At 43.9% G+C, this 121,896-nt stretch overlaps 1 protein-coding gene across 3 annotated transcripts; it reads right to left on the bottom strand.

The window, feature by feature from the left end:
* Positions 1 to 936: 936 nt before the first annotated feature.
* On the bottom strand, positions 937 to 79,434 carry CTDSPL (CTD small phosphatase like). 3 transcript variants are annotated; one of them, XM_080578224.1, is made up of 8 exons: positions 78,921 to 79,434; positions 34,966 to 35,120; positions 27,878 to 27,910; positions 21,276 to 21,377; positions 16,200 to 16,256; positions 9,097 to 9,189; positions 7,260 to 7,445; positions 937 to 5,351 (listed from the first exon to the last, which is right to left on the bottom strand). In XM_080578224.1, exons 1-8 carry the CDS (start codon positions 78,994 to 78,996, stop codon positions 5,226 to 5,228), a joined length of 828 nt encoding a protein of 275 aa, XP_080434350.1. In that variant the 5' UTR covers positions 78,997 to 79,434; the 3' UTR covers positions 937 to 5,225. The 3 variants fall into 3 exon arrangements, with proteins under 3 accessions (XP_080434350.1, XP_080434351.1, XP_080434352.1); XM_080578225.1 differs by lacking the exon at positions 27,878 to 27,910 and having other exon boundaries at positions 34,939 to 35,120; XM_080578226.1 differs by lacking the exon at positions 27,878 to 27,910.
* Between the last annotated feature and the right edge of the window lie 42,462 nt (positions 79,435 to 121,896).

Below are 121,896 nucleotides of genomic sequence, written 5' to 3'. Positions count from 1 at the left end.
AAGAAAGCGGAAGGCATGTGCACAGAGGTGTGTATATAGCCAATGGTGTATTCGATTTTGCAAACGGCATCCAACAGTCAGGATAGAACAACCCGAGCTTCCTCATCTCTATAAAAGAGCTGTTTTGGGAATTTTGAAGTACTTGTTTTAGGGGTTGGACTACATGATCTTCCGTGGTACGTTCCAACCTCCTCCATTCTGTGATTCTGTGATCTTTACCCTAAGCAGCAGCTAAGGAGATTGGTAAAATCAAAAAATAAAATCAAAAAACCCAACCCACCGCAAACTAAAGGCAGTCTAGGTCATTGCAACCAATTGCAGGAATAACTAAAAAACTGCAACCGAGGCGTTATCTTGAGCCAGCTGCTTATTCCAACAGGCCCGAGGATTTCTGCTCATAAAGCATCAATAATACGTGCCTTTTCCTAGAAAGGAAGGCTCTGCCTAAGTCTTACTATGTCAGATAAAAACTCTCAAAATAGACTTTGCAACTAAATAAAGCATTTTATTCAGATATTCACTTGGATATGGCAACGATTTTAAGAACAGCTATTCAAGTAGCTGAAGTAAGCCCTTCAGAAGAAGTCACCCAGCTCTGAGACTTGAACAAATTATTGTATGATCTCATCCCAGAGATCTAAATAGCTGGAACATCTGCCAGAGTCACCACCAATTTATTTAGCAGAGTTCATCAGTAGTTCATCAGCTCTGTTTGCACAAGCAGGTGCCAGAGCAGTCAATGAGGAGTCCTATACATGATTTAAGAAGAGGAGAGGGGGAGGAGAGTGGAATAGAGAAGGGGGATTTTGCTGTCCAACATGGATGTGCACACGGCAGGAAGAAAGTCCCTGTCAAATTATGGCAGTGACTATTACTGAAAGGGAAAGGGCAGAAAATCTTTTTTTCCCAGAGAAGCATTACATGCACAAGTAACTATATTGTTAAAATCTTTTTATTTGTGACAGTAAAGAAACCATTCAATACCTGATTGACAACACTTCTCTCTCCTGAAAACACTCAAATGGATCTGTAGTGTTTCTCAAGTATCGCTGGATTGTTCATTGCATTAAAGTGTAAACAGCTCCATTATTAGAAAAAAAATAATCAAGAAACATTTCCATTGCTTACTCCTCTTTTAAGAAGTTCCCAATAGATCTTTAACAAGAAAAAAAGGAAGAAAAAAGTCAGCTGGATTTTTACAATATAATGCGAAACAGAAAACTGACAGCTGGTTTTGCATAGTTAGCCCAGAGATTTTTAAAGCCATCGCCCCGCGCACGTCTCACCTGCCCTCCTCGCCCCACAAAGGCATACATCACAGCACCTTGGAAATCAGAGGCACAAACATGTTGTTGTTTTACAAATAGGGCTGTGCGGTACTGTGTTTTATTAGTTAAAAAGAATCTGTAAAACATAGGATTATGTGTTTGTAAATTATATAGCTACAGGTTTTTTTTTTTTTACACTGAAATTTCAAAAGCTGCAACATCAGTACACACCAGTGTCATTTAGATACTTTATTGTCCCCAACCAGTCTAATCAAAATCATGCTGTGATAAAGTGATTGCGTACACTGATAACCAAATCTCTTCAGGTGGTGAGTCTCTTCCATGTGTATAACTCTGCTGTTTGAAAAAAGATTAGAGGGCAAAACAATAGACAAATTATTCCTCCGAAGCTACCTAAGTGCACACAGCAATACTGTACATTTGCTACGAGCCTCCATCGAGACCTGCCGCGCTTCCTGGCGGTTAACAAATATCCTGCGCACAGCCCTAGTTTAACAAATGGCAATTTAATCGTAACACTTCAGTTGAATTTCAAGAATCGAAGGCATTCTGCCTTACAGCTTAGTTTAAAAATACCTATACAGGCAAAAACCCTTTTTTAACCCAACATAAAACGGACAACAGAACTTCAGGCCAGGCAGCGTTTCTTTTCTTGGACAGAATGATCAACTGGAAAAGACTTGTTAATACTCTTCTGATATCCAGAAATGTAACTGAGAACCAAGGTTAATAACAACCCTGTAGACCTGCATGCATTAACTGCACTTTGAAATACGTTGGAGGTTTAGGAGATATTTTGTCTCCTATCCTAATAATCTTGTACTTAAAATACTATCAAATACCCGTATTGCAAATGTTACAAACATTCCACTCCTTTATCTGGCTTTACAGACAGAACTCTATTGCTTTGTTAAAATGTAGATGCTTTAAATATATAGCGCGTGTATATTCAAACAAACTTAAAACATGAATTTTTAAGTACGACAAAATATGATGGTTTGATCCCTTTGCCCAAATCTGAATAGCCAGGCAAGCCCACACTTGACTGCAGAACACTGCAACTTTTATTTCAATAGGAACGAGCTAAAAAAACAAAAAAAAGCACAAAAACCAAACCCTACAACAGAAATTACAGAAAATAGCCTTAAGATACTAGCAGAGATCAAAAATGCTGCTAAGTTTTACCCTTTTGTATTGTCACCAAGTATCATTTTAATGCTTTATTCATTTTTTTTTTTCTTCTGGAAATTTGTGGATTTCAAGAGCTGAAAAACAATACAAAACAAGTAGGGCTATACAGAGCATCATCAAAACCGTTCATCCAGAAGCTGGAACAGAAGTTCAGTTGTCCATTATATGTGGATTTTAAAAACAATACAAGACACTTTAATAATCAACATTCATTCACAGACTTAAGGCAACTGGTTCATGAAATCGCTGCTTTCATAAATGCAAACTAACGACATGGTTCGTCTCACGTGGAACAGGTTACAACCATACAATGGTAACGCCTCAGCGGGGTTATTTATTGTCTAGTTGGAAGATTGTTTGGTCTAATGCTAGCGAGAAAGTCTTTGAATTTTTTTTTCAGCCATTCCTATCATACCTGCACAACTAACTACAACCTGAATACTTCCCTGCAAACTGCATTTGCAGCACAGAAGCTACGAACACAGTTGAAAATACTGCTCAGAGAACAACTTTTTGGCAGCTTACAGTTTCATTACTCTGAATTCAAATACAAAACTAAACAATCTTAAACTGAAAGTGAACGTTAATGGACTAACCAGAATCCATACGTCTTCTCTGAAACAACGTAGGGTGGGTTTTTTATTTTTATTTTAATGCTTAAGCGTCAGTTTTGTCTTTTGTTGTGGCACAGAATGATACAGTACTAAGGTAATGCCAACTGGTAAGAAAAGAAAACGGGGACGCCGTACAGACTCACGAGTGTCCCGGGGCTGCCTCCATCGCCCTCCCCGCGAGGCACAGCGGCACCGCAAGGGGCAAATCGTCCTCCAGGCTCACACTGCGCCCGCGACTATCTCCTCACTGCCTGCGTCGGCTGGCCTGCCCTTCTATGAATGGATTCCTTAAGCTGCTTCACCAATTTGTTGTCTAAAAACAAGGATGACGATTCAAGTCCACTGCAACTCCACCCCCCCCCCCCCAACCCCAAGTCTTCAAGACTTTTCAAGAAAAAAAGGCAAAAGGCAAAGGGGATCTACTGTTGAGAATTTAGCACTAGGCTAATTAGAAGCACCAACTGCTCTGATCGGTTTTCTTTTCTGACAGCCCAGTAGAGCTGGGATTTTTATGGTTGTAGATTTCTGGTGCGGGACGTAATTAAAAGGTGACACTGCAAAGGAAAAAAAAAAAAGCATTTTTCTTCAAAACGCTTAAATTAGTTAGATGTTATTTTAGGGTATTAATGACCCTACAGAAGAGTAGGTGCTAAGCAGAACTCCAGATTCAAAGACAAGGTTTATTTAGCTCCAAAGCAGAGGACTGCTTTAGAGAAAAGCCTAGGCTAGTAACTTATTCCCTTCTAGGAAGTCTTGTGATAGCTTCCCAGCCTGTACCTTACACCTTGGGAAAGAAGAAATACAAATCAGCGATAAGGGAAAACTACTTTTCCCATGTTTATATACCAAAGAAAGGAGAGGGCTTCATCTAAACTGAAAAAAAAAAAAAACAAAAACTACACGATGATAAAAAAAAATCCTTTGCAGGTCACCTTTAACTGAGTTCTCTGGTATATCAAATACCATGGGATTAATACGTAAGGGTGGGTTATGAAGCCTGCGTTTTATTTATTGCCCTAGTTTGCAGCTTACAGAAAATGTTTCATAGCACAGGCACAGTGGCAAAAACAGTATAACAGCCGATGGTCAACTCCATTTGGTGAGTATACAGTAGCAGCAATTAAAAGAAAAAAGTACTCCAAACAGCTCAATACAGATCCAGCTTACCCAGATGGGTTTCTTTTTAAGAAAAGAATTTTAAACTAATAAATAGATCTCCTCCCCATTCTCCCAAGATAATGCTTTTCCAAAAAAAAAATGAGAGGCATGGCAGTTGTGCGTAAGCAGAAACAATAGAACTTCATCTGTCTAGAACAGAAGGTGCTTTAGATCTATTTGTCACCCTATTTTCTAAATTCCATCATTCCCTAATACTCAAACAACTGCAGATATGTTCAAAACCGTATCCAAAATCTTATCAGTGAAATAACCGTGTAATCCAAATTGCCCCTCCCACAAACGCTTGAACCTTCTGAGCACGACAAAACGTAATACAACTTAATGTCAACGTGGAGACAAGAACCCAGCATCTTTGTTTTAACTTTTTCCTTTGTTATATATTACAGTGCTCTATAAAATTTTTTTCCTTTTTCCTTTTAAAGCATTTAGACAATACAAGACTAAAAGATGTCTGGAAATAAGTCTTATACAAAAATGAATTTTTATCTTAAAATAACATTCAAAAAGGCACTTCATTCTGTAAGAAAAATTCAGAGTCAGGTCAACTGCTCTAAGCAGGGGGGTAAAATTGTCTGCATAGTGGGAGGGGAAGAAAGGGAGAGAAATTCAACTGCTGAAATACAAGCTTCTTTTTTGGCATGTTTTAAGAAAAGCTGATCCAGTAAAAGATGTCCATTTATGAAATTCATTAAAAGAGTCCCATTTAAAATAGCTTCTTTTTTTTTTTTTCCTTTAAAAAAGTAGTCTGAACACATGACCTTAGGAGTCAGGTTTCTGAAGGCTTAATAGCATCACTCAAGATTGTCCTTCGTGTCCAATGTAAGAGGAAGATCAAGAGTAGCACTTCTGACAGGAGGGACCTCCCCAAAGCTTACATTTGAAAGAGCTGAAAAAGATGGAGACATCCTCTAGCAACTGCAATCTAGTAGCAGAAGTCAGTCAAAGTTAAGGGCTACCTGTTGCAGAGTTTATGAAGCATACTGTAAACTTCTTCCTCTTTGCTTAGTCCTTCAAAGAAAGGAATAAGATCTAGCAGCTCTGTGTCTGTCATGTCATCAAACCAGGACTGCACAGGCACCTGAAACAAAGCAACCAACAAAAGCTGTTAAGAATTTATGATGTGAAGAAAGCGTGTGAGTTTTGCCTGCACAGATGCCCTGTAATCCTCACTGCCATCACAAGTAAGGCAAATTGCTGGCCATCAGCATTCAAGAGGAGTGCCAGGTTCAAGTTCACATTTTCTAGCAAGATTAACCCCAGACCCGAGTGTAAAACCAGCGTGGCACAGAGCTGACCTGCACCAAACAGCCCAGGCAGCCTAAGCAAGGCAATGCTGGGCACCTCGATCTGTCCTGCCTCCTTGATATTCAGGACAGACTGGAAGGAGGATGCACGCTGCTTGTAAAGCCGTACTGATGCTCCACTTGGAAAAAAATATTTATGGGCGAGTCTTTTTCCTCCTCTAAGTATTATCAGTGTGAGTCACTAAACACAAGCATGCAGCAACAGCCTCCTCTGGCACACGAGGCTACGGAGGAAATATTTAAACAGTGAATACTGAACAGTTCTCTCTGATTAAAATGTAAGAGCCGGTTCAGAAAACAATGCATCTAATAATACTCCTTAAATGTGGGCTGGATTTGCAGAAGGAGTTCTGTGTATCTTCCCTGTGAAAGCATACTGAGATCTTTTAAAGACTATCTTGGATCTAAGTTACATGGCTTGGTTTCTGCAGAGTCTCAACCATCTCTTCGCTAGCAGCACTTTTCTATACATGATTAAACCATTCTGACAAAGTCTTTAATTTCATCTCCCAAATTTCTACAGCTCATTATTTTCTTGGCACTGAATTCTGAGATACCAAATGATGATCCGGATGGGGTTTTTAATTTTAACCATGAACATAAATTAAGAGTTACAGCTCCTGGTTATTATAAATAGCAACTTTAAACCATGTGTGGCACCAACCAGGAAAAAATGTTTTCACCCAATCATTCAGGACAGCACAGTATTAAGATCTGAATTTAAATGCTCAATGCTGTTAAGATAAAGCAGCTCATAAAAAAAATGCTATCCAGAGAGGCAGGACCATGCAAAACAATGTTCCTGATAAAAATTTCCTTATGCTAATTTAAACAGTTCACAGAAAAGGCAGCCTTAAACCATCAAAGAAAACATTACACAGCCTGGCTGTTTAGGAGTCAGCAGATCTAAGGGAAGTTCCAGCTTGCCATCCTGGCAGCTACAAAACAGATGTGAGCATCTGTGCCGACCGCTGCGATGGAAGGGGCAAGTGCCAGACCGTTCCAGCACAGCTTCTGGAACCGATACGAAATGCACAGTGAAAACGTGCATGGCTCCTACTTATTTCTCCCTAGAAATGCTGTTGCCTTTTACCCTTATTTCTAAAACTTGATGAGCTTGTAGACTAACATTTCTAATTATGAAGCTATCACAAAAATATTTGGAAGCATAACACAACAGGATCTTAATTTTTTTTCTTCCCTCTAGCCATGAATAAAGACAACGGATAGTAACCAGTAAAACATTACCTTTACCTAATAAAATAATTTCTTTCACACAGTGAAAAAAGATGGAGTACCAAAAGCACTTCAAATAATCCATCCTTACAGAAATAACCACTCCAAAGAACAAAAACTACGCTGGAAGGCAACTTCACTTTTGAGATCTAGGTTAGTTACACAGTTATACCACTGCTTGGTATTTCTCAAAGCTGATGGACTGCATGCCAACAGCTAAAACTGAGAGCAGAGGAACAGTGATGACTATGACACACTGTCAAGATCTGTTTGCCACAGCCCTTCACCATTCGGCAGCAAATACCAGAACTTACCTGCAACCTAAGAAGACACAGAGACTAAAAATGTTAACAATCTGAAAGTGTATTTTCTGCATCAGAAATGTCTAGGAAGAGACCAGAAAGATAAAACCACAGTTGAGTATTTGGAATTCTAAGAACACTTACTGCATTTTCAGGATGGAAGATGTAAGATGCAGGAGAATTATCCACTATAATAACTTTACTCAGCTCACGTCCCAGCCGACTCAGATCCTTCACGTAATTTCCTCGGTGGAAAACACAGGATTCTCTAAATAGCCTTGCCCTGAACACACCCCAGCGATCCAGTAAGTCGGCTACTGGGTCTGCATACTTAAAAACAGAAGTCAGAAACCCAAAGTTAGCAATCTGCAGATAAGGCTAATTCACAGAATTATGAAGAAGAAACACAAAATTTCAGATAAACTGCCTTTTCCTCATTTTCTTCCCTGTTCCTTCTTAAGTAACTTACATGTCTGCAAACCTGAAGCGATTAACAGATAACACAAAAGTAGAATGCTTATCTTTCTGGAGAAAGCTAACTTGCACTCTAATGTTTTCTGTGATTTACTGATTAGGTTTTCATCTTAGGGTCATCTTAGTTACCCTTTTACACCCAGAAGTTGATGGATCCAGAGATCTCACCTAACATTACCATAAAACCAAGGAACACTAACAGAAAATCAATCGGAAGACATTTCCCCTGGCTGATTCATTTTCCACGTGCCTCTGAGGACAAACCGCAATGCACGCATCTCAGCTTGATGCAGGTGTTTTTTTTCCCCCAGGCAGTGACGATGGAATGACTGGCTCAGTAAGAGTTAAAGTTATCAAATTGTGTAATTGGGCCATTAAAAAAAAAAAAAAATCAAAGATGGTATTAGGCAAAATGCTCATGTACAATACTGTGAAATTCTCAAAAGGACAGTATCTCAAATATGTACTGTTCCATACAGGAGATGATACTTTAGGTGAGGCATAGCTTAGGATCCAACAACTGATATAAAACGTCCAAATAGATCAGAATGTTAAGTGACTGTGTACTTGAAAATGGTAGTCAGAACTTATTTTTACAGGACAGGAATTACCGTTTTCCTGTATTTCAAACAGAGAAACAAAATTGATGCTGAAATCAGTCATCTCTTGACTCTGAAAACTGCTAGACAGCTAGCTGCAGTGCAAAACTGTTCCATTATTTAGGATTTTCAAGATATGACTAAACAGAACATGGTTAAGAGTTCAGGGAAGAATCCCCTAACAACAGGGCACCATGGTAGATCAATAGGGTCCTGTCCCCTCCCACCAATCTCTACAGTATATTGGTGTAAAAGCTTACAATGCTAGAGTATGACTTAAAAATAATAAAAACAGCTTTACACACAGGACACCACAAGCACCGTACATTGAAAGAACTGAATTTTAGGTGTCTACTACTGTAACGTCTACCACAAAACTACCTACAAGGTACTACTGCTACCAGAGGGCACAAAATATTCATGTTGACGTTTCAGGCTTTCCAAAATGTCTCGTTTCCTAACCCCAGATTGCAATTGCACCTTGACAGGACCACAACACGTTCCGATTTTTTCACACGCAACAAATTTGAGTCACCGGTTGATCGTGTAGGTAAGAGTTAAATACGGTGTATTTTATTTCATGCCCAGCTTTAATATGCTGCTGTACTCGCACGCTATTTGTTCTAATTTCTGCCGATAACCATGGTAACTTGTAAGCCTTTCATATTGGCATTATGAGCAATGCATGGAGGCTACATTATGAGGCGAGCCCATATGTGATAGCGTTACCATGGGAACACTTACCCACACACTAGCAGACAAAGTACACACTGTCAGACAAAGAAGCAGAAAAGAAGGGGAAAAATTAAGATAGTACCAACTGCGGAAATAATTATCCACTAGAAAACCCAAGCAAAAGTCCACTGCCCAGCACTATACGGGTTACTGAAATGAAGAGAGCAACAAACCTTTGCTAGACTGGCTGTGAAGAGTACACATTCAAAGAGCTCTCCCATCCTCTGAAGAAACTCATCCACATGTGGTCGTTTCAATACATAAACCTGGAATGACAATGACTATTTAGGTCAAATGGTGTTGAAGGTAAAAGCAAAAAAAAAAAAAAAAAAAAGAAACAAACCAACCCACTGCTGTAATCCTAAACACATGAAAAAACAAAAGTTAGCATGCAGGCGCTTCAAATGAAATGCTGAGAGGAAAAAAAAAAAAGAGTATATATGATAAAAGTAGACATTCAATAATGAGAATTTGAATGCATGGACTGCAAAGACCCATGCTGATTATGCAATTGCAAATACTGTGCATCAGCTGGAGCGATGCTTCCTGAAAATCTCATTAAGGCACAGAGAGACAGTAGGGCTTCCCAAGAAATGAGGATGCAAACCTCTCAACCAACATGATTTTGGTGCTGATGTCATCAATCCGAAGAGCTTTACAGAAGAAATAAATCTGAAGAAACCTCTGTGATGATAGGAATTGCACAATAGGGAACTGTTTTTCTTCCTGTGGCTAATTCCTTCATTTTCTGAATTCCAGGCGCTAAGCACTGTACCGCACTCGTGATACACAGCAGTCATTGGGCTCTGTGCAGAGGTATTCACCAGAAATCTTCACAGCACCACGCAGAACATCTGGCAAATGCAGCTTTCTAGATTCAGTAGAAAAGTCTCCATCTCCTACCCTGACCTTGCAGTAGGATGAATGCTCAGGATCTTGCTCCTCCGGAGCAGCTGGGTTTCAATGGCGCTAAGTTGCCTTTTTGCACTGACAACCATCCAGGCAGCCTGGCTGCCTACTGTCAACAACCTGATTAATTAATATTAGAACCTCCTTGCTTGCTTTTCAGAGCAAGCAAGACGATTTGCAGAAAATACCGAGATAAGGTAACTGCTGGTTAGAAAGCTTACAACCATCCACAACACTCTGGGAAGCTGAAGAGGGGAGTTTGCATGAAAAATATTTATCTATCTTGTTTGTGGTTAGATTAAAAGTTTGAGAGAAAACACTGGCAGCATTTTATCTTCTCCATTTGGCAAATAATCCCTAATATTGGAAATTTCAAATGGAAAGGTCTGGCATATACCCGAATTCAAGAATTGCAAGCCTAATGCAATTTTAGGAATTCTTTGCTTGATATGCAGAACTAGATGAATTGCAGGTATTTTATGAGATTCATAGTAATAAAAAAGGCAAAAAAACATAAGACACCCAGAGAAAAAGCCTGAAGGAGAAAAATATGGAAATGCCAGCTTGAACTTATGTGCAACAATTAAAGCCTCTAGCAGAAGCAAAAGAAGTTGTATAATAGAGATTCGAAATTTAAAACCTAAATCTGAAAGCAAAGTTTTATTAAAAACATGTATGATGGAGCTGTACTTTAATGACTAAAGCAGAAATGTTAATTACTTTTCTACTTTGCTTTAAGTGGCCAATAGCTCATAGCATGAAGACTTGATTTGCTTTCTAAGTTGTTTCTATTAAGTTTAACTAAACTTTAATTCTACCCCCTCAAATTCAAGTAGTACACTCAAACTTTGATGCAGACATGAATTTATAACCTAACTTTTTTTTTTTTAAACAAAAACCAACCACAACAACACCCAACCTACCAATTGTGACTTTTTATGAATTAAAACTTAAAGAGATTTGACAGATGCACTTCAACATTGCTCTTTCCAGATAATTACAGCAAAGGTTCCTGTATTTCACTAGGCATAAACCAAGTAATTTCCCTCCTGTAACAGCGCAATTCATTCTTCGCTCGAATCTTACTACACAGAATTGCTCTGTAGCATTCCCTTTCCAAATTATTTCTTCAAATTTTCAAACAGATGGGTAGAAAGCCAGCTGCAGTCACTCTGCGTTTGGGTACTCAGACTTATCTGACTTGTCAGTTATAAGAGGAAAGATAGCAGGAAATGAGTTACCCATTAACTCCACAGTTCGTAATACAGTTCTTTAATTTTTTAAGCTGAAACTGTATTCCTACACCACTTACTTCTGAGAGCACAAAAGGGCACCCCAAAGTCTTAAAAGCATTCTTGGGTACTAAGTGCTGGAATCCAGCATGAATTTCCCTTTTAAAAACTAGCGTTTTCAGCCACAGCAAAGTCCCCTTTCCTCCCCACGGCTATGCCGGGGAAGTATTCCCACTTGGCACGTCAGCACGAACTCCCAGCCAAGGCTACGGACGTCGTGCTTGCGACACAACCCATCTCCTCCCCAGCGCGAGCCTACGCGAAACCAACCCGGCAGCTACGGCCCGAGAGCTGCTCAACCACAGCCCTGTGGAAAGGGGAGAGCTTCTGAAAGCAAATATTTGGAAAATGTGCTCTTTTTGCAACTTGTAGGCCTCCCGCTGCTACGCAGCAGCAACTAGGCCGCGTGAGCTGTAGGCATGTGGCGTTTTTAGGTTGCGTCGTCGCCGTTCGGCTCTTTTTGGATCTCCTGAGCCACCACGGAGCAACCCTCAGCCTCCTCTGCTTCACTTTCCCTTGCTGTTTTGCCTTGAAAGTTACCTACTGGACCCTGGCCAACAGATTTGCTCCTCATTTAAATGTCCCGATAGCAATAAATGCGGCCTTGTCAGCGGAGGCCTCACCATATTCCCCCCGCCAAAGGCCCCAGCTCCCTCACCCCTCTCTTTTCAAACAGCGCTGTTTTTCCTTCCAGAGCGACATTTCTTAATAACATGGCTGGATATTCCCCTTGAAATCGCTTTGAGAATTCCTACTTAGATCCTGCAAGCGTCCTCGTATCCTGGGCTACAAAATCTCTTTGGTTTATTTCACACAAAAAGCTTTCTTCAACCAACAGTGCAGCTCTTTTCTCCTCTTCCTCCTCGTTTGGAATTTCTTCCCTTCACTTTGTTAGTGGCTGGACTTGAATCTCAATGCCGCATGGTTATTTGTGGCTTGGCTTTCTCCTCTGCTGCCTGATGTCTTCAGTTTAAGTCTCTAGACTAACTGGCTCCTGGCATTTTTCTGAGATTTATATACTGTCTTCAGGGTATTAAAAAAAACCCTCCAGTTTTTCTGTACTGTTCGCTCACTAATATCTTCCTTATCACAGCAAGAATTAGCAGAATACAGTCATTTTTCATGAACCTTACTGTTAAAATGCTAAGGCACGAAGCAGGCACTAGGCATGTTTTCACAGGATTCTGCATTTACAGCTGCTAATGGCAGAACACAAGCAATTATCTTGAGTTGTCCTCAAGCGTGTGGTATTTCCACGTACAGTTTTTATACCTCAAAGCAGTCTTAGCCTAAAAAGATGTAGTATTTGTAAACCAAAAGAGAAACCCAGCTTAATTTCAATCAATTAAACAGGTCAGAAAGAATTGCCTTGCAAAACCGACTTCACAATAACACAATTTTCAAGAAACGACAAAGAAATCAGCTCATGACATCTCAGGCTTCTGTAATCTCCTATGTCCTGGGGTAGGTGCATCTTCTTTGCAGTGAGGAGAGCACAACATGCGGGGTCTTGAGCCTTGTCTTTCTGGTCCACCCGGCCGTGGCTGCCTCCCAGTGCAAGTAACCAAGAATAGGCCAGCAGGAATGGATACAGCCTATCCTGGATTACTTGAACCAGGTGACAGCCAATTAAGGAATTTTGTCCTTTATAGAAAAAAAGTTCGTTATTTGAACAGCATTTCCCCCCACCATTAAAAAACAGTTTGTACACTGCATTCGAAATAAGACTTATTAAACATCTCTTTAGCTTTCTATAACTAATAATAAGCAATTATTTATTCAACAGAAGAAAATGACTTAAAATATAGTTTTAATCTATTAATAAACAAATGACATTCAGGAACAAGATTCCAAATAACACCAAATCAAACACATCCTGGCTGCTCTCCTTACTTCTGGGCACCGAGAGGCACAAAGGCATGGCAAAGTCCATTTGAACTAATCTGGGGGCTGCAATTGCTCTGCACTTGTTCAATGGGAAGGACGCTCCAGGAAAGAGGACATTTTCTTGCAGAAGCTATGTCGGTACCAAACAGGCTGAACATCTTTTCTCCAACCACTGCTTTCATCCTCTATAAACATCCTTTAAAGAGCACCTTCAGTTGCAGCACATTTCACTGGACTTCCCACAGCTTCTCCCTTATAATTTGGCAGAACAGGGGACCGGCTCTGATTTCCTTTTATTCAGAGAACCGGAATTGAATTAAAGAACTGGCCAAAGTAGTGTCAGTTTGCATTAAACTGTGCTTTTTTATCTGTGCCGTGATTTCCAACACAAAGTGGGGAATTCATCTCCAGTAACACGAGCTGCCTTGTGGACGAGAACAACCTCTGCAGGCATCTGAACACCTCTAACAGAAGGAACGAGAGGTGCCACACAAGTTATTTCCTCGCAAAATAAAATGGCAAATCCTTTCTAACAGATTACGTAAATTTGGCTAGAGAAAGAAGGATGGGAGAGGGCCAAGGGGTGTTCAGAAAAGCTGTTTTTTAATTGAGGAAAGCTGGTTTACCCAAGCACCCTTTAAGATGATGATCCAACAGTCCTTTTTGTATAAGAGCAAGAGCATCTCTCACCTTTGGATTATAAAGGACATAAGGGAGAATAACTCCCCAAATTACGGGCAGCCTTTTTTCAACACCTCTGCTGGACAACAACAACAAAAATGTAACACCATGAACAAAACTCATTAGATAAGGCAGCCTCAAACCTCTTGCAAGTGTACAGCAATACACAGGAGGCAAACACGAGTTCACCATGTAAGAAATAACGTGTATTTTTGGTATAGGAAATCTGAAGAAAACCCAATTTCTTTCCAAATGGGCACTTCTGAAGCACTGCTCCCCATTTGTCTTCCATGGGGTTCTGTGTAAGGCAGGGTTCAAGTACACCAGCACTCGGTCAGACACCGTGCTACTGGTCCAGTCAGGGACATGTGCTGCTGATGGTTCAGTTCCGCATTTCACCCATCCCAGGGCATTTTAAATATTTAAGTATTTCTCTAATCTTTGAGTACATAAACTCCTTATGAAAACGGACAAGCATTAAATAGACAAATTCTGACAGACAATAAAAGTTGTTGGTATCGATTTTGTTTATGCTTTAAGTGAACAAAAAGATTACAGGCTTGAAGTGGGAATGAGTTGTTAAAAACTCTACAGCCTGTGTTAATAAACATCAGACTAAGCCAGAAAGTCTGCTTTTGCCCTTTAGATTACTGCACTTAAAAAAAAAAAAAAAAAGATTGCTAGATAGCAACACACTACTTTGCCTGCAGAGGTGATTACAAACACAGGAATCCAAGACTTTGCCTGCTCTGCACATTGTATAAATTAACTTTACTTCAAGGATCACAAATTCCTTACAATTAACTTCACTCTAATCACCCAGATTTGACTGAGATGTTTTACCTGTTCTAGAGATTTTGAATCTGCAGCACACAGGGATTAAGCAATTTCCTGAAAATTATGCAGAAAGTCTCAAGCGAGGCACATCTGAGACTGACTTCATTTGACCTGCTCCGTCCTCTGTCCTCTCCTTCCTCCCCTTCACTTTTAGGGTATGTACTAACCCACTCCCCTTGACCTGTTCCTCACTGCACCCCCCAGCTGAATATTTAAATTACAAACAAACTAACAGAAAAATGAACCAAAAAAGCCCAGTCTTTTGTGGTTTTGTTTCGAAATATAAACGTCTAATATTGACAAGCTAGGCGATCACAGTCCTAAGTAACTCAAAATTGTTAGGCAATCTGTTTTATTCCCTTTCAAAACTGTTCCAGAAAGCTTTAGGAGAGAAAATGTCTGTTACAGCACCAAACACATTTAAAGTCCAAATCAAATGAGGATAAACACTATTGCAACACAAACCTCCCAGAACATCCCATACACATTTTAAACATTCAGCTCTAGTGAAGATTATAGGTTAAAGTACCTTAAGTATTGATTTTTTTGCTACATAAAAGAGGCACAGTACAGAGCAACTATCACTATTGACTTATATTCAGTAATCATTTTAAGACTGACAGTTACATGGATGGTTTTCATAACAGGAAATCAAACAAAATTATGAATTAACTTAATGATCTATCAATTGTTCCAAGCTAAAAATACCGGCATATTTGTCTGAGTAAAAAATAATCCATATAAAAGACAACATTTCAGAAATCAGAGTATTTAAAATCTCCATTGAATTGCATCCAGGAAGATTTGCAACTTAAACCTACAACAACCAACAAAAGCTGTTTCAAGCAATTCGAAACCTTCAGATATCAGAAAGGCTCAGCTTCACAGCAACTGGTGTGACCTGTCTCCAGCATGAACTTCAACATCTGGCTGCAGAGGAAAACTTACCGTACTGTATATTTATTTCAACTGAATAAAGACACCAAACTAAGGTACACGAAGGGGACTGATTTTCAAATTAGGGGCATTTTGCATTCACTGAAAACCATTTCACAGAGTACGAAGTTCTTGAGGAACAAGAGATAAAAACTAGTCTTACTGCAAATTTGTCTGGACATTTTAAAGATACTTAAGTTTATAAGGAGTCCTAATCAAAGGAACCTAAATTACTTACAGGAAGGGGATAGAAATTGCCACAAAAATGGAAGAAACGTCTGCTCTCCTTTATACATTCACAAAGCATTGGCTATTTGGACTAGTAACAGACATTCAGACCTACTTCTGTCCATTTGTCTGTGGAGGGAATGCAGTATTCAGAGTAATTTCTTCTGGGCCTAGCAATGTTTGAAAACCCATCACGAGATCATTTCCCACTTGAAAATGTTTTACAATTAATTGACCAGGAGTTAAGTATTGAAGTCTTGAGAGAGATACTCTAGAGAACAGGAAAAGTGAAAATGGAAACTCGTGAGATTTCTACTCTGGTGGGAACTACATACCTGATCAAATGTGAATGCTTGCCTGCATGATACGCTCCAGAGCACAGCTTTTGTGTTTTTCAAAAAAAACCAAGTCAGTCGGAGTAAAATAGCAAAGGGAGAAAGTAACACTCCGTGACACTGAGGATAGTTTTGCTACCAAATCAATGTTAAATGAACAACAGGGCTTACCTGATGTATGGTTCCATCAATCTCAACAGGAACGATGAAATCAGCATTGCTAATTGGCTAGAAGAGATGACAAGAAAATCAATCAACTTTAAAAATGAAATCATTCCAGGGAAAATTTCAGAGGCATAAAATAAAAGTTCACTTAATTCTGGAGTTCAGAAGCATTACTGACTGCACAGATCCACTCCATGTCTGTATCCTTTGCACACAGAAGTCAAAACTCGTAGGCAGCTGTCTTCACCAGATACTGTGTTCCCATCCTCCCTCATATTTTTCAGCTTCATACAATGTAATAAAGTTCACTGCTCGAGTAACCCTCTCTACTTCTGAGCATGTGTACCAGGATAAATATCTATTTGGGTAACTCTTTCATCAAGTCTGCGTGGATGATCACAAAGAAATTCTGCCATTTGAAATTCCACATATTCTACTCTGGGTCATCAACTAGTAATTAATTTAAAATAAAGGCAGCTGTAAAAGTGGAACCTAAATGATATATTTGAATCAGGAGCTGCAGAAAGGAAAGACTTAAGTCATTTAGTTAAATGATTCTCAAGACGCGATACCTGAAAAACATGCTATACTAACCCAATTAATCATGCAAAACAGCATTTTAATCCTGAAGGAAGAGCAGGCACACCCTAGCCAAGTCCCAGAATCCATTTTTCTAGCTTGTTGGATACAACTCATTTCTTAAGACTTAGTGTGAAAAACTGTCAGTCTAGGAAAATAACTTTGGAAGGCAGAAAAATGACCTTGTAGACAGTTTATGAGTACATAGTCTAATCTTGGCTAGGCAGTGGTGGTAACTGGGGAGCACACAGTTAACATTTGCTAGTTTAAATGGAGAAACTTGGGTAGAAACCTTTGGCGTGGCTCATGCATTATGTCTGGGATAAAAAAATGATGTGAACATGCCTGGCTGAAGTCTGTACTAACTCCACGACCCACAGCTTGCGAACAGCCAAAAACCAAGCACATTTTGACGGGACTGAGTACCAGACAGTCTGCTTCACAGGTAACAGCCTAAAATGAATACCAGGAGTACTCTGGCTGGGAACTATGGCATTGCTAAGCTTATGCTGGAGAACACCTTCACGCAGCTCTGTCAGACCTTCCCACCTGGTTGTCTGGATCAACCAAAAGACCCATCTGAAGTACCACGAAGAAGCGTGGCCCAGAAGAACTGGTGAGGCTGAAAAGTGCCTTCAAACCCATTTGGGGCATTGAAGGGTGCCAAGAAAGCAGAGAAGCAGACAAGCTAAGACGACTGAGAAGCAAACTCACACACTGGTGAGCCTGAACAGATGCTCGAAGAAAAATGGAAGGAAAGAGAATCCTGCAGCATTAAGCTGCAAACAGCCCTTTGATGCCCCTTCAAAAGGAGATTTTAATTCCACTGTCGTACAACTTTCCTGTGAGGTCAGCAAAATAGCTGGAATAATTTATACCAAGAGCAAGACCTGCCCTCAGTAAAGCAGTACTGTGGAAGCCGGTCTGCTCTGACTTCTGTACGTGCCGTGTCAGACAGCAAACGAGAAGCTACCCTGAATATGGTCTTGCCAATAAACCACTATCAGCAACCAAACCTCAAATGCTGGACAACTCAATCCTTCTGACGCCTGTTGCACTAGCAGGGGCTAAAGAGTTCCTCAAATACCTGCAGATACGATCTGGACTGTTCTTTAGCTTCCAACAAGCAAATATCAAGATACATCCAGCTTTCTGCCTCTGAAAAATAGAAGAGAAGCTCCAACTGTTACCTACACGGAGTCTCTCAGCCAGAAAAGACACTATATTCCTCTGCAGTATCTCTAACAGCAAGAGAACAGGTACATAAAAATGTTCTGAAGCTTCACCTTAAAAGAAACCCAAATGAACTTCCAATAAGACCCAGCCACCAAAGTTTTCAAGTGGTTGCCAGCTCTGTGCATACTTTGAAGAGACTTGCAGGCACTTGTGTAATTTCTATATGCATGACTCCCTGAAGCAAGATAAATCCCTGTACCAGCAGAGGAAGAGTAGGTCACTGCAAGCTGCAAAGGTTTTGAAGCCCACCGACAAAAACAAGGCTGTAACTGACCTTTCTTACCAAAGGGACCAGCAGCTACCGACCACATGTCAGAGAAAAGCGTATCTTGTTTAGACAACTCAGTTTTTACCAACAAACAAGCCTCACCCTCAAGACTTTGTAACGCTAACTGAAGTACTCTTAACTACGTATTTGCTTCCCCCACTTATATTTGAGGTACTACATAGCTGTGTTGTTGGCACAAGTGATAAGGAAGACAGAATGGACTGGGGTTCTGTGCTTCACCATGGTGGGAAGACAGAGCAGAGTCTGCAAGAGTTTGCTGGCTAAGGGCTTCTGGGGTGGCCTACACAAAGCACGTACACGTCCCAAGTGGGAACTGCACAGACAGACCGTGAAAGAAGGCAATGCATTTTCATTTAAAACTCTTTTCTTCAGTTAAAACTGTCTTCTTTTAATGAAAAGCTTCAGAGTTTTAAACATGTTCTACAGAAACGTTTCACAGCCAGTTTTGAATACAACTACATTCCAGACTTGCATGTGGTTTAATTCATTTTATACAAGACAATGTTTACATCTTCTTGATTTAGTAATTTATGATTTTTTGCTTCTATTATTGTTTTATGATGGGAATGATAACTGTAATGTCTATCTATTCCTTTTTTACTCCTGCCAAAGCACCCCAAACTTTATTCCTTTAATATGCATTTAACATAAAAGACTAATATCTCTTAAAGCTTCAAATATGCAGGGGCATAAAACGATGAGAATTACCCTCCTTCAGATGTTGCTGCTTTCATAAAGGAGTACTTTAAATACCCTGCATCTCTGGTTGTGTTAAAAAAAAAACCAACAAAAAAAAACAATTATCTGCATTTGAAATATGAAGCCTATTTCATAACAGAATTATGAATTCTAAAATGTGTTTTAAATAAAGCCTTTTGTACCGAAAATCACAAATTTATGTATGCTCTTACAGCTTTTAAGTAGGGACCTGGCTGGGTAAAGCAGACACATTTCAATGAAAAACACCTACAAGTAACTGCACAATTATTCAGGCAGAGCACTGTGCATATAGGTGTAAAAACCCCTGGTCTTCTGGAAATCCATCTGATTTTTGATGACCACAATGGCCTTATTTCAGTACCCCTTATGAAACAAAATCCAAACAGCACCACAGAAGCACACTGGACAGAGTGCCAGACACTGAACAACTCCAGCTGTTTCCTCCAACATTTATTTTTCTCTTAAATACACCCATCATGGTGCTTCACACTAAGATAATGTGATGATAGCCCTCAGACTCTAACACTACAGAAACTCTAACATTTTCCCAATGTTATTTACCTCACAGAAAAAAAGCAGTTTTCTTCTCCCGCAGAAAACACTGAACAATGTTTAAGCAGAATAATCTTTGGATTTTTTTCTTAAATATCTATTTAACATCTTTTAAATACCCATTAAATATCAAAACATGAATAAATGGGACGATTAAATTTGAAAACGAGCCCACTGAGCAAGCACTCTGCAATAAAGGCAAACCTCAGTCCTACAAGAAAGGATTTACAATATGTCAACCATTAAAGATGTATTTCTTTAAAATGGTTAAAAAATTATGAACCACCTAAATGAAAGCTCATTTTCTTTCAAGAACCAGAAAATCACAGCACAGTTATCCACAGCATACAGAAAACAGACTTCTAGTTTTACATTTCAGATAAAAATAATGAAGTATTAGACTTAGTATTATGTAAATTTAGACTTTTACATTGAGCTTTCCCTTCCTATTTTTGATTCTCACTTAATTAGGAAGGCATGGTCCCTCCCTTCCCTATCCAGCTGTGATTCTAATCTCCCTGAAAAATTTTGAAGTACGACTTCAGTCTGGGTACAGCAGACAGGGAGCTGGCACTGATGTTAAGAGGCCCCTGTACACCACCACAAATTGGCATATACTATTAGGCACAATAAAGAAAGAGAAAAATTTGAGTTTCAGTTGGAGGCACAGGAATATTTGTTCTAGTATCTCCATATAAGGTCTTCTTTAAGTCAACAAAGACAGAGCGTTGCCAAATTTCAACCACAACATGAATTATGGTTTGCATATTTAAATGCTGGCAACTAAATACTGCAGGATTAAAATGCTGGATTTTTGCTAGCAGTGAAAAATGGAGTGCAATCAGAATTACAAGACTGAATTTAGGGCTAACTCTAGCTTGCTGCTTGTAAGGAAAAATAGTATTGATTCTTACAAATTCTCCAGTATCAAAGTATAAAACTATTCCTTTTATAATGTCTGACATTTAATAATCAGAAATACTACCAGTACTCTGAGCCAATTTAGGTTGTTATTTGGGTATTACTGAATTCTCTGATTCTAACTTTAGACCTACTTAAACAATAGAAAAATACCACTACTTCCACCCCATGCTGAATTGTGAAGGGTTATACAAGTTGCTTCACAAGATGACTGACTCATCAGCAACAGCTAAATGCTATTTGCTTTCCTGCTGTGAAAGCTGAATACTTAAACCCAGTTACTATGACCAGAACAGCAGCCTGCCATTTGCTTACCCCATGATACGCGATGCAATCTTCTTCAGTAATGGAGCACAGCAGTCACTGGTGCCCACAACGTACTGGTTTGAGCTCTATCTACCCAGCATAGGGCTGTGCTGAATTTCCATTCCCTCCATGCTCCAGAACTATGGCATCATTTAAACATAAAACGCCAAACTGTATTGTCAGAGCAACAAGTTCTGTACCTGTTCGATGCTGGTCCTTGTTGGGATAGTTACGGTCTAAAGCTACAAAGCTAGTGACCATTCAGAGCCTTATTTCAGCCTCAGGATCAAAAAATAGCAGTGCCTGTGGTACTCCCCTTAAAACTAAGTTAGGATGAATAATCGTAGAAGGAACAATGAGAACTACCAGGCGTCCTGGGAGAGCCTGCAAGACCAGTTAATGTGCTAAGAGGCTTAACAGCTCCTACAGCACTCCCTGGCAGAGGTAAGGTGCAAGAGATCACTTTCAAATGTACTCACCTTAAATGAACTGTGCACTAAAGTTTCATCTAAATCAATGACCACACACTTCTTCCCATAGTCTGATGCTGTCAGTTCTGGCAGGAGGTATTTAGCTGGTGGCTAAAAAAAGAGGAAGACAACAAAAAAATGTAAAACCTCTACTGAAGGGGCACTCTTCTGCCAACATTACTCTTCCAGTAGTCACTCACTGGGAACTGAAATACGTGATTCAAAGTTGAATGCATTTCTGGGCTCGCTGCAAGGACACATATGGAAATCAACGGCTCATGCAATGCAGATACATATTTTTTCTATTTTCTAAAATGTTTAGAATGTTTTCCAAAGCACTTGAGATGAAAATGGTAAAACATCATCACTAATTGAAAACAACAGTGAAAAACTGGACATTTGATACAACGACATCTTTTCCCAGTGGCCCTCTTTCCAATGCCTCAGTTTTATTCGATGCTGTTATCATCCTGCTTCATCAGTACTATTTCTGGCCACATCACATCGATGGACATTTACACAAATTCTGATGGCCACGAAAAATGCTGAAGTGGAGAAGCCATCCCAAAGGAAGACAGCACTACTGATTTTATCTTCCAGAACACATCTCCATTCTAATTTTTACTTATGAGGGTGCTGACCAAAACCTTGGGTAGTATTCAGAATCAAGGTATTAAGCCTGCAGTAACGAAAGCTCTCCTAAACCCATGCTCTTCTGCAACATACTGCCCTTATAAAAACGGTACCAATTACATAAAGGAAGAATTGACTTTTTTTTTTTCCCCTGAAATCAGTGCAGTCGCATAGTCTTCAACCCCCAATTGAACATCCCAATCTGCAGCAGACTTGCATTATTTTAGGATTCTGCACTGATTAGTTCATGAAAGAACAGACATGGAGAGAGCTCCTCCATTTGGAGCTGAACCACTGCTGGCTTAAAGAGGTCTTTTTTGATTACGGGAAAGGACTAGTTTTATAGAAAAGCATCAGTAAAGAGAAGCTCGAGACTGAGAGGAAATTAGATCAATTAAGAACATAAAAAATTGGACATAGAACTCTAACTTCATTCTCTTGCCATCTCTCTATCTGTTCTATTCAGATGATGTTGCTCTGGTGAGGATGCATCCACCCTGTCCTTTGTTCCTTCTGGACACAATAGCCTTTTGTTGAGGTGCTATCGGAGACCTGAGGTCACCACTTGGCAGAGAGCAGTGCGACAACAGATGAGTAAGATACCCACTGAGCACATCGCAGCAGCAAGTACAGATTCTCCCTTAATCACCGATTTACTTCGGGTGCTGTCTCAAATTGATAGATACTGGCCAGCAATGCCTAGCAAGGTCTTGTTTAAATGAAGTAGCTAACAAATGAGACTCTGGACTGAGACAGAGGAGTCCTTAGCTAAATAAAGTATAAGTTACCAGGCAATTTATAGGAGGGCTCACTGAAACTGATTTAGTTCCTTCCAATTAACATCACTTTCTGGAGCTAAGAAAACAGAAGCTGCCTTGCTTACAACAGCCACTTGTCTTAACACATTTCCTCTCAGCACACATCTAACAGTGACCTTTACGAAAAAAATACCGCTGCTTAATGCCTGTAAAGTGTGCATCCATCACAGTGATCTAATGGGACCAAAATTTACACGACACCCTTTCTAGGATATAGAGTCCCACATATACATTACTTCCACAACTGCCTGAGCTCCAGCTTGGCTTGCTTGCTCGGCAGCATGCTAGCACAGTAGACCAGGACCAGTTCTAAAGAATTCAGGTTTTTCACTCCTACATCAAAACCTTGAAGGCATTCCACCTACATTTTTCATCGTAAGAAATATCCATACTTACAATCTAAATAGACTAAAAGCTTATCAGAAGAAAATCACATCCACTTAAAGACAATCTTCTTCAGAATCCATGCTTTGATACACGTTTCTTGCCTGTCTTTGAAGTGAAAAAGGCAGGGACATCCCCCAAAAAACTTTTTTTTTTTTTTTTTTAAACAAAATTGCTCCATTCATTTCTATACTTTTAGGACTGCTAGTATTTAGTGTGATTTTTTGAGTGAAGTTAATCTGCATTACATATATATATATATATGGAAATAGATTTTCTTTCGTGTAAAAATACATATATGAAAAATGTGAGCACCGTCAGGTCACAGTTATCCTTGTTCTTTATCTGGAATCTAATACAGCTGCCATCAGAGAAAGGATGAACAAACACCAGGGGCTACAAAGACTTTGGTGAGAGGCCCTGACCTCTTTGCCTGCACTCAGTCCCCTCTTCCTCAGCCACCTTGAAGGCGGCAGCTGTGAGAGGAACAAGCTTACCCGAGGTAGCTGCACAGGCATGCTGATTACCGTGGTATTTTGTCCCCTTTCACCATTACCTTAGGAGACAACGTGCAAATATCGACCTGACTCCATCTAAGAGGCCTATTCCTCCAGGTTTGCCCTGGGGAAGGTCTCCCACCAGAGCAGGTCGTTTTGAATTCCATCTCATCCTGTTTTCAAAGACACGTGGCCAACTGCTTGCGCATTTGAAGACAGAAGAAATACACTTTCCATTTCAAATGCTGCATCTCTTCTGCCTTTGACTTTAAAAAAATCTGCCTGGAACCTGTTCTGAAGCTGCAGGGCCTGCAAGTTGTGAGACCACAAAATGTCTGGTGACTCTGGAGCAAAGATGACATTTTTAAGGCTTACAGGCCTTGTACGTAGAATATCAATCCATATGCTTTGCCATTCAAACCTTCTGATGTAAAAAAATTTCCACATTTTCCAGAGTAGCAAAGCTTTTATGCAGAAAATGGCATTACTCAATACCCTCACTGATGGAGCCACATCTGAGGAGAGCTGTAATTTACAGATTTTCATTGTAGCTGATGGTGAAGAGATACTACAGACTGCCACAGAATTCAGTAGAAAAATACTCTGTGGTATCTCAGTACTCTAAGTCCTAGCTTGGTCTTCAATCCCAACAAAAACTAAATTGTATACAAGTTAAAGGTTTTGAACTTGTCAGTGTTTGGGATCAGGTCTCATGGCTGATCAGCTCAGCTGACCTTGCAGTGAAATGACTGCTGCACCGTTTCAGTCCCATAGAGATCGTGTATTATTGGCTAAAGAAAAACAAAAAAATGAAGGGGAGCAGGAAAACAGGACTTCTGGCTGAAGCTGAGAGTTGGTCAACGCAAACCTCTCAAGAATTTACTCTACAAAGCAATCATAACCCTTCTTCTCTGCAGGCCCACATTTCCCATAAAAACAAATACCAGAATTTAGAAATCATTTCTCTTTGTACTGAAAATGTTGTCTAGCCTACATGCAGAACATTAATTTGCTGTTTAGGTTCCCTTCAGTTCTCTTTTGTTGTACTCTGCAGCTAACAGCTTCTCCCAGCAGGTAGGCACAGAACACTAATAGAGGGTAAGAGCTCCCCATTAAACCCTCGCTGCCAGGAGAAGCCAGCCACTATTATGAAGCAGGCAGTTCACAAACTTTCTTCTGGAAAAAGGTAAAACAAGAAATGATCCGAATGTAGTTAAGGAAAAGTGAAAACCAGATATCCCAATGCTAAGATTTAACTTCTGCAGGGATTCTGAAGACTGTTTTCAGTGCTGCTTCTTCATACTGCAATTTTAAATACAGGAAAAAAATAAAAGGATACTTCCATCTTTTTTTAAGCAAGTATATGTCTATTGCTTTGTGTTTCCATCTACATTTTCATTCAAAAGAAATGAAAAGAATGAAATCTTCATTCAAAAGAATGAAAATGGGTGAAGTTGCTATGGGTTTACTTTGATATCTCTACTGTACTCTTTTCCAAACAAAGCAGAGAAAAGCCCAGGAAAGCACAGGCATCTTGAGCTACAGCCAACGCATTTTGAAATTGAGTCTTCCACAAAACCCCTGGGATTACTATTCTGCTCACGTGTCAGCTGGCATTTTTTCCTAGTTTTGTGTTTATTTCACCCTTAAAAATAAATAATTTTGCGGTATTATAAAAAAAAATAAAAATCAGTTACACTGCTGTTTAATTTATGCCTTATCTGGAAACAGTTTCATAATAAACAGAATAAAGTTCACCTTTAAAAAAAACACACCAAAGTTGCATGGTTTCTGTTTTCTGAAGAACTGGAATGTTTCCTGATTAGCACTTATCTCTATCAATAACCAAGTCAAAATTCATACCTAACTAAGTTTTATGTTTTTTACATACAGTTTTATACGTTACATAAAGTTTTTTGTTTTTAAATTTAGTGCAATTAATACAGCAAATACTGGATTCAATTTTTGGATTCCAAGATATACTTTACCTATCAAAACTTCATTTTGTGGCCAAACAGGTGACCCTAGTAGACTGCCAGACTTTATACGCACATGATAAAACTCTAGAAAACCTCTTACTTTGACTGGAGGCTTCAACTTGCAAGTTTAATGAGTAGAGAGCAGGCAGGGCTCTTTTCAGAGTCACTAAGGAATTCTCTAAACACTTGAAGTGATTACATTTGCGATGAACCCTATAAAAAGTAAACGTCCAATTTAATTGCGACCAACCTCACTCTGTTTAAAGGATTTTCTCCTGGTATGTATAACGCACACAGCTCGAACAGCCTACTTCTCACCCACATCCCCGTGTAGCAGAGCATCAAGAACTTCTACCTGCCTGGGTCCTGACCACAGATTTCAGAGCATCTCGGAGTGAACCTCTGGGCTTTGGTGCTTAGGACAAACAAGGTCTTGTAAGACCAGCAAGAAGGACTGCTTTAATTTTGGACTACATTTTTTTTTTCCAAATACAATGGTGGCTTTGCCTCTCCTTTCCTTCCACTTGCTCCATATGCAGCGTGCTTCGGTCTTGACTTAGAAGCCAACACAGTGCTGCTTGCTCGACCAGCTTTGAGAGCGAGAAGCTCCCCAGTGCCAGTCCCTTGACATCCCCTGAGTGTCCTGCTGGGGAGAAGGCATCAAATGGCCCAGGAGGAGAGGAACAAGTGCATTTAGGCACCTGTCTCCCGAGAGCTGGCTGCCACGATTGCTAGGATAAGTTAATTTTACTACCTTCAGGTTCTGGGAATACAGTTCAGCAAAATTACATCTGAACCACAATAAACAACAGAAAGAAAGAAACCAGAACCCCCTTCTTGAATCCTTCATTCTCCTACCACCACCCAAGCCTAGCAGAGCACTGCTTTACCGTCATGAAGACGGCGTTCTAGCAAAGCTTCTGGTTTCGTGTCAGTATCTGACAAAGCTGCACTCACATTTGTAGTTTCAAAACTGTCTTTGTCATGAACTCTTACATTTACTCCTGGGTGATGTTTTATTCTAGCTCAGATCACAGCCAGACCGTGTTTCATGTTCAAATGACTGCCAGTACAGGAGCTACTGCGATCGGATTCTGGTGGCTACGTACAAGGAGGAGTACTTCAGAAATCGGTATTTTAAATTTGTGAATTGGCATCTTCCTTGACCTGAAGCTTTTTATTTTAAGACTTGCAGAGATGCAAATTAGGTGTGTGTCTATGTGTATGTATACAACACGCACACAAATGTAGGCATTAGCCATATAAGAAGTAATATCATGTTATTATTAATAAGGAACAAAGAGTAATTCCTAACAGTTCTTACAAGGGGTGAAGGCGGGAAGCGATCTGCAGAGTTTTCACCACCTTCTGACACTACAGCACTAATGGGATTCTTCTGAGAGCCCTTGTAATGCTGGGCTACATGAGAAGCAGGAAAAGAGGTAAAAATGGTATCTTGGGAATACTCAGATCTTTAGGGCTACCGAGTATCCCCAGAAAGAGGGTTGTGCCAATAACTCCACACACCAGCAGTGGTGTGCTACTTCCTGGAAAACTCTGCAATAATAAAGTATTAAAAAAGGCAAGAGAGCTCAAAAAATACTTCCAGCTTTCAAAAAGCCTAAGTCTATCCACATAAAAACAAGTAGAAAAGGAACAGCTTTCTGGCCAAAAATGGCTATCCCACATTAAATTAAAGGGTTCTGTTTGATGAACTTGTTCTTTTATTTAGGTTTGAAAAATAATTCAAATGCCAAACAGCATTCCACAGTTAATCCAGGAAAGATAAGCAGGAATACTGAGGACCATAAACCAACAGCTGATAATGAGAGCATCATCTCCAACAAGCGGAGTAATACAGATATGGTCGGCGTACTCTATTTTCCTAAAATGGCTTGTTTCAACACAAATTATGGAGCTCCTACCTCCTCTTTTCCAACTCGAATATTTGGAAAAATAAGAGGAAGGATTTTTTGTAAATATGTTCCACTGAGTCACCTTTTGTCACTATTGAAATAAGCAGCTTCAATTGTCAGACTACTACAGGCATTTTTAAAATGCTAAAATTTCAGAAACAAATTTAACTGAGGTGCAAGATGAAAACCATATAAAACCCAAACTCTTCTTTTAGTCCGTGTACAACATGTGCAGTTCAATTCATCTCTGAGTATACATCGCAGACAACACAAAATCCTTTTGTTAACATGCAACACAAAACAGACCTGTTAGACTGCAACATAAGATGACTCAAAGCAAAAGTTATGAAAATTATTAAAAGAAAAAGGGATAAAAATACATACACTTGGTATAGGCATGACCTGCATCTGGTCACCCTGGGGAAAAAGAAAAAAAATCACTGTAAGGGTAATGGCTTTTAAAGGGTAGAACAAAGGTCTGAAGCAGTAAATGTAGCACTCAAACATTTTAAACCAAAAGTTCAAAGTATTCAAGAAACCAGGGTAAAAAAAAAAAAACAAACAAAAAACAGGATCTTGTATTTTAGTTGCTAAAACGATTGGTTAGTATATCGCTATTCATGATTTGTAGGAGACTGGACTGGTAAAACCCATGCTATGATTAAAAGAGATGATAATAAGAAAGTACCTGTATTTACTGTAACTTTTTCAGCTTCAAGGTCTACTAGTGGGTATATCTGTCTCGTTTCACAGCAGCAGCAGCAAGAGGCTCAGCCAGACCTTGGCAGCAGGGCAGAAGCCCACTTGTTGACGTTAACCTGACTTGAGATGACGGCCTCAGAAAAAACATCATTTTCAATTACACAACAGCAAAAAGGCCAAGATGGACAGATGGATGATGACAAAACCGAGGAATCCCACTTTCTTCAGCCAGAAAGAGGCAGCAGTATCAATGCTCTTCTCATAATCTTATTTTTTTTCCAGTGTGCTTGGAAGCACTGGGAAAAAAGCAAGATGACAGTCGGGACCTTGGCCAACTTGACGCTTTCTTCTCATCCAGGGACCTGACATACTAAGGCAAAAGACACTTCCTTTTACAGCCTCCAAATGCAGAAAGGTTGATCGCGAGGTCATCGACTTAATGTGAAAGAGATGTGGGAAGCAGGAATTGTGTTTTCTAATCATGCATTTCTCTCTCTCTCTCTCTCTCAAAGAGATTTGTTTTCTGGTGGGCACTGCACATAAAAAAAGAAGCTGACCAACTGTTGCTAATGTAGAAATGATTTTTTTTCTTTCTAATTACTTGGAAAGCAATGGTACTGACTACCAGAAGACTATTTATCAAAACGACTGCTTTCAACATTGAACATCCTCTTCTGGCTGAAAAGGTCTTGTGCTCGCTTGTGTTGGAACCTCACAGAGTTGACAAATAAAAATATGAATGACAAATGAAAAGAACTCCGTGCTATTTTTACGTACCTTTTATTGCTAAAATAGCAGATTTTTATTGACCTTTGACCAAATCCCAGACAAGCTGCTGAAGCAGCTGAAGAACAGACAGACACTAGGTGAACTATCAAAATGTTTCCTTTAGTAAAAAGCACCTGACTTAAAAAAAAAAAAAGGGCAAACAATAAGATTAGTTATTTTAGTTATTTCGAACTATACTCAAGATAACTACAGAAGAAAAAAAAAGAAAACAGTAATTCAGCATATTCACATATATCCACAGAGCAGGATGTCATCTTGAGTTCACGTGCCATTTGAGAAAGGAGTGAATGTGAGTAGGTGCCAGTCAGATCAGCTGGCCTGGGATCAGACTGTTATCAAGGATATGGTTATGTAGGCAGAGCACCGATCGCGAACCTGAGGGTTGTTTTGTTGTTGTTTTTTTTTTCCTTCACTCACTGTTAGACTAAAATACAACTGGGGCTTCTCTTCTGTCAACAGATAAAGCAGTATGAGAGGTAGAGGCATATGGTAAAAGATTATCTTAATTGTGGGCACAAAAATAGCCGTGTATCACATCAGGTTTTCCTACAAACTCCCAGAGGCACTCGTGGCGATGTAACTTGCTTTTTGTTTTGGCAATCTCGTGAAACAAGAGCTGCACTCTACGGTGTTGCTATAAGCCTGCCTTCCATGAGAATCTAGAATCAAGCTGATAAAGCCCTTGAATCACTCTTTGCTGTATTTTTCTTGCAGAATTTATTATATCATAAAGTTCTTGAGGAAAACAATTGAATTCCCTAGATGGAGCACTAGAAGTACATATACAAAAATCAAAATGGTTATGACGACACTTGGAAAAACAAGCAGAGAGATAGACCTAAGAGTCTGCCGGTAAAGTGTAAATGGCCGTGAACAGACAAATGCTTTTTAAAAACTAAACTGCTGTGGGAAACTTTAAAAAATGTCCTGCCTCATTTCCTGATGCCTTGGAACAGGAAGGGAAGTAGGTCATAATGCTGTCGTTTGAAATAGATGACAGATGACTGCATTTGCTGAAGTCTTTCCATGAGCTTCTGATGCTGGTAATAGGACAAAGCTGTTGAAATGCCAAAATTCCCCCATTGTGTAACTAAGATATCCAGGAACTGATTTGTCCAGCCACTGAAATCTGTGTTTTTCGTGTCACGATACATGCGGTGATAAATCTCACCCTTTCCCTGAGCCATGTAGTTTCAGTTTGAGATGCAGTGCTAAGGCAGCACAGGGGATCGATGATTGCCAAGTGACAAACCACAGTATTTTGCTTGTTTGAGAACAACCTGCGTTCAAAGACAAGGAGATGTTTTGTTTTAAAGAACAACCTATTCATAGAAGAAGCTGATCAAATGAACGATTCATCATATTGATTTCTTCAACCCAAGTTTATGCTAGGCTGTTGATAGTTAATATATTACCATCCTTAACCTATTCTAATCTTTCACTGACTTGGATCACGGCGCTTTCTCTCTTAATATAGAAGACTTTTGGAAGGCAAAGGACAAGGTTCGAATGAAGAGGCAGAGTAAGAGAAACCAAACGTATCTGCGTGGAGATTTTCTTATTTTCTAAATAGATTCATCATACTGCATGCTGATGATGACCGGTGGAATCGGACAGTAGGCATTTCCAGCTCTGATAGCAAGGGTTAAGCAGAAGAAAAAAGTACTGTTATTTATATTTATCTCACTTTTCTTCTTCCACACTGGGGAATGAGACTGGTTCCACATCTGTTCAGCAAGCGTGCTGTTAGGTCTCCCCATCAGAGTCCACACACATCTCGCTCCTTTACGTCTTCTGGATGAAGCAGATACTACTTCAGATCTAAAGAACACGTTCCCTACAAGCTCTGTTTTTCTCACTCCGGTGAACCATGTTCACGTGAGACAGAGAAGATCCTTTGCCCTGCACTTTCAAGTGTGTTATAAATAGCGATCCCTAAAGCAGAAGCGTCTGAGACATGACAATAGGTCATCAAAACAGTTTTCCAGCATCTCCTTGGAGATGGCAGCACCCTGCAGCGGAAAGCAGTGGGGAGAAAGACACCTAACGTTTGTAGTGGTTGGGATGGCTGAGGTGGAAATTCAAGGACTTGACCTTTCTGGCTTCTCTCCTGTAACAGGGAAAGCAGTAGGGGCAGCTGCTGCCCCCAGAATAAACCTTCTTCTAATTCCGTCTTCTTCTCCATTGAGAGCGGATCAAGACCTTCTCCCCTAATCCAGCAAGTATAAAAAAGCCCTTTCCTCATTCACGCTTCATCTTGCTGAACACGAGCCATGTGCCCGATCTGTATCCAACTGTGAAAGAAAAGCAGAGATTACTGCAGTGGAACTGGGCTGTGGGAGAAATGGCCGAGTGCCGAGAGGCGCCAGAGCTCCGCAGCCACCAGGACTGAAAGGGGAGGGAAGAGAGCCCATTTGCACCGAACTTTTCCCACTTTTCCCTGGTTAGATCTCTCCTTGAAGCCTGCAGATGCTTCAGAAGTCAGGTAACAAACCTGGCCAGAATAAAACTTAATCCAGCAGCGTGCCCAGCAATTACACATTTGAGTCAGACTGCTCGCTGCGGAACAGAAATTGAGATCGCTCAGAAGAAAACAAAAACCGCTGCCTCCCTCCCAACACTGCTGCCCCAAAAAAGCTGGCTGGAAGGTCTTGGCGAGCTGCCTGCTGCTGAGAAGGCAGGAAAAAATTAGCCAGGATTTCAGGAGGCTGAACATTGTGTGCTCCCAATGACACACCGCACTCGGCACCCGAGCTGCAGACAGGCCGATATACCCACTGTAACAGATATTCCATCTTAGAGCTTATCTTTGGGCTGCATTAAAAAGCTGCCGTGTTTTAAGGAAAACAAGCATACAATAGTTTCAGTAAATACAAGTTATTATTGAAAAATGTTGTATCGAAACTTTAGAGACAGAGCGGACCATTCACTTCCAGTATTAGAGTCACGCTTGGACAAGCAGCTGCTCTGTGAGTAGAGGTTTTGGAAAGTGAACTCAATACTTAAAGAAGTTTTTGGGCTTTTTATTCTTTTCTAATGGAGCAAAGTCAGTGCTGTAAAACCCTTGTATTCAAAACCATGCTCAATTTGGTGTTTCTTCCAATCCTATGGAGAAGTGACATGCCATTTAACTTGCCACACATAATCAAGTCACATTATTTGGTAAAACACTAAATGAAGCATTGATTTCATTTCATTTCAACTCTTTTTTTTTTTTTTCTAACACAGCAAGAAAAAAAAATCTCAGCACAATTACTCAGAACAAAATCTCACAACCCTGTTTTCAATTGCTTTATAAAATAACTCTTCGCTGCTTCCCTTCCTTTACGACAGGTTAACATCGAAAGAATGGAGACTCCTAATTAGAAGGAAGTAAGCTTGTCACACCAAGTTAAAAATGTGCCAGAAGCAATGCAGAACGCTGAATTTCTGTGAAACCAGCAGAAGTTCTCTTGGTTTCTTTCCTTCCCCTCCAGTCTTTATCACTGGTTTCCATATAACGGTTCCATTGAACAGTAAAGGCAGAAGGAAAGTACATCCAAGCAATTTTATACTCCAGTTTCTAACTATATAACATCATTGTGCAATTTCATTTTCCCAGTTTTGAAGGGAAAGGTTACAGGACCCAACTGCACCACGGTCAGAGGTCACCTGTGATGGATCAATAATTAATACAATAACACAAGAGTGATAGCAGATGTAATGAAGTGACCATCTGAACAGCAGCCCAACAGAATTTAAACTCTTCTAAGCTGGCAGGCAGATGAATGCAACAAGATCTTTAAACAAACAGCAGAAGAGTTTAAGTAGTGTCTTGTAAAGCTCTCCCTTCTTTTCTATAGCTGCTCATTTAGTCCTTCTTGGATGCTTAATTTCACTGATATAGAAGCTGATGCCCATGCTGCATGTACTTTCCTCCAACTTCCACACCACCTCCAAATCTAAGTAAGATGCTCACTGTAACTCAATCAGACCCAAGCCTCCTGCACAGATCTGGACCACAGCTCTCCTGGTAGAAAGCACGGGCCTGACGAGTGAGAATATTCAAGCATATCCACCAGTGCTGTTTTTCTGTCTTTAAAAGAATTTCTCACTTATACTAACCACGTTAGCACTGAAAATAAAAGCAGCATAGAAAGGAACATAAAGCTTATTAGCCTGCAGAACTGCATTTAAAATGAAAATGCTACAGAACCTATCTGCGCTCACTTAAAAACTACCCAAAAGCTTAGCTACCCTTGTTTCTTTCTACAGAAACTGTTCATATCAGAGTGTTCATTGTATCTGAAGAAACTGAACTCATGAGTAATTCTTTTTATCATATTAATTGGACTTTTCTGCCCAATTAAGTTGTACTTTGGCAATTCTCTCAATTCGGTGATTTGTGTTTTGGACTCACACAAGCATTGCACAACTCCAAATCACTCACTAAGGTGGTACAGCGTGAGGATGGAAACTTGTGTAAACACATGCAATCACTTGCTCAAGGTGTAAGAAACATTTAGACAGTAATTACGTGTTTTACGAAATGTACTCTGAAAAATTTGGATTCCAGAACATTTTGATTAAAATTTTCCAAAGATTTTTTTTTATTATTATTCTTTAAACAATTTTTTCTTTCTCTGATTTTCTCTTATTTCAATTTTGCTGTTACTGTCACTTGTACCTCTTTCCATTCACCAGCATAGGACAAAAGGAAACTTCACTAGTTTTCTATCTGTTTTCTTTTTCAGGTGAACATGCTACACAATACTTAACTTTTCCTTCAGCCTATCCAAGCTAGATTTCCCTCACTTCATCTTGGCTAGGAAAAAAAAAGTTTTAAAATACACATACGATTCCTCCTCTTGACAGAGAAATTTTCAGCGCACTTTTACCCTGCCAGTGTATTTCTGGTCTCTGACGCTTAATTTGCTCTTCTTTCCTCTCTTCCTCCACAGATCCTGTGTGCTCTCTCCTGAGCTTTACAGAATTCAAACATCAACAACAGAATTCCAAAAGAAACCCCAAAGATACGAGCCAAGTAGGCAAGAAATCAGCTGCATCAAATATGAAAAATTAGTATGAAGAGCAGAAGGGTGAAAAGATGGAAACTTCTTTATTTTTGTTATTATTCCTCATCATGGATACATCTATTCTTGCAATCCCTTCAAGTCCTCAAAAACTGGAGGGGAAAGACTTTTCAGTTTCGGGTGTGAGAGTGCTGAAATACACCACAGCATGGGAACAATGGTACTCCTACGCTTGCACTGAACTGAAATCCATCAGCAACTTAATGCAAATCTGCTCAATATCATCGGATTGAAAGAGGACATTGAAAATTATTTCTGTTGATTTTATGGTATGTCAAAGCAGTTTAATCACTAAAACTTAATGAGCGTAATCTGCTGCTCTTAACACACAATGCTTTGAAGTGCTGAAAGTTTAAATTAAATCGACTTCTTAGCTAAACAAAACTATTAACAACCTAGCCAAAAGAGCAAAAGCTGATACCTCTGGACTCAGCACGCATTAAATGCAGGTGAAGTGGTTAAAAAAAGTCAAAACAATTAACAGTTCTCCCCCTTTTTGGATCATTTTTATGTCACTGGGATTTATTTCAATTGACATTCAAAGCAGCTCCACTACGCTCCATTCAGAAATCCTCCCATCTTCCTTTATTTGTGAAAGAGAACCAAAGCTAGGAGACAACTCAGCATCTGGAGCATTATGAGAAGTCTACGTTTTTAGAATGCCTTACTCAGGTTTTTAGTGTTATTTGCATATAAAATATATAGTGCCAATACCCTTCATGGTAAGTTAGTTTTAAATCGCAGCTGTATGAATGCTGTTAGCAATTCATCGTGAAAACGTTCAGCTTCTCAGTAACTCATTACGGTTACCCATGAGGGAAACCTGTTGAGACAAACTTTTAGAAGTTCATAGTTAAACCTTGGTCACAGAAGACCTTATACGACAGGTAAATAAGATAAAAGCCTGACCTTCTGAAGTCCTCCATTCTCCTCCACCAAAGGAGGAAGAGCACTGGTGCTATTGGTAGATGGTGGTTCGACATTGTAGTCACGAAAGCAGCAGAATAAGGTGCTAAAGATACTTCGACTCCTTTGCTTCTTCAAGCTGATATTACACTGGGACACTAGGAGAAAAAACACAATAGAAATAAATTCATGTAACAGACCTATTTTTCCATACATACAACAACTGAATTTAAGAGGCATGGTTATTACCCAAGTTCTTCTCGAGCCTTAAGATAAGCCCACAGAAGTTTTCCATCACGTTGAGACCCCCTCCCTCTATTTCAATGCACTCTTTGCTCGTCAAAGTCGCACACGGTGTGTTACTAACAACTTGGATCTCTGCAGAATCACAGGTTTTGTCATATTGACAAAAACAAGTCCTGGGAGCTGCAGGATCAGGGCGGGAGGGTGTCGCTGAGCGAAAAGAAAGGCCAGGACTCCTGTTTCACTAGCTTATTGCTCTACTAGGGTTTAAAAAAACCAAACAGGTAAAAGAAAAAGTTACACACAGCTCAATGAAAGCAAGAGTAGCCTTTTTTAAGACCAGAAGTTGTAGAAAAGGGTAACGTTGCAGAAAAAGAAATACACACAAGACACCTAGTGATTCCCCTAGGACTCAATCAGACCTCGAACAAAACATTAAAATAAATTAAAAAAAGGAGTTCAGAAAAGGCTTTAGAGCATTTTAATAATGCCCGATTTGATCATCAAATATTTGATGAACTGTTGTTAGCCAGAAGTTCTCGTTCGCCACGCTGCCGTGCAATACCCACTGGATTCGGCGTCCAGCTGTGGGTACCACTTTGATCTTGCACCTCCACGAGGCCCTTCTTTGATGTTCAACTACACCACGCTGCACCACACGGTCACACAATGAGAGACAGCCACGCCACGGCCATCGTACAAACTAGTTAGTAAGACGGTAGGATTAGGTAGTTACAAACTACCTGCCTTCCCAGCACTGGCTCCGAGAACGCCGCGCAAACCCAAATCCTCCTGGGACAGGCGCTCCCACCACCTGCCCCGAGCTGGCTGGGACCAGCTCACCCTTTCCATTAAGCAGAGAAATACCTGAGCCTATAGGGATTAATTGCTTCATTTTTAGAGTCTACGGATGATTTCATTTAAAATATATGCAAGCAAGCCCGAACAAGTTATTTTTTGTTTCTATTCCCAGCTACGCATCTAAAGCTGGATGAAGAGACTGCGAAAGCAAACAACCCAGCCTTCTTCACGGGCAGCACGTGAGCGTGTTACATTTCAGCTTGCCAGAGGATGACTACGTGTGTTTAATTTGCTCCTGCTGATCACGCCGTGAGAGTGAGCTCAGGGAAGGAAAACCCAGTTATGGTTTTAGATCTTCACCAAGTCCTCCGACCAAAACATGACCGTGGAAGAAACCTTGAAAAGGTATATAAAAAATAAATATAAAAATATATAAATATAAATATAAAATACAGCTTATTTATCTTGGAAGAAACACAACACCCCCCACCCCAAAGTGAGGGGCTGACACCCTTAGGAAGTCCCCTACGAAGATGCTTCCATAACTAGCTCCCTACCTTGCCTCCTCTGTCGAATTAAGAGGGAACCAACACATACACCTCCTTTCTTCCCAATACTACAAAGAGACCAAGTGCAATCGAGGCAACTGGCAACGTGCCTAAATACAAGAAGAAAATTTCTGCAGGAGTTTTGTACGGAGCGGAGAAACCTGCCTGGAGGAACCACGGCGGTCTGGAAGCAGGAGGGGTGCGGGTGCGTGGACGAAGAAGCATCACCAGGCAGATTTTGAGCGAACTTCCACATCAGATTTGTGTCTGTGTTTCCAAAAGTATTTGGAAAAGTCAGCACAAGCTGGACATCAACCGTTTGTCTTCTCAAAACACCTCGGACACATGGTGCCTGATGACAGCGATGTTCTGCTCTCCGTGTAGTGTGTGTTTCTGTATTAGCTGATGTATTTTTGCCTTTAAGGGAGGTAGAGCTCTAGTTCAGCTACTTTCTGGAACTGTTCCCATATCAAACACTAAACAGGTTTTATAAACTTTCATCATTTTAAAAATCTTGGATAACAGAATAAAGTTAGCATAGGGCAGAGATTTGTGCATGCGCCTGTTTAAGGAAGTGTTGCACTTCTGCGAAGACACTCGTAAATTGAAACCATTTTTCAGCTAATCTAAACACTGCTCTTCGGTACTCAAACAGAAAAAAAATATGCAAAACTCCACCCATTTGTGATGTACCTACACGTTACAGAAAAAGGCTTACTCTTGAAGTGTCACGCTCTGTCTGCATCAAATCTGTGGGAACACGTCCACAAATCCCCGCGGACACCCCATGCAGCTCTGAGCCGGTTTTTCAAACAGCACTCAAGAACATCTGTCCCGCAGGCATAAAGAAGTTCGTTGCAATATCATCAAGGCAAGGAGAAACTCCTCGCTGACCTCAACCACTGAAATACGCTGATATTAGGACAGGGAGTACAATGCTGTACATCTTGTTACCTACAGCCAGCGCCGATGATGCCCCCAAATAATTTGTATTTTGTTTATGCTTGCCCTGTCTGTATCAATACCTGCAGATCTGTGATGCACTGAGCTCTGTTTCACGGGAATAATTTTGATATCCCACACCCGTGAGCCACTCACTTTCCCTTGCTTTCCTCTGATCCGTCCGTTCACTTAAAAATATGACAGCAATTAAACAAAGCTGAATGCTTAGAATAGGAATGTCCTTACGCAGCATTTATCATTTGTTCTCCTCCCGGACTTCTTAAGGTACAAGAACGTAATATTGAATTTCATTCTGCAAACAATTTTTATGCATAAGAAGCCAAGCCTGCACTGTACAACGAAGCCCAGCTGATACTCTACGCTGGGACTGAAGCAGGTCTTCAGAAAACCTCTCTGTGAAGTTAAGAAGAGGTTGGTGTTCAGCAGGAAAAACTAGTTACCAAACGCCTGCCTAAGGACGCTGCAGAACACTTCTGAGCTTTGTCTTCAGGGGTTACTGAACACAAGCGGCACGCAGGGATTAAATTTACCTCAACCACACCACGCTACAGTCCTCGAGTCTCATACGCTAAGGATCAGACCATGGATGTCTGGATGCACAAAGAGCAGTATTAAGAGGTTACAGGGCAAAATCCCAACTTTTCAAGAGGAATTCTGCCCAGTGACAGCTACAGCATTCAACCCCAGCTGCAGCAACGTGCATGTGGCAAGGGGATGCTGGAGCTGCCGGTGCCCTCTGGGGATCCTTCGGGTCTGCAGCCGGCCTGTTGGTCGGGGACGAGCTGCAGCAGCATCCTTAAATTCCTAACTTACGGCCTCGGATGAGTATCAGGTCAACAGGAACAGCGTGAGGCATCAAGGAGCAGTACTTCTACCTTTTCTATGCAGAGGACAGCAAGAGGCAATAAACAGAGGAAAAACTCGGAACAATATTCAAAAGTCTCAGACGAAAGCTACTGATTTGTCCCAATTGTTTAAGAATACTTATTTTCCTTGGTCAAATCAGTTTAGATCTGCACACTCACTTTTACTTAGTGAAATACCTGTCTTAGGAAAAACGTTCCTTAATGCCGCTTGCCGTTCATGATAGAGTGGTGTCTCCAATAGGTCTTTCCACTAATTTTGATGTTATTTTTAAAGATGTATATGTAAACCAACTGGTCTAAAGGTTCTACTATGACTTAAGAAAGCGTAACTTTGGATGCAATACAGCATGGAAGTGTTGAAGCTGTGTGCATGACATGCACTATTAACCTACCCAGGCAGTGTGCACACAGAAAAGATTTGCAAGCCATCTCATTTCAAGCAACTACCCGGCTTTTTGTGATGTGCAATGCTGCCTCCTTTCCCAGTTGCACTGGACCAAACCAAATGCTAATTTGCATCTTCAAAGAGCTGACGGTCCATATGGGTAACAACCATAACCCTGAGAATGTGAAGATGCATTAAAACTGAACCCCTGGATGCCAGCTAATCTTAAAGAGAAGAGGTAAACAGCAAAAGATGTAACCGGCACTCTCAGAAAGTCCGTAGGTAAGCCCAGGCAGTGAAGACGAGAGCCATGTGCTCAGTTCTCCAACAGCCAAGCTGAAGCAGCACCAGCTCACTGTCGGCAGAAGCAGGTAATGGCACCAGCAGCTCCCTGCAGAAGAGTGGGAGAACGAAACGCCACGAGACTGGAGCGATGCTTTCCCTTAACAGCAGCCCAGGGGCGCTGTGACTTCCCTACCTAAAAGACATCAACGGTGTACCTAACAGCCCTCAACAAATTCCTTTTCATAGCACTGCCTCATTGCTTTTGAGTTTACACCAACTTGTAGTGCCAGAAGTATCCCGTGGCAAGAAGGCTGTTTCTTAACCCTCCTTGTTTCCCATCCTTGTACCTGCTCCAGTTCATATTCTGGGACTCGAACCGCATGCAATGCCCCAGATGAAAGGAGAGCGCACCATGAATTTATACACCAAGACAAAGCTTTGTAGTACTCTAGTAATTCCTAACATCTGTGTTCGTCTACAACTGAGAGTTGGGCTAGTGTGGTTTTTCCGAAGATCCAATTAACACCAAGATCTCTTTATTAATAGAAGCTTCAGACACCACTGCAAATACAAGGCAAGAATTCTCATCTCTTCCGATGCAGAAAAACTCACGTGTACCTACACTTAAAAGACATCAGAGCAGAGAAGAGACATCAGCAGAACAGGACCATGCACATACCACACTTTGCAGAGGGCTGGAAATGGGAGCATGGCTCTCGCTGCTGGAAGCCAAGTCCCTCTGGTGCAGATCTCCACTTTCAAACCCGAGAAATGTCTCACCTGCAATCCCCAGGTGCTCCCCTGCCCTCGCTCTCACAAAAAGCTCCCTGCTCCCAACCTTGGCACTGCATGCTGCTTGCAGGTAACCTCGTTCATGAATTGCCCACAAACTGCTGGAAGTCACGTATGGTCTGAACAGCTGTGCTTCTCAAGGTCTTCTGGCAAGTCCCAGTGAACCCACAGCTTTACTGACCATGGGGAGGGGTTCAAGGAAACCGAAGGCAAGTTTTATAATGAAGTCCTCCAACCACGTAAGCCTAAACAGAAGATACGCAACCATGCTGGGTGGCTATACAAGAATCGGAAGAAAAACATCAGACAACTGGTATTGTAGAGAATAACACAGACGCTTGCTTTTAGAAGAAATCCAGGCCATCTCTGCAAATCTCCTACGACCCAAGCTGCCCTTTGGAGGCAGAGCCATTACACTTTTGCTCTCCAAACACAATCCCAACAGCAATCGGAGTTACACGGTAAGGAAAACACACTGCATTCTAAAAAAAAAAGTTCGGTCCAAGGCTTCTCCCATCAAATTTCGCTGCGGTTGTGTGAAATAGAGTTGATTTACGCTTGGAAAGTCGCTATCAAAATACAATTAAACCGAAAACCAGATTGCCGGGCAGCTGCGGTGCACGAACGCTCTGCCTGCTCTGGAGAGGCACCGCGGGCAGCCTGGCGAGCTGCTGGCCCCGTCCGTCCCCCTGCAGCCTGCGAGGGATCTAATTACCGCTGCGATTTTCCTAATGAAGTGAATGCAATAGCCAGTCTTCCTGAAGAACATCAACTGGGTAATGAAGAGACTTTCGGGGCGTTTACAGCCGAACTCGCTAAATGCAATGAAACGAACATCTGCGTATCAGGAGCCCTCCGTGAACGAGGCTGTTTATCATACAAAATGGAGGGATGCAAATAAGAATCAAGTGGTATTAAACAAAGCCTCCCTTCAAAAGAAAGCTTCTTCTAAATTTACAGATGCCTGATTTCTCAATCTCCTTAACCAGATTTATTATAACATTTCCTTTTTCTAATATCCTGCAGGGCTCAAGCTAGAATCAGTAGAGCAGCAGCAAACTCTTGGCTTTGTCTGCTTCCCCAGTTCCCATTTTTTGGAAGGTGCTGACCAGGAAACATGTTACTTTACAATACTTGACACAAAACCTGCACATGATGCCCAGACTACCTTAGTTTTAAACGCCATTTAGAGATTAGCATTGAAAGATTTAATTTTCCATGCGAGCTTGCCGAAAATATAGCAGTAACAGCACTGCCACATACCTGAAATAACCACCCACAACCGGTTTAACCTTCAAACAAGCAAAACCCAAGTAAATTGCTCTGTTTAGATCGAGTATGATATACTCCAGAATTATTTTCATTTCAACTGAAGCTGGCAATCTCTCTCCCCACCCCCATACATAATTAAATAAACTTCAGGTTTTGTTTTTTCCATCAAAAATGTATTGCTTTGAAGGGAGGGATCCCAGGCTAGATTGGAGAAGATTTTTCTTCCACAAAACATTTAACTCCCCCCCAGCAAGCCTCCCACTTTAGGGAGGAGGAATTTTAAGAAGAAATGAACAGCACTGCTTCATTAACCCGTTCCACGATGGTTTGGAAGCAAGCTCAGAAGTTGCACCTGTAGGCTGAGATCAAACAGGTACACAAGAACCGCTTATCTCATTCAGAGAGGAGTTATCTAATGGATAGCAGTGTGCCTTCCATCCTTTGAAAGTCCTGTAAAATTACACTTTCGTGTACTACCTAGGATACAAGGAGAAAAAGCATCAGGATGAATGTTAATTCAAGACAGCTAAAGCTGCCTGAAGCCAACAGCTCTCCACCTAACCAAGCAATGCTTTGGAAACATTTTGGTTGCAGCAGCTTAAAGGAACAAAACAACTTTTGCCTTACAATAATTATTAGCTACATTCCTCAAATGTGGGTGGATTAAACATCTCGCTTCCTAAGGGTCCAGAGTAATGAAATTCAGAAGTCACTCTTTTAGTGTTGTCTTCTCCGCACAATGCTGCGATGTGCCATCGGGTGCAGCTCCTCAAGGTTAAATACAGCAACTGGACAACTCTGAACTGACAAGGAGGGAAGAGAAACCATGACAAGCCTCAGGACAGCCCCTAAAGCTGACAGCTCCCACAGTGAATCCCCGAACTGTCAAACAGTTGGTACACTACAGTCTGCAGACTAGTTCGGTTGGATGTACATATTTATGATGTTATATCCTTTGTATCATATACTTTAGCTTCTCATCTGAGCCATGAATTAAAGATAAACACCCATGCTGCCTTGCAGTGTTGCAAGCATTCACAGAAAAAAAAATTAAAGATGTTGCTACCAGGAAATGCTAAATTAAAATAAATCCGTCCAGCTCCTCAAAGTCATTCTGCTGGAAGGCTTTCAGAACAGACCCACTGCTTTGGGGGCATCCATGTTTAATAACAAAGCCAGAAAGTTAAAAAGCTGTTTTAAAAACCTACTTCACCTGCGGAACTACAGCGAAATACCTCCAAGTTGGCATTACACAGCGCAGAGTTTGGCCGGCTCCTTCACTACCCTGCTGCCTGATAAGGTGACGGCTGCACTGAGACCACTTCCAACTTGAATCACAGAATCATAGAATATCCCGAGTTGGAAGGGACCCGTAAGGATCATCGAGTCCAACTCCTGGAGAAGCAGCATGTGCAGATGTTCATCGTGGAAGGACCGAGAAGTAGGTCTCCTTGTGCTCCAGGAAGGAACTCACCGACACTTAGCGCTTTCTCCTCTGCCTGTGCATTGCTTGCCACAGGAGCAGCCAGGAACAGAGGCTGGAGGAGAAGTTAGGAGACGTTTGGCTTCAGGACCCCTCCAGCACAACACGCTAGGGAGCTGCTGTGCCTCTGCCCCCCACGTAAACAGCTGGACGGTGTTGAAATAGGACTGGATGTGGCCAGATGGCCTGTCCTTAGTTCTCCTCTGAGCTAGAGAGGAGCCTGAGCAGGGCTGGGCACCGTCCTGTCCCTGACACACCACCCTAATGGGATCAAGAACAAGGAACCAACCTGAGGACTGACCCTGCACGCTCGCTCACTTTTCACCCAGGATTAAGCAGCTGCTGAGCACGCTGAAAAAGGCCCTACAAGGATACAGAACAGTTTCATGTCTACAAACCTGTGTATATACTTCACAGGTACAATGGACCAAAACCACTTCAAAATCATATTAAAAGGAAGAACCCCCCCCCCCCATCTCCCTTCCACACTACCTACATGGCGAAGTTTAGTGTTCCTTCGCAGAACTGACGGAGCTCAAACTGTTTTCCTTTTGCTACCACACGCTATTTCTCTTTTACCACAAAATTCATGCAGTGCAGAAGCGATACTTCAAGGCAGCATAAGGGCAAAGTAAAACAGAGCACAAATAAAGCGGAAACAACCCCAGTGGCAAAAGCTTACTGCCATTTTAACTGGGTGGAAAACTGAAGCCATGTGAACTACGCAGGAAGCATTTGGGAGACGTACTCTGCTACAAAATAAACACCACTTTTTGCAGTGACACGACGGAGCCTTCGCTTTTTGTGTTTTCTCTCCGCCGCAGCAACCTATAAAGAGCGGAGAAGCAACACCCTCCGACCTGACGCATCTCACCAGCGCGCCACAAAGATTCACTGTTAGAAATCCGCTCGCCATAAAACTCGAGGCGTTTCGGGAGCCGCCTCGTTTTCTTCGCTGTGCGACCGAGGGCTGAGCTCCGGTGCTGGAGCCGTGCCCGGCGCAGAGGGCTGCAGCAACAGGAAATACTGCGCGGTCTGGGCATGCATCGCATTCCTGTCCCGCCCCGAGCCAGCGGCCAACAAACAAACCTTTCTTCTAGTAAAAGGGGAGGGAAAGAAAAAAAAAAAAAGAAAAAAAAAGCAGGCAGACTGCACAAAGTTCACTGGCAGATGTGGCCTGCGAATCCAAAAACGGTCTTTTTTTTTTCCCGATAAAAAGGAATTCGACGCGCGCACGGCGCTAGCGCAACGTCACGGCTTTGTGGAGCTGGATCAGCCGTGGGCTGGGAGCTTCGAGATGTAAAACCGCTGGGGTGAGCTTCTTCCAGGTGCTGACAGCCAGCACCGACTGCATGCACTCCGGAGGGTTTGTTTTAGGGAGGTTTTGCAAGTATTAGCAGCAGCTTACAACCGAGGTGCTGCAGTCGATCAAAATGGAGAGAATTGCAGGGGATAAAAAGGCTTATTTTTGCAAAATAAAAGGAAAGGGGTTGTGTTTCATTTTCGTTCTGTGTATAATGCGTGCAGCGCTGCAGAACGAGTACTTAACACTGAAGTTTGCCTGCAACTGAGAAGTAACAAACAGAGTTAGTAACCAGAACATATGTTCGTGCATCTCGGCTCCTTTGAATCACTCCCAGGTCAGCCTCTTAACTCCTGGAAGATATTTAATAATAATTTGTTAAATACTCGAGCAGGAAGGCAGAAGAGAAACAAACAAATGGAAAGGCGAGCAGCACACGGGGTCAAAATGGCAGCATCTCAGGGTTTGTTAGTCACGGCTGATACCCTCTGGCATCGGCGTAGGATTAGAGTCAGAACGGCAACGAAACAAATGTAAACAAGCATGTGTTTATAGAGCAGAAATATGTACAGCATCCCATCCGCTCGCCTTTGGACTGTGCTTACGTGTAACACGGTGGGAAAGGCAGAGAGGAGTGCCGAGCAGCGAAAACACAGCAGCAGCAGCTACCTGCAAGCAAGGGGCCAGCACCTGAACCAAACCAGACCCGTCGGCAGCCTGCACCAAGCATCAACGCCTGGCAAGGCTGGAGTGAAACCCGTAATTCACTGAACCAAAGCTAACTCGCACAGTGTTTAACCCCCCAGCTAGCCGCCTCCCATACATATTTTATCCAAGCAATTAATTTTTCAAGTCCAAGCGTCATCCAATCCTGAAACTGGCCGCGGAATGAATATTGCTGGGCACTGCACCTCTGACCTGCTCGTTTCGTTATCAAGTTCCTTCAGTTTAATACAAACATATGTTTTTTTTCCCCTCCCGTGACCGAATTCACAACCCGAGGTTTGGCCCTGGGAATTAAACCGAGTTTCCTTCTGCCATGCTGCAAAAGGGCCCACTCAAACACAGGTTACTGGTTCAGCTCCCTTTCTGACTTAAAAAAAATATCAGACAAGTGATTCACTGAACCCAAATGTCGAGAAATTCTTTGAGTCTCTTTCCCTTCAAAAATAACCCTAACACCTCCAACCCTTACCAAAACCCTGCTCATCTGATGGAACAAACTTAATTTCCTTTTGCTAAATATAGCAGCGATGTTCCCATAGAGACGGCTACATTCCCCGCTGCACTTTTTGCAGCAAATACTTCAGAGAGACATCAAACCTGAAGTATTAGCCTGTATTTGCTAGCTTTCTCATCTCTTCCCCAAGAACAGCTCTTCGCTAAGGAATTAATCTAGCAAACACACTGCTACGGGGTGCTCCCTTGCAGGAAGTTTTGCTTCTCCATTTCGCTTTATGAATTTTTCAGACGCTCCCTGGGGATGCTTTGGCACGGGCTGCAGTTCTCCTCCCTGCCAGAGGAATCGCTCGTCCAAAGCCCATTCCCCGAAAAGATCCACCTCTAATAGTAAAAAACAAACTACAACACGCTTCTTTTGTGTTGTCTCGGATGCCTGTTTCAAATTACGCTACTTACTGCTGTTTTGTGGACGTTGCGTGCAGACCTCATAAAACATGCGCTCTGCCAGAAAGCACACGATGCGGGCGGTGGTGTTCCGGTAACGTGCTTTATAGAACCAAGGCCACTGAAATCACACAATTCCTGAAAAAGACTGACTGCAACGGACTAAGAAACAGGCACGACTATATGAAAGGTTTACCATCTTTCTTGGGGAGGGAGTCGTATAATTTCAAAAAGACACTGACTTCAGTAGAGGTGTCATTATCTGGACCCATTAACGTTTTTCCCTGCTTTTCCCCTTCCCCCCCAAACTCCTCTATAGTGTGAAACCCACACCCTAAGGCAAAAAGAGGAAGGAACTCCATTCAAGAGGGAACTTTCTCTAAATCACTGTCTTATTGGTGCTTCAGTTATTAATCCAATCTAGAAGTAATACTTGCTTTCAACAGCTAAGACGGCTCCTGAAATCAAGTTACAGCCAGCATTCAGCTAACATCATTTCACCAAGTTATTCGAATCCTGTGGTTCTGGGAACAAAATTAAAGCAACAAGCAAGTTTATAATCAAAAACTGATGTGTGATTAATTGCAGGAATTTATTAAGAGTCATTTATTAATGACTCTTGTGCATCCGTGTGGACAGAACCCAACGACTTAAGAGGAATTGCCAAAGCCATTTCTCTTCCATTTTTGGCTTCCATGGAGTCAATTTCACCTAACCTTAGATAACCCTTCTTTTTTTTGAATACTTATATTACCTATGGACATGTAATACAAGTGCGTATTATACAGAGAAAAGTATTGTTTACGGTCTTTTTTTTTTCTTTTTTTCTTCAAGCTGTTGCATCTACCCTCTCCACTTAAGCAAGAAAGAATGAAGTTTTTCAGAAGAGCTACAAATATTCAGTAACTATATTAAATCTAAAGAAATTATGACACCAACCACCGCAAGTTTTCAGTTCAAGGGAAACTCGCAGCATCTGTTGTTATACTTTGAATAAATGGTTAAGTCAAAAAACCATGAAAGAGCGTGGTAAATTCTCATTAATAATTAGCTAAAACAGCTAGCATTGCACTGCTGAAGCATGAGACCTCTCTCCTTGGCTTTCAAACTCCACTTCCCTGGGGTGTATTCAAAAAGGCCAGTAGGATACATGCTGTCATTTCTGAAAGACAAGAGTAATGTACTCACATTAAGTTTAAAACATCTAAATGTCTATCTGAATCCAGATCAAGTTAAAAAAAAAGACGACTGCAGAGGGAGGAACAGCCAAAACCAATATACATCTGACATTTTTAATGAATGATTAGGAGTCTGACAGAGATTTTTATTTCCTTACTGGCTACGTGTGTACGCTGTACCCAAACACTAAGCAGAACAAAATATCAAAACCACCTTTAAGAAAACATTCAGTTTACTCACTTCATTCAGCAAGTCCGTAATTTATACCCTCCCCGAGAAAAAAAAAAAAAAAAGTGATGTTTCACATTAAGAATTTAAAAGCCTGAAATGATAACTATCTATAGCCCACACAGTAATTCAACCAGTGCCAGCAACCCCTGCAACAGGATGGACTGCAAACTGCAGGTATGGCTTAACATTAAGACTATTTTCTTTTCAACTGATCCTGAGAAATAAATTGGAAAATACTAATTCCTAGCTCTTCTGTCCATATACTTTGATTTGAAGATTATTTTAGCCAATCAGCATTCCTGAGCCATTAAAAACAGCACATTCCTGCCTGGAAATGGGATATTAAGAAAGCTAAACTAGATTAAGACAAACTAAAGATACAGGAAACTGCAAGCTCGGTATGATAAAGTTACTCCGGTTTTGACAAAAAACAGCCAAACTTGCCCAACTTCCACCAATTCCTTTCTAGAACAAAGCCACGTTTCACTGCTTGTTTAGAAACGCAGATAATCAGCAATGAAAATAAATGATTTTTTTTTTTCTCATGACATACTACATGTGCAATGAGAGGAAATTTTTAAAAAGCATTCTGGTTCCTTAACCGAGTCCTTCGATGCCTCTCTCACGCTGAGGGCTCAGCTGCGGGCTGGAACAGCTGCAGACATGTTTAGTTGTTCTCCAAACACCAGAACACCACGTACGTGTGACCTATGTGAAATATCCTAAACTTTGTATGAAAAAGAAAGCACACAGTTTAATACCGATGCTGTAACCTCAACTCAATCCTGTAAAGCACAAAGGCAGCCCTTGCTCTTAGATAGGTAAGTCGTGAGCGACTGCTATATGGTAACTGAAGGTGTTAAATACCTGGTGTCTTCAGGTTAAGAATAAGCTCTTCCCTTAATTCTACCAGAAAAAAAAATAGTACAGTGACTTTGTTGCTTAACTGAAGAAAAATGATTAAATTTGTAAATAATTATGTGGCTACATTCTACCCTCAGACAAAGGCCGTATATTGATCCTACCAAAACCAGAATAAATGAAGGTAAAAATAGAACCTACACCCATTAACAAAATTAAACCCATTTCCTAGCTTACTTCTTCAGGATGTGCCTTTCTGCTAACCGTAGAATAACAAAGGCAACAGATGATGCAACAGAAATTAGAGCAATTTTACAGCTCCCTCTGGCCCCAGTCTCTCTTAGCGTACGTTCCTGCCCAACCTGTTTATGCAGAACACGTCCAGATCAGCTGGTCTCTGCCCGATCTGGCAAAAAAGCTGCTTCCCTTCATCACCCAGGCAGTGGCGAGGGCGATCAGTTTATTTAGGCTTGACGCAGGACGACCGTAGCTGCTTTCCTACGTCCTCTCCTCTGCTGGGAGGAGAGGCAGACCCAGGCTTGGACCACTGACGTCCAGACCTTCTTGCCCTGCGGTTCCCAGCACTGAAGAAGGCTGGCACTTGCAGAGCATTTAACTCTTCATCTCTTGCAGGTGGGTCCCTTCGGGCCTACCAGCAGCTTTCTACCTCATTCAGGCAGAAGGGAGAGAAGTATCGCTGCTCTCATGCAGGGGCCCACAGCTGATAACCCATCTAAGACTTGCTCTGCATTTATCTCACACGGAAAATCCCTGCCATAAGAACCCAGCAAAGCTGAGATCATGTCTACGCTCGAGCACTTAGAAGGCCATCTTGAGGATTTACCCCTTCTCCTCCCCCCAAATTAAGAATAAGCCGTGAATTTACAGAGCAGCCGGCGGCAGGGACACCCAGCACCGCTGCCGGCCATTTTGGCTGCTTCGCGCCCTGCAACTGGGCCCAGGCCTCGGGCTGGGCTGGAAGAGCAGGACAACGACAGCCATTTCTGTCCCCAGACCGTGCTGAGGCCAGCAGGGCTTTCCTGAGTGCTGCACGAGGTGGGCAGCGTTGTTTGGCCTTGGCATTTCATCCCCCCTCGGCCTGAAGGCATTTCCACCACTCAGTACGATGTTCCCCTGCCCAGCCCCAGCGTGCTCGCTCTGTTACTAAAACCTAAACCAACTTCTGTGTCCGAATCAAGCTCCCGAAACTACACAGACCTAAAGCAGGAACGCACTGTAGGGGATGGCACGCCTGCTGCAAAACAAGATAAATGTTTGGCAGCTCTCCCACTCCTACATAACCCAAAAAAAGAGGACAAATAGCTGCGCGGCAGCTTGCTTCGTTCTTTTTCTTACAAGACCGTAGGAAGGAGAGCCCAGGCCAGTCCCGGGTCCCCCTGTGGTCCCAGCCCCACAGAACGACCCCACAGAACAACCAAAGCAAGACCCGCTGCATTCAAGCGGCCCTGCTGCCAAGAATCTCCTGCCAAGACCCTGACAGCTACCGGTGGGAAGTTTCTAGGTGGTAATCGGTCTCCACATTGGGGTTATAATGATAGAATTAAAAATAAATTGTTGCCTTCAAAGAAATTCCTACGGATATTCACCTTGGCCTCCTGCTGTCAGTCCAGCTAACCACAGGTAGCATTCACAAAGCCCAGCTGATAAGCACTTGTAGGGCGCAATTAATATGATTTGTCCACATTAGAACTCACCCTAAAATCGCCTGTTTTTGTTTATTTCCCCCCCTCGGTAGCCTCTGAGGAATAGCTCAGCTGTTTATGCTGCAAACAACTGCAGTTAGGGGAAAGATCACCATCCCCCACATCCCTTCTTCTGGCCTTCCTGTAAGTCACTGGGGTTGGCCAAGACCAGAAGCAATCCATCAAGCACGTCTACGCTAAAAATGCTGCAAAATAACCCCTTCGTAATCCTTCTGCAGTTCCATTGCATTTCTGCAGTTTCCACGGCAATCCTTCTGCTCCCCTACCCGTATCAACGCAACTATTTCCTAACCGCTCCGAACTGTTGATCTGTGTAGTCCAAACACAACTGGAAATGATGCTGCCATAAAAAACAAAACAGTAGGGAACCGTGGGGCTCCCCAGTGCAGCTGGGGCTGCAGCACCTGCCTGATTACTGGGGCACCAAATGCCTCCGGCAGCCACCCCAGTTTTTAGGATTCTTGAGCGCCCCACGGTATGTTGCAAGAAATACGCCGTGGCACAGAAGGCCTGGGGAAAGGACATATCAGGGCAGATTTATTTCCCCAAAATATTATGAAAATCCACCAGCTCAAAGACCACAGCACAATTCACAAGGGACAGAGCTTACACAAACAGGGAAGAGTTTCGGGATGTACTTTCACAGCATTTTCCTTCACTCTCCCTCCCTCCTTTTGCCAAGAGGTGAAAGTGGAGCATTTTTTCCATACAGAGGATGCTTTGGACACTGAGTTGTACAGTACTGAAGCAAGCACATTATTCATTAAGTTTTTTTTTTCTTTTTTTTTTTTTTTTCCTCAGTTAAGAAAATTCAATTATTCAAAGAATCCAATTTAATCATCTAGTGCACATTTACAGGTGAGCCCAAGCGTGGAAGAGGCTGCTTCATCCCTTCCTTTAATGAAGGATGAGCACCGTTTCCAAATACCTTTGAGAAGGCACAGGTTAAGACATGCTTCACCACCACCCAATAACAACGTGGGGTAATTACAACACCTGGGCAATGTTTGTGCCTGCTTTCTGGCCACAGGTTTTAAGTTCCTCACCCTAAAACTTATGTTCAACCCCAACGTCAGTTGTATCATTATGATTAACGTCAAAAAATGCAAGTTCCATGAATCAGTGACATTCCTCTTGCTCCCTTGCTTACGATACCAGTATCTGTTTGTATTGGATGTTTGCTGTGGTTTGTCCAGTGACATTTAGGAACATGGCTGGAAGGCAATTTGTGCGGAAAAAAAGAGCTAGAGATATGAAGTTTCCATTGAAACCACTGGATTTTGATACTCCCATTATAATTAAAGACCATAAAATATCCAAGTACTGTTGGAAGGTATCAACTGCTTCAAGTGACAACTGGGGACACTGAGCTGAGGTTTCCTTAAAACTTTGCATGAAGTGACAAAACACAATGCTGCATTGTACTACTTAATAGGATACACATACTGCAAGGCAAAGAGGAAAAGGTCAACCCCACAAACTTAAGACATCTAGTTAAAGAGAACTGGATTCACTTTTCTGCTCCGCCCAACATATCCATCTTTTAGGACAAGTGACTTCACAGATTTCGTGCCATGGCTCCTGGGCTACAGAACACGTTTTTAAATCCAGGGTAAAGAAAAAGAAAAAAGAAAACAAAAAACAAATGAAAACCAAAACAAGGAGCAGGCATAGCAGACTTCCTGCTTTGTTTTTAATCACCGATAATGCACACGTGCAGCTCACCACTAGGAGCTTGGGGCTGATTATATATTGAAGAAATGAGAGGTGCTCATAATTTGATAGTAAGGTCTGGAGTAGTAACATCCTGATTTATTCCCTTATCACAGGGAGCAAGAAATCCAGTAGTGGTATCACACTATTTTGTTCCATGTATTCTGGAAATGACATTAAGTGTAAGTAGGAAGTACTGCTAGTTGAGGTCTTTAATATTTAAGGAACAATTTAACTTCTGGCTTCCACAAAATATAATTGTGGTGTTTGGTGTTTGTATACTACTAATTACAGATACTTTTTCTTATTAATAAACTAATTGTTGCGTAAGTAAGGCAATGGAAAAACATATCTCGACAGCCTCTTGTCTGAACATGCAGCTTGGTGTTTTTTTCCTTGAGTCACTTCAGGCAACCAAACCGAGCATAATCTAGGAGTAAGAAAGTGCATTAAATGAAAAATATCACTAAAGATGATGTCATGGGCTTATACTTCTTGCTTATAGTGACAGTACAGCAGAAAATGTAATTACAAACATGAATATTCCATACTGGAAGAATATACTCTACTACACAATGCCAAATAGCTTGAAATGCTTTTCCAAAGTCCACTTAAAAGGCACTGACAGAAGAGCTCACACATTCTGCCCACCTAAATAAACCAAGAGTGTGCACCAACAGCATGCCCACAACTGGAAAACCCAGCCTGAAACAAGTCACAAAAACATGCACTAACAACAACGTGCAGCCCAGCCCTGTACCAAACCAGAGAGGTAATCCTTTTTGGTCATGGAGTTTAAAGCAACTCCAACAAACAGTAAGTAAATCATTCCAAAAAGCATATCCCAACTAGAATTACCCTGACTTTGAGGAATTAAATTCCAGTAGTATTATACGAATTATTCAATGATCATATCAGCTTATTTTCAGCAAAATAACGGTTCCTTTTCCCTAAGGAAATTACGATAGTACTTGCAGGCACCACTCAAGTGCTAGCAAGAGCTGGAGTTATAAAAGACCCTTTACATTTTTTTTTCCCATACAGATAATGTATTCTTCAAGTTCATTTCTACCGAGGGGAGAAAAAAAGCTTTCAGCTTCATGAATAATACATGAAAAAATTTAATATTAGAGAACAAATCTTCTTTTTGAGCCTCCAGAAACAGTACTGTATTTGCCCTATTACTTTGAAAGGATTACTGTAGACATTTGAATAGGGGCAGATCGTAAACTACTGTTTGTTAAAATTAAGCTGTAACGAAGTATTTCACCATTTATCGTACCGACTCTAAAACAGTAACATAGAGCTTTCCGACTGCCATCAACAAAGATAATCGCTTACCGTATCCACAATCAGGAGTTTAATGCATTTTGTTATGATCTGAAGCGGAACAGATCTCTTCAGCCACTCACCCAAAACCCGCTTGTTTACGAGGCAGAGACAGGAGAAAACTGATTTTGAGGCAGGCACCTCTAGACCGCATCGCTACCACGAGATGCAAATAAAACCGAATACCACAACCAGAGCCATTTACGACAGCAGGAATTCTTTCACGGAGCCGATGGAGCAAAACATGCAGCTGGTAAAGGGGCCGGCAGGTTCCCGGCAGGAGAAGAGCCCTTCCCCGATCGGCAGCTGCTCCGGCCTCCGTTCTGCAGCGAGGGCTTCTTCCTCCTCCTCCTCCTCACGCCTGTGTAAAAGTAAACAAACTGCGGAACATGAACCCGGGCGGTTCACAAATCAGAAAGCAAGAGGCCCATCAGACAGCTACCGTACGTGTATTTTTAAGTGCTCGCTTCTGGCAGCGCTGCGTTAGAAGCCAGCACGGTCGAGGTCAATTCCCGGGAGCCTTCAAGGATCTTTTCCAGGAAGCCACCAGCGAGTTCATGACACTTGAGGAACTGGACAAGGTGTCCTCTGAGAAAGGAGCTTACGCACTACCAGCTGCAGGATAAAAGCTGAACCTAACAAACAAGCCTCCTCGCCTCCATTCCTCTGTGTTGCTCCTCTGCAAGGATTGGCAGAGCAGGGGAGGGATTTCACAGGCAAAAGAGGGTCTTCTTGTGAAGGTGACTGAAAGAAGTTTGTTACGGACCTGCCCATCATGGCTGCAAGGACAGGGCTAAGCCAACTTTTTGCCCTGTTACCCACTGAAGGGACTTTTTCTCCTTTCTCTTCTTTAAGGCACCATGTTCCGCGAGAGCTGGAACCCTCTGCTCATCAGCACAGCCACGGAGGGGGAGAAGGGAGAAGTGTCATCTTTTACTACAAACGCTTTTTAAATGATTACAAGCTAAGTTATTGGCACTTGTATTTCATGTGGGCTTGGATGGATTTTCAGGTGGCTCTTCACGTTCCTAAAACAAGGCAAATCTGAGGTGCAAGACTCGAGAAAGACAGACTCGCTAGCGGCCGGTGTGTAACCAACCACCCTGCAAACACGGCTGGATCACCAGCTCCCAGAGCAGAGACTGTGCAAGGCAGCTGTAAACCCTATCAAAACCAGACTTCTTATCAAAAAAAGGAGCTGGGGTCCCAGCAAGGTGTGGGGATCAGGGTTGCCGAGTCACTTGGCCCTGCAGCATTCAAGCGAGGGGCTGGGAGCCTCCCCTCACAGAGCCGTGGCTGTGAATTCCTCATGTTACTTTTCCAACAACTTCCATTTCCCCACTCCTCAACGTTCGCTTCAGCCTCAAATAATAAACCTCATACGAGCTCTTCACCTCAACGCTCGCAGCAATAAAAACCCTCTTGCTTCCTGAGCTGTTAACAACACGACGAGCTGCCAGCTCTGGCTGCCCTCGCCTACCTCCTGCGCTCGGCGCAGCAAAAGGGCAGCTCTGCAGCGACTGCCCCTAACGCCAGCCCCGTCCCGCGGCAGGAAGCCCTCCCAGCAGCCGCTGGCACGCACCGGAGAGCCGCCCAGCCGCTGTTTGTCCATTACCCTTTTTCCTTTCGGCGACTGTTTTGTGCTCGCCAGCGCTCTCCTCCCCTTATACAGGAAGCCGGGGCCTCAAGCTTAAGCCTGCGCGTTCAGTTCGGGTCTGTTCCAGCTACTACTGCGAGCAGATTCTTCCAGCGAAAAAAAAAAAAAAAAAGGCTCCTGCAACCGAATCTTTGCTGTGAACTGTACAGAGAGATGATTTCTCCCGATTTTCTGGGAGAAAAGCGAAGGAGAGAAGGATTAAAGGGTTGCTCCGGTTGAACAAACGCGCCACGCTGTTTATCAAGATGGGGCGCGGATGATCCAAATCCAAAGGTACAAACAAACCTTGCAACATCCCTACCAGCAGATAACCAAGTGTGTCCCAATATCTTCCTTCACATGCTTCGACACGACCACACTTCGGCCGCTCTGTGAGCCCGACGCAGCCACGCTCGAGCACTTTCGGTGGCTTCTGTGGGGCTCGGGGAAGCGGCAGTGATAGCGCGCTTGTGGGAGATGGTAGAAAGATGAGGAAGACGCGGTTGCAAGCAGAAGACCTTGGTTATGGGAGCCTGGGAACCCACTGCAACGGGCTGAGGGGGTAAAAGGAGGAAGAAGGAGCCTATAACTCTTATTTTTGTTGCGGTCTGAAGTCAGTCGAGTTTCTCTGTGCTAAGAAGGCACCTACAGCCTCTCCGCTCAACACCAGCCTTGACCGCGCCATCAGCCCCTTCCATCCTCACAACAGCTTCCTTCCTTCCAGCTGGAGCGTGAACCACCTTTTCCTCTCTCCTGGCCATTACAACATCACGAGGACGGCCTCAGTCTGTCCCTCAGGAGCAAAAAATCAAGTAAAATTTGAATTTCTGCATCTTGCTACACAGCATTTTGTAGTGTTGTGTCCCCCCCACCTACTCGACAGCTTCCTCAGCTCCACCTCCCTGAACCTCACAGCCTAAAATACGTTAAAAAGGAACCATCATCCTTTTCAATTATTTTGGCATTTTCTCCATGGCTGCTGTTAGCTAAATGCGTACACTAAACGAAGACAATTGGCTGAACCGCATGCCCGGCGCTTCTAAGACAGGTGGGATGCCCCATTTCCCACGCTCACCATTCCTCCAGCGGCCAAGGCCAGCAGCCAACGTCACCGCAGTTTTCACTGGGTTACTCGAAATAATTTTACAGCCTTTCAGACAGCACAGCAATAGGTTACTGTCAACTTCAGCACCAACTGCTGTATCAAGAGCCTCATCAAAACAAGCCGGTGCATCTCCAAATGCCTGTGGTCAGCTGAATAAATGCAGCCACCTCACCAGAAACACCACAAGATGCGCGAAGGGCACCACAAAACCCGGTATCTGAGCCCTTCCCCTAAATTCGGCCAGGCCCAAACAACAATCCCTCACGGTATTCTGCAAAAATCATTCAATATGGGCAAGAGAAGAGGCAGTTGCTCCAAAGGGAAGGAACGGCCAAGAGGTTGCTCCAAAGGGAATGAAGAAGGGCTGCTGATTTAAGAGACAGTTGAACTGATTTCTCTCTTCTAGGTTACTGGATGCTGCTGATTCAAGGTGTGTCCGGTGGTAGGAATGAACTGAATTCTTTTAAACGCTCACACTTTACCTCACATTCAACTACACAGATCCCCCGAGCATTTACATCTAACATCTCATAATGCAATGGCATGAAAAAGAGAGAAGAAAGGAAGCGCCTTTATGCAGATAACCATCTGCAGAAGTAACCACACCAACATACCTTTGCTTTATTAAAAAAAACATATGCCAACTTCAGCCCTATTTTGATTTCTGTTGGCAACCCAACTACTGAAATGCTGTAGTCACATCAGTTGCAGAGAAAACAAGCAGAAAGCACATGGAGATCTAACCCATTCTCCTCTACCAATAAATAAATCCAAGCAACTACTTCTGATAGAATCTCTCTAATCCAGCTTTTTTTTTTTTTTTTTAAATTTTCATTAAGTTTTTAATGACCGGGACTCCACAATCTCCACAGCCATGGGAAATGGCCTCCATTACCTCCATTCTTCAAAAAGGTTTCTAATACTAAGCTCCAACAAAGGAGATGCAGTTCAAAGCCTATCACTTCTTGTCCTATCCCACAACAATAGAGAGAACAGATTATTTTTTACAGCAGCATTTATTTCAGGACTGAAAAAAAAAAGTCTTTTTTTTTCGTCAGGATTAAAAAAAAAGGTCCTCAATTTGTTCAATCTTCACTAGTGGTCAGATTTTTAGTATGATTTCTTTCTCCCTGCTCCTTGGAATGCTCTCAAATTCAAATGCAGCGCTCAAAGCTTTACAGAGCAGTTCAGAAGAAGTCTTTCCAAAGCAGAGTACAGCAGGACGACTTCACTGTTCTTACAAATCAGCTGTCATGTTGGAATGCGTAAACAGGCATATATCTTTTTTACTGCTGTGCGACCGATCTGACTATTACAAAAGTCTCAGGATTTTGTACGGACTAGCAAGACAACTAGTTGCTCTTTCTTCTCGGTTTTTGCAGGGGATTGCTCCATGCAATCTTGAAACAGTCTGATTAAGCAGCACGAAAAACACAGGATATAGATTTAGCTCATCCAGTCCCTTTCTATTTTCAGTTCAGTCATCCAGTATGGCTTTCATTTTGGTACCTGCAAATTCTGTATATTCTCCATGGCATCATCCAGGCCATTAATGACTGACAGACCCTGCATGGTCCCACTTCCCACACCCCTTCAAGGGCCCTGAGCTACTACACACTATGCAAAGACTTCTGCATCCATTTTATAGCAGTTTATATGCACCACGTTTTTCTAGTTTTGAATCTTAAAAGCTTCACTTCAATTTGTCATGATGTATTAGTTTTTCCTTTCCTTCTAACCAAGCCACAGAAATAAGTTCAGTTGCTTTAACGTAATTTATTTTTGAAAGGAAAATCTGTTGAACGTCATCTGTTTCCTTGTTTTCTTGCAAGATTTCTTAGGCCTTCATGTTCATTCTTGAAAACGGGAATTAGAAATTATGAATCAGGCCGCCTAAGTACCACGTTTCTTCTTCTTTTTTTTTTAAGAACCTTATTTACTCTTCTCAAGGTAGCGAAGATAACTCGAGATTCTAAAGTTCTGTAGTTTCACACCAGTCACTAAGCATCCAGTGATTTAATTTGCCATCTGCTCTCAATTAAAGTCTTAGCCAAAGACTGATACAAACTTCCCCTCCTCCATCTTAATAAAGTATTTTAGCATCACAAGTTGCTAGCTTCCTTTTCCTGCTGACAGCTGCCCAGATCTTTCGTCCTCCTTTCACTACCACAATATCTGAGGATTCTTTGTCTTCCTCAGAGCCCTGCATCCACTGCTAGGTGCGCATCCTGGCAAGCACAAAGCACAGAAAAGATAAGTAGTAATAAATAAGTAAATAAAAGTCGGAGAAGCCAAAGTATTCTTTTATAGTTATCCCTGCTCAAATCAACCCATCTAAAAACTAGGTCAGGCTCTCTGCAGGCTCCCTTCCTTCTTTCATGTGCTGGAGAAACTTACGAAGTTAGTTACTGTACTTTCTATCTTTAATTTGAACTGGGACAGTTTGTGCTCGTCTCCATAAGAAAAAGTTGTCAAACTGCTACCTCATATAAGCTCTTGCTGTCAGGTTTGCATCTTTAAAAACTCCGCGAGTTGTCTCGCCCACTTCCCAGTTTACTGAGGTGTGCTACCTGGTAGCTCACTGCTCGTTATGTTTTTGCTCTCTCTCCCTCTCCCCCTTCCCCAAAGGATGCCACCATTTCACACCTACCCTTTCTGAGCTACCTGCCAATTCTGTGCTCTCACCTATGGTTCAGAATCTCACCTTGAAGCATCTCTCCCTGCTGCCCTTCCTACAGGGAAACACTGTTCTGAATGCTCGGAGAAGATGCTGGGTAGACGTGTCCTGCCGTACTCCTTCCCTTGGCGTCTAGTTGTAAAAATCACATCCCTGCTGTCTTCTGGGGCTTCAATCGCTTTGGAACAGTGCTACAACATGTAAGACACTTGCTGAAGAATTGTGAATTGTACCATCAGTAGCGTTCCCTTCTACAACCCAACAAGCTAGAGATGTGTTTTCATGAAACTTGGTCACTACAGAAGCTCGTTGATGCTATCGTTATACTCTAACTTTTACTATTTGTAACATTTGGCCTCATACTTTTTGGATAACTCCACAAAAGAAGTTCCAATAATTACCTCGCAGGCCACGACGGTGTTTGCTGCCTGGCACAAGCTTGTGCAGCTGCCAGGCCGTGCTGTCGCAGGGCGGTGGGACGAAGCCAGCCATGAAGGCCCAACGCTGCGATGTGCCAGTGGTGCTGTGCAGACATTACACCTGAGCTCTGTATCACTTTCACTGCTCCTGTTTGTACAGAGCACGTCTTAGTCCACCCTAAAATACGTGTGCTGTGCGACCACGGGCTGTAGGCAGTCTCTGCACCAGAGGTGACTCCAGCATCTCCCAAGTGCAAGATATTTGGTTACAGAGGCATCATCCATCCCAGGTGAAGGGATCTGCCCAAACTGACATTCCCTCCTGTGACAATCTCTGTGTTTTCCTCCCTTTCCAGATCCCTTCCCTTCACAACCACCGCTTTTCTCATGTCTGCCACGACACGTACATCACACTGATCTGTTTTCACAAATGCGTAATTCACCTCAGATCTTCTTATAAAAATATTTGCTTTAACAAATCTTCACGGCTAAGTGCAATAAATAGGAGTTATTTTGAGAGGTGCATCTTAATCCTTAAGAGATGAATCTTATTTTCTTACTAAGACAATTTCAGGTAGTTTTTCAAAGTCTAAGAGGTGCCAGAGAGGCAGCGACACACAGGAGTGAGCTCTAATTCTGCTCAAATCCCTCCCGAAGCACCTCTCGACGGGGCACGCTTCTCATTTTGATCGAACAAGGATCTGCCTACAGTCATTTCTTCTGCCCAAGTGGCAAAGCTGCTTCCTGTAAGGAAGCTGTCATGAAATCAATGTTTTCACTGCAAGGCTAACCACACTGAGCTGCAAGGGTTTTTAGTTTGTTTGTTTGTTTCATGGGAAAGAGAAAGAGAGAACCAAAAAAATGCTTTGTGCAGTCTTGTACTGTTTCTTAAATCATCTTTGAAGACAATATGAGTGTTGGTAAAAATGCAGCTTTGCAGGCTCAGCAGTCAGTGAAACACTTACGGGTTTCCTTAACATTTTCTGTATAGGTAGCAAATGAACTGACCTCCAAAACTTGAATCAGTATTAAATATCCTCACAAGGACAGATAAAAATTACATTGTGGCTGTCCTGAGTACATTTTTCCCCCCCAAAACACACTACCTCCAAAATCAGCATTTGTATAAGTCCAAATGTTTAGAGTAATAAAAAGCTTAAACGTTAACAATCCTCCCCCGCCGAAAAAACAAAATCAAAAAACAACTCCACCACCACCACCAAAAAATCAACTGTAGAGTTCAAGGAGCCCCAGTAAAATAAGAAATCAGAATGGATGTTCAAGGCTGCTGAATGCTGCAGCTCAGACCAACACTACTAGGTTCCCATCCCATTTCAAGCAACAGCCATCATTGTTACTGAACTATACAACAGAGATTACAAAAGAGATCCCTGAACTTACAATCTCTTGTAAGAAGAAATGCTTCTAGCACCACACCAAATCCAGATGATCGTTTGACACACGCATGCTTAAATCTGTTCAGCCGTTCTGCATATATATATGCATGCCAAGCAAATGAAGAGCATCACATTTGTAGTGATGAATGAAATGACTACAGGCACATTTGTAATGTTTCATGTCAACGGTGACATGTTCATTGATCAGGTTTTCAACATGTACAACCACCTTTCCATCACGAGATTTCTTCGTGCAGACTCCAGTACAAGCAACCGTGACAATTAACAACCTGCCTGGCACGCTCGTCTCTGCGGGTAGCTCACAAAGTCCAAAAGAGCGGGGAAGAACCCGATGAATCCAAGCAAAACTTAGCTGTGAAGATGACAGCGTGAGATCAGACTTCCAGGAACGAAGTACCTACCTGATGATCCCTGCTTAAGGAACAGAGCCACCATCTTGTTTTACAAAGAGGAGGTGCACATGAAGAACACGGTTTTCATGGGCAGCAACGTAAGGAGTCAGGATCACAGAATGGTTTGGATCAGAAGGGACCTTAAAGCCCACCTAATCCCACCCCCTGCCATGGGCAGGGACCCCTCCCAGCAGCCCAGGCTGCCCCCAGCCCCATCCAGCCTGGCCTTGGGCACTGCCAGGGATGGGGCAGCCACAGCTCCTCTGGGCAGCCTGGGACAGGGCCTCACCGCCCTCTGAGTGAAGGATTTCTTCCTTAAATCTATTCAAAATCCACCCTCTTCTAGTTTAAAGCTGTTTCCCTGTGTCCTACCACCACACCCCCTGACCAAGAGTCCCTCCCAGCTCTCCTGCAGCCCCCTTTAGGCCCTGGCAGGCCGCTGTGAGGTCTCCCCGGAGCCTTCTCCTCTCCAGGCTGAACAACCCCAACTCCCTCAGCCTGGCTCCACAGCAGAGGTGCTCCAGCCTCTGAGCATCCTCGTGGCCTCCTCTGGACTCACTCCAACAGGTCCCTGTCCTTCTGGTGCTGGGGCCCAGAGCTGAACACACTACGACAAATGCTGCAAATAGTGGCAGAGCTAACAAACAGCATGATTTTAAGGAACGTGCCAAAAATAAGCTGTCAAAGGGCAGTTTCCTAACTCTGACAGCAAAAGACTTGCCCCTAGATCAAACAGATTGTTGCCCCTCACAAACAGAGCAAGAATGATGACCAGCAGCCAGTGTTTTGCAACATTCAGCAAAGATGGAAAAATAACCCACCTTCCTGAGCAGGAGCTTTACTGTAAATGCTTCACTTATGGCTTTGCTGTCCCCTAACAGAATGCCCATTAATCGGCTAATCCACCTACAGATATTTTTTTAAAAAAGCTTCTGTTGAATTAACCAATGAAACACTGTTGTAAAACCTGCCCTGCCTTCCCTTGCCATTTCACTGCATGACAATTAAGACCGCATCTTATTACACCTCTTGGTACGTTAATCTTAAAGCAAAACACTGGAGTGAAACTCTAATATTGTCACCAGAGCAAACAAAAATATGAGAAAACACGATTGACTGTAATAGAGATGTATGCCCAAATACTGTGGGACACCAAAGCAGTAATTAAAACATCAAATTGTCTCATCTGACAGAATTAACAGACTATAAGCAACCTGCTAACAAGACATGGCTTAAAGAAAGGAGAGTGGTTCTTATGGGTGTGTTGATGCTATGGCAATAAAACAAAGGGCACTGCACATGTAAAGCTGACATTAAAGAAAGGATATGTCAGAATTTTATTGGGAGATGCAAAGTGATTTTATATATATTTTTTTCTTTGAAGACAGGATTCATAGGTTTTTGTTTTGTTTTGTTTTTTTTAAGTGCAGGTTTTCTACAGAAATACCTACCCCATTATTTTTGGAAGCTTCTGCGCTGAAAATTAACGCTCATGGTATTCTGATGAATTGCTAAAATAACAATTTTTTCAAAAATTATGGTGTACATTCTTCCTGAGGCCATGTGAACCACAGACTGCATGAAGCATTAAACTATTTCACCTCCGCAGGTTCTATGCTAAAATAAGAAGTTAGGGCAAAAAGTAGCACCTAGAAGGCATTCATCTTACAAGTCCTAGGAAAGCAAAATCAAACACCAGAGAAAGATTGTCATACCCACAGCAGTTAAAAAAAAAAAAAAAAAAAAAAAAAAAAAAAAAGAAAGAATCCCCTCAAATCCCTGCATTAACACCACCAAAAAATCCCCACCTCGTCTTAATTGTTTCCTGTAACCTCAGAAGAGCATTTTGCAAATACGGGTAAGCTCTCTCCTGTTGCAGTCTTTAACCCTGCTCCTCCTACACCTCTGTGCAGACACGACTGTCAGCAGTTCATTTTTACAGCTGAGGAAAAGCAAAGAAGTATTGAAAAGAAAGGAGGCTAACTGCAAGTATCAGTAACTGTTTATTGGAGTAACGATGTAAGTTTTGAAGGATACAAACTCCAGCCTGAAATTTGTGTCTCTTCTGTGCCCTGCAGAACCTCCTGGTGAGGAAAGGAACTGGCACAGACAAGAAGAGGCAGTACTAATGAAAGGTTGAAATGGTGCCCCAAACCAACACGCTCTTCAGATGTTGTTGCTGTCCTCTTAAAACCCAACTTTCTCTCTCCCCATGAAGTCTGCACCTTACGCTACAATCCCATAATCTATTGAAATCTCTATACATTTGGAAAAAAGTAATGCACAGAAAAATGAAAAAAATGTTGTGAGACGGCAAGTTATTTAAAAGTAACCCAATATCTAAGTTTTTTGTTCAAGAACACTGAGCTGATTACGGATCGTCATGCCATTTCTGGAGGGAGACTGCGACTACCTGGCACCAGTAAAGTCCTTGGCGTATTTTTTGGCAGAGCAGTGACAAAGCCCCAAAGCTTCTTCACACTCACACCATACTGCATACAGACACTATTGTAACTGCTCACTGAGATCCTGTACGTTCAGCTTCTGTGTGTTTTTACAGAAAAAGTATCATGCTGCCATGCCAAATTGCTGCGGGTTATTAAGAACGGTCAACTTCTGCCACAAAGAAGGTTGAATTTTAAAAGCAAAAAGAACTCATATGAATTTTAAATCCAGGAAAACAGAAGGTGATTTCAGGATTACACTGTGTGACAACAGCAAACTACTCAGGAATGAGACCGTTACACAGTTAGGACCACAGCTGTCAAGGAGTTAAAAATAATAATTGTAACGAGCTCATTCTTTCCCTTTCCATCTTTGAAAAGGCGAGCTGATAGCACTGTGACCTTCACATGAATACATACACAAAAACTGTTTGTCTACAACTGCAGCTAAGCATCCCTGCGTATTTTGTAGGATGGCCTCAAAGCGGGTATAGGAAAGCCAAGAAGGTTCATTTTATTCTTCATTTTTGGGGAGTTTTGTTTGCTTTTTAAGAAAGAACATACTGTTGCTCTATTTGAAACAGGAACCAACATAACATTTCTATTAACAGTATCTTTTAAGCTCACCTGTTTCTAGCTTACCTAAGAGACCAGGCTTTTACACTGCTTAGGCTTTTACTGTGCTGAACAGATGCAAGCGCTATTCCCATAGAAGTTTGCTTCCTATTTCCTACCTTTTATGCTGCAGCTATCATCCTAACGCACAGCACAACAGCCCCCACCCCAACATGCTCAAGATGTAAAACTGGCATTTGCCAGTCCGACACACAGCAGATTCTGCCTTTGTCTTCACCCTCATCCAAATTTTCTGAATGTGTCACTGGGCAATTAAAAAGAGTTCATGAGCGAATTACTAAGCCTTTTAGGAAACACATGCTAGTTGCCCACACCCTCTCAAGAACCACCATGTCAAATCCCTAACGAAAGGGTGCTGGGAAGGAGGAATATCCCTTTCAAAGGTCCTCAGCTGCCATTCTCATCAGTGGCTCACAGCCTTAAGCTTGACACGTAGTGCGACTTTGTTAGACAACAGCTTTGAGAGCGGGATTTTGTTTCTTCTAGAGAAGAGCAAAAGAAAAAAAAAAAAAGAGAGACACTGGATAAACAAGCATTTTGTTATTCCTTTGCACAGGGACCTGCAGGTGTCCCTTCCGTCCTCAGCTGCTGTATGGAGCCACAGGGCTGAGCACTGGCATTCACCTCCGTAGTACACTCTGTGGTCCTGTACACATATGCAGCAACTAACAGATATCTAAAGAAGCGCACGCAAATATTTCCAACTGCTGAAATCACATTAAAGGGTTAAGAAGATAGCACTGAAAAATAAAGCCACAAAATCCCTCTCTAACATTAGTCTGCCAGCCTCAAATGAACAATAAGCCTTTTCTTTTTTCTTTTTTTCATGTAGCAGAAAATTAAAGCTCAGTATTTTAATCTTGAAAAACGATATTGCCAAATAAGAAAACCTAAAAAGGGCTTGTATGACACCTGAAAGGTGATTTTTTTCTAAACTGACATTTACATCAGACTGAATTTTTAAAAGCCTTCAGTCATCTTTCCTCCAGCTTCACGCCAGCTGCCTTATTCTCCTTTTTCTCCGTTTTCTGTTTATACCCCAGAAATACCAGCCTTTTTTTTTTTTTCTTTCAGATCCTTTCTGTTTAGGCATCCTCATTCCCTTAAATTACTTCCTTGGACATTAATAGCAGAGGTAGCGCAATACCTCAGCGTGCCAGCAGAAATAAAATACCACCTTGTTAATCATTGATCACAGAAAAAGGGGGAAGAGTGTAATGGCTAAATGCCTTGTAAATATTTACTGAATCGCAAACTTGCATCATGAATCTTACTGTGCCAAGCTTCGGCAGGGAGCTAAGTTTCATCCTTAATATCAGAGAACAGGGCCATTAAAATCATACCACTGAGCAGACAGCTGAGCTTACAGATTGATTTAATCGGGCCCTTGGCTGTAAATCCACTGTCCCAACCCAAAACGCGTAGCAAGTACCTGCGTTAAAATGACTCCCCTTGAACTAAGAGCTTAAGCTCTCACAAACAAAGTCCTGTCCAGCTGCCAAGCCGCACATACCTGCAGGATGAGACAAGGATCCAAAATTTTACAGCTTGAAGTTCACAGGAGGAGGAAGGTGGGAAATAGGGATGTGAAGGGAGGTTCTAGAAGAAGACCTGTGAAGCACTGATCTTACAAGAATGGTTTCTAGAGCAACAAAGTCAACACAAGTGAAGTTACAGGTGTTTTACATCCATGCTTTACAGGGGTACTTCCTATCAGACCCTACAGTTACCTTTGAAGAAATTGGAGGATCTGTCACCCAGAACATTTTGCTTTAGGAGAGCACGTTTAATACACTGAACGACGATCGTATCTACCCCGAATCATCACCACTGAACAGTTACAACGTTGTTAAACCCCTCATTCTCTCCCGTATTCCTGCTGCAAGCAGGTGTAGGAGTGCTGCGAGCAGAGCAGGGCTGAGATCCCCTGTTCCAGGCAGGATCCCACAGCTCTGCCCAGCTCCTGCCCCACTGCTGAGAGCAAACTGGGACCCAGACATTGGCAGTGCAAGTCCAATGAAACTCAGAAAAACACAGAAACAGTCTTAGCTCTATAGAGCTATGAAAAAAAATCATTTTGCTATGAGCACAGTGTATGTACGCTTCCTGAATGTACATCTTAAAAGAGAAGGATATTTATTTTTTTAATGGGATGTAGACTTCAGACTTCTTCCTGAGCAGTGCCCTGGACTATCAACAGGTGTATGGGACGACGCCAGTCTGCATCCCCTCAAATACTCCTGTATTTCACACAACCCTATTTCCTCCCATGTAACCAACTTTAACAGGAACCCCCCTCCCTTTCCATACCTTACCTTCAATGCTGGAGATTTCAGAAGAGCAGGGAACTAAAAGCTTGTTACAACGACTTTCCATAGATAACTATGCAAAGGATCATGAATTTGCAAGTACACTTAATTCAGAACCAGACAGTTAAAACAGATTTTTAAGCTTCTGTAGAAACGCTGAAGGGCGAGCATATAAAACGTTGGGGCTACTCACTCAGGAAGCCAGCTGCCAAAATACATCAGAGACGGAATTAGAAGAGGTGATACTTCATCAAATTCCCTTGCAGCTTTTCAGGTTCGTTAGCATCGTATAGGAACAGTGGACACCGCCAGAAAGGCCCCCGGAATAATGCAGCCTTTCCATAACCCTCTATATTGTTCTCCTGGCTGCCTGACAGACACAAGGAGAAGTTTCTCCACAGTGGCAGAACAACAGCCCCTGCTGATGCCGGCGTCAGGTTTGCCTCTGTGGAGGATCGCGATGTGACTTCAGCGTGACTCCAACCTCCAGAAACTGCAACGTGAAAATGCTGGCCAAAGCTTATCGGTGAGGGAAAGTTGGTGAATCTCTTCCACATTTTATTAAATTACTGATTAAATTGAGTGGGGTACGGTGGATGCTGGGGCGCGGACCGACTCCCAGCCCGCTGCAGGCCCACACTACCCAACGCTCTTCAGAACGGCTTCACCACTGGAGAGCCCGTTTTAACCACCACCCCCAAGGCTGCTAAACTTAGAGAAGCTGAACGCCACCGATACCCGTGGAAAATTTTTGCCGAGTTTTCCCTCTTTTCATCCTTTCTCTGAAGACGAGGCTAAAGATAAGCCGGGCACCTCCGTGTCTCCGGCCACCCTGCGGTGCAGCCAGGCACCCCCGCGGCCTGCACAGCGCCTGGACAAAGTTATGAAATTGGGATTTTGAACTCCATTCCACTTAACTTTACTCACAACCGAGGAGAGAGGTCAGATAAAAGCTGCACATGTGCCCTTGCTTTTCATGGAGGCTCCAGGACTCAGCTCACGTCGCCCTAAAGCAGACCTCTACACAACAGATGATTAAAACAAAACCACCTTGTTCGGGTGCACACACAACAAAGCCACGTGCTCGTTTTATACTGAACAAACTGGAAGAGGCTCTGACCTCCAGATTTATCAAACGAATCGAGGAAAATTCTCCTGGTCCTGACCACCTGGAAGGCACAGCAACACTTCCATTTTTCAGTCACAAAAAGGCTTCCAGAGCTGCTAGCAACAGTTTGTGCATCTGACCGAGAATATTCTACCAGATATTTAAGCACTGCACTATTTAAGACTCCTCCAAGCAAGGTAAATGACTGTAATTAAAATACTAGTGACAGCTGAAAGCCATGTTTCCGAGAGAATACTGCAAAATTAACAGCATCCGAGATGAGCAGTACAGCATCTCTTCTGGTCACGCGTCCTCAGCCGAAGCACAACAGAACATCTGGCTCAGCTTCTCCCCAAAAAGCACGGGAAGCCTGAAAGCAGTACACAGGTGGTGTTTGGGAACAAACAGCCCAAAAAAAGCCATCAGCAGCCCACTTGCAGCACCAGGCAGCGAGTGCACGGGCCCCGAGCCGCCTCCTGGCTCCGCGAAGGGCACGGCTAATTGCATGTGGTCTGACAGCAACAACAGGAGTGGCAGATTTGGGCACTCCGACCAAAAGGCAGGTCACAGTTTACAAGCAGAATGATATTTTTTTTCCTGTTAGCGTTCCAAGGACTACATTTGGCCTCTGGGAAGTGATATGAATAGAAGCAATGTTTTCCAGAGAGAAGGGTGCTAGCGTTAGATTTCGCCAAGACATTACCAAAGAAGTATCTTCAGGTCAAGCATCTGAGTCCTTATGCTGCTCCATTTACTTGACATGTTTTAATTTTTTTTTCTAGAAGAATTATAAAGTGACCTCTCTAGTAAATGCTGCCTGCTCCCTTTCACTGAAACAGACCATAAATCAAAAATTTACCATGTTCATCTTCAACTCTCTTGCTCAATACATTTTTATTATTATTTAACATGCAAGCCAGCTGTTTACAGAGACGTTAATCCATGAAAGCTTCGCAAAGAAAAGAGAATTTATTGGTGTTTTGCCACTTAGTGAACTTGAGATTTATAAAGAAAGTGTTTCTGAATACTGGGTCCAAACAGCAGTCTTATCAGATACAGACAAATATCCAGTGTTTATTCTGTTGTAGCAATAGGCTATGCAACCTGAAGAAATATTTGGCTGCTCTATATGAAGAAATAGGAAGCAAAAGACAAACTACTTTCAAAGACATTTGCCTTCTGGACTTGGTCATCCTCTCTACAACTACATTTTATCAGCTATTTAACTGAAAATGTAAGATACAGATTCCCAGGGAATCACAGCTGCTGTACACATATGGTCTTAATTAAAGCAAGAAAGCCCATTTACTCCTGTAAAATACCTCCCAACAGCCAGCTAGCTGACTATCACCTAACCAGCTATTAAAAAGGTGAAAACTGTGACCCTGTTTTCCAGTCAAAATCATTATCCATTCAAAACGGAGACCTTATTATCCAAACCAGAAATCTTCAGCTGACCTTATTAGCAGAACAGAAGAGAGCCTTTTGTTACTTGAGGAAATCATCTCCACAATTATATATATATATATATATATATATATTATTTTTCTTATTTGGAAAAGCAGCATGTTTTTATCTTCCTTTAGCATCCATTGAAGACATTCTCAAAAACAGAACACACCTTATTTCTGTTTTAGTGCAAACACTACTCAACCAAACGCATATCCTTGTATGCTGGCATCCCGTTTTCTCAGGGGGTTGGAGGGAGTTTTGTGCAGGGCGAGCACCAGGTTACCTCACTAAAAATCACACTGCTATGCCCCTCTGGGCGTCATCTCAACATTGCCTTCTCACTCAGATTTTCATGATTGGTTTCTTTTTTTTTGTCTTACATCTCTGCTGTTATTACTGTTTGTTTTGTTGCTTTATTTTTAGGAGCAGAGGGGAATCGTGTTTTATGTCACAAAGCTCCAGTGAGTATTTTAGGATATATAATTAGTAAAGATTACCAGTGTTATGTGAACAGACTTGGGTGAAAGAATTACTTTTGGGTTGTGGGGGAGGAATCGAAACCATCTGGTGCACGAAGAACTCCAAACCTGTGCAAATTTTGTTTGAACAGCACCACAATAGCACAAGGTCAACCTTCACTTCTGCACCTCGGGGCTCATTCTAGCATATTACACACTGCAAAATGGAGTGGCAGAGCTTCATTCTTTTTATTTAGGACATTTTCTGAAAGGACACTTTGAATAGAAATTATAAAGCAAAACCTCCTTCTGATCTCATCTTTTCTTGAAATGTGGCAAAGCAGTCACCGAGCGCCTCTCAGCATCCAATGGGCACGGTCCCTTACTGACGAACCTAGCGGCACCTGGCCCTCCGGAGTGCATTAACGCTGTTCTCGCATCTGGGACAGGTTTTGTCCGAAACAGCTTCTTTTTCTCCTTTTAATAAAACTACAGTTCCATAACTTGAGGCATAACAGTATTTAGTTATTACATCTAAAGACAAAGGTGGTTTGATTTAAGGGCATGGAACAGAATCCATCACTACCAAGACAACAGGTAGTGACATTCCTTAAAACTCATCTCTCGGAGCTCATTTGCCTGCCAGAGTGATGCTAAAAAAGGTGATTTATAGGAAAGTGCAGCAGTGATAGTACAACGTGTAAATACAGGAATGAAAGCTGAACAGATTCCTGCTTCAGAACTGCCAGGTTTCATTCCCGGTTTTGTTCGACCCTGTTCCTGCCATGACATGTTTAAAAAAGAAAGAGTGGCAGCAACTGGAGGACTGCAGGCCAACTGTTGGCCACCAGCAAGCCTTAGAGGGGGGAAAAAAAGATCAGAATGCTAACAGCGAGGGCCCTTTGTAATAATACTAGTTGGTCAGGTAGTATATCTATGTTGTTAGCATCCTTTTCAGCAGACAGCAAGAATTTGCTGGAGGCTTTCGAAATTTCTTATGAGGCAGAATAGAAACTATTTGAATTTCAGGGCACAGTTTGCCTTACATTGTCGGTTTTATCGTGATAATCTGGAGACAAAAACATTTAGGTCTTCAGTACACTACACAATTAAGGAAGTTTCTTTTTATTTGTTTCACTTTCATTCTCCATTAAACTTCACCATACTTGCTTCCTTGACATCTTTAATCTCAACACAAGAGGGAATCTTCCAGAAAGACGGAAAAATTTTCAAGCGAGGAAAAAAAAGTCCAACAACTATGTGCTCATGATAAACCCGATTAAACAAATCCACTTAAAATCTCATTCCTTTGTGGATAAGCACTTTACAGACCTCTACACTGATGCAAATTGTTTTACAGTTATGTTGTAAACCTCCTCCTTCTGGGACTTTTCAATTGATGTCAATTTGTAATTAGCAAATGAATTGCAATGAAGACTGCATTCAGCACTCTTTTGCTTTTCTTTCCTTTTTTTTTTTTTTTTGATTCCCCAGTGAACGCAGAACCCCCGCCCTCTTTCCAAACCTCGCAACTTACTGATTCTCAACACGACCAGCTTCATATCATTAGAGGCAGGAGAACTGGCCGCCGGCCAACGAGCGGCTTGGCGAAGGGAATCATCTTCCAGCGCGCACAGCCCATCACACAGGAACCCCGGGCGCAAGTTCACAAGGAACGTGACTTCAGATACTTGACATATTCAGTTGGTGTTTACATAAAGGTATTTTCTCCTCCTTCCCTAACTGGTGGGTGACAATTCATGTGCTGGAATGCAATCAGTACCTTTACAATACTATTTTTGTTGGTGTAAATGCAAACTGCAGTCAGTTAATCCCGTTTAGGAATTCCCAGGTAAATTATTCTGGCAACCAGTCTTCCCAAGGATTATACAGGTGCATGAGCAAACAGCTCCTTTTCACCAAATTGGATGTTCTGTCTTTATTTCTGAAGGCATGCTGTATGATGGAAAAAGCCCTAGCATCCTTACTCTTTCATTACTTTTCATGCATCTCCTCCCTTTCAACACAGCACAATATTCACTCGAGGTTTTTATATGATTTTAAAAAAGGAAACAGAAGAAATAAATGTCTCTGCTTTAAGAGCCAAAGCTGCCATGCTGTAGCAGTGATCCTGCATCAGACAAGACCAAGATCTTTACCTCACTAGATTTTAATAGTTCAGAAATGCAGAGGATCTCTCTTCTACACCGCTTTGGCCAATTTGCCAGGGCCAGCCTGGCCATGCAAACGTTTCAGAAGTTCCTCATGGCTACACCATCTCCCTCCTCAAACACCTCCCATCATTTCTCATAGCAGAACCATCCCTGACACAGACAACCAGCAGCACCAAACGTCTCTGAGCCCCTCAAACCTCAGCACCATTAGAGAATGAAGAGGCAGCTGGTGTAATCCAGAAACTTAAGATGAGAATAAAAAAGGAAAGAATGCAAAATACAGCAAGGGAGATAAATAAAAATCAAAGGTTCACTCCAAAAATCCCCATAAAATATTTGTTTAAACTTTTCTCCTGAAACATTTTGCTTTACACTGCATTCCTCAAATTATGAACTTGTATCTAACTATTTTTAGTTTACACAAAGCCCTATAAACCTCGTTTTTTTAGATTTGTAAGGCTTTCATGAGAGTTTATTGAGATCTGCTATTATCTTAAAGTTGCCTTTCTCCTCCAGGTGGTAAATATTAGATCTTTCAATGTGCTTGGCAGAAGTATGGATAAATTATTAAATATCTTCTAGGAATGTGTCACTAATGACCACTCCTTCACAGAGTGCTTTCATCTGAGCTAGCACTAAGGAAAACTTGCCAACTTGACGATTCAAGCGAACCTGAGACTGCAAAACAACTTTGAGACTTACACCCACCATTTTTAACTTTACTAAAGCTTTCTGATAGTTAGATCTCAACCTCGCGCACACGCGTTCATTGGTATCCATTGCGAGGATGCAGATACTCAGACGTGCATATGCACACATCAGCTTTTGTGAACAAAAAAGCAGCAGTGCATGCAAATTCTTACATGCATGCCTGGAACAACTACGTATAAAATTCATACCTTCACAAAAATTCACCTTCAAACCTTCCTTCAGACCTACACGACTTGATTCTTCTACAGATGTCCATCTGCTGTGGCACTAATGCTTGCTAACAGCTATGTTTTGTGATGCCAGGAGCTCCTTCCTGGCTCTGGAGATGTCTCTACCCCTCACTGCCAGAGCCAGGAGAGAAGTGCTGTACCAGGGAGATGACAGCCTTGCAAATCATGAAATAGGAAAGGTTAAAGTTTCACTGCTGGCTGCAGCAGACAAGGAAAGGGCAAGATTTGTTCTGCTGCGAATTCTGCAGGGAATCCTGGGCTCCAGCTCGGGAAGCAAGAGAGCTTTGGGGGTGGGGGAGAGCAGGGAGGTGACAAAAAAAAAAAAATCAATACATCACTTTCTACCAAGAAAATAAGGAGGCCCTGCAACAGTAGCCGGAAAAAAAAACACAACACTGGCAGAATTGACTGGTCCATTACCCAGGAGAGATGTCTTGGCTTGAAACAAAACCACCAATATATACTCCATAAATTCAGGTTGAGATTCACCAAGTATGTGTTTTCTATTGAAGTGCCCTGAATTTTTTTTTTTAAAACAAAAAAAAAAAGTCTTAGAAATTATATACACAGTACTTTTTGACAGATCAGACATCCTTCATTTGGGGTTGTTGTTCTTCTGCACAAAACACAGCCTGCAGCATCTTATTTGGCCCTGTCCATCAGGCTTTGAAAATACTAGTAGAGGTTCAGAAGAGATTAATAGTTCTTCTCCACAAAAATAAATACAGAAAAAAACTCTCATTCTAAAAGCCCAAGATCCTTGGAATATAAGTCTACCATATATTTATTCAGATTTGGCTTGCAATAAATTTCCTATATAATATTCTAGTTTCTAGCGCAGCCAATCACTTCTAATAATGGGGTTTTCTTTTATAAATCATACTTTATCATCTTGTACAAAGAAAATAAGCCGTGCACTTTTATGTAAGCGATTGCTCTGATAACACACTGATTAAATCCTACAAACTTTACGTAGGCACCACGCATTCAGCCTTCCCTGCTGGTTTATCTACAGATATTAGTGGTAAAAATCCCAGCTACGGCACAAAGCAGTGGCTGGTACTGAAAGTACCGGACTATATAGGACTTGTTTTGATTTAGAAAATCTTTTGGACTTGTAGCAAACACTCTAAGAATATACAGAAGGCCAAAATTATATGACAGGGTGCCTGGAACAGGATTTTTACTGTTCTATTTCGATGCTCCTTCTGCTTTCCATATTTGTCATATCTGTGTCCATTTTACGCCTTAACCCTCTCCAAGTAAAAATAAAGCAAGCTCCCATCAAACTCGGGCAAAAATAGAATTTACAGGAGATTAACATTTCCAATATGGAAGTCTTAAAAATATCTCTGGGTACATCACAGCACAGAAGGCATCCTTCCCCTGCGCCTGCCCGCAGCCGCCCCTGACTAAAAGCTCTCCAAGCGCAGCCAGGCACCGAACCCCACTGACACCCAACCCTCCCCAGCTCCACCATGCCATCCCATCCGTTCCTGGCCTGGAAGACGAGCGCTGAAAATAAAGCTTTTATCAACATTGTTCAATAGAACAGGCACGTGAAGGGTTGGGGGGATTTCTGTGGGACTTTTCAGTCAGGTTTGTGCTGCTGCAGGAGTCACCCAACACGTAACCCTCACCGGCAGTCCAGAGGTGGCCTTTCAACACCTAAATAGGCCGGCTGGTCAGCTCTCATACCTCAGCTTGTAGGACTCCTGCTCCTTTCTGGAAACACCACATGGGATGAGGGGAAACAGACAGCCACCAAGGTGGGCAAAGTCCTGCCGACGTTACTAGGAGAGCACCCGTGGCTCCTCTTCTTACCCTCACCTCTGCTGCTCACCCCCCTGAATCTTTGAGCAACCTCAAAGAAACTCCTCATTGGGTAGGGTTGAGAAATGGGTAACTTCACCCCCAAAATTAATGTTTTCATACCCAGGACTGCCTGAAACTGGATTTTCAATGGAAACTAGCGCTGACCGACAACCACAGTGGTCACTGCCAACTTCTTCTGACTAAAAACTTATCGCAAAAACAAAGGCCTACTTGTTTACAGGGTGAATATTCAAGATTCGACATACATAAAATATGTTTGCTAGAACAACTCCGTAGCCATTTTCGTATGTGAATTATGAGTTTTACAAGATAACAAAATCCATAAATTAAGCATTATGTAATAGGAAAACAGGACTGCAAGAGTTAAGCCTATCTAGCAGGCAGTGGGAAGGGCTCCTTTCAGCAACACTGACCAGGACAAGTGAGTTTCGTTTCTCTCAGCTTTCACTTTCCCAGCATTTTCGTTTGGTATCGCTTTGAAGAAACCAACGTAGACACACGCTATCCGGAAGCATATTCGTGGTGGTCAGATTAAATTCTGCAAGACGAAGTGCAGCATCGATCACACCGCGTTTTACTGATTATCTCCGAAAATGCTATTTGCATTTCTGAATGCTGAATTGACAAAATGTAGAGTCAACTGTTTTTTTTTTTTTAAGGCACATTAAACTTCTGAACTCTGAAGTTAAATTACTGCGTTGAGACGAATATGAATTTGAGATGATATGACGAAATGATAACATTGCAGCTTACCGACACTAAATACTAGATATTCCTGTAAATTATCCTTCGTGTTACTGCCGTGCCCTTCAGCTTGTTCACTGCTACCTTAAATCAAATCTTGGGTTACTACAGGTTACTACAGCCTCCCTGGAACATAAAACCTACTGTATGGTTACTCTGGTTTCATGTAACAACTATGTCATTAGTTAATGATTTAAAATTTTACCCTCCGTGAGCAATTCACATTCCAATGTGGTGCCGAAGAGGTTTTCACTTCCATTTCTTAACGCTACATTAAAGTGAAAATACTGTAGTTAATATCACAAAAATTTGTTGAGACAACGTCTCAAGGACATTAATGTATCTTTGAATGTTTAAGTACTTTGAATCCTGATGAAGCAATAACAAAAATGATTCTTTAAATATTTTTAGATATTTTCAAAACGTATCTTAGAGAAGATACAATTAAAGACTTGTTCTGGTTGCATTCTCAAATAGGCTTTTAACTTTAGATCTTAAGTGCTTGTTGTTTTAAATGATAATTAATACTGCCTTTTCATTCAAATAAAATTGGAAAACCAAACAGTAAGTTTGCCTGTTTGTGAAAACATCCTTGGGGAATTACACTGTTCATTAAAAAATTGGTAATGGTTTAGGCTCCAACGTGGACCTCTTCCAAATGCTTCACGGCAGAAGAAAATACATTTTTGTAGACACGCTAAAACAGTCAGGTATTCTAAATAACTGAAAACAGATGCTCAGCTGACAGACAGATGCTAGTGAAGTCAAGAAGGACATACCCGAAGGCAAAAAACAGACCACCATGGCTTGAAGGGCTGGGTACCTCTACAAGGACTGGGTTGGTATTGCTACTGCTGAACCAGCCACAGGGAAACACCAAGAATTTGCATCAGCCACGAGGAACAAATCAAAGCACATAGATAAAAAAAAAAAAGTGAGATTCACTCCTTTGGTCTGCTTGCCTGTTACCCACCTGTGATCACACTCTCTCTGCTGTACTCAGTGCACAGGCCTGTCATCATTGCTTGGCTTTCTAGAGATTTAACTGGTACATTAGAGGTCACTGTTCAACTGAATATTTGTATATTTTCAATGCAAAATAGACAGTTGATTTGATCTACAAAGCTAACTATACTGAGTCAGATTTAGATTTTCTTTATAGTCTTTCTTTACATTTTCTTAATTGCTCACATAAATTGCTGATACAACACATCCTTTCACATACTTATGTCCACATTTTATTTTCTAGTGACAAGTATTGTTAATGCTTCAAGTTGGCAAATTTGCCCAAATCACCACAACATAAAATAATGCTGTGAAAAACGACTGTTTTCCTTACTTAAAAAGCTAAGGGGGGGATTATATTCTCCATAAATTTAATGCTGAGAATATTTTTGATCACCAAATGGGAGAATATAAGTTTACATTCTCCAGAACTAATGTAACGACATAAACACGGGCCCAAATCCTCTAGGAGCATGACCACCACATGCATTTCAAAGCAAACATTATAATAATAATAAAATATGGTTGTAGCAACTTTCTGTGCTCAGCTTTCATTTTGACAGACAACTAAATACAGTGCACCACCATGTGGCAATATATTAAGGAATGGTTCATGTGCCAAGACCTGTTTTTTTCCACTTTCTGCAATTTTGACTATTTGTTAAAAATAAATAGCTCCACCTTAGTATTAATAAGCTTCTCTTTAATGAGTTATCACAGCTTCACTTATCTCAAAAGCCCATTTTTAATACACCTGGATTAGCAAAAAACTATTTGGACATTTTTATTTGTAAAGCACAATGTTTACTTAAAAGCAGAGAGCAGAAGTGCCCCATGATGAGAAAAGAGCTCCTGCCAACTGTGTTCCCTCCCTTTCACGAAAGTAATTGAGCATATACTGTACGTAATGCTCCTTTTAAAACATAAATACAGATTTAAAACAAACAGAGTCAAACTAAACACTGCACTCACAGTTGATTAAAAGCTTCAGAAATATTGAAAAGAAAAAAAGCACTTCCAGGTACACACAGACATTATTTAGCAGCTACCCTGCTATTGTAAAACTGCTTCTCTCCAGCTTAAGGAGAAGAAAAAAAAAAATCCACTTGTCACAAGAAACACCACAGAATCTCCCCCAAACCCTACAAAACCCAACTCCTGAAGCCACTACGTGCCACTCGGGATCCCGGAGCACATTTCTGCAGCCAAAAGCTGAACGCAGGGAGAAGCAGGTTTTCATCAAGCTGGACAGCCTTTGCTCACACAGCACCGCGCTACGGTAATTCACGCTCTCACAAAACTGCAGACGAACACAGGCCCAGGCGATACGTGCAGTAGTTAAATCCAGGGTTAATTCGTTATGCCTCGATGTGCGTTAGCCATTTTGTGCCATAATTTGGGCTCAGCCCGAGCTAGCAGCGCACGCTCCCCCTGGGCACCGCTGCTTCTGAGCCTCTCCGTTCATCTCGGCTTCAGACACTCACAGCTCGCCGGACCTGGAGGCTCTGCTAAAACTTCAGCAGTCTCGCAGAAAAGCAGGCGCAGGGAAGGTAACGCAATGGGTTTTTGCAAGCTGCGTGCCTCGGCAGCGGGACAACCTGTAGCAGAAGAGGTAAGGGCAGCAGCGCTCCTTCCCGAGCCCTGGAAGCAGACTTGCAGCGCTCCTTCTGCAAAAGTTGCTCCGGCACGATCCGAGTCCCATCGCACAGCACGTACTACCACGCTGCGAAGCAGTAAAATCAATCCAAAACAAAACAAAAAGCAAAAAATAATCTACCTCCTGTGTAAAGCTCGTGCTGAAGTTGGCTCTGGTCTGTGTGTTAAAATCCAGCCACCCTTCTCCCTCTCCCCCCAGCCCACCCTCGCCCGCACGCAGCCTGCAAGGCCCCTGCTATGCAATTAAGCCCATCGTGATTTTCTGCTCCAGACAAGCCACCAGCAAGAACACAATGCGTATTATGCAAGTTACTGCATAGTTATGCAAGTTAGATGCATATTTTCGCTACGCAGCGCAGCTCGCTGTACTGAGGGCTCTGAAGACACTTGTTTGATGGGGATGCTTACTCTTATTTTCAGCTGTCAATTTTTCCCCCCCCGATTTCTCTCAACTGGCTTTTTTTTTTTACATTCAGACTCCAACCAGCTGCCAGCACTGTTAATGAAGCCCCTCCAGCACTTGCAATAACACAGGCCGTTAAGACCACGGCACCATCTGAGCACCGTGTCACATCAATCTGCTCCAAAATGGGTCTGGGGAGATGTCGCACGCACAGCACCAGCCCTGCACCGCTGCGGGTACCCCACGCTCAGCACCACCGAAAGGAGAAAACGTCGTAAGTCTCCAGGGACAAGCAAGGCCTCGGAGTGGAAGTATCACTTCTCAAGTGCTAGGAGTCTAAAAGGGAGCTATGCGAGCGCTCCTGTACCAAAGCAAACGATATTTTTTTGGTAGAACGCCCCTCTCAAGTCCCTAACGGCGCAATTTGAAAAATACTAATAAATCTGTCTTCATCCTCCGGCAGTTACCGTGCACGAGGTGAGAGGACCGTGACTTTACGCGAGCCTTTCGTTGCAAGTAACCGGGAGCAACTTCTCCAGCCACCCCTCACCACTTCTGTGATAAACCACACAGAAATGGAAGCGCTCTGGGTATCAAGAGCCCAGATTTTAGGGGGAAACCTATCATTCCTAGCAGGCCACTTGGAGGTCTACGACCATGCCTCCCAGACAACACCGCCACACGCTTTGCTTGCGCACACGAGCAATTTCTGCCCTTTCCCCCCCACTTATCAACACTGCCTGCAACAAAGCACAAGCCTGACGCCCAGAACACTTCCCAAACCCAGCACCCCATCCCCAACGACCCCAACCACGCCACTTCCACGGCACCTTCATCCCGCCAGCACCGCGGGGCGCGATCCGCCAGGACGCGGCTGCTCAGTCCGAGACCCCTCCGAGCTTCCAAAAGGAAATGAGGTTAAGGGCGCCCGTCGACGTCTAGACTTTGGAGGAGAAGCAGCTCCCTCGGCCAAGCTGGATTCATCTTATTTTGGAGCGAAAGGCAGCCCGAGCGCGACGCTTTACGCAAGCAACAACTGTTTATCTGCCCAGCAGCTCCGACCGCCAGCTCTCAGCAGCAGCCCACATTTCTCTCGGCGGCGCGCAAGTAGCTTTAGGAAAAAAAACCCTACAGATTCTCAAACGTGAGGCGGCGAGAAATAAAGGAAAGGAGGATAGAAATCCCCCTTTTTTTTTTGGTGTTGTTTTTTTATTTTTCTTCCCCGTTCTTTTGAGGAAAAAGAAGCGCTGAGGTTTCAAAGCCTTCCAGCAAGCCCAGCGCAGGTATCCTTCCCTCCTTCCTTCCCGAGCGGGGTGCGCGCTGCACTGACAGCCAGCCGAAGTTGCATCGCCGACCCTCGCGAAAGGAGAGCGCTTAATGAAATCAACCCACTAATTAGCCCCCCTGTTCCCCCCCCCCAATTCCCGAGCCCCTGGCAGAGCCCTGTGCTGGCATACCTCGCCCTGAGCTCCGGGCAGGGGGGGGGGAAGGGGTCGGTGGGGGATCCCAGGGGTCGCCCGGCGCAGATTTCGGTGGCTCACCTTTATCCTGAGCGCAGGACAGGATCTCCTCCTCTTTGGGGTTAGTCACCTGGGTGATAATGGACGGGTTGTCCATGGAAACAGAGGGAGATTTCACCCGGCTATTTCCCTCCCGGAGGCAGAGGCTGGCGTTGCGAGGTGGGGGGGGAGTGCGGGAGGGGGGGGGGGGTTGTTTGTTTGTTTAAAAATCAATATGCAGATTTCAAAAAAAAAAAAAAAGGAAAGAAAAAAAACACTCCAGGAACGAAGCCAGGCGGGGAGGAGGGGGGGGGGGCACCGCGTATGGGGCCCCTCCGGCCCTACTGCTGCTGCCTCCTCCTCCTCCTCTTCCTCCCTCCTCCTCCTCCTCCAGGCGCCAATTCCCCACGGAGGAGGAAGGCCGGGGGGGGGCGTGAGACCAACCCCCCCCCCCAAAAAACGAAACACCCCAAACCCTGCCTCCCGCCGAGCGCTGCCGCCGCGCAGCCACACGCAGCCGCCTTCCTCCTCCTCCTCCTCCTCCTCGTCGGGAAGTGCCCCGGCCCCTCGGCGAACCCCCCCCCCCCCCCGCCGGCCCTTCCTCACACCGCCCCCCGCATCCACCTGAGCTTCCCCCCCCTCCCCGGCTCCCGGGCCGCCTACATGCCCCCGCCCCGCTTATCTCATCCCGCCTTCCTCCTCCTCCTCCTCCTCCTCCTCCTCCCTCCCCGCGGGCTCCCTCTCCCTGCTCCCCCTCCTCCTCCTCCTTCTTCTTCCTCTTCCTCCTCCCGCCGGGCGAGGAGCCGCGGCCGCCGCTTCGCCGAGCGAGGATGAGGAGGGCAGCGCCGAGGGGAGGAAGGCAGGGCAGGGGAAGGGAAGGGAAGGGAAAGGAAGGGAAGGGAACGGCCCCGCCCCGCCCCGCCCCCGCGCCGCGGGGCGCTCCAAGATGGAGGCGGGCGGCGGGCAGCGCCCGGGCCCCGCTGCGCGGTAAACAAGGGGGCGGGGCTACGGGAAGGGGGCGGGGCTTGCCCGCGAGGGGGCGGGGCTTCGCGCTCAAATGGCTTCGCGGGAGGGGGCGTGGCTAAAGGGCGGGGGCGTGGCCGCGGGGCGGAGGCCGGCGGGCGGAGGCCCTGAGGGGGGCCCCGAGGCTGGGAGGCGCCGCGGAGGCGCTGGGGCCGGGGCCGGCCGCCGTCGGGGCCCCGCCGCCATTTCCTCCCTCAGCGCGGCTGGGCGGGCGGGGGTCGCCTCGGAGGGCGGTGTGAGGCGTGCCCGCAGGTGGCCGTGGAGCGATCCTCAGCTGCACGGCTGTTTTCGTATCGGGGGCGCCCCTGGCAGCTTCTCGCAGTGAAAATACGTATTTTTTTAGTGTTTTGAAAGCCTGCCTGTCTAGGAATTCCCGCTTCAGTGCAGCAGGGTGAGGGATGCCACGCACAAACCCTGCTTCCCCTGTCCTCCTGAGTGCCTGCTGCTAGGGGCTGAGGCACGGTGCTGGGCAGGGGAAGCCATCCACAGAACTGGCTCTTGCGTGGGGCCGTCAGAGTAAATAAAAATAAAGAAAACCTTTAGAAAACAGTATTGGTGGTAATAAGTAAGGAATTGCAGCCATGTTGCTTTCCCGGAAGAATTAAAACACGTATTTCCAACGTATATACAAGTCTCTATTGCAGCCTCGCAATAAAAAGGACAGATATTTTAAATTCCATTAACTAATTGGGGAAAATCCTTTTGTAACAGCCACAGACCCAGGCAATGTGAGTTTTTGCAGCAGTGGTTACGACAATCTCTTTTGCTCTGAGATGAGAAAACCACAGCCTGCGGTTCTGCACACACATATATACGTCTATAACGTAGATAGCTCTGAACAGTTTTAATGAATAGGGTCAAAAATGAGACAATTCAACTGCCCGGCCAGGATGCAGAGATGATCATTGTGTTTAATTCTAGCAAGAGCATCCAGTTGCTGTCATTGCAGTGGTCTACCGTAAAGGGAGGCAACAGGCCTGGCCTCGAGGAATTTTTAATCTACAGCAGTACCCCATTTAGTTTCTGGGGAAAAGTACTTAAAACTCAGGGGCCTTGTTTCGCTCCCAGTGAGTATATTCCTACAGTCAACATGTTTAAATACCTCGCTGCGAGTCTTCAAATCGCTGCATTTGTTTAATGCAGAAAAGGGTTGTTCAAAACCTAGCTGTGTTTTCTCTCACAAAGCTAACACTCCCTAGGCAGCAGTACATGCAGAGATACCAGTATTGCAGGTTTCTGGGACTTGTATTTTAGGTTCGCCCGTCCTCGTCTTATGACAAACACTTGCACAGGGAATGAGTGCAATGCCACTGCTTGCATTGCTTCCAATTGTGCAAGTTTCAACCTGTTGTTTAGCTTCGGCTTCTCCAGACAAGAGTCTTGCAGTTGCAAACAGTCCCTTACAGGTTAGATCGGCAGGAGCAGGAGCTAGTACATGTTGGCTGATGGAATTGGTCCTGTTACCTGCAAAGCTTGAGAGCTCCTGCTCCTAAGCCATTAGGAGCTTTATCGCAGCACTGCCTGTGTTGTAATTCAGCAAGCGCTTGATCTTTACCCGCCCAGACACTGGAGGCATTTTTAATTATCCAATGGTTAATTTACATAGGAGCTTTTGCTGAAACAATAAATTCATACCTCTGTTATTATTTGGTATGAGTTTCTGTATCAACATTTATATTTGGATAAACCAAAGTAGCTTCCTACTAGCATTAAGACAAAGGGGCTGATTCAGAGCAAGTTTCAGAGTCATCCAGCACTAAAAACATATTCCATTTCTGTGCAGGGAAAGGGCAATTATAATGTAGAGTAGGAGAACATGTGCTCTAATGCTTCTTTTCTATGCAGGGATGAGGAGATACAAACATCTTGTCTGATGAAAAGCACGTTTTGCAAGGCTTGACAAATACGATTCTCACCCTGAGCCAATGTTTTATGTATGCTTTAAATGTTGGTAAGATTGTTTTTACAATTTACATTGTAAAACTCCTGACAAACAGCTACCTGCTTCCTCATCTTTATTAAGGAATTTGGTATGTACTTCACTTTGGCAGGCAGCTGCCGTTTATGGAGGCAATTAATGTGGAAATAGGGTGAGAGACCATGGCAGGAGGAGACATCTCTCCCTGCAATTGCGCCTTTGCTGTTGTCACAGCCTCCTTCTCCCTCCAGTTTAGTGTGGAGAGCAGAAGAGCAGGATGCCAGTGGCTCGCTGGGTGTTGTAGGAAGTCCATGCTCTTGGGGGGCTGTAGGAAGCAGAATGGGAGCTCAGGGAGCTCAGCTGTACTTGCACTGGCAGCACTGCTGTCGCATATGAAACGGGTCCTGTCCCCTAACCAGCATTGTTCACCCCCATCTCCTGCCTCCCATTCTTGTGCCAGTTACAAGACCAATGCAACAGAATCAAGAGCAATCCATGTTGTTTCTTTTCTTTACTTTCCAGACACTCCAAAGTGTGTACAGTATCTTCTATCTATGATTCTTTATGTGTTACATGAATGAAATCCTAAATAATCCCGTAGAACAGGTGCATGGTTTCATCTCCATTTTACAAATTGGAGGTGGAGATACAAACAAAACAATACTTTACTGGAGATTGCAGTATAAACTAGTAGGAGATCCAGATTTTCATCATGACTCTTGACATTTGTCCTTGCCACTAGAACATGTCCCCCTTTCAATGCCATGGGATGTTTTATAATAGAGGAAAAAAAAAATGTTTTTTAGCAGAACTGTTCTACATTAAAAGGAAGCATTTATTTTTGTCGGTATCAGCTCAGTGAAGGCTTGACCCTGGGCCCACAATGGGAGTTTTATCCTTGACTTTAATGGAAGAACAATCAAGGTCTCATGATATTACATCCTAAAGAAAGGAAAATACTGCAGTTTGTATCAATAAGATAAATGCTTCGTAGTTTGTGTAAGCTGGTATATTCTTGCAATAAATGGTTTATTAGATTGATTAAATGTCTTAACTTCTCTTCAGCTATTAATCCGTTTTGGCAGTTGTTTATTGCTTTGTATACTTCGAAGTACTGGAGATTATTCCTTAATTATCTCATTGCAGCCCATTCATTGTTTCCTAAATAGTGTCATTACAATGGTAAATTGCAACAGTAAAACAGTGTCAATACAAAGTTATGGAGTTCCCATTTTATGATGCATTCATAAAGTTAACACAGTTTACTTGAAATGTAGCTGTGATTTCAACACAGTGACCTATTTCATATGGCATAAGAGATATTGATAAGAAACCATTAGAGCATAAAATGTGCTGGGACTCTGCTTTCACCACAGTAAAACATAGCATACTCCCTTTCGGAATATAGGTACATGTAAGAATTAGAACTTATTAAATTAGTACTTATTTCATCACTTCCAGTTTCACCAAATGCTGTGAAATCCTAAGATTTTGTGCCTTTGAATACGATGTATTTATTTCTTTTTGTCCATGGCGGGGGGGAGGGGAGAGAAAAGCAGACAATAGTGTCTTTTAGAGGATACTATTTTCATGCCACAGAAGGATAAAAGAGTACCAAATCAATCAGAAGAAAGCATCTGCTTTTCATATTATCATCAGATCTGGCAGCAATTCATAAAGTAGCAGTTGCATAACAATTTCCATTCTAAGGCCCTTCTCACTCAACTGTAACTACACCTAACTTTCACATTATGAGTTGTCTGTTTCAGGCTGAGTGGTTTTGGAGGAATTGGAAGTACCGTCAAGCCCAGAAAGATTCATGAAACCTGCTTTAGAAACTGTAGCATAAATTGTCTCCCTCCGTGTTGCCCCAATACAGTGTTTTTTGGGAAAAAATAACATTGAGAATTTTGGTTTCTCTCTCTCTCTCTCTTTTTTTTTTTTTTTGTTTAATTCTAATTGCCTTTCTCTGTGCATATGATATCAGAAAATGTAGGTCCTTAGCATGGGTTAAAAGTGCTGAAGACAAGGTAACTTTATTTATTTATTTTTTTAAACTAGCATTAGCAGTTTACCTTCAACCCAGACTCCCCATAGACTCCTATTCCAGAAACTTAGATTAAGGAACCCAATGAAGATGAGGCCTGATTGTGCCAGACGCTAGACACCCACATGAGAAACAATGCCTGAAAAGTACTCAAGCCAATGTGATGCAAACATGTAATTAAAAGGCCTGGCCGTAATTTTGATGCAGGGTTGAATTCAATTGGCAACCAACAGGTGGAAGGCTCCGTATAGCTAGCTCATCACCTGGTGACCTACAAGTGACATATCCAGTCCTTCCTAGTTGCTAATGATACGCCATTGCAAGAGAGCCTGCTTTTTTTAGCCAGCAACCAAATCATGTTCTGGCCTTTTCAGGCAAAGTCTCCCACTCACTGGGTGTGCTGGTTTTGTCTTCGGCTTCTTCTGGTCAAGTTTAAACAGTCTCCTACTGCCCTAAGGTGCTCATCGACATCTTAGAGCTGGAGGCGAGCTGCCACCAGGATTTGGCTGGCGGAGACATTTGTAAGGAAACTCCCACTCAGTCAAACCAGTTGACTCAAGGCAACTATTTAAATTCCTTAACCTAAATAACTTGGCCTAAAACAGATTAGGGCTCACTCTGAAGCTTTCAAGCTACAGAAGCGATAATCTTTGCCACAGGCCCAGAAACCACCGTTTAGGAGGCAACAGCAACTTCGCGTGGTGTAATTGCTCGTCTGTCTGCAGCCTTAGACCATAGCCGTGCTACAACTTCTTGTTGGTGGTCAGAGGTGAGAGGTGGGAATTCCGTGTGATCAAGGGACTGGAGTGGAGACATGATAACAGGAGCAAGGATTCACTTCTGACTGTGCTTTACTTTCATTTGAGCACAGCAGTGGGACAGGCTAAAACCTGGCTTTGCCCTTATCCGCATACCCATTATGAGCACTCTGTTCCCCACTATCCTGCTGTAGCACTCCTGCTGATAGGCCTGTACAGGCCTGGTTTCCATTTCAGTTCTACTGGTTGTCAGATAGTTTATCTGTGAAACAGATATAATAACAGCTAATCTCATGTTATGGTTCCCTGGCTGTTTATAACCCCTATTAATAGTATCTGTGGAAGGCCTGGGACTAGATTTTATAGGGCACTGGGGTAACCAGTTACTGCACATTCCCCTGAGGCTATGTAGCATCAAGTGTAGCAGCTTGTCCTTTCCAGACTAGGTCATGACCATCTTAACTCTGTCGTTCCCTCACTTTAGGGTATTTAACTTTATGCTCTTGGTATTCTTTCTGTGACACAATTGGTAGTCAATTGATTTTGCTCTCTTATTGATACTTGAGAATATCCCAACTGATTTCCAACAAGAGGCTACATAACTAAGCCCTACCTCAGGTGGGTATCTTCACAATACTGACAAGCAATCTACTGAATTGGTTGGACTGGAAATAGTCTGGAATTAACTGGAGGGAAGTAGGATAAGTATCTGATGCTTCTATACTTCTATAAGGTGCATACTTTTAAATGCTTTACTTGTTCTGAATTCTCATTTCTGCTGCTGGTACCCATTCTTAAAAGTGTGCATTTTATCCCCCAAATGTGGGAATATCAACACGTGATTCAGTGAGGCGTTGACCACCACAACCATTAGCACATTCAAAGTTTGCCTCCTTGAAACAGGACAATAAATACCATTCTTACTGATAGATACATGACGGGATTGCTAAAGTAATAAGAGCAAAGGCATGCCACATTAGTGACAAGGCTATGCTTTCCCATTAAGCACTTGTAAACATGGGAAGGTGTCTCCGTACTGATTCTGAGGGAACAATCTGATGAGCTGTGAGAAAGTCCTTGCTTCGTGGTATGATGAAACTGTGGATAGGAAAGGTATGACAAAGGCCTGAAACAGCCCTAGGCGAGGACTCCAGGTCATCTTGGCACACTGGGGTATTAATTTCCTCTAGGAGTCACTGAACTGAAATCATCAGTGGGAGCTATGAAATAAGGCAGTAGTACGAATAAAGGTAGTAGAATTTGGCCTTGTTGAGAAACAGAAAAGGAGGAGTGAGGAACGCAAAAGCTCTTGTAAGTACGATGTGCAGTCATCAGAGTAAACTGAGAGTTATGGTAGGCGGCTAATTTTTTTTTTTTTTAAAAAGGACTTTTCAGAAGAAAATCCTGCTGACTGTTGGAAAAAATGAAGTCAAAACAATTAGGAATTGCAATGAGAAATTCTAGCTTAATTTTATGCCATTCATTTAAAATTGCACAAATGGTAACTTAACTTTTGGCCTCGTGCCTAAAAGAGCACCTGAGAACACATCATTGCATCATCACCGAGAGTCTATTGGCCTTCTTCTTTTAATTATGGGCTGGCTTTTGAAAGTGAAGCGGCTTGATTGGTTAAGGCTGATCTAGACCTAACAAGCAGTGAATGACTACCACAAAAAATGCTGGCATGAAAACCACAAATTCTCTTTGAAGTCTTTGGATCTATGCTTACTTGCCATTCTGTGACCATTTGTGTGGTTGAAATTTTGTTCACACGGCTGCTGGTGGAACATCAGAGTGTCAAGAATGTGTAAGAGCGTTTCTGATCTGGTGGGGTGGTCCCTATGGCTGGAAGTAGAGAAATGGGAGTCAAAATGGGTAGGCTTGAGTGAGAAAAAGAGAGAGTATCTGCAGATACTATGAAAGGGAGCCTTAGGCACGTGTGAGGTCTGTACGCACGGGGGAAGGGTTAGATGGAGGATGTGGTAAGGTAGAGGAAAGGAAAATGAGCCACAGAAAGGGTAGGAAATAGGAAGTCCTTGAACAAAAGCTCCTAACAACCTTCAACGCTTCAATCCTAGTGACTTTCCTCTGGCCATTTCCTCACAGGGCATTTGAAATTTGAGGTGAACTTCAGTACTTTGTTTCTGGAAATCTGCGAAGAAATTTGGTGGTATTTGTTGGGGAAAAGAGCTTTAGATGTTGGAAATGCAGAGATAATTTAACGGAGATCTGTGTCTGTGCTTAGGACTAGTATCGTTCTCTTCTCTAGTGTTTGTGTCTGCTGTGTGCATAATGAGGTGGAGCCCAGTGGACCCCAGGAGCTCCACATAACTTTACTTTCATGACTGTGCAAAGCTGTGGAGGTATTGCTGCTTGACTGGTTCCTGGTGACTCCCAAAGCAGAAGACACTAACCATCCCCAAACAGTCTGGCGTAATATCCTGTTTACACTGTCAAAGTGGTATTCCAGTAAAAGCTGGAATGGCTTGGACAGACGTACAGTTAGCTGGTTGAGGTACTGGCTGGAGGGCCAGGCTCAAAGAACGCCAGTGAACGGAGTTCAGTCAGCAGCTGGTCACCAGTGGCATCCCCCAGGGCTCAGTACTGGGGCCAGCTTAACGTTTTTGTCAGTGATGTGGATGAGGGGATCGAGTGAAAAGTTCAGGAAAGTTCACAGACAATACCAAGGTAGGTGGGATTGTCAATCTGCTTGAGGGCAGGAAGGCTTTGCAGCGGGATCTGGACAGAAAATCTTTCCTTTAAACTAGAAAAAATGGGGGAAGAGGAGAGTTTCGGGGGTGTGGTAGGCAGCAAAAAATAACAAGTCAGGATGCCTCCAGTGGGTGCATGCAGCCAGGGCAGCGAGTGCAGGACATGGCTATGGAGAATCCTCCTGCACCCCTCCTGGGAAACCTGCAGTCTCGATCACCTCCCTGAAATGCCTGTATAGCAATGCACCTAGCATGGGGAATAAACGGGAAGAATTGGAAATCTGTGTGTGGTCGCAAGGCTGTGATCTCATCGCAGTTACAGAAACGTGGTGGGGTAGCTCACATGATTGGAATGCTGTCACGGAGGGCTGTGTGCTTTTTAGGAAAGACAGGCCAGGAAGGTGAGGCGGTGGAGTTGCTCTTTATGCGAAAGAGAAACTGGAATGCATCAAGCTCTGCCTGGGGGTAGCTGAAGAGTGAGTGGCAGTTTAGGGGCAGGGATTAAAGGGCAGGCTACTGTGGCTGATACTGTTGTGGGAGTTTGCTGCGGGCCTGTTGATCGGAAAGAGGAAATAGATGAAGCCTTCTAGACAGCTGGAAGTAGCCTCACAATCACAAGCTCTGGTTCTCATGGGAGACTCCAACCACTCTGGTATCTGTTGGGAATACCACACAGCTAGGCACAAACAGTCCAGGAGGTTCCTGCAGAGCATTGACGATTCAGTTTTGGGCCCTTCACTACAAGAATGATACTGAGTTGCACAAGCATGTCCAGAGAAGAGCAACAAAACCCGTGAAGGGGCTGGAAAACAAGAGTTAAGAGGAGTGGCTGAAGGAACTGGGGTTGTTCAGTCTGGAGAGAAGGATGCTGAGGAGAGACCTCATCGCTCTCTCCAGCTACATGGAAGGAGGTTGCAACAAGAAGAGTGTCAGTCTCTTTTCTCAGGTGACAAGCGATAGGACACGGAGAAGCAGTCTCAAGTTGTGCCAGGGGAGGTTTAGACTGGACGTTAGGAAGAATTTCTTCACAGAGAGAGTGGACAAGCATTGGAATGGGCTGCCCAGGGAAGTAGTGGAGTCCCCATCCCTGGAAGTATTTAAGAAATCTGTGGATGTGACATCAAAGGACATATTTTAGTGATGGGATTTGGTCGGTCATGTTGATGGTTGGACTTGATCTTAAATGTCTTTTTTAAACTGGATGAGTCTATGATTTTATGAAAAGGGCCATGAAACAAGCTCTGTGGTAAATATTTACAAGTAATGTAACAGTCTAAACCTTACGAATAAACTTTATGTGGGACAATTTCGGATGTAACTGAGATTATTAAAAATATTTGATGGTGAATTCAAGATGCTTGAATAATCTTGCCAAAATTAGTCTCACCACACTGGATTCTGTACAATATGTAATCAGAAGTGACCCACAGCCTAAAGATTTGCAATTTAAGGGGAAGAGCTAGATTAATTGTAGGAGAAAGAAAATACGATTTCATGTGGAAAACAAGCAAAGAAAGAGTAATTTAGCTGAGATTACACAGGCAATTTCTGTCAGGGTTGGTATTACCCCATCTGCTACCTCTCCAGTCAGAGATGAAAATATCCTGTAAGATTTTGAAAATCAACCCAGTAAAGACACAAGAAGAAATATAATGTGGTAAGTTATGCACTGCTCCCGGAAGATAGACGAAGTCCGTAATTCCTGGTCCTATCACCCACCCATCAGAAGCAGAGGCACTGAGTGGCCCCCTGGGATGCAAGAGCTCAGCACTGTGAGCAGACACAAAGGGCTCATGGAGCGTGTACTATTGCCTCATGCAACCGCAGTGCAATCGTTTGTTCAAAAGGTGCCAAGTGTGAAAATGTAACTGATGCTGTGTCAGTGGGTCAGTGGGAAGCCTCTGCTTGTTTATTTTTGTAGCCACCACCACCCCAGCAGGGTACTGCTGAACTGAGATTCTCACATAAGCCATTCCCAACTTGAAGCCTGTCCCAAGCCACCAACTTAATGAGTGCCACTGCTGTCATTTACAGCTAGCAGAGACATGGTCGTAAGTGGAAGCAAATAGATTGTGGCATTATTAGCTGAAGATGTGTAGGCAGGCCTGCCACAGCAACAGACTTCACACGGTTGCAGAGTGTTGACCGCTTTGGAGACTGATATGCCAATTAAATTCAATTAGTTGGCTCTTCAGCTTGGTTGAAAGATCAGCCCGTGAAGCACAAATATCTCAAGCCAAACAAATTTTTCTTGTCTGTCATGGGTAAAGTGCTCTGCCTGTGATTGTCTTTCAAATGTTCATCTTAACGTTCTCAGGTGATTTTCTCCAAGCTTCGTTTGATTCCACATTTCAATTTCCCTTGGTCAGTAAATGAAACATTTTCTTTGCATACTGGCATTACATTCAGTTGGGGAGATATATATTTCTGGGCACAAGCCAGACTGGTGTTTAGAGACTATGATAAAAGTGGAAAACAGTGTTGCAATGTGTTGGTCCAAGCCTCATTTGCAATGCTTTGCCCCTGGCTAGTCATCCTGCAGCTCTGTGTAGCAGAAGTGTGCTCTGCTCTATTTACATGCAGAGAAGACTTTGAACTGCCTGGCATTTTGTGTGAAATTTCCCCTTGGCCGAAGGCCCTGTGCAAGATCCATGTACCATTTAAGTTCTTTATGAATTAGCTTTTACCAGAATAGTTAAATAATGAAGACAGTCTGTTGGCCAATATATTGATAAATGAATTACTTGGCTTCCATTGACTGCTATTTCCGTGAGTGTGTGGTCACTATTTGCAAGTATTCATGCGGCTCCAACTACACGTGGAAGTGCGTGGGTCGTGGGGTGACAGTACTTGGGAGAGTTGGGTTTTGGCCTCCCAGGGACCTCCCCAGCTCTTTCCCTAAGGCCGAGTTGGAGGCTGAGGGGTTTTGTTGTATTTACAGGCTGCCTGGGCCTGACACAAAACCAACAAACAGCTCTAGGACACCTGCTTGACCTATACTGCTTTGATTTAGAGAAATAAAGCTCTACCCCATAGAGAAAGGGCTGAAATCCTGCTGCTCTTGGGAATGTTATTTCAATGTACTTGTTCAGTGAGTTGGCCTGGTAGCTTACAATTCAGAAACCCTAGAGCATTTGTGAATTGTGGGGGAAGTACACTATTCATTATCTGCTGTCAGGCATTCATCATTCCAGTGTAAGCTTCAATCCTCTCATCAAGATGCAGAACATTACTTATGACCAGTCACAGGCCATGAATAATGGCTTAACGAAATGAACAGTTCTCTAACAATTCAAACTCGGGTTTGTTAATCAAAACTATTCAGAGCCAGATTCTGGCATCCCATCACACACACACACTGAATAACACCTTTCCCTAGTGCAATCTCTTCGGTTTTCATTGCGTTTAAAGTTTAACAAGCTTTTTTTTTTTTTGCTTTTTTTTTTCTTTTTCTTTTTATTTATTTATTTATTTTTGTTCTGACCTCACCTAACTAGCTCACAGGAAAAGCTGGAGTTTGCCTCCACCAGAATTAGTAGCTCTTGTCTCATTCTGCAGTAGCACTTTCCGTACAAAACCACTTGGCAGAGATGACAAATCTGCGTGTCTTTTCCTTAGCTCCATCAGATGGGATATCCACTCTGGTCAGCAGCTAAGTCCTGCCTAGAGCTAAGCACTGATTTAAACGTATCTTTTATTCTTTATGTGGGAAGAGTAACTCAAAGTGACACATTCTTTATGGGATCTTCTACACAGCAATAAAATATGACCGTATTCATCCATGTGTAGGATTATGCACTGTTCTAGTCAACCTCCCCACTGAGGTTTCACACCATCAGCAGTTCTCTCCTGTATATTGCCAAACATACTTCAGGCTCCTGGAAAGTGGAATATATTCATGTATCTGCAGCCCAGTCCCCAAGTGTTCCTCTACAAATGTTCAGAGCAGCTGGTAGCTCTAGCTCTCTTCCCCAGTCGTGGGAGGCTTCTTACATTTTTGCTATTCTGAATTGTGCCAAGGAAGCTGGTACTGCATTTCCAGAAGCAGAGACTGATTCAGTTGGCACATTTCATTTGCAGAGAGCTTTCTGGGTAGAGGTGTTAAGGTAAAGCCCTGGAAATTCTTCTGAGAACTGAGCCTTCTGTATCCAGTACTATCTTTGTATCGTAAAGCCCAGCCTTGGTTCTGTGCATACTAGGTATTTCTCCAAGAGTGGTTCCCCAACTGTTTTGGGGCATGGGATTACTTAGGGTAATGTGGGTGTGATAAGATGTTTCCAGAGTCCTCAATGTATTCCTGCTCTAATATTCCTTGGCTGAGACTCCCAACGGGACTCTCAGGGATATAGATACCCAACTTCCATTGTGGTCAGACTACATATGCATCATTTAAACAGAACTTTGCATTTTATTTTTTGTATTCATTTGTAAGATCATTTTGAGTGCATCATCTTCCTTAGCCAGTCCTTCCTTGGGATCATGCTTTGAGAAGTGGTCACAGTAGTTTCTACCCTGGAATGTGCTTCCCCTTATGATTAAATGTCAGTCTATTTGTATGATTAAATCAGTGCTCAAGATGAGGAAGAAAAAACCCTCTAGATTCATGTCAGAGGATTTCTCGATCGGCAACGGCTGGTGCAGGGGAGGTGCAGCTTGCTATTTTTTTTTTTTCCCAGCAGATTACGGTTTGAGGCACTAGCTGCAATGAGTGGGAAGGGAGGAGCAGGGGAAAGAGAGAGAGAAAAGAAAGGCCCTCATCTAGAGGGAAGCCAGAATGCTTACCTCTCACTTTCTCTCCCTCCTCTGCCTTGCATTCGCTGCCACCAGCTCTTCATCATCTCATCCTGCCCCTAGGCCTAGAAATGTGGGCATCTGTGAGAGAACAAGCTGATATATGGTCTTGTCTCCTCTTGCAAGTTTTCAGCAGATTTTCATTTTGGTCATTTCTTTTCTTCAGGCATTGTATGTTTATTAGAGAAAGGAGAGGAAAAATGCAACCCAAACAACATTTCAGCTTCTCCAGCAAAGTTTCTATTTTGATTTATTGAAAACTTGTCCAAGCACTTATTTATATTTTATCTGTGAAAGACCCAAAAAGATTCATCTGAAACAGATATTTCCATGGAAACGTCCATCTTTGATGAGATGTCGTTCCTCAGATGTTTCAGCTGAAGAATTTTGTCAGTTCTGGCAGAAAAAAGAGTGGAGGGCAGAACAAACAAAGATGAAGCTCGCAGGAAAACATGCAATGCTTCAAGTTAATAGGCTAAAATGTCAGCTGGTAAACTTCCATAAAGCCAGAAAAGTCAACCAGTCAACCCAAGTCAATGGAGCTATGCTAATTTACAGAGGATCTGGCCTTAGATTTTAATAGAACCAGCCTAGCAAGCTGTTTCTGCACTTACCCATCCTCCTCCCTTTTTAATAAGCTCTCAGTCATACTTGGCCTATCCTTTAATAATTCACCCTTCTCTCTTCACGCTCCTTCTTCCCTCTCTGGAGATAATAGGATGGGATTTTCTGCTTGCAGCCCGCACAGAAATATCACAGACAGGTTAAACTCTGCACAGCTGGCTACTGCCTTCTACCATATCCCTTGTGCCTCTTTCTGGCCTCTAATATCTATCCTCTGTTTGGTCTTTACTTAGCCAGTGCCAACTGACTTTAGTGGTATTTGTTATAAATTATAATATAGTGTATTGTATTGTAATGTATAGAACCTGGGATATTGAAGCATTAAGCTCACGGAGCAATCAATTACTTTAATGGGAGTTTTGTGTGTCTAGCTGCAGTTCTGGAAATCAGATCTGTGTGATAGCTCTAGGACGCAATCCAACACCTGGAACAAGAGACTTTTCTACAGCAGAAGTTACTATTTCTTTTTTTCCTGCTAAGGGCCAAATTGGTATTTAAAACACAATTGGCAAGATGCGCATTAAAGTATGTTTTTTTGTTGTTAAGTGTAACTCCAGCGTGTAATGACCCCGTGTAACCGCTCAGTCCTCAGTAGCTTGTAACTCTCTGCAGTCAACAGCTGGATACCCAGTTCCAGAGCTGCAAGTTTCTTAACCTTGTCCTTTGAAGCCAGGACCCGATGTACTGACTTTGTAAGACCCACCAGACTACTTTTCTTAATCTAATCCTAATATCCTGGTGACCGTGTCCTTCCCTCTCACCTACTTTTATTAAAAAGAGTAGGGATGTGCTGATGCAAAAAAAAAAAAAAAAAACACCTCCCTTGCAGGCCTTAAAAGGCTCGTGTATCTTTATTATTATTATTATTATTATTATTAATTTATTTTGAAGATATTAATAGAAAATGAGCAACTCCTGATTGTCTCCTGTAGAAGTAAATAGTATTGAGTCCACAGAGAATATGAGCCTCTATCTTCAGTAACGTATTTCAAAGCTTCAGTTCGCTGTACCCGATCTTATTCACGTGGAGGAGTGAAGACACCACGCAACGTCTGAGATGTCTTCTCTGTTGATTTCTCAGAAGTACGTTGTATGGAGCACACCTTTTTCCAGATGATGCAGAGATGCTGTTTGATTGCTCCCGGTACAGAGCTGGTAACTGCATCTTCCAGAGAAATAAAAGGTAATGTGTGTGAATGGTTCCCTTACTGAAAACCAGTGGACTTTATATTGGTTAAATCAACCTCTTGGAACAACAGAGGCATGGTTGCTGTCATTTGAATTTCAGCTCAGCATCTTGATTGGCATTCTTTTTTAATGACTTTTCCTTATTTGTTAAGTTTAGTTGATGGTTATTGCATTTATTTCTAAAGAACATTACTTTAATTAAAAAAATCTCTGCTCTACAGAAATTAATATTCACCGTGTATATGGCACAAAAGTGTATGTGGTGAACACAGAGAATAATTAGTAGCTGTAGGAGAACTTATGAGAAGATGATTATGAATATGTAGCAGAGGAAATAGACTACAAGGAAATTAAACTGAGAAATTTATGAGTGAATAATTGACCTCTGAGTAAATACAAGCATTCTCTCAACAGCCACTTGAAGTATTGTTAACCACTCAGTATTTCAGAACATTAACCACTCTTTTAGATAAACAGTTCTTTGCTATTGGCAATGACTTACTCTTTGGAGTTACTTTGCTATTTTGCAGTGTGATTGCTTACTGTATACATAATGTTATAAATACATGTGGTGCCAAAACATTGGAGTAGGTGGGAAAAAAGCAAAAATGCTCCAAAGCACTGGAGTAGGTGGGTCATAATCTGTTAGATATGTGTAAATATAAAGTTATGCCCTCTACCAGAAAAAATAGTTGTAAGGACTAACTAAATCCGCTTTGAGAATTATGCTGTTACAAATGAGATCCGAATTTTATCACTACTACCAAATGAATACAGATCTATTTGCACAATGAAGCCATCAGCCTAAAATTGAGATTTTTAGAACTGATGGTGAAGTTTCTAAAGTTGATTTTCAGAGTTTGCAAAGCTTGCGTTTCCCCTTAGATTTGGTGAGTAATTAGGAATTCTTCCAGTGGCTTTAAGGACTGTAGGCTAGAGGTATAAGCTTGTTCCAAAGAAAGTGCCATCGTCTTCCAAATAAAAGGTCTGGTGGATGTGAGCAGATACATAAGCCAGAAGAGCAAAGCTGATAATGGATCTATTTGAGAGGCAGGTCCCAGGAAATGTAAAGCATCCATGAGTAAGGGCTAGGCCTTCTACCTGAATTGTGTAATTGAGCAGGTTGGGGTCAAACCTTTCTGAAGGATGACCATGTTCATATTTTGAGGATTCAGAAATCATAATGATAAAAAATAGGATGGAGATGCTTGTTCACTGGAAAACCTATGTATTACAATGGTCCATGCAAAATGAGTCATAATGGCTATATATTGAGGATAAAGATTTGTTTTCATTCTAGAGAGAATATTTATTCCGGCTGATTGTGAACCAGACACATTGCTAAGTTATTGCTACATTTACTCTCATGAAACCAATAAGAAAGATATGGCATTTGTGAAACTTTGTCTCTTCTCTGCCTTCCAATTAAATAATGGTTAGTGTACCAAACATTTTACATCACAGAATAGAGGACAAGCAGTTATCCGGAATACGTAATGATCAACTACAATATGTGACTGATTGAATCAGGTGAGGAGTGTGAAGGATGAGGTTCATTTGCTGGCCTTGGCCTCTTTGTTTGGCAAAGAGAGATAAGAAGACAAAGCTCAGTTTTATCAGAAGTTAACGAATGACTAAGTAGATGAGAATCTCGTATCAACTCTTTATTTCATTGCAGTCCAAGCAATTAATGAAGTATGCATGGAGGCAGTGGTAAAAGACCAAATGTAGTACCTTAGATGTTCCCTTCTTCTCTGCTGGAACACAGAGGGATACTCTTGGGAGGTACTGACCGCATCAGTGTGGACCAGGTAAGGCTGTTGGGTTTGAAGAGAGATTCCTGGAAAGGTCCTAAGCTGCATAGCTGTAGTCTACAGGAATCCGTATTTACAGTCCCAAGTTCCACCTTTGGCTATCTAGCTGGAAGTCAACAAATTTGGGTAGCTAAGGTTATGAGTCATAGGAATGAAATTATAAGCTTAACCCAAAGGAAAGACGTGGATGTGCTCCAATTCAGCAGAGTTTTTATAGGCAATGAACATTTTTCTTTCTGTCTGGGAAGAGAGAATTACCCGTAAGCTAAAATCAAGTAGTCCAGAAAAAAAACGATCCACATCTGTTCTTAGTGATGATGGGAAGGTTTTAAAGGATACATCTACACTAGTTAGACAGTGTTCGGCCCCTGGGATTTGCCTTCTGTTTTGTTCAGTTATTAGAATGATCCCTGGTACAATTTTTGGCCCAGGTCATCTAGCGCTGTCCCAAACAGTCTCCACTCACAGCTTGGAAGTTCACACGAACAAGGTACCTTCCCCCACAGGCAGTTTGGATGAGGTCACCTTCTTCTGGAGGCTGAAGGACTTGGATAGTATGGACACAGCCAGGTTGTCCTAGTTGGCCTCTGCACCATAAAATACTCAGTGGCACAATTAAGTCCACTAGAAGAGGTGTAGCTGAAACTGGTTAAGCTATATGGAGACATTTGGGGGAGATCCTTCCTCTATGACCTCTTGAGCTGAGAACAGCTGAGATAAATCGTAAGAGGAAGAAGGAATTGATAAGATCTTCTATTATAGGTAAACTACTTTAAAAATGGCAAGACTGTTTGAAAGAACCAACACTACTTGAACTGTTGTTTAGTAATTTCTGGAGCATTCTGCTTTTCTGGAGGTTTTCAGTAAAACAGCTGGAGGTTCCCACATGGAGAATTTGGATACTAGAACTGAAGGTGTATTTTGAGCCTCTGTGGCTGGGCTATTTCAAAACAAGCGGCAGCAAAGACACGAAGTCCAAAGTTCAAAAAGAAGTCCCGCACTTCAAACTGGGGGCTAAGAGTAAGATGCAAAAGGAGTGAGCTACAGTGAAAGCTCCAAGAAAGCATCCTGATGCACCACTTAATGGAAGTAAACACCTACATATCGGTCCAAATAGGAGAACATGGACTTATATGCTTTCTAGAGTAGGGTCATGCAGAACTAGAAATCTGATGGCAGAGGGGTTTGATTCTGAAGTTCCTGAGAAAGAACTTCTGGGGAGGTGGATTTATGGATGTATGGGCAGGGAAGAAGTTAGAAACTGTGTGGTTGTAGAAATCAAATGAAGCAAAGAGATTATCTGTAGGTAAAGATCTGAAGAAGTAAAGGTTAACCTTGTTTAATTGGAGTTAACATTTTCTGAGCGTTTAGATACTGGTTTATATGTTCTGCATTCTAAAGCAATGGGCCCAGCTCATTTGTACTGGCACAAATGAGAAATAAACCTCTCCACGCACTTGAGCTTCTGCTGTGTGTGAGATGAAAATCAGAGCCAGAGGCATTCGGAGTTTGAAAGAAATATTTTTGTTTTTAATGTCTATTTTTGCTGCCTCTATTTCGAGCAGACGTAGCCAGGGCTGGAAGTGAATACAGTGTCTCTGAAGAGGTGAATTATTCCCAGCCAATCTGTAGTGGCAGAAGTGTGGTATCTTATGGGCTTGAAATAGACCATCCTCATTAACCACATGTTGGGCCAAACTCCATTAATTGCTACAGCCCCTCAGGGCTGAATTTAGCCCATTATAACAAAGTGATAATATTGTTGGGAGCTATTTTTATGTCCTGTGCTGTAAGTTGAATACTACAATACAGTATAAACTTGGTAAAGCCAAGATATTTTTAGGTTTTGCGGGGGCATAAAGTAGTTTCTCAGTGTTTGTCAATGCTTTCTCAAGAGTTTCCAACAGTACTAATTAGTAGAGATTAATGATAGTTGAAGTTAAGGGAGAACTAATGAAGGTGGTGTCTTCAGACTCATGTCCTTCTAAAGGTGTTCAAGGAAAGCTGGGTGAGGTGGTGGCATGCTGGCCAGTGATCGGTGGGACTTTAATGCGCTAATAATTGTGCCACTGATATGGAGTGAAGAAAGAACCATGCAAGACCCTTGAAAATTTTATTACTAAAGCCTCTAGTGTGGCCTGTGTGGGACTGTTGACTTGCAGGTGGCTCGTGTACATCTCCCCTGCTGCTCTAGGCTGTGTGGAGAGCTACTGGGCTTTGCTGGCATCAGTTGAGGAAAGTGTAGAGGTGGCAGGGATGCTCAGACTGACACCACCAGTCCATCGTGGGACTAAAATGGGTGGTCAGACCCCTTTCCGCAAGGGACAGTAGGAAGTTAAGAAGCAGTTGGTATATCTGATCTATGTGCTACTTCAGTTTGTCTTTCCATCTGTCACTTGTCGTACAGCTCTTGGCCATCTCAACATTTTGGTACATGTCTCACGAGCTCAGGAAGACCAGTCAGTGCTGGGGTTTGGCAGCACAGACAGGACTCGCTGAATTCATCTGAAAACCTCTCCCAGATGCATCTCAGGTGCATGGTCTCAAAACCATGCTCCCCTTCTGCAGCGGACACGACGAGGGTGAAGGTGGGTGCCGTGCTAACACGTGACGGTTCGCCAGGATGTTATGTGCTGCTGTTCTCCTGTGTTGCTATTCCCCTGGCAATGACAGCAATTGTTTGACACATCATCCTGCCTGCCGCATGCCTGAGCTGCACAGTGCTGGCATGAGCTGGCGTTACACCTGCCGAGTAATTGCGCTCTCGCTAGCTTCAAGATCGGGCACGTGAGCCTCAACCATTCTGAGAACAGCTTCGGCCGAGCACAAAATCAAGTTAAAGAGAGAAACCCAGCAGGCAGCGAGGTGCTGAGTCACCACGCAGCCCTCCTCGGATAGCCTTGCAGCAGTGCAGAGGATCAAAGGTGAGGTGACCTTGTGCATGGGAGGTGAGGCGAAGTCCTCTGCGCGGGCTGGAATGTACATTAGCTCAGGAATGCAGACAGGCAAACAGGGCTGAGCGAGCGCCTTTATTAGCTGCTCTAGGCACGGCTCTGAGATCGTCCGCGTCTAAGAGGAAAAAGCTCTGCGTTTGTCCAAAACTCTGAGAATCAAATGCTCACAACGTTCTTCTGACCGGGACTGCGATTAGGCTGGGTGATCTTTGGTTTTGTTCTGCTCTGGTTTGAAGCTAGCTGGGTCATTCTGGGAAACCTGGAAACCTCTCTTTAATTTGCTAAATAGGAAACTTGCATCCAGCCTGTAATTTCACAATTCTCATTATAATCTGCAAAGCAGGATTACAACAGGCTGTGTTTTAAAGATTACTATTTCCCATCCCAGCTCCAGCCCACTCTCTTTATTTCAGTGATCAAAATATCAAGGTCATTATTTCTGGGTATATTCTGCACTTGCTGATTTCTATACCGACTCCTGGCCTAGGTAATTAAACTAAGCTACCTTTTGACTACTTTTAGAGGGATTGTCCGGCCAGGCTGGTTTCACTGGCTTGTCATATGGACCCAAAGCAACAAAGAGGCCAGTGCTGTTTGCCAGATCCCCTCCGTGGCTCTGAGAGGTGTGTTACAGAGAACACAAAGGTGTTGGTGAAGATGAAAGTGGAACCCTGTTGTTTTCTGTTTAGATGCCTTGCCGTGTGCTGGGATCACAGGTGCTACTACAGATGGTACAGACGGGTAAGATTCATCCCTAGTAACTTTACACATCTGCAATGTGAACTTTTACTTCTGAGTAGTCATCCTGGACCCCCTTTACATTTCAAAAATTTACCTCTCCCTAAAGTAGACATTGGCAACATGTGCCCTGTTGGGTTTTGCCCTAAAAGACCCCATTTGTCTTCATGGACATCAATAGAGGTCAGCAAATAACCTCACAGACATCTACACCTGAGGTATTCAGATTTAGTTAGTGAGCCTCAGACTTCCAGTCGAGTTTTCTCTGGATCTCAGGGTTATGAAATCAAACCTCTGCTCAGTCTATTTTTACATCAGCCAGACATCTCTGGAGATGGAATTGCCCTCCTTCCCAGATATGATTTGAATTTGTTTGCTAAAGCATCTGCACATATGGCCCTTCACAGAAATCATGCTTTTATGAGTTTCTTGCCGTGGGGCATACCTCCCTTTTGAACCATCCTCTGTGTGAAGTGTTGTGTGACAAGGCAAACTGAATGGGATGGCTGTGTTTCTTTCCATTACTATTTGGGAAGCCACCAGTGACCAGAACAGCCATGAGAAGAAAGCCACCAGGGCAGAAGGCCCAGACTGGCTCCCGATGGACAAAGCCCATCACGAACCAGCCTACGTGCAGAACTGGGGGGCTGTGCCTGGATCGTGCCTTACCATGCGCCATGGGATCCTCAGGATGAAAGAAGCTACATAAACATAAAATATCTCTATTGATTATAAATGACAGCAAAAGGGAAACGTGTGATTTAAAGCAGTGCCAGCTGTGGTCTAATATCAGATAAACCGCACTGATGCTGTTGTTGTCAAATCCAGTTATCCACTCTACACCACTCATGTCCAGGCAAGCTGGGGGTAAGGATAATTTTTTCTATCGACCCTACAGAGGTCTGCATGCTCCTGTGTGCCTTTCCTGCAGAGGTATGGACATGGACACTGCTGACAAGTTGCATTCCTCTTATCGGGGGCGGTTATGTCACTGGGCTGGTGTAAATCTCCCTCTTCCTCGCTCGCTGCTGTCAAAAAGAAGGAGGGCAGCTTGGCACGGCGCTGCCCCCCAATGCAAGAGGTGTGACTTGTCAGCAAAAAAGTCATGGAAGCGATTCTACCGAGGGTGACAAAAGGTTGAAAGCTAACACAGGGACCTCCCAAAAAAGCACCAGGCAATCTGCACAGCGATTCCTCCTCTCAACACGTGTCTTATGTAAGGGGACGGGGAGGCTGACTCACTGTGCTGGGGACCTCCCGAAAAGCTGGGCAGGACGGGCACCCTGCAGGCTGCTCTTACACCATCCATCTTTGGAAATGTGGTCCCATCAGTTTGTAAATTGTGCGTTTCCATATCTCATCTCACGTGGCTTTGGAGGAATGCACCAAGCATCTAGTGCTGCTTCAGGTGCCCCGTAGTATCAGAGACATCGGCTTGAGGATGGCGGGTAGGAGATGGGACCTGTGCGAGACCTGGGTCCTTGTGAGTGGCAGCTAGAGGCCAGGTGAGGTAGATCAGGGCATTTTCAGGGGCATTAGGTGTATATTTGGGCATTTACATTCCTTCCTACACGTCTGCATCTTCAGTGTCTCCATCTGAGCTGGTCCCCCTGGGCTGTTTTTGTACATGGTGTAGAGACGTAAGTATTTTCAAGGTGTGGTTTAGCCAGACTGTTTTAGACACCTCTTTTAGGAGAAGGTGAGTTGTTCCCTAGACACCACCGACTGTCACAATTAGATTTCTGTGACTACAAAGGGAGTGTAGAGCTGCTAACTCAAATGCAGGCATTTGCATCCAGTTGGCTGAATCTCAGCCCGGGTCTGGTCTGTCTCACGTTGACATCAGTTTCATACCAAGAAAAAAAAAAAGCAATCCACGGATCTGCTTGTGCTTGTAATTACAGCAGTGTCGGTGAGATTAGACTCAGAACCACCGCTTGGCAGTTTTGTCCCCCAGCGTAAGCTCTGACAGATAGTCGTTACGGTAACGTTTTCATGGCTCCTTTCGTAAAAAACAAGAGTTTCGGTTGAGAATTATTTGTTTGGATCCGAGCCAATTGCAAACTGCTTCTATTTTAACGGGGTGTCCCAAGACGCTTTCAGTTACAATGAGGTGAGCAAGAGATGTTTTGGTTTGCTGGCGATTCTGAAGGATAATTGCACACATCTATATTGTTCCTATTTTTCTGTATTGTAAAAAGTTTCACTCAACACCAGAGAAAACACGTCAGGTCGTTTTTTAAGCATTTTTCACGTTAAAAAGAAAAGGAACCGAGTGAAAGGAAATATCTGAACAGAAAGACGTTTCATAGTGAAATCCTTCTCAAGCAACTTTTTTTTGGTTTCAATTCTAAATGAATTTATGTGGCAAAACTGACAGAAATTCGCAGCGTTTCTGCTTTTTTCACCAGAAAGAGCATTTAGCCCCAAAAATACACCCACGCTGTTTCAGCTGCAGCGTTCACAGAGCCGCAAGGCTCTGGGCCCTTGCTGGCAGGATGGGAGGGACCGGGAGCAGCCCCTGCAGGTTGGTGACAGAAGGTTAGCAAAGGGCTCTTGGAAGCCTTCCCTCTGCGACACTTCCACAAGGTAAATGTTCCCATTATTATTTGCAAGCCGGCCGTATATCACAGCAAGTACCAGGTACAATAAGACCCAGACAGCAAAACTGAGAATAAATAGATGATGGAATTCCTGGCATTAGTTCTGGAGCAGTTTGGGACTGGAACGAGTGAAAAATACAATTTCTCTAAAAGGGAAGTTTCCTGTGAGTAAAAGCCAAATGTTCCCCTCTGCTCCCCCTCCTTCTTTCCCCAGATTCCAGTTTTTCACTGGGGAGAATCCAAGTGTTTCAAGTGAGTTCAAGCAGAATTTCATTTTGTTGAACTGGCCTGATTTGGGATGCAAACCGACCTCTGAAATGCTGAAATTTCCCGTGGGAGCAGAAATTCTGAATTTTGCTCAGCTCTAGTTACTCCTCGCATGGAAATGGCCTAAAGCAAACAAACAACCACTCTCCTCGTGCGGGTGGGAGAAGCGCCTGGTAAGTAGGTTAATTTGGAGGGGGTTCCCTGGTGGCTGCTCCTCTTCCTCTCTTCTGCCCCGGGGAAACCTGCGCAGGGATCAGCTCTGCAGAGCGGGCAGTGACAAGCTCCCCTTCCAGGCAGAAATAAACACACACATATATAAACTCAAAGATCCATTCCTACAGGAGTTGTTTACACCCCAGGGCGGGCTGATGTGGCCTGAAAGTGCTCCACTGACCTCAACGGATTGCCCTGGCAAAAGGATCACCGCGTTCCCTATGTGAAAACATGCGATTTCCCAGCAAAACTAAGACCCTCAAGAATTTTGTGGTAGGCTCCGCAAAGCAGCTGATGGCCCAGATGGGACTTCATAGCTGCGGCTGGATGCTGAAAGGCTGCCAGCTGGCGAGGCAGCCCCGTGGGTGAGGTATCCGCACGTTACCGGTGAGGATCGGCGAATGTGCCAGAGCTGGGGCCCCAGGGGGATGCGAGCGGCCCTGGTGGAGGCAGCTGGGTCCTTCTCCTTGCCTCTGTCTCTCTGACAGCTCAGGAACACGGCTGCAGGATGACAGCAGCCTCCAGACCTGGTGAAAACCTGGAGCAGCTCAGGGGAGAGCCAGACCCCGAGGTGCGGAGCGCGGCTGCTTCTCCTACCCGTGGCTTGCTGTCCGTACATACAGGGCACAGGGTGAGGAACCGTGTGGTTCTGCCTCCGTGCAGCCAACAACAAAGATGGATGTGCCCTCTAAGCACCGCAGGCTCCGTCCCGAAGTATTCCTGGCTTTCCATGCCGAGCTTCAGCCTCCTGCCGGCTATTGTATGGCCGCAGCCCTTTCCCTCTCATCTGAGCCCAGCAAAGCGCCCTGCGAACAATTAAGTCTCACTATCCCCTAGCGAGCTGGGGAAGAATTATCTCCTCATTTTTACCTGTCTGGGAAATGACACAGAAATTAATTGACTTCTTCAAGGTCACTCAAAGAGTCAGGGGGAGATGTGAAAATGGGACCCAGGAGTCCTGACTGCTGGTCTTTTCTAACCACCAGATACCTAACATCAATCGCTGGAGAACCCGCTCATAGGCTTTGCAGTTTTGATTAAAGGTTCAAAAAATACTGGAGATTTAAAGGAAAAAAATAATTCTCTCCAACTTTACCAGGCGATGCATGACCAGGCACAGCCCCCCTGGGAATACAAGCTCCGCTGAAGACGAGCTGACCGGCTGTCTGCTCCAAATACACGAGGGGTCCTAGGCTTGACGCCAAGTGACACGGGCAGCAGGCTTGGCTCCTGCTGCTCCGGGCAGCCCAGGTGTCTGGCAGGGCTTTGCGCATCCGTGGGTCACCAGAAGACGAGGCTCTGAGTGGAAAAGCAGCAAGCTGTGGGTTTATGCCTGCGTTAGTGTTGGAAAGCGTGTTAATTTAGCTGTTAAACACGAGCGACCTGGGCTTTGGGGGTGACACATGGAGTGTGGCGGATGCATCTGCTGCTCTGCATGCGCAAGCAGAGCAGTGAGTTGGCTCCTTGCCCCAAACCATCCTGCGCAGGGCACGAAGCACCTCCTGCCGGGTTCCTCACCCCCTGCCCTGGGCTCCAGCCCTAGGCACAGCTCCGTGACCCACTTCTGCTGCCATCGCGTTTCTTCTCCCACCAGCATGTGAGAACACCCTCCCAGCATAGCTGCTGCTCTCTCCCGGGCACTGCCCAGCCACCCAAGTGCCCCACGCAAGGGCGGTGAGAGGATCACGACCTGCCCCTCAATTTGCTCTTACCTCTCTGGGTTCACCACTCACAAATGCTCCATCTCCTCCAGCAAGACCTGGCCCAGCCATGGGGCTCCAGGAGCCTGACTCACTGTTACCCTCTAGTGCTGGACCAGGCGGGCTACAGGCTTTTCCCCAGCAAAAGCAGGCATCAGCAGGTTATTCTCTTTGCTCCAGGCCACCCCAAATTCAATACTGGCCACAGCAACTCATCTTAGCTGAATTTCAGCCCCACGATGGCTTGCCTTCCTCTGCCTCTCGCACCATGGCTGGACAGATTTGGCACCTGTAGGGTGGTGGGAGGGACAAGAGTTTTGGTTCATTTGATTATGTGCCTACTATTTTTTTTTTTTTAATTTAATTCTTTCCTTTTTATTTAAAGCCGTCCCTGTCATCTTGAGTTTGGTTCCCCAGACCTCGTTTGCTGTGGTTTTAGTGGAGGGACTCGTCGCTGGTTTGCCCATGGAGAGGCTGCCTGTGAAACAGCTGCCGGGAACAATTAGGGAAACTCATTCTATGGGAAACTCCTTCTATTTTTGTAGGGAAAACAATGCTGGAGAGAGGGGCCAGGGTTTGCTCCCAGTCTGCATTGGTAAGAGCTTAAAACAGGAAGGGGGAAAATGCTGAAGTCCTCTTCTGCTTACCCCGCAGTCTCTGAGTTTTGCCATTAGTTTCCAATGAGCCAACACTGGAAACACTCGTAAAACCACTTTTTTTTTTCAAGTTTTTATTTTCTATTTTCTTTTTTTCAATAAGTGCCATCAATTCCGTGTTTCACACATGCCGACATGGATTACTACTTGCTCACCTGAAAGCAATCACTTTGGCTACGGACTGAGCTGCATGACTGAGAGCCTGCTTTGGCCCCCTTACACATTTGTTTTTTCTTATTTTCTGACCTGTTTTTGTGATAAGCTTAGCTTGTTTATGGACATGCATGAAATGCAGCATGTGATTCTGTTCTCGTGCATCTTGCTGGCTGTATTTTAACTCCATTGGACGTTCCCATTGATAGAATAAACATCATTATTCATATAAATCAATTACACTTCGAGATCCTGTGATAAAGCACGGTGAAAGTGTCTGGCCTACACTAATGAACAGAGCAAAACAAACATCCTGTAAGATAGGTAAGGTGCATTTTGAAACTTTATGGACAGCAAAAACATCTGATCTTTGAGTCTGAGCACTTGTGTACACAAGCCACAAAAATTCACCCACGTATTTCTGCATTGTGTCCAGTAATGCATTCTTGAGTAATGTGTCTGTTCCTGGAAAACATACAGGGCACTGTTCATTTGCCTAAATGGAGGTGTATGGGATTTTTTGAGATTCTTTGGGAATGTGACACATCCAGACAGGTCTAGGAGGAAATGATGCAGGCCTACAGGCTCCCTACCTTATGGAGCAGCTTCTGGAAGTGGAGCAGGACACCCCTTTGACCCTCAAGAAGTGTGAGATATCTGTGCGGTCAACTGATGCATGCATTGATATGAAGGGTGAGGCTCAGCTCATAGACAGACAACTAAGTACAAGTGTCTGCAGAGTGCTTTTACAAGAGTATTTACAATTCTATTCTATTCTATTCTGTTCTATGCTGTGCTATGCTGTGCTATGCTATCCTATGCTATCCTATCCTATCCTATGCTATCCTATCCTATCCTATCCTATCCTATCCTATCCTATCCTATCCTATCCTATCCTATCCTATCCTATCCTATCCTATCCTATCCTATCCTATTCCATCCCATCCCATCCCATCCCATCCCATTCCATCCCATTCCATTCCATTCCATTCCATTCCATTCCATTCCATTCCATTCCATTCCATTCCATTCCATTCCATTCCATTCCATTCCATTCATAATACAGATCTATTATGTGACCACTAATGTGGCCACTCTCAGCTCCCTTGACTCTAAGTGCTAGAAAATGAGCACTTCAGGGCATTTCTCTACTCTAATTTAGATGTCTCCTTTAGGAAGACAAGAATCATAGAATCACAGAACAGTTTGGGTTGGAAGGGACCTCAAAGCCCACCCAGTGCCACCCCCTGCCGTGGGCAGGGCCCCCTCCCAGCAGCCCAGGCTGCCCCCAGCCCCATCCAGCCTGGCCTTGGGCACTGCCAGGGATGGGGCAGCCACAGCTCCTCTGGGCAGCCTGGGACAGGCCTCACCGCCCTCTGAGTGAAGGATTTCCTCCTAATATCTAATCTAAACCCACTCTCTTTCCATTTAAAACCATTTCCCCATGTCCTAACCCTACACCCCTGACCAAGAGTCCCTCCCCAGCTCTCCTGCAGCCCCCTTTAGGCCCTGGCAGGCTGCTGTGAGGTCTCCCCGGAGCCTTCTCCTCTCCAGGCTGAACAACCCCAACTCCCTCAGCCTGGCTCCACAGCAGAGGTGCTCCAGCCTCTGAGCATCCTCGTGGCCTCCTCTGGACTCACCCCAACAGGTCCCTGTCCTTCTGGTGCTGGGGCCCAGAGCTGGGCGCAGGCTCCAGGTGAGGTCTCAGGAGAGCAGAGCAGAGGGGGACAATCCCCTCCCTCGCCCTGCTGCCCACACTGCTTTTGGTGCAGCCCAGGACACGGTTGGCTTTCTGGGCTGCTGGCGCACATTGCCGGCTCATGTTGAGCTTCTCATCCACCAGCACCCCCAGGTCCTTCTGCTCAGGGCTGCTCCCAATCCATTCCCCACCCAGCCTGTGTTTTTGCCTGGGATTGGCCCAGCCCAGATGCAGGACCTTGCACTTGGCCTGGTTGAACCTCCTGAGGTTTGCCCAGGCCCACCTCCCAGGCCTGCCAAGGTCCCTCTGTGTGGCATCCCTTCCCTCCAGTGTGTTGAACACACCACACAGCTTGGTGTCATCTTCATCAGTAAATAGAGTCATTTGATGAGAAAAATTGCATCTTCAGGAGATAGACACTGCACGAATTCCCTGGGTAGATTTTACTTGTGGCTGGTAATTTTCTCATCTGGATTTGTCTGGTTTGAACTTCTGGATTGGGCTTGTGTCCTTTTTCTCCTCAGCAGACTGAAGGTTCCTCTAGCAGTGCAGTGAGTCATGTATGCTGATCATCCCATTGACAAAATAAAGAGCTGGGGCTGCTCAAGGCCTTGCAAGATTGCTGAAAATTCTTAGAAACTGAGATAACACATGGTTGAACACATTGTTTCTGTCAGTGAGAACAAATGGAACAAATTATTAAGTAATTCTCTGTTACGAGATAATGACAGTAACATCGTCACGATACAGCAACCTATGACAAGTCAAAGCAAAGCTATGTACAAGCCACGCATGGGTGGGAGAGTTTAGCTGCATATTGAAGTATGCATTTCCACAAAAGAGTCAGAAAGACCAGAAAACTGGGAAAAGAATATCCAGTGGATGTAGGCACAGGAACACTGTCAGCATTTGCTGAGAAAATGGAGAGGACAGCAACAATACATTTGACTTTCATGTCTTGAGTTATCTGGAAAATGGATTTCCACCATTTCTCAAGAAAAAAAAAGAAAAGGATTTTTTTTCAATGAACAAGACATCCCTGTGGGTATCTTGATCCTACTGTAATTTCTCCTTCCAGAAACAACCCTGAATTTTGACAGCTGCTTCAACATAACCCAGAACAGGCACCTGCCTTGCAGGGTTCTGACCACTTTCTTCAGAATAATTTCCTTTGTCCCAGATTTTGGAACAGGACATGGGGTCTTCTCTGTTTTCCCTTAGAAGCTGTACCACAACTTAGAAGAGGGAATGAGGAAAGTTCAGAGGAAGGGAGGCTGAATGTAACTGTGCAGCCAGCGAGCGGGCTTGTCTCCTTCAGAATGGGTCCCAACACCTTGAACAACTTCACTGGTCGTGATCGTGGCCTCACATCCCATATGAGAGGTACTAAGAAGATAAGTCTGGAGGATACCCACAATCAGTAGGGTACAGGGCTGAGTGAGAGAGAAGCCCCTTGAAACCAGGTATTGCAAATCAAGCAATCAATCAAGGGAAAGCTAGGATGGCAATGCAGAAAAGAGATCTAAGGCGCCACAACTCACTACATGAAGTGCCTCTGATCCCAGCTGGAGCCTCTGTGCATGGCTATCTTTTTTGTCACTCCTACTAGAGGTGGTGTAGAAGAGGAGGTGGATGCTGCTCCAGCTGACATGAACAAGGTGAGCAGGGCTGTGTTATCACCTCTTGTTGTGGCTGCGTGCACCTCAGTTTCTCTGTTGGCAAAGGGGAGCTAGTAGGATAAATCTACTGGGTATTTTCTGAGCTGTGTAGCACTTCTGGTCGAACTCAGCCTCTCTGCTGGTGTAAATCAGTTCCCATGCTGCTAACTGACAGGGAGGTCAGCCTGGAGTTTGCAAAGCAGCCAGAGAATCGTAATTACACCAAGATGTAACATGCGAATCCCCGTCCCTGGGGCAAAATTCCCTGCCAAACCTGGGAGCAGGAGAGGGCTTTCCTTGCTAGAAACATCACAGCGTTACCCCAGGGAGTGGAAAAGAAAAGAAGACCACATGCCGCCCTCTTTCCAGGCACAGTTTAGCTGAATTTTAAACAGCCTCACTCGAACCTCCCCCCATGACAGCAAATGTCACTTGTAAAGTATGTAATTTGTGCCTGCAGGCTCGTGTCACCCAGGTCACATGCAGACGTGTGCTCCCTGCTGTTTTCTTCTCAGCTTTGAAAGGACGCGGTTTCAGCGGTGCCTGGCATCCCAATGAGGTGCCTGCAGAGCTGGGGCCTCACCGTGGCACGGGCACGTTTTGGGGCCTGGGGACATACAGATGTCCCCGCTGCCTCGGTGGCCACCTCCGTGCGTGGCTGCCTGCGTATGGCCCCAGATTGCTGGCTGACAGAGGCTGGGAGCCCGCGGAGCCTGCTGGGGGAGAGTTTTCTTGCTTCTTCCTGGGCAGATATCCCTGCTTTTGGCCTTGGGCTTGCATTCTTCGCAGCCGATAGACCTCTTTGCTCTCCCTCAGTGTTTGAGAGACAGATGGTGCTCGCAGCACCCAGCTTTCCCAGCCTGACCTTGTGGCGGTCTCGTTTTCTCCAGCTAGGAAGCTGACACTGGTGGTTGTTCTACAAACCCAACCCATGCTGGAAGGGAGCTGCAAGGCCCTTGAGAAGCCCTTACCACATCTGTGCTGTGACATGTTCCTGGAGACCCTTCAGGGGTTGTCAAGGCTGTGTTGGCCATGCAGTGCTGTGCTTCAGGCCTACACACACCCCAGTCGATCTCCGCACCAGGCACGTGCTTCCCTTGGGGGAATTATTTACACTTAAATCCCCCCCGAAACAGTCATGCTACACCTCAACTGTTCTATCTTTTCTCCTAATGAAACTCTACCAGGATTAAATAACTTCTCAGCGCCATCCAGCCAAACGAGCGCTGAACATGTGCTTCATCGCTTTGGGAAGCGAAACTTGAGCTTCTCCAGTGTGCCAGCCCAGCAAACGCCTTCTGAAGCTTGTTTGTAAACTAAGCGGGCCTTTGGCTCTGCTGGCGGCCAGGGGGATGTGGCAGTGAAAGGGCTCTGATGAATGAGAGTCATGAACCACCGGTGGCCGTCAGCCCTGGCTGATCTTATGAGGCAATTTGTTTTTTTTTACTCTATTTCAAGGACAACGGTGGATGAGAGGCACTGGACTCTTACCGTGGTAGTTTCTATATGCTCCCGCTGGGGCTAGGGGGGAGAAGCAGGAGAATATGCACGCAGTTCCCCTGTCTCTGTATTAGACAGAAAGTCACACCAAGGATTAATTCAATCCAGACTCTAAAAAGTGGCAAAATGACACGGGTTTTGCTTGAACGCTTTGGTTTTGGTGGAATTTTGCCCTCTCGCACTTACGCTAAGTTTACCTTTGAATCACGAAGTGTGGGTGTGTTACGTGAGAGCTTCCATCATTACCTTCTGAGGGCCTGGCCTGAAACTTATGTGCTGCTGGAAAGATGGTGGGTAAACTCTTGGGTTTTGTTCCCTGCCTCTTAGCTTTGTATTCATAAATCCATGTTGTATCAACTGAAGCTGACAAATTTTTTACACAGGAAATACCTTGAATGCCTTATTTGTCCTTCATTACTGAATTCTTGGCTAGTTTATCTCTAGGTGATTCAACTTTGTCGGCCATAGAGACTGGACCTTAGTTTTGAGACCAGAAAAGAATAAAGAATTTTTGCACCTTCTGGAATACATTTCAAGACCTGCTTGTGAAAAGTGCCTTACAGAAACTGAATATTTCTAACATTATTTATTCCAAAGTCAGAAGTGTATCCACACCTAGTAGGATGCCATCACAGAGACCTTACAATCCCATCAACCACACAGTGGCAGAAGGGGGGTATCCGTACCTCCCTCGCTGTACCATGTGCATCCTGGGGGGGGTTAAATGACTCTCTCAAGGCGATGCAGCGATATGTGGAAGAGGTGGGACTGAGTTCAGTGTCACACTGCTTGAAGCTGTGCCTTCAGGGCAGATCAGGTTAGCAGAGCAAAGCAGTTCTTACAGAGATGGGTCCCAGTTTCTCCTGGTCACCGTGCAGGTCATGCTGGGCGGTGAGCCTGTGGTAAGTGGGCTTCCTTCTGCACTACCCGTGGCAATATTTTGTTGCTTCTTCGGCCCACTGACACACACAGCTATTGAATTCCTGCTGAGATTCAGCACATTCATGTAAATACCCAGGTCATAGAGGAAGAGTCAAATAAAATATTTTTAGGGTCTGGAAACCGGGTTTTTATATACCCTCATCTTTTAAATGAAATGTATGCGTTGAAATCCTAATGGAAGAGGAAGAAAACATTTCATTTTGAAAGCCTGTAACTAAGTAAGGAACATTGGAGTTACTTGCCCAGCCAGACAGCGTGTGAACAGAACAAGAACCGTGTCCCCATCAGATCTAACCCCTGTCCTTAATTAGACGCGCTTTAATCTGTGGTGATTAAGTAAATTAGTGCTCAGTGGGAACGGTGAAGGTGCTCAGCGCCTCAGTGAGTCACCTCCTCGGTGGCTCCACCATCAGTGCCAGCGGATGGAAGAGCGGATGCTCCTGGGGGCAGGACTGAAGGCAGCTGATGGAGCAGACGAGAAAAGCTTGTCTTCTTGGGGCCTTGGTCAGTGATCAAGAGAGGACCTTGACTGTCAGACATCTCAGCCTCATGCTTTCTATGAAGGGCAATGAAATAAGTTCCCCATCCCAGGGCTAAGCTCAGCCCTGTGGTCCCATCTCTGAATTCAAGTTCATGAAATTCCCCCAAATTCCCCAGCAGGTCTGCTCCTGCTCCCACTGAAGGCCTTTGACATGAGCCCCACTGAGAACAGAACTGGGTTTGTAAAGAGAGTCTGATTTTTCTTTTTTGGGGGGAAAAATATCTTTTTCCTACAGATATTTTTTTCAAATGATTTGTGTTTTGCTATTGCATTGCTGAGGGCCTTCTTTAAAACCAGACCTTTGTGCTAAGCAAAGATCCTCTCTCCCATGTTTGCTTTCTGTTCTCCTACCCCACTTAATGCCACAGGACTGCTCCTCAGTGGGTGCCTTTAATAAATTGATAATTCCTTCCCCTCCTTCAAGCCAAACCAAAAGAATTAGCTAGCACTGTTACAAGTCATTATTAAAGTGATGGTAAATATAAACCCTTGCCAGAGAGTTGTGGCATAGGAACAGGTTGCCCAATTTTCTTAGAGCGACAGAGACGTGCATGTCATTAATAAAACATCTTGTTGTATGGTTTCTAATTATTTTTCTCATCTCAATTAAGATCGTTACCCCTGCTTACATGAAAAAAGCAGATAACTTGATGAAGGTTCTTGTAATAGGCATTGTTGGAGCCATCATCTGCCAGAGTATCTTGGTAATTAATGGTTTGTTTAAATTCCAGTGCTTAATTGTCTTTGCATTCTTGACTCTGACTGTTGCTTGGATTCTAATGGGGTATTTGTAGAGAAAACAGGAGGGCAGTGGGAGTTCAGTTCATCTCAAATGCTCATCAACCAGGTGTGCTTTCAGCGGTGCCACGTGCCAATAGTGCCACTTCAGGAACCGCTGACATCATGCAAGAAAACCACATTTCTTTCCTGGGCTTCTGGGCTGGTATTTTCCACCAACTCAGAGTACCTAGTGTTGACACATGGCTTTACAGATAGGGCGATGCACCTGGGAATCGGTGGTGAATGGGAGTTTTTTCCGTTGGTTCCTCTGAGCATCATCTTGTGTGAGGGCACCTGCTTGTCTGTACGGGAAGGACCAGGAGACCTGATGGCACTACATCTTTTGTGGACCAGCTGGCCTCCTGCCTTTTCATCTCTCACTCTAGTTTGGTCTGAGCTCCAAACAACTCCACCCATTGGGCTCTTTCTCCGGTTCAAAGTGGCATGAGAAGTCCTCTTGAGAGAACTTGAGAGTTCTCCCTCTCCTTGCTGTCCCACCTGAACTTATTGTGAGACCTGAATCTCACGGTACAAACACCAATCTCAGTGCTGCATCTGAAGCTTCACGAAGTACAGTTATAGACAAAAAAAAAAAGTTTCCCAGACCTTGTAAATGTGGAAGAAATTTTGAAAATATGATCGGGCACAGCTCTGAAATTCTCAGAAACCAGAAATCATGAAAAAGAAGCATCCTGTTAAAAATAAATAATTAAATAGATAAAGCAAACTGCAAATCATCGTGACATGTATCTCAGTAGATGCAAATCCTGAGGAGAAGAAGGGACTGAGGGGTCTGCCCGCAGTGCTCTGAGGCCAGCGGGTCATGCCACGAGCTTCATCGGGCCTGTCACTTTGCAAACAGTAAAGCATTTATGAAAATTGCAGTTTGACATATACAAAAGTGCAAAGTTAATTTTGGCCAGTGACATCTGTCTAAGATTGGTAGATGACCGCACGTCCTCACTGAAGAGGTTAACACTGCTGGAGCCCGTCAGAGGAACGAGGACTAAAAATGTTGCTGAAAACATCCCCCCCTCCATGCCTTGGGAGTGAACAGTGGGAAATTCCTCCTCAGAGGGTGTCTGTGTGCCACAGGAGGCAACGGCAGGAGCTGGGATTGCAAACAGTAAATAAAGGTTTTTATACCTCGGTGACTTTATGGGCTGTAATAGCTTTCATGGTTCTGCGCTCTAATCAGATCTTGTGCTTCAGGCCAGAAAGCATCCTGGTGTGGGGAAGGGATCTGTCCGCCGCAGTCCGCAGGTGACCATAGGTGACCGATGACGAGCTGCGTTATGTAAAAATTCCCTCTGAAGCATCCACTATTAATGCCTGCTGGTGCCTACCGGTCTTCAGCCAAAACGCTGAGAAGCTGCTAATTACAAGATGAGAAGCGAGCTACTCGTCGTCGTATCGCTGATTATTTTTGGGAGGCCCCCCTGTTACTTCAATGGCAGCCCCAAAGAGAGACTAATCCCGGCGCGCAGCCTCAGGGCACTTGAATCTGTGTGCAGTTCCCCTGCCGACAGCTGGAGGAGGTTTGGAAAATATCGGATTCAACCAAGTTGTTGTAACCATCTCACTGCGGACCTTCCTGGGGAAAGGAGAAAGGATTGCCCCAGCAGTGCCCGGATGGTGAGCACCCGAAACAGGGTGCTCACATCGCAGCTCTTGGAGCTGCGGCTCGATCTAGAGGGTCTGGAGAGAGGTGAAAAGTGTTTGGGGCACCATGGCTGGAACCATGCTGCTTTCTGCCCAAACGGTGAGGAACAGCAGCATCGCTCTCTCTTTCAAGCACCCACGACTTTTCTCTTGTGTTAACTGCCATCCTCCTCCTGTTTCTGCAAACGCTGTAATTCAAAAATAGAAAAAGGAGAAGAATGAAACAAAACAACAGCTTAAAAACCCTCTTTTTTTTAAAAAAAAAAAAAAAAAAAGGGAACCTAAGATATAATTATGCCTCCTGGATGATATTTTCCCCTGATAATATTGGAAAAATACTAAACATGTTCATGTGATGTTCTGGTGTACAAGTGTCTGTAGCAAGTCTCCCTCCTTCCCTCTGCCTCCCTCTCCTTCTCTCTGTTGTCGGAACTGCCAGCGTTCACTGCAGATGCACCTAGGGACAGCTCAGAGGTGAACCTGGAGCACTGCCATGCCCTGATTTAAGGGTCGGGCCATAAACCCCACAAAACACACAACCAGGCCATTTGAGACAAGAACAACATCGTTTTTTGAACCCTCTTTCCCCAAAATTTGGGCTCTGGGAAGGAACACCGGGATTAATGGCAGTGGTGATGCTGGGCCATCCCTGCTCCCAGCACAGCTGTATTTCCCTGTAAAATCCGTCTGATCTTGGAGCTCAGGACAAAATCAGTGCCCCATGGGCTGGGGCAGGGATGCTGGCAGTGGCAGCGGTGCACCGAAGCGGGGAATGAAGGCAGGGGACAGGCTGCTATGGCTTAAGCCCAAGCAAATCCAAACCCCAAAGGTTTTGCAGCTCAGAGGCCCGTGAGCAAACATAAATGTTCCCCGGCTGCTTTCTTTCCCACTTTCCCTCCCTGCCCCACTGCTAATTGTGCTGTGGGGCTCTGCAGAAATTCCCACCACCATCCCATGGAGGCTTCTCCTGGGGTCCGAGCATCCCGGGCTGATCCTTGTGCTCTGCTTCCGAACTCAGATCCAAACGAGGACCTGCACTTTCTGTCTCACCTCTCTGCTGAGGTTTGCAGTAGCTGAAATCCAAACCCTGCAGCAGATCAGCACGGTTTGCTCTAATTTAACATGAAGCTTCAGGTACTTAAACATTTCTGCAGTCTTTCAGCACAAAAGTGGCCTTATTTTCCTTTGCCTCCATCCTCTCTGTTACTCAACCACCGCTCCAAAAAATGTGAGGAATGAGCAACGTTGTTTGTTTCTTTCTGGCACATTTCATGTTTTTGGGAGCACTTTTTTCCACCATTTTCAGGAAGGCTCACTGCTGGGCATGGCTCTTAGGAAGCCCTTGAAAACCCAAGCTGGATTTAACGCTGGTGGGAAAACCTGAAAGCAGATCTGTGCCCCCAGATCCAGAGGTTTGGTGTTGGAAGTTTGCACATCTCGGCATTAGGGCAATCCCTCTGGTGATGCCCCATGGAGTGGGACTCAGGTTAGTGGGCTCAGGTTCTGTGTATAGCACAGATGACCCCATATGGGATAGGTGAACCCCTGTGCATGTAGTGTGGTTGCAAAGCACTGATCTGTTAAAAGCTGAAGACTAACATCTGTAATGGCACTTCTTAGGTGACACTTTATTTTGGATAATACTTAAATTCTGAAACTGTTAGAAAAAGAGGTGAAGAAATATCAGATGTTTCACCAAAATCAGTATAATTCAATGAAAAATTAGAGTTAAAAACCTGAGACTGCAATAAAAAAAATCAGAATGTGAATGTCTTAGTACTTTTTAAATGAATTTTTTGACCTGTTGGTTTGAAAAGGTGCTCAAAATCAGCCAAAGATCCTTCCTCCCAGCTGCGAAGGTGTCATCCTAAATTCAACCTCACATGAAAACTCAAGCTGCCTTGTCCTCACCGGGGCTTTAAATTGAATTAGTTAACTGAATTAGGAATGCTTTTTGCTTTTACGTGTTTGGCAGGGACTGATAAGGCCAGAGCCATGGAGGAGCAGGGGTCTGACTCCGGCTGCCGCCCGGACCCGCGCGTGGAGCCGGTGAACCGTGCGCAGGAGGAGCTCTCCCCAGCCAGACCCATATTTCCTGCACAAATGATACTTGTGACAAATACCTGGTGTCATTGATATTCCATTAGTTTCCTTCACCGAAAGATCAGACAGCTTTAAAAAGCCAATAAATTCCCGCAGATTGTCTCCGAGAGGGAGAAAAAAAGGATTCCTTGGCAGGCCACACACCATTAAGCCCCCGGAGTGAGCGGTGTTTTATGGTTGGCAGAGCTGAGGTCACTGCTTTGGGATGGATGCAATTAAGATTTGCAGAAGCTACCTCAAAGTGCCACTTGTTCAGGTGCTAGGGCAAAGACACCTTGCTCAGAGAAGAGCTGGTGCGATTCCTCTTATTCTGGTCCTGGGAGCATGCCCCGGAGAGACAAGATGCAAACCAGCATGGATCCCACCCTAAAGAGCTTTACGAAGATCCATGGAAACGCCTTTGAAACCACAGCACCTGCTTGTGTTGTGGAGTAGAGGCCATGTGTATTCACCCATTATTTTTTAAAGAAAGAGGCTTTCGGGGTGCTGTTAATTTCCTGCCACTGAAGACGTGGGCACCTTGTGCTCACCACGCCTCTGCCTCTCAGAACTCCACGAGCCCCGTGCCTTTCCCTTTTTATATGCAGACGATCAGTATTTGTGGTGTGAAATGACAGCAGCTTCCTCATTTCCCGGTGTGCTCAGGAAATCTGGAGGCTGCCACTTTCGGGGTGCCGCTTCCTGACACTCGGGTGTCCTCCCGGCCACCTCGCTGTTGAAATGATTTCCCTGGGGCTTGCTCCGGCTGTAATCCTGCAGCAAGCCCTTTGCTCCCCCCTGTTCTGCTTAAGGCTGAAAAATTGTTATTCAAGCCCAGATACATCTTTCAGCCACTTGCACCCAGATTTTAGATTTCAAGAAGTCACATTTTTTTTTTCTACCACTTGGTACAGGTAAAACAGATCATTTTTAGCCAAATACAAGAATAAATGAATATGCAGATTTTTTATTTTTTCTTTTCCCTGAAGGTCTCGAGCACAAATGCTCGCTCTGATGAATGACTCATTCCCTTTGTTATAGTAGCATTGTTGAAACTCTGGTGTTTTCAGGCTGTGAGCAAGGCAAGGTTTGGAGGAGGAGTTATTGCCTTTTATTAGCCTGGATGATACAGTTGGAAAAAAGCAGGCAAGATGCATGCGATCCCTTCCTTCAGGTTTGGAGCAGCATTTTCTGCCTTCAAGCTGGCTGCAAGTTAAGAATGGCCAATTTCTGGGCTCAGTGTGGCCAAATTAAGGGCTGCTGTCCTCACCTTTTGTTTCTGGTCTGGAAAAAGAGGCCTGAAGCTTCCCTGCGTTGCCCTAAATTACACCAGCATTGCCCTAAATTCAACCTCATGTTAAAACTCCTTATTTCTCCACCTATTAAATGATAGCAGCCCCTTCGAACATATTTGCCCACACATCTGTGTAGCTTCCAGTTGCCCCTTTATACCTGACTAACAGAAGCAATTAAAACCTGGAGATAATTAACGGCCTTTCTGCCTCCTTCCTCCTGACATTCGGATGAAATCTCAACCTTCAGGTAATTCCAGTCCCACAGGAGGAAAAGGAGGGAAGGAGGAGGTGTGATTTAAAACGCCTGTCCAAATTAATGGGGGAAAATAAATAAATAAATAAATAAAACCCCCAAATCAATGAGGGGGGCCCCTGGGGCTTGTAACCCCCAGAGAGGGGTGGATGACGGGCAGGCAGGCAGTTTGCACATCCCTGCTGGAAAGGCTGCAGCCTCCCATGATAGCCAAAACCTCTCCAATGCCATACGATGCTCTACACAGGCCGGGGCTGCGTTTTTAGGGGGAGACACCCAGGTGGACCCCAAAATCCTGGGTGTTTGCATGGGTTTCTCAGGCGAGATTTGTGCCCTCAGCTCGAGGCTGTTTATTTCAGCCTCGCTGGGCACGGGAGATCTTTCCTCCCCGCCGTGTCTGACTCAGAAACAGGTTGAAAATCCCAGGTTTCTGCCGTCTCCTGGCTCTCCCCCTCTGGGTAATGGGGCGGCTGAAGGCAAAGCAAACAAAGGCGTCCTTATGCTCGGGAGGGCTGGCGGGTGGCGGCGCTTCCTCCTCCTCTCCTCCCGCTGCTGTGGCGGCGGGGATCCGGCCTCCTCCTTGTCTGGAGCAGCTCCAGGAACGGGGATCGCTCTCCTAACGTGCCTCTCGCATCCCGGCGAGGGGTGGGGCTTATGGGGAGCCCGGTGGTGTTAATTATTGGGATGAGCTTCCAGCCTGTGCTGAGCTCACGGCCCGTTGTGCTCGCTGGTACACGTTGGGGGAAAAGGAGGTTGTGAAGCCTGGAAGAAAGGCACAGCGTGTGTTTGTTACCCTGGTCTGCAGTGGTGGATTGCCTTCTGCCCTAAAATTGCCCCTGTTGGAGCCAGGGTTTTCTTTCCTTCCTAGGTTTGGGCAGCTGCAGGGCCCTGCTCCATGCCTGGGAAGCGTGCATCGTTTTTGGTGAAGCAGTGCCATTTTGAGGCGGTGAATTCAAAGGAGGTGGCGATTTGTTTCCCTGATCTGTTGGAAAGGTCTGGGCCCAAACCAGGTGGCTCGAGGCTGGGTCTGCTGCATTCAGTGGGTCACCCATGGGGAATGGAGGGGAAGAGGGATATATAGGGAAGGGAAGGGAAGGGAAGGGAAGGGAAGGGAAGGGAAGGGAAGGGAAGGGAAGGGAAGGGAAGGGAAGGGAAGGGAAGGGAAGGGAAGGGAAGGGAAGGGAAGGGAAGGGAAGGGAAGGGAAGGGAAGGGAAGGGAAGGGAAGGGAAGGGAAGGGAAGGGAAGGGAAGGGAAGGGAAGGGAAGGGAAGGGAAGGGAAGAACAAGGCACAGCTGTCAGCTGCTGAATGCCACCCTGCAAGGAGCAGCCAAGACGTTATGCAGCCGGAGAGGGTCACGACAGCACCCCGCTGCGGGAGCTTTGCTTTGCACTGACATCAAATATTGAGGAAATAAACACTGCGCCTCAAGGTGATGGGGTTGGTTAGGAGAAGAAAAAGGACAGTGGAGGCTCTGCACAAGGCAGAACAAACCTGAGACTCCCTTCACCTGCCTTTCAGGAGCCCTGTGTGCAAACAGGGGCCAACCCCTTGCTATTTTGTGTTTTAAAACGATGGCTGCATGCATGCAGAGCCGCATCACTGCTGGGGCCCTGGGGTGTCATAAGGACACTGGAAAAAAATGTGGGGGTCTCTAGGTAGCGCTGTGGGGCATGCTCAGGTTGGCACCTGGGCGAACCATTTCCAGAAGACCTCCTGGGGAGGTTTCTGAAAGCGTCTTCAAGGCTGTGACCTTGTCAGCTGAGCTTCCGAGCCCTGTGATGGCCAAGAAAGCTTCATCCCCGTGCGGTGTCCTCACCTTCTTTATATAAACCCGAGCCCCAGGCGAGGGCAGGCGGCCAAACGAATACACGCGAATCCCTTCCTTCCCTCCTTCCACCCTCTGCTCCGCTGAACGCGCGGGCCCAACATGGGGCCGTGGAGGGAAAGGTCAGGACCATTTGGTGTCCTCTTACTTTGGCTACCGAAAGGGTGTCTCTGGCTGTGCGGCCGTCCAAAAATAACCCGAGCGTGCAGAGCAGCTTCGCTCCGCCACGTACGGGAATAAAGGGATGGGAAAGGACTCCAGCCAGGGAGATGTCCAAAATAAGGGGCCACGCGGTGCTCTGTTGCTTCCATAAAGCCACGCGTAATTTTTTGGGATGTTTGCAGACCCCTGGAGCTGGTGGCTGGCTGGGGGCACCCCCTTGGGAGCTGCCCACCAAGCCGCTCCCTCACCCTCATACACCCAACACACCCTTGCCTCTTTTTTATTTTTTCCTTTGGTTTACCATCCATACATGTACTGACAGCTCTTCTCCCACGATTTCAAATACTGAGCTCAATATTCTTCGTCTAAACATTACACAAAAGGGATTTCTTGCTTGATTTTTCCCAGGGAATTCTGCACCGACCAATTAATTCCTCACCTAAGCGTGTCTGTGACAAAGTCAGCAACAGGCAACAGAAAAAGGATCCAGGAAAACCTGGAGCTACCCCGGATTTCAGAGTCAGGGCAGTGTTTCTATTATGGTTATGGAGACCTTGGATGATTTCATCCCGAAAGCCGCACGCGGGTCCCTGGGGTTCAGGGAAGGGGGTTTCAACCCAAGGAAATATGCAGCCTAGGAGAGAGGACTAAATCTTCCTGGTGTTTTAAACGAAGCTCAGTCTTCATATGAGCAGGATTATATTTTACAGCTGCCTAAACCAGCTGATTGTGGGATTTGAGAAATCGCTGGCCATATATTCCCCTCCGTAAGCAGGAATTAGCCTGGCTGTTTGCCTGCAGCTCTGTGATTGCATCTCCGTCAAAAGACAGCAAGGCCCTAGGGTATTTTTTAACTGAGGTCTGGGGTGGCAAATAGTGGGAACAGCCATCAGTCTCTGGCAAGGCAGAGCAAGTGATGACGATGATAAATAAAGTGGAGGTCGATCCGATATCCTTTAATGGGCCCTTGGTGAGAAAGAGGGGTGTGTATGTGTAAACCACTGGGCGGATTGTGCAGGCAACCTGTGCATTAGAAAATATCCCCTCTTCTTTTAACAGGTACAAGTGTAAAGCATGCCCAGGGTCCTTCAACACCCAACAGGGACTTCATGTGTCCAGCATGGGAGCTGTGCAAGTGGACATCAGGAGCATCAGTGTGCTCACATCCATCTGGTGATGGCTTTCTGGATGTGTGTGCACCAAAGCCCGGGGGAACCTCTTTACAGGAGGAGAAACTAACAGCTCTCCACTCAGCTGCTCCAGCAGAAGGCCCTGGGCAATTGCTGTGCTAAAGATCAAAGCTATCTGAAAGCAGAGCACCAAAGGCAGCTCTGCTGCTTGCACTGGAGGGCAGTTCATCCAGCCTGGCTGAGCTGAAAAGGAAAAAAAAAAAAGGATAAATTCTCGGTGGTACCTTGGGAAGGCTGTTGTTTCCCCAGGAAAAGGATCCCCCCAAACACCTTCTTGCCCTCCTGTTTCCCACGTGAATCGCAGGGAAAGGCTGTGCTGGCAGCCGTGACTTCAGTGCTAATCCCAGCCCTGGGCTGGTTCTGCCTTTCCCCAACTCCCCTCTGCGAAATGGGGATAATTATACAAAACGTTGCAAAGTTCTTCATTAAGAATTTGACAAGCACTGAATGCTCTTAATGAGCACGAGTGTTGGGTTTACTTGGACGATGTCCTGACCAACATCCATCTCACAAACCAACGTGATGGGAGCCGACGTCATTCTTCAGGCTACAGCACGACAGTCGTGGTGGGCAAGAAACCACTCGTGTCACACTTCAAATGAACTGATCAGCCATCGCTTAGGAAGCACCTCTGGTCACTGGCAAAGGAGGATGCCAAAGGCTGATATGGTGCCTCTTCTCTTGTCAGCCTCTACATGTTGCTGGAACCCGTTTCCATTAACGGAGAGGGAAAAGCATCCAAGGGAAGCATCACAAAATCTGCATCTGGAGGTCCATTTTGCAGGGGGCTGCAGGGACTTTCACACGTGTAGAAACTTATTAACAATAGACAGGGCTGTCTGGGACATTCATACATCCTACGTACAGGCTGGTGCTCCCAAGTTAGGGAAATTTAGCTGAAGAGCAAAGAGACACCGCAGGGGTACATGGGGATGTCGGCGTGTGGCTGTACCCCGTGAATATCAGGAGGGGATGGGTGGGCAGCCACGTGCCCCTGGGCCAGCAGAGCTCAGAAATCAGAGCCCATGGAGGCTGTTATCACTGGCAGCTGCAGCGAAGTGGAAGAGATGTCCTGTGTGGTGCTATCAGTCACTAGCTGTGTCACTTTTCAACACTTAATGGCTGGAAGTTGGAGCCTTCCTTGGCTGAGTTTCCAGTCACTGGCGTGTGATTTCAGGCACAAGGAAAGGAATTACGTTAGAGGTCTTGCAGGTGAGCTTCCCGCCCTCCAGACACACGTCTTGGTGGCAATGCATCTTTATGCATGTC

Source organism: Anser brachyrhynchus (genome assembly GCF_964034855.1).
Source record: "Anser brachyrhynchus genome assembly, chromosome: 2".
NCBI lineage: Eukaryota > Metazoa > Chordata > Aves > Anseriformes > Anatidae > Anser > Anser brachyrhynchus.
This window is presented reverse-complemented; position numbering and strand designations above follow the sequence as displayed.

Coding starts and splice junctions, on each gene's coding strand:
- CTDSPL (XM_080578224.1), bottom strand. CDS start 78,996: ATGGACAACCCGTCCATTATCACCCAGGTGACTAACCCCAAAGAGGAG. Junction 21,378..27,877: donor AGGTCATGCCTATACCAAGT/GTATGTATTTTT, acceptor CTCTTTTTTTAG/CCACCAGCTAAATACCTCCT. Junction 9,190..16,199: donor TTGATGGAACCATACATCAG/GTAAGCCCTGTT, acceptor TTGTCATTCCAG/GTTTATGTATTGAAACGACC.